General features: G+C 45.8%; 1 protein-coding gene and 2 long non-coding RNA genes across 6 annotated transcripts; 1 reads left to right on the top strand and 2 right to left on the bottom strand.

Annotated features, from left to right (window-relative positions):
• Positions 1-24860: 24860 nt before the first annotated feature.
• LOC142578058 (uncharacterized) lies at positions 24861-25530 on the bottom strand. Of its 2 annotated transcripts, none has more exons than XR_012827149.1 (2): positions 25310-25530; positions 24861-25241 (listed from the first exon to the last, which is right to left on the bottom strand). It is a non-coding gene; the product is annotated as an uncharacterized LOC142578058 (long non-coding RNA). The 2 variants fall into 2 exon arrangements; XR_012827148.1 differs by having other exon boundaries at positions 24861-25237.
• Positions 25531-44134: 18604 nt separating this feature from the next.
• LOC142578057 (uncharacterized) lies at positions 44135-121345 on the bottom strand. Of its 3 annotated transcripts, XM_075687474.1 has the most exons (7): positions 121246-121345; positions 119813-119871; positions 111482-111497; positions 97207-97339; positions 58534-58804; positions 51174-51289; positions 44135-44588 (listed from the first exon to the last, which is right to left on the bottom strand). In XM_075687474.1, exons 2-6 carry the CDS (start codon positions 119849-119851, stop codon positions 51221-51223), a joined length of 528 nt encoding a protein of 175 aa, XP_075543589.1. In that variant the 5' UTR covers positions 119852-119871; positions 121246-121345; the 3' UTR covers positions 44135-44588; positions 51174-51220. The 3 variants fall into 3 exon arrangements, 1 of the variants encoding a protein (XP_075543589.1); XR_012827146.1 differs by lacking the exon at positions 51174-51289 and having other exon boundaries at positions 44140-44588; positions 121246-121343; XR_012827147.1 differs by lacking the exon at positions 51174-51289 and having other exon boundaries at positions 44140-44588; positions 121309-121329.
• LOC142579927 (uncharacterized) lies at positions 82474-87820 on the top strand. Its single transcript, XR_012827506.1, has 3 exons — positions 82474-82860; positions 83619-83732; positions 86108-87820. It is a non-coding gene; the product is annotated as an uncharacterized LOC142579927 (long non-coding RNA).
• Positions 121346-144179: the final 22834 nt, after the last annotated feature.

Below are 144179 nucleotides of genomic sequence, written 5' to 3'. Positions count from 1 at the left end.
AAATGACTTTTTTTAGATTTATTGAAGGTTTATACCTATATTTAAATATCTCATTGTGAGGTTTTGTGCATACGTGCAGTGAACTTTGCTTATAGTGGTTCTTTTTTACCCATTATCAAGCATATTCCATTGTATCTTCTCATTTCTAATGTTGCGAGGGCGAGTCAAATGAAAGTGAACCAACCAACCCAGTGCAATAATGGTTCTGTTCATTGTCTGCGAGGCATGTGTGTAACACGCAGGCATCTCTCATTTACAAACGTGACACGCAGGTGTGAGGACAAATCTTCTTTAATGCTCTCATACATTGGGGTGAACATAGTTGCATGACATAATGCATGTTCCAAGAGTTGAACAGCACGGTGTCGTGAGGATTTTGAGAGCTGAAGGGGTTTCCCAAAACAAATTATTCACCGTGTGGATGCCATGTACGTTGAACATTGCATTTCATTGGCGACTGTGAAGCGTTGGTGGAAACGGTTCAATGAAGGACGTGAAGGTTGCAAAGAGGATCCAAGACCAGCCGAAAGCCACGTTGCAATCACCCCCAACGCAATTGCAATGGTTGATGAGCTAATTAAACAAGAACGGAGGAAAAGCATCGATGAACTGGCAGAGCGTGTGAACATCGGTCACGGTTCGCTTCACACCAGAATTCATCAACATCTCTGTTATCGGCTCTTGTGTGCACAATGGATGCCCAAGATTTTGAACTACCACGAGAAGACGGAGAAGTTCGCCGCTGCCTTGACTCATCTGATCCGGTATCACAATGAGGGTGACGACTTGTCTGCACTTGTGACCGGGAACGAATCATGGCGCCACTACTACGAGCCTGAAACACGACGGCGAACATTACAGTCAAAACATTCAAATTCACCAGCCCCAACGAAAGCAAAGGATGTCATTTCAACCGCAAAGATGTTGGTGACTTTTTTTTTCGATCGTCAGGGGCCATTACTGATCGAATTTGCTAAGCCTAGAGAGGCTATCAATCATTTCCTTTATTGTGAAACTCCGGATTCGCTACGTGTCGAATACAGAACAAACGACGTGGAAAGTTGACGACTGGGGTCATCTTGTTCCACGACAATGCCCGGGCCCACGTCGCATATGTGGTTAATACAAAAGTGGCAGAGTTTGAGAGCGAAACGCTGCAACATCCGCCATACTGCCCTGACCTGTCGCCTTGCGCCTTCCTCGTTTTGGGGTAACTGTAGAAACAGCTCAAAGGAACCAGATTCCTGTCGGACGATGGCGTGAAAGAGTCAGTTACAGACTTTTTGAAGCAGCAACCCGATCAGTTTTACGAGACGGGAATCACATGACTCGTAAGTCCATGGGACACATGTCTAAATGCTCATAGAGACTACTTTTAAATGAAGTACCCGTTTGTCATATCTCCGCATTGGCTCACTTTCATTTGACTCGCCCTCTTATATATTGCAGAACTCCTGCTTTTTATATCTGCTCTCTGATGCGACTATAATTTCGGTGCAATTACTCGTAATACATGACGAGTGACAGCTGCTCCTGCGCAAAATATTGGAACAAGTGACAGCGTCATTGAGGTTTTTTCATGGCCATTGCATATGTACAAAAGTGTAAACAAGGTCTTTGACTGACAAAGTTTCATTAAAATATTTGTCCTAAACTTGTTTTTTTATGGCCTTTACATTTTTCATATCGGCGGCATGCACTGCAGTGCTTGGCTGGTTTCGAACTGATACCGTTCTAAAGTTCGTGTGATGTTTTCTTTGCTTATTAAATAGACAAAAAACATGGAAACATCATTATCAATTATTTCGGGCACAATTTTTGGGACATGCGAATGTATTCTTTTATGAAAATACATATTTTGCTTGTCTTGTCACTTCGTAGCGTCCAAGAATTCGTTTGCAACATCTTTCGCAATGACAATGTGTTATTTTTCATGCATTTGACCCCTGGACAAATTCTATAAGGAGGAGGCCGAGCTGCAACGTGAACCCCCCCCCCCCCCTCCCCAACCCCGAATGAAATTTCTGGCTGCGCCACTGCCGACGTGGTAACCCGACCCAAGGCATTGCGATTTAAGGATACTAATATAGAGCTTAGCGAAACTGCTATGGGAATGCTGCACACGAAGACTCGAAAATTGGTGGCGCAAAAGCAGGGAACATAAACAATATATATTTAAGGCAACATAAACTTATTTCAGAATGAATAATTTCTTAACACGAACCATGAGTCCTAAAGGACAATAATAAGCGCAGAAGAAAGGTTAAAGCGACAGGCTTGTTGGCACCCGCCATGCATCAGACCGTTTCAATTTAAGGGAATGCCGATAGTTGCACTGCAGGCGTGACACTTGGGAAAATTGTTACGATGATGGAAATATGGCTTGAAAACGATTGAAAAGGGGAACGGTTCTCTCAATACTTCGACTATTAATCACAAGGTGGCAACGATTGGGAAGCAACCAGTTTCATCAACGAGCCATTCGGAAGGCGCAGGGATCAGTCGTATGTTTGCAGCTAAATTTTAACGGTGCATCTGCCACGTGGCATGCAAAAGAGCTCTTAATTAGTTTGACAATGCCTTAATTACTCAGAATTCTTCTAGCATAATTTTTTTGAATAACATAGAGACACGTTTCATAAAAAATGCTCTATAAAGACAAAGCTTATTTGATTTGTATTAGTAAATTACACTGGCCATCATATCCAAATATGTACAGAAGGGCTGAACTCTACTTACGTGCATTGAGTGCGACAGCATTCTGACTTTCCCGTGGAATACTTTTCACTCGGTCATGTGCTCGAATTGGGCAAAAGCAATTTCAGAAGTGGGCCAGGTCGGTTTTGAACGTGAGCCAACTCAATCTTCAAATTGGGCAAATTCTTTTTGATGGTTAGCCAGGTCGGTTTTGAACGTAGGTCAATTAATTACATTTTCGAATTTGGCAAAGTATATTTTGAGGTTGGGCCAAGAAATATTGGGGAGTGGGCCAGGTATGTTTGGGGTGTTACGGAAATAATTTCCCCGAAAAAAAATGTCCCTATTTGCGATGTAAGAGTAAAGGTCCCCATACGGGTGCCCTCAAATGTTCCTGTGACGTTCCGCCTTCCGTCCCCCATTCTTTATTTCGCATTACAAAAAAAAAAATCCCTGCAATGATGGTAGTTTTCAGAAATCAAATGCGCAAAAAATATATCTATATATTATTTCCATGGCGCAAAACACTGGGACAAATACAGACGAGGCGCAACGATGACAAACCAACTCGCCCAACCTTTGACCATATCTTTTATGTTTCATGTAACATACAATGTCAGATACAATGTGTATGTCAGATACAATACGATCCAGCTATCACATGAGCCTGAAACAACATACAGGGGCGGCAGTTTAGCGCCTATGCATTGCATCTGGAGGCAGGAGTTTGGTGGTCGCACCCGCGCTCGCATAACAGATGTGCAGTAACAGTACCCAGTGCGCTCAAAACTGGATACTTGTCCTGGTGCTGACTTAAACCATACGGTACTTATTTGCAGAATGGAGACGATCAAGTAGAAACAAAGGAGGCAAGGGAGACTTGGCAGCAGCGGAAGCACTGGGAGGCATCCTCCTAATCTTCTGTCATCCTGTTTTGCAGGCCTCCGTACATTGCATGACACCACGGCTGCTGCGCGTACGCATTCTCTGCGGTCCGGGATCTTGAACTACAGTCATTGCGAGGGAGCGGACACTGCGCACCTGTGCTGAAGCAGCGCCACCAACGTGACGTCATAGTGCCGGACTACAAAAAGCCGTCACTGACCAGCGTGGCCTCCGCTTGGCAGCAGCGGCAGCACTGGGAGGCATCCGCCTAATCTTCTCTTATCCTGTTCTGCAGGTCAGTCTAGCAAGATATTTTAGTGCATTGCTATTTTTTTACGTAACGCTGTTGCTGCTGCCTGAGTGTTCTACTTGCTACGTGATTTCATTGCCATTTTTTATTACTCCTTACTTGTATCGATTGCTTACATACTATGTCAAAAACAATGGGAGCATCGCAAAGAGACAACCGCAGTGAAAATCGTGACTCGCGGACAGAAATCCGAGAGTTAAAAGATGCAATGGGGCTCATAAACCAGCAATTTCAACAATTCAAACGTGACCTTGAGTCTGTGCGTGCCGAAAATAGGGAGTTCAAGAAAGAAAACGAATTGCTGCGAAACACGTGCCTAGAGCACGAAAATCGCATGAAGGATCTTGACAACAGAATGACTCAGTGTGACCAATAATCGCGCCGGTTCAACCTCGAAATCAAAGGGGTGGTACAAAACAAAATGAGGACGTTGTTGTACTCATGTCTAAGTTGGGTGATGCTTTGTCAGAGCCTATATCACGCTCGGATATTGAAGCGTGCCATCGTGTGCCTACACACATTGAAAGCCAAAACAACATAATTGTTCAATTCAAGAGTCGCCAAAACGGGACCGCGTCCTTGAAAAGGGGAAGAAAATACGCATAAGCAATAGTTGCCTAGCCATGCTTGGAACGGATGGTGAAGCTGCGGACAGCGGTTCTGAAAGTCAAAGCAAACGCGCAGATAGCAGTGCAATATTCTTTAATGAGCATCTGTGCCCCAGTTTGAAGCGGCTACTTTCTGCTGTCGTGTCTAGAAAACGCCAGTTCAAGTGGCGCTTTGTCTGGACGCGGAATGGTCGAATATTTGCGCGTAAAGCTGACGGCACTAACGCCGTTCAAATATCTTCTGACGATGACCTGACTAAAATTGCTTAAACTTCAATTTTTCGTAGGGTATATTAGATAGTTCTCTTTTTCAAATAACATGCTTTACCAGGAATGTGTCAAGCCTGAATGTATAAAGATCTGCAGCCAATACGCTCAGAACATTGTGACGGTGCTACACTGAAATGCGCGTTCACTAAAGAGGAAACACGACGAATTCACGTCATTGCTTGACATTTTCACTTTAGGTTCAGTGTAATTATGGTGACTGAGACATGGTGCAATGCACTTAACAGCACGCCCACATTAAATGACTGCAGACAACATACACTTTACAGAACAGATGGACGCGGCGGAGGAGTGGCCATATATGTTCGCAACACAGAGAGCTGTAAGACGTTAAATGAATTCACCGAACTCGCATCAGATTATGAGGCTCCTAGCTTGCAAGGCGATGGCGTTATTATTTCTGTAATTTATCGCCCTCCATCGGCAAATATCACAAAGTCTTTAGGTTTTATTGATGCACTTTTGGAATATGCTTCGTTTAACAGGTGCCGCCTCGTTATTGGAGGCAATTTCAATATTAACATTTTCCCGGAAAACAAATCCTCTGAAGATCTTTTAAATAACATAGCTTCGTGCGGTTTCATTAATATCATTACTACGCCCACTCGAGTATCGCCAACAAGTTCAACTATTTTGGACCTTTTAATCACTAACATAGATACGTACTTCATCGCTGCAGGTACAATCAGCAGCGATGTAAGTGATCACTGCCCGATATTCATGGCCTTCGTAAGCTCTGCAACAGGAAAGAAAACTGCTTGCAGCCCAAAGCTTGTTTACCAGGCTATAACGCAGTCATCACTGGATATATTTCGATCCAAAATTGAAGGTACGGACTGGGAGCCTGTTTTAAACGAAACGACCGTAGAAGCCGCGTACGACACGTTCATAAAGCTCTTCAATGGCCACTACAGCAGCTGCTTTCCGATGAAATCATTTAAGACGGGAAAACGCACACGAAAGCCTTGGATTAATCCGGAACTGAAGCGCATGATCACAGAAAAGCATAAACTCCATGATTCCTTTTTGAGAACGCGTGACGTCAATACTTTGGCGACCATTAAAAAGCTCCGCAACCGTTTAAATGCTTTACTAAAGAAAGCTAAAAAGGAATATTATGAGAACCTTTCCCAGACAGGATCGAATTGCTCACCTGATCGTATGTGGAAAATAATTAATTCCGTACTGGGCACAAGTTCAGTAACCAATGAAGTACAAGAAATTGTCATTAATAACAAAATCGCTGTCAGGGACGGCTCTGTCAGAACATTTCAGCGAATATTATGCATCAGCAACAATCAGCCATGCTCCTCCCACAGACATGTCGTACAGACTGGAACGAAATGTTCGGGAAACGGCATTTTTTCCACCCACAGATTCTTCCGAAGTATATAACACCTTCACTGCATTAAAAACGGTAAAGCCACTGATATCGATAATATCCAGATAACACCCGTAAAATATGCGATCTACATTATCTGCCCGTTCTTGGTCCATATCTTCAACCTAGCGATTGGTTCAGGGACGTTTCCTGCTGAAATGAAACGAGCCAAAGTGTCTGTTATATTCAAAGGGGGGGAAAGAAACAACATCGGAAACTACCGACCAATATCTATTTTGCCTATATTTTCCAAGGGCCTTGAAAAGATAATTTTATGCCGACTACATAGTTTTTTTTAAGCACGAAATTATGTCTGAATGCCAGCACGGTTTCACAAAGCGTAAGTTGACTGAGTCTGCACTGCTGGTACAAAAAGAAATAATTCTCAAAAACATTGAAGCGGGAAAGTTAACTCTTGGAATCTTCATTGATTAGAACAAAGCATTTGATTCACTCTATCACGACACACTTTTAAGAAAACTAGAAGAATATGGTATACGAGGTGTCGTTCACTCACTTTTGCAGTCGTATCTCTCCGATCGACAGCAGTGCGTAAATGTAGATGGTTCTACGTCATAATCTCGCCCATTACTGAGTGGCGTACCCCAGGGAAGCATTTTGGGTCCCTTTTTATTTAATGTATATGTGAATGATTTACCTTCTATTGATAAGTGTACAAATTTTGTTTTATATGCAGACGACACTAGCCTCTTCGTTTCTGCTGATAACGAGCCAGACTTGTTTTTACACGTCGATAATGTTCTGTCGAAAGTGTTCGAATGGTCCTTATGTAACAGCCTACAAATCAATATAAAAAAATCAAAGGTCCTTGTTTTTGCTGCAAAGAACAGATCTGTGTCATGCGTCGATTTAAACATAGGTGCCCAGTCGCTTGATGTAGCACAGGAACACAAAATTTTGGGTGTTGTATTTTCTAGCCACATGATGTGGAACTGACACATAAAGCTTGTTGCAAAAAAATTGTCTGCTGCTTTATCTGTGGTATTTATATGCCGTCATATGTTCCCACCTCGTGTAATGTTCCAGCTTTATCATTCCCTTTTTCGGTCGCATGTAAACTATTGCACCGTAACATTAACAGGCTGTTGCTCCTCGAAAAGAAAGCTATTCGTTGTATTCACAATGTTCACTATTTACATCCTACAAAACCGTTATTTCGAGAAAGCAGAATAATTAACGTCAAAGATCTTTATGCATACCATCTTCTACACCAATTACAATTTGCAGATAAAAAAACCATACAATTCCTAAAAAATGTGTCAGCCCTCGTAGAACGACCCAGCACCCGTGTAACACGAGGATCGGAAAAATGGATGATAAGGCACCATCGAACAAATTACTTTATGCAAACCCTGACATAAACGTCCCGCGCAATTAAATCAACTGCAGAAGTGCGTAAACGGAGATACGGTTCTATCACGCAGGCTATTGCGCGATATCTTTGTCTTTGATAAATTTCACCTAAGTGTTTGAAATTTCTAAATTAGTTGGTTTCCATACCTATTCAGAATGTACTCATCACATGTATATTGACACGTGTACTTATCTTTATCGGGCGACCACGTTTGACTGCCTAACAAATGTTATCGCGCAGCGCAGGACGCGCCTGCATGTAAAAGAAGTTTCTGGAATGTTATCGATGGTTCCGTCCACTGTGTTTCACCGCGACTTGTGTAATCTGATTACATGTATGCGCGACGCGAATAGTGTAGAACTTTGTGGAAGACACGCGGGTCCCATCGGTTAATCTGGAACATTCGACGACTGATCTATAAAAGCCAACGCGCTTGACCCGCTGATCAGATTTTCGACGATCGCCGACTGTGTTCGCCGCTCTCGTTGTGCTTTAAGTGTAGCCTGTTTTGTGGGCACAGGTTCGCCCAATAAAAGCTAGTTTTGCCTTTCACAGTATTGCTACTGTGTTCTTTGACGTCACGACCACGTGACAATATTCATTTCATTTCTTGTAAGTTGCACGTGCAGATTCTTGTTTGAAATTGCTTGACTGTTTGAAATTTGTAAACTAGTTGGTTTCCATACCTATTCAGAATGTACTCATCACATGTATATTCATTTCATTTCTTGTAAGTTGCACGTGCACATTCTTGTTTGAAATTGCTTGACTGTTTGAAATTTGTAAATTAGTTGGTTTCCATACCTATTCAGAATGTACTCATCACATGTATATTCATTTCATTTCTTATAAGTTGCACGTGCACATTCTTGTTTGAAATTGCTTGACTGTTTGAAATTTGTAAACTAGTTGGTTTCCATACCTATTCAGAATGTACTCATCACATATATATTCATTTCATTTCTTGTAAGTTGCACGAGCACATTCTTGTTTGAAATTGCTTGACTGTTTGAAATTTGTAAATTAGTTGGTTTCCATACCTATTCAGAATGTACTCATCGCATGTATATTCATTTGATTTCTTGTAAGTTGCACGTGCACATTCTTGTTTGAAATTGCTTGACTGTTTGAAATCTGTAAATTAGTTGGTTTCCATACCTATTCAGAATGTACTCATCACATGTATATTCATTTCATTTCTTGTAAGTTGCACGTGCACATTCTTGTTTGAAATTGCTTGACTGTTTGAAATTTGTAAATTAGTTGGTTTCCATACCTATTCAGAATGTACTCATCACATGTATATTCATTTCATTTCTTATAAGTTGCACGTGCACATTCTTGTTTGAAATTGCTTGACTGTTTGAAATTCGTAAACTAGTTGGTTTCCATACCTATTCAGAATGTACTCATCACATATATATTCATTTCATTTCTTGTAAGTTGCACGAGCACATTCTTGTTTGAAATTGCTTGACTATTTGAAATTTGTAAATTAGTTGGTTTCCATACCTATTCAGAATGTACTCATCACATGTATATTCATTTCATTCCTTGTAAGTTGCACGTGCACATTCTTTACTGTTGCTTAACTTTCTTGTTATTATTGCTTTTAATAATGTTCATTTTTTAAAGTGTAACAGTACATATTCCCCTGGTGCTAATGTTATTCACCCGAATTTCAATGCGCTCGTAATGATTATGCATGTATGTATATCTATTCATGCCCAGGCATGTGGATATATACCACGTGTTGTATTAATGAAGCTACTTACGAAAGCTTATTGTTTGTGCTGCGGATGTGTGCGATGCCGATGCTGCCTTGTGGTGGCCCCCTGGCCTCGTCAAGCTGTATGTTTACAGCTTTCTTGCCAGGGTGGCCTTCAACACTGTACTCTGTTCATGTTGTAAATAAACTTGACTTGACTTGACTTGAAAAGCTGTGCCTTTGTGGTTATATGTACACAACACAAAAACTGCCTCAGGCACCCGCTGGCATTGTGCTAAACGTAATGGATGCAAAGGTACTTTAATTGTGGACAAATCCGTAAGAGACTATCGCCTAAGTGTTCCCCACAACCATCCTGCAGATAATGCTGCGAATAATACTGCAAAAACAAAGAAGAAAATGAAAGGGACTGCTGCACCTGTCTCGAGAGGAGACCATGCCACCATTGCCGCAGGTGCCGTCAGAAAGCTTAGTGAAAATTAAAAAAGCCGCAAGAGCAGCGAGCAGAGCCTTCAACGCTGCATTCGCCAACAGCAGAGGAAAATCTTCTAACCAAATCCTGTTAGACTCAGGGAACTTGTTATTCCGGCACCTTGGACTAAGACTGCGGGCAACCAACCAAAGCGTTTCCTTTGCTACGATAACATCCCAGAGACTGAAACCCGTATTCTTGTATTCGCTATCACAACGCGTTTGAAGGTACTAGCCGAGAGCAGCGCCTGGTTTATGGACGGACACTTCGATCTCGCTGCCAAGGGACTTCTGCAGCTATACTTTATTCTTGTACCGCTGGCTGATGGCGTTGTAATCATAATAATCATAGTCATCAGCCTGGTTACGCCCAATGCAGGGCAAAGGCCTCTCCCATATTTCTACAACTACCCCGGTCATGTACTAATTGTGGCCATGTTGTCCCTGCAAACTTCTTGATCTCATCCGCCCACCTAAATTTCAGCCGCCCTCTGCTACGCTTCCCTTCCCTTGGAATCCAGTCCGTAACCCTTAACGACCATCGGTTATCTTCCCTCCTCATTACATGTCCTGCCCATGCCCCCCATTTCTATTTCTTGATTTCAACTAAGATGTAATTAACTCCCATTTGTTCTCTCACCCAATCTGCTCCTTTCTTGTCCCTTAACGTTGAACCCATCATTCTTACTTCCATAGCTCGTTGCGTCGTCCTCAATTTAAGTAGAACCCTTTTCGTAAGCCTCCAGGTTTCTGCTCCGCATGTGAGTGGTGGTAAGACACAGCTGTTATTCACTTTTCTCTTGAGGGATAATGGCAACCTGCTGTTCATGATCTGAAAATGCCTGCCAAACGCACCCCAGCCCATTCTTATTCTTCTGATTATTTCCGTCTCATGATCCGGATCCGCCGGCACCACGTTCCCGAAGTAAATGTATTCGTTTACCACTTCCAGTGCCTCGCTACCTATCGTAAACTGCTGTTTGCTTCCGAGACTGTTAAACATTACCTTAGTTCACTGCAGATGAATTTTTAGACCCACCCTTATGCTTTGCCTCTCCAGGTCAGTGAGCATGCATTGCAATTGGTCCCCTGAGTTACTACACAAGGTAATATCATCAGCGAATCACAAGTTATTACCGTGTTATCCATTAACTCTTATCGCCGATTATTCCCAATCCAGGTCTCTGAATACCTCCTGTAAACACGCTGTGACTAAGATAGGAGAGATCGTATCTCCCTGTCTGACGCCTTTCTTTATTGGGATTGTGTTGCTTTCTTTATGGAGGACTACCGTGGCCGTGGAGCCGCTATAGATATCTTTCAGTATATTTAGATACGGCTCGTCTACACCCTGATTACGTAATGCCTCCATGACTGCTGAGGTTTCGACTAATTCAAACGCTTTCTCGTAATCAATGAAAGCTATATATGAGGGTTGGTTATTTTCCGCACATTTCTCTATCACCTGATTGATAGTGTGAATATGGTCTATTGTTGAGTAGCCTTTACGGAATCCTGCCTGGTCGTTTGGTTGGCAGAAGTCTAAGGTGTTCCTGAATCCATTTGCGATTACCTTAGTAAATACTTTCTAGGCAACGGACAGTAAGCTGATCGGTCTACAATTTTTCAAGTCTTTGGCGTCCCCTTTCTTATGGATTAGGATCATGTTAGCCCTGTCATTAGGGCAAGGAAAAGCAAGAAGCCCACGACGATCTGTTATGATCTCTACGCGACCAGTGCGAACTCCTTCAACTGACTTTGTATCCGGATATCGTGAAGTGCGACTTTCAAAGGGGGACCATGAATGCTGTCAAGGCAATCCTTGGAGAAGACGTTACGACAAAGGCGTGCTTGTTCCATCTGTGCAAAAGCACCAGGTAAAAACTTCAGGAGCTCGGGTTGATCAACCTTTAGAGGCAAGATCGGGAGTTTCGAACTTTTATGGGAATGCATGACGTCCTTGCTTTCCTACCGCTTGACGGCGTACAAGGTGGAATGACCGCATTGAGAGGTTTAAGCTGGCCTAGAAATACTAGAATAGCTTGACGCAACATATGCTTCGGGTACCTACAGGCGGGTAAACAGAGCATACAACAGGGTTAGTCTGCAGCGAACACCTCCCACTTATCCCCCTGCGATGTGGAACGTCTACTCGGCCACCCTTGATGGAGGAGGCAGGACAAGCAATTATGCGGAGGCCTGGAACAGAAAAGGCTGGGAAGCATGGTGGGCCACAGCCGCCCCGCAGTGTGTAAGGCCGTTGACGCCTTGCGCTCGGAAAAAGCCACTGTGTCTATGAAGATGGTCAAGTCTTGAGCCGGTGCACACCCAAAGCGGAACAAGTCAGCGCTGACGGCCACGGAGCAGCGTGTTCACAACCTATGTGAATACTACGCTGCCGAGGCGACGCAAACTGAAGATTTACTAAGGGCTGTTGGACATGCGATTCTGTTTTGAATTAGTTCCTTTCTTAAGTTATGTTCACCTTATTCTTGCAGCTCAGCTCTGTACGCTTCATCCTTTAGCCGTGTTCTTGTTGGCTTGCGTTGTCATTCCTTTCGTTTATCCTCATTTTCTCTTCATTATTTTCCCTCATTTCATCCAGAAATTCATTCGCTTTTACTATTGTCAACTTCTATTCATTTTCGTTTCCATCTTTTTTATGATTTTAGCTTTCATCTATGTTCTTGAAGTTTGCGTTCTTGAAATTTGCGCACCAGAATGCCATGACGTCATGAATTTTCACGGCATCTGCTCCGGCCTAGTCAATTTTCTGCCCGTAAAATTGGATAATATCATTTTTAAAAGAGTGAAAAAATCAACTTGACAAATTTCAATAAATTTTTGCTGAGCTATGACAGCCCAAATTCGGAAGAAAAATTGAAATTCGTGACGTCACCGATGCTGAGCCCTCGACAAATTTTAAAAACAGCTAAAACTGCGACCTCCATTTTCATGAGTTCGACAGCGCGTCGTACATTGTGGATGCTAATCAGAAGCTGTAGCACTCAAAAGCAGAGCATTAGTTTCCGTTTGTGCCTGCAGAAAGAGCCGCACGCAGCGAGCACGGAAAAAATTGTAAGCGACCTTAATCGTTGACTTCGGTGTGGAAAGCAAGAGCATTGAAAGATGCTTGACTGCTTCTCATGCTATCCGGCAACTGCAGCTTATGTAACCATAATGTTTACACGGAAAGGCTGGTGGCGAATGCTATGCACGAAGGCGAGCTTTCTGGTAAAACGGTGTGCGATCGATCGATCTTTGGAAAGATGGATGGATGGATGGACGGATGGATGGATGGACGGATGGATGGGCGGATGGATGGACGGATGGATGGACGGATGGATGGACGGATGGATGGACGGATGGATGTGGGTGGATGGACGGACGGACGGACGGATGGATGGATGGATGGATGGACGGACGGACGGACGGACGGACGGACGGACGGACGGATGGACGGATGGATGGATGGATGGATGGATGGATGGATAAATGGATGCATGCATGCATGCTATGATCGTCCCCTTCGGAATGGGGCGGTGAGTTGCCCCAATAAGCTCTTGTGGCTAAATTAACGCGATACGGTTAACGAACTCGTGTCGCAGAAAATGCGTCGTCCGACAAAAAGATTTTCGAACCATCCGTACCCAGGCCCTCCACGTGACGCAAAGAATTTACTGAATTGATCTTCTCAAACGTGTCAAAATCATAAACTACGACTCACACACAACCTACAGACATAATGGCGCTTGGATTATTGTAATTTTACTATACGAGAAAGCATAATTCTTTTACGCGCAAACTGAAAGAAACCCCTTCATACATACAAACCGGCCGCGGCGTCCGCCATATTGCGCGCGCCGGAGCGGCGTGCCCGGTTCCCTGCAATACCTCCAGCTGGCGCTCGCAGCTGCCGCATCGCAGCCCACGCAAGAGCCTGCGTTTTTACCACAAGCTCGCCTTCGTGCATAGCTTAGAACGACAGAAAACTGAGCTAGTTGGTAAGGATTCATAATGCAAAAAAAGGGGCTAAGGCGTACAGACACGGACACAAGAGAAGACAAGCGGACAACAAGAACCGCGTTCGTGTTGTCCACTCCTCTTGTGTCCGTGCCTGCACGCCTTACCCCCTGTTTTGCATTCGTGCATAGCGTTCGCGGAAGCCGTTTCCCGGTAAACGTTAGGATACATGCGCTGCAGTTGCCGGAAAGCGCGAGAAACAGTCAGGGATCTTTGAATGCTATCGCGTTCCACACTTAAAGGCGATGTTAAGCGTCCTCCAGAGTTTACGTAATGTCCTACCTATGTTAAAATGAAAAAAAAAACAAGAAAAGCAGAAAAAAAAACACGATCAATTCCCATAAACAAACTTTCTAGACCCATATTGGAGGACATGGAACGGGCGCGCCACTCCATGTCCTCCAAAATTGGCGAGCGTCCGCGCGCAAAACGCCATGGCCGCCCTATGAATGGTAGAAATACTGGAAAAGGGGTTTGCGTTTGAGTTTCCGCGTAACAGAATTGTTTTCCTGTATACTCAAATTACAATCGGACACTATCCTGTCTGTAGATTGTGTTTAGATTGTTCTTTACTATTTTCTAACCCATGTTGCTTTAAGGAATTCAAATAGTTCAGCAACGCCTCTGCGCGCTACTCGGATTGCTCGCGTGGTTGTGGTTTGGAATATTGTTTCTCTAAGCGACGTCCGACGCCGACACCGGATATCTTGCGACACGTACCCTGTCGCGTTATTATACAGTAATCATAGGGTTTTCATAATGGAAAAAAGGCGATACAGGCTTTGTGAAAACGTTTTTGTGAACTGTTCATTTAAACGTTTTTAAATAAGCAGGATTCGAGCTTTGATTGGAATATCTTAGGAGCTCGTGATACTGTCAAAGCGATGGTTTGCGCCCACATAAAAAATTAAACTGTTTTCTTTTCAATGCGTCGTTCTTTTTTTATGCGGCGAGCAATTCATACAGAAGCAGAGGATATGTATCGGCTCGAGCATCGCCCCCATTCTGAGCGATTTCGTTTTAGCTGAACCGGAAACAGGCCTCAGCGGCCGCGTTCATGGCTTTAGCATCAGAAGGACCTTTAGGTACGTGGATGATTTTTTTACGTTTCTTGACTGCAGGTCCGGGCGTTTCAAGACGCTAGCTACCAGTGCACTATCCTTCCTACGTCGTGGCTTATCACGTTTATTTTCAACTCATGAGTTGGCGCCTAACGGAAGCTTACGCGTTCTCGACATGAAGTTTTTATTCCGAGGCCAACGTATATACTGCAGATACGAGCTTCGTCCCAATAAGGCGCTGCACCCGTGTTCGTCAGCGCACTAAAAGCAGGTAAAAAGGGGCATCGCGAAGTTATACCTTTCAATTCTTTATGCAAGTCGGGCCTAGAGCTCATGGCTGACAGCTTCTCTGAACAGTCACTTCGCCTCAGGAATATCTTCGTTAGCCTTATTGAATACCTTTTCAAGCGCATGTCGCAAGGAATAAATGCCACTCAGTCTGCCACACTTTACAAAGGAACGGCGCGGTTATTTCTTATACACACGGCATATCGCATCGACTGTAAAGGACTGGCCGGCGGACCAACGTAAATGCGTTTGTTTCCGTTCCCGATAAACTGCAGTCTTCGTGCAGATCGACCAGTGCCTGTGCCCCCAAAGAGCTTGCATGCAAAAAGAGACATCAGTTGAGGCTTGTTGACTGTGCGGAATGAATATTTACAATCTGCCTTTGAACTATGGGTCCAACTATGTTGGTAAGAGCGGACAATGTCTTAATGGCAGGCTTCGGGAGCATCACTACAATGCGACGGAAATGAGAGGGGTTTTTTGCATGCACACTGTAGAAGTTGCATGCGTGATCAGGCAAACGCCACAGAAACGGTCACGTGTGAACCGGTATGTAGTGCTTGCACAATTGTCATCAAAAGTCGTAATCAGTTAACCCGCGGGATCATTCAAGCGGAAATTGTTTACAGGTCTGGTGACACGTGTGTGCCAAAACCGTCTATCGCCGTTTCCAGAAAGGAGATATCCTCGTTGCGTAGAGATAGGAATTTTCTGCGGACGGCGCACATGTGATGTGCCACAGAAGTTGCCATATATGTGGTCACTTTTTTTTTTTTTTTGAAATACAACACTGGTGGAAGTCTGCGCTCGCGTGTCTTAGCATCTTCTCTGTTCTCGTCTTGTGCGCAAAAGACTGCATTCTCAGGAACGTACAAAAAAAAAATAACAGGATTTAGAGCTATACAGGAAAGCTAGGACTCCGAAAATTTTTTATTCTTTCATTTATTTATTTTTTTAGTACTTGAAATGATTGACAATGGAACCGTGGGACATCAACGTAGGTAAACCATACCGTAGTCATCATGCACCTTTCACAGTGAGATAGGCAGGAGCGGTATCCTTTGTTTTCAAAACATGTCCACCTAAAGTGCTTCTAAGGACACGTGTTCAATACTGTAGAGACTTTTCAGTTCAATTTCAACCAAATTCATGACTTTAATTTTGACCTCCTCTGAACGAGCCGACATGAGCCTTTCTTTTTCTCTAACTCTACAGCTAAGTTTCTCAGACAAAGTTTTCACAATGAATATTCGTTGTTGTCCAGTATCCCGCAGAACACAATAACGTAATTGTCTTTGACTTTCTGTTTTAATAAACTGTCGCCTGAAGAAAAACACAGGATCACATCTCCATAAACTGGCAAGTAGACACGTCCTCATTGATTTTCACTTTCACCAGGCGTAGCTCCTGAACCCCATCGCGTGCCGCTTTCTACGTATTTACAATCTAACGTTCGCATTATATATTTTAGCCATATGGCGATGCCTGTTATAGCGGGAACAGATATTCGCATCCTTGGGCTTCATTGTCTTGTAGTTGTAAGATGTTGCTTTCCTGTAAGCATCAATGTAATTAGAGGTATTTTTGTAAAATATGCAGTTGTTTGTAGCCGCACATTGAAAAATATCTGTCCTTTTTACGGCTTATTGTCTGTTCTGTCGCCGTAGTTTTTTCCCTTCTGTCGACACTTTCTATCTGCATTCTACTTGATCTTCTATGCTAAGACTGCCTATTTGACCTGAAGTCGTATTCTGATCGTTCCTTCCAAATCTACTGTCCGCTTCTCTTTGTGTTAACTGTAATACAACGTACATGTCCACTGGCAAAGCTCTTTTTAGTATCTGAAGCAACATCGATGCATAGGACTCGCTCTTCAACGCTAGGAATTTTAATCCATTGCTGTGCACTTGCATGTTTTGCAGCAGCTTTATAAAACCATCAGGGTTGTTTAAGCTTGATGCTATGTTCAAGTTACTAAGTTCTTTCATAAGCATTTCTACTACAACGTCATCTTTTCCCTGCCGCTGCCTCAAAATATCAATGACTTCCACATTGTTGCTGTCGAAAGACTAGTCGCTTCACCTCATCGCCGCCTTTTCCGGCAAGGGACGACAGAAAGCAGGCAAATTGAAGATCTTTCGTCAAATCGGTTCCATCGTGTACAGCTGTTTGAAATTGTTGGAAATTGCTCTTCCACTTCATTTTATCAGGACGAAATTCCATTAATTTTACCTTAGGTAGCTTCATTTCTGCTCATTTCAGCGGTTGCCTAGCATCGTTATTAAGGTTGGGTTGTTTTTCTAAACACTTGCTCCTTCTTCGCACTTCTTGCGCGAAATGTATACGTTGGTGTTGTGCATAACACGTTGTATATTTAACTCCTATTCAGTAGTTTTCCCAATCTCTGAGTCAGCTGGTTCAGGTGTAATGAACTGCTCCATCTGCTCGTGCACTTTCTGCTGAAATTAGTCGCGCTGGCTATCAGCGATATCCCGGTACGATCTTGATTCTCGTCCCATTTCTTTTCAGCATCGCTCACTAGATTTCTTATTTGCGTCTTCAACTCCTTTCGATTCTTTAATATAACTTGTCCGTTCATCTTCAAAAACTGAAGAAACTTCAGGTCGCTTACAGCTTCTAGCCATGAAACATCGTCCGTGGCTTTAGTCGTTCTGTCTCCGCGCCACTCCTTGCCGTCGATTTCTCTTTTCTCTCATTGGTTCGCTCCCTCGACCCCTCTTAGTGAGTCTGCTGTAGCCAATCTGTCATCCTGGTAGTTCAAGGCCAGCCGGAAGACGAGTAGCCACAATTCCGGTCACGGTATCATCATAGAGAAAGAAATTCAACAGGAGGTGTCACTACGCGAGAACTGGCATCAGGAAAGACGTCACAACTAGTGTTAATCCCATCCGTTAGCTGACGCGAGCATCGGAAAAAAAGAATCTGAAATGAACTTAGAGACAACGTTTTATATTTTCTTATTCTTTCCTGCTAAAACTAAAAAGTTCTGCATATAAATGAACTTATGCATTGCGACTTTTTTTTGTGTGTTACCTACACTCTAAAAACAGTTGCACCCTTTGGGGTGTATATTTGCCACACAACAATAATCGTCATCTGTCTTGCCCGCATTTCCTTTCTTTAACGCTGCGAGCCCAGTACTTCCCAGTAACGAACGGCATGCGCGTTATCAGCATGGCATAGCATTCCCGACCGGAAAGTAGCGGGCGCGGCGTTTTCAAGAAAGAAATGCGGGCAAGACAGATTACGATTATTGTTGTGTGGCAAATATACACCCCAAAGGGTGTAAACTTTTCTTAGAGTATACATTCTAGGAAAAGTTTACACCATTTGGAGTGCCCCTTCTGCCACACAACGATAATCGTCATCTGCCTTGATGCGTTTGCTTTCTTGAAAACGCCGCGCCCGCTACTTTCCTGTCGGCAATGCTATCATGCTGATACTGCGCATGCCGTTCGTTACTGGGAAGTACCGGGCTCGCAGCGTTACAGCGAAGATTATCGTTGTGTGGCAGAAGGGGCACTCCAAAGGGTGCAAACTTTTCTTAGAGTATAGCAACAAGCTAACGGCATAGAGAAAGAAATTCAACAAGAGGAGACGCTCTTCAAAAACTGGCAACAGGAAACACGTCACGCCTAGTTTCAACTCCATTCGTTAGTTGACGCGAGCATGAGAAAAAAAGAATGTGAAATAAACTTACAGACAACGTTTTATTTTTAGAGCGCAGCTCTTTGGCGTCCGTTCCTGGGTTTCGCGTCGTCGTCGGCGTTGTCGTCGGCCTCGTAACCAGCTCCGCCCCCCTTTCATCCCCCCAGCGCTAGCAGCGACCGACTGATACCGCTGGATGCCGCTGACGCCGCTAGAGAGTCAAGATAACGTGACTGCATAGAACACCGTCGCCGCCATGCAGAAAGAGGAGGAAAGGGTCCCCCCCCTGTTCTTGTGTGGCGGATAGGGTGCTCTTCAGTTGCCGACGCGCCGGTTATTTCACGTAGGCCCCGGCACGTCGACGAATACGTGACCACCTTCCCACGGCTAGACCTGGTTCTTAGCGCTGCGGAAGCGAGGGTATCATATTGTTTGTGTCGGCATCGGCGGCGTTGTCCCTGAAACCAACTCCGCAGCTGGGGTTGACTCACTATCGGCGTCAGCGGCATCAGTCAGTCGCTGCTATCTCTTCCCTCCTCCCTTTATCGTGTTGTCCGCTTGCTGCGCGCGCTTCTGCCCCCATCGTTTGCCGCTGGGTGTACACGCCGCCCCCCTCCCCCCTCTTCCTGCGAGTCTCCGGTTGTCAAAGCGCCGGCTCGAACTTAATTCCTTTCTTCGCTCCTCCTCCAATGCAACCCCTGTGCGGTGGCAATCAGAGAGCCAGATCGGTGGCGGCGGATCTGTATATGTGCACCGCCCGAGCCGAAATTGCCGCTGCCGTTCGCCCTGTGCGGTGGCAATCAGAGAGCCAGATCGGTGGCGGCGGATCTGTATATGTGCACCGCCCGAGCCGAAATTGCCGCTGCCGTTCGCCACTGCGAAATTATCTGCCAGTTCTTTCTGAGCCATGAGCGAGACGACCGATGGAAGTCCTCCGTCTGCTGCTGCTGCTGCTAAACGAGCTGCCAGAGCAGAGGCCCAGCGCCGTCGCCGTCAGAATCCAGAGGTGCGTGCCGCCGAAGCAGAAGCTTACCGTCGCCGCCGTCGAGATGATCCAGGAGTACGGGAAATATAAAAAAAAATTCTGTGATAGCGCATACATGTGTTGCTCGATTTCTTTGCCTCAATCTATCGAAAAGGTGAAACAGCTTATTTGCTGCGCTCAAATTTCGCATTAGGAAGTAACGTAATCGTCGGTAATTTTTTATTCTTTCCAACTAAAACTAAAAAAGTTTTGCGTGTAAATGAACTTGTGCTATGTGACTTATTTTTCTTTCGTTGCCTAGCAACAAGCTAGCGACACGCCTGACGCGCGTGCATGTAAGTACATACGTACGTCGAGCCGCCGGAGTGAGCGAGGCCGGCCGCGCATGTGAAGCTCGCGTGCTCGGCAACCCGTCTGTTTTGGATGTAGCCCATTTTTGGGGCTCCCGGCGTTCTTTTGTGTTCCGGTTGCATTTCGACACGGTACCGCTGCAATACTGGAAGGTGAGGAATTTTGTTTGACAGTCTGCGACGCACTTTTGTGCGATGCACAAAACTGAACCTATATAGTGACGCACTTATCGAAAAACAGCTTCACCGTCCAAGCCTAGTTAATTTGAGTTAATTACTCGTACTGGGAGATGTTTGCGACGCTTTCTATGAGCCCAAGCATAATTATAACCTATTTCGGTTGTTTTTGGGCACGCTCGCAGCACCTGGCTTTGTGACGAAACGTACTTTGGGCGTGTGACGCAGTTTCGCGTGTACTGAATCTTAACGGGACCAGTTTTGGCGCTTTCTGTGACCCCAGACATTATTGTAACTAATTTCGCTACTTTTTGGGGTACTTCGCAAGCACAGTGGCCGGCGTAGTGGCGCAGTTAGCGAAAAGCCGCTCGGCTGTGTGCCGCAGTTAGTTTTGCGTGTACTGAATCTTACTGCATCGGACAAGTTCGTGGTGCATTCTCTGACCACAAAAAGTATTGTAATTCATGCGGTAACTTCTTGGGATTCTTTTGAGGCATGCTCGCCGCGCCTGGGGTTGTGAAGCTGTTAGCAAAAAAGCAAGCCGGCCATAGTGAGTTAGTTTTGCGTGTACTGAATTTTAGTGGGACAAGTTTGCGATGCTTTTTATGGCCCTGCAATTTCGGTACTCACGCTTGTCGAAAACACGACGAGCGATTGCCGAGAGTGATAACCCGGGAGTATTGCTTGCGCTGGCAGGACGCGTAAAAGATAACACGGAGGAGCTCAAGAACTTGATATTTGTGTATTCTGAGCGACTGAAAACAGGCTTTGCACGCACGAATCGGTCTTGAGTGCGGCTAGAAGGCATTCTGCGAGCGTGTAACATGATTTGGCTGAGAGCCTGTGTTGTGGCCACCTCTGTGTACTTCGCGTGCCATCGCGTCGACTGAGGCAAAGTTGTTTTGGAAATGCGCAGTCACCCCTGTATTTGCGCTCTTAAAGTGCAGGAAAAAATGCCCGGAATGGGAGGGAAGCTTGAAAATCGGAGGTTTTCTTAAGATTTTATGGCACTGTTTGGGACGAGTCTTTGCTGCGAAGTGTACGTAAGAGTGAATTTATCTGTAATGCCGCTCATTCACTACTTACGCACGTTTCGCCTCTACACCCAATACTCCTGTTAGGTCAATATACCAAAATGATACATGCTTGTAATCTACTTTCTTTCAGCTGATGGCATCCAGTGGAGCTTCGTACGGAAACTACTGCTGCTTACCTGGTGCCACAACTTTGAGTGAATGCAGAAGAATCCCGGAACGAGCATTTATATAGAGCAAAATAAACATTTCATGATTTCAGAAGACGTCTTTCGTTTTGTTTATGAAATTGCGGCTGACAGATTCGGCGGAGTCTTGTAAAGGTCGTTCGCAATCATTTTTACTAAATAATGCAACGATTCCACGCCAAGGCCACGCGTGGTTCAGCAGAAGCGAAAAAAAAAAAACTGCCGCGCCGATCAGTGGAGCCGGCGCGGCATGTACCAACTGGGGTGCCATCGGAGATCGTTGTTCGGCGCGTTCGTTCGGTTAAGGCCGATCCCCACGACGGACCAAATTGCACTTTTGGACCGCGGTTTGCGCATCACGTGATAGGACGTCACCAGTTAGTGCGTACCGCCGTTGGCCCGCGCAAGACCGCGGCCCTCGCGGTCCAACAAATCGCCGAGGCTTTTCCCGCTTCAGTTTTGGCGGCGGACCGCATGCGAACCGCAGCGATTTTGGCGTAGCCAACGAATGTTGTCCGGCAACAGAGTGTCTTCAGCCAAATCCAATCTAGTTTTCGGCTCAGCAAAAGCCAGTCGTTTCATGTCCGCCGTTCCGCCTACACGTGCGTGCAGCATATATATTATTTAAACACCGTGTCCTCTTGGTGTGACGAGGAGGTTTTTTATTTTGTATCCCTCGTTGAGCAGTTCCCGGCTTTGTGGAACTCGAGCCGGAATGATAACAACGATAAGACTCTTGCCAAGAGTGTAGCTGGTTGGTCTGCTCTGCCGTCTGCTATGGCGGTCCGCCGTGTGGATGTGCTCTGCGCCCGACCGGACCGCGGCGGGCCGTGACGTCGCATCACGTGACCGAGCGGCCCGCGGACTTGGTCCGTCGTGTGGATCGGCCCGGCGCGCGCGATCGGCCTACTCCGCGCCGACGTCGCCAGCCGCGGGGCGAGGCCACGTTTTTGGTGACGTCAAAATGACGACACGCTCCTGTCAATCATCCTCCCACCGAGCATTTCGTCTGCTAGGCGCCGAACCCGACGGGAGCTGGGAAGTTTGGAGCGATCATACGGCTTCGCATGGCGCGTCTGGTTGATTGGATTGGATCCAACAGGCGGCCTTTTCGGCTGCGGAATGGCATGTTTGAATCCCATCCATAGTTTAATTCGAGAAAATGGCGCTTCCGTTGGGAACTTAGGTTGTTGCGCTGGCGTTTCTAGAGGAAGGAGGAGAGCGGGTGGCGGTGCGAAACACGTTTGAAGAAATTGCAGAAAGTGAATTCCGGCGTCGTTTTTGTTTCTCGAAAGAAATAATTCGTTGGTTGTACAGAGAAATCGACAACATCATCGGTGCCAGCGAGCCACTGGAATGTTGTCGCTGCCTCTTGAAAAGTGTGCCACTCTTCCCGTTTTTTTTTTCTTCTCGCTGTGCGCGACACCACCTAGGGACGACGCAAAGAACCTAATAGTTATAAATTGCAGTAGTCACACGTACTATTATTTGAAAACGTGTTTGGGCTTGAGAAGAAAAAATACATTTTTTTAGATAAAGATTTAATTCATTTGGAAGACGAGAAACATTTGGTTTTGTAGTATACTGTTTGCAAGCAGACGACAAAAGACGGAAGTAAACTTCCGGGGAGGTCACCGCTTCCTGATTGGCTGCTCTCTCCGCCCCGCTGTCACAAATTTTGCATACTGCAACTTTGTGACGTTGCAGCAACTGAACAGAACGCGTATCGAACAAAATATCTCCGCTCGCGCCCCTGATGCTCAAAACGCGAGCGCCCAAAACCGAAACCGGAAGGTGTTAATACCATCCGCTTGGTGTGCTACAGTCAATTCGGCCGCTCGGGTCTATGGGAGCATAGAGTTACTATACTGACCCTAGAGGACAAGCTACCCATAGGGCCCATGCATTGAAATTGGGAACCGCAAGAGCGCCGCCATGTTGCTACGCGCCGAGGTTGCCAGCTCCTGAGACGATTGCTAGACTTGGTGACAGTAGTCAGTTTTAATCCGGCAACCGTAGCAGCGTAGCAGCATGGCGTCTCGCTTGTAGTGTCGTGATGTGTGCGTGCAGCCGTGTGTTTGGGCTTTATAAGTTGGTTCTTTATTCTATGTTGCGGAATGGTGTGGGTGTGGTCCATGTTTGCCGTACAGGTGGTAGTTATGCAACCGAGGGATGATTCTGTTGAAGTTTCCGGCAGTATCCGGTTTTCAGCGAACACGCCTGTTAGGAGTGTCACTCGAGGAGGTTACGAGCTCGAAGCTGTGGTCAGATTCCTCGTTGGCGTTCCGTAATTCTCTTCGTACGGGCGCGGTATGTTGCAAGAGCCGCTTTCGCGATCTATCGTCGCGACGGTAAATCGAGTTTTTTTTATTATTGTAAGTACTGGTCAAGCTGTAGGGCACATGTAACCGACAAACGAAAGGCTCAGGAGAGCACCTGATATTATAATAAAGCCGGCGGCGCAGGAACTCCAGGGCACCCAAGGGACAGTGGGGGGATCAAAGCACGAAGCAGAAAGGTACGTAGGTTGGGGCCGCTGAGGCAGGTGTGTGCCAGGGAGTGTTCGCACGGACAGCTCCCCTGGCAAGCGCAGCAGTGCCTCGCAAGGTCGAGATACTTTAAAGGCACCTGCGCCCATGATCTTTCTTTTGCCTCGGTGCAGTGAGCACGATTAACGAGAATAATATGGAGGGCATCTGGTGCAGTCGCAAATGTGTCATGGCAAATGTAGCTCGCGTCGCCTGGCGTGTGTAGTAATATCAGAGTTGGTTGTATGAACTTAATGCATAATACGCTTTGTTACGGTACCTTAACGGAATGGGTCTAGAGGACGGTGTTGGTACATTTTTTCGTACCGCCCTAATCCATACCCTCCACTACAAGCACACACACATTCCCCCCCCCTTTTTTTTTATGTATACATACAATTCCTTGCCATGACGGATCATAGCCTCCTTTATTTTTGAAAAATAGAGGAGGCTATGGACGGATTGACCAGTTCAAGTTGTCAACTTGTCAGTAACTGTCATAGGAATCACTGTAATAAACACAATTCCACGATCGGACTGTTTACTTTCATTTTTTGTTGTAACACTGAGGACTACATAGAACTTTATTTTGTACATGTGAGAGAAGTGTGTGGATATCACGAGCTTAAGCTAATGTGCGATACACAGACAAACCAGCTGCTACAACATGAACTGCATTGAGGGCCACACAACACATACGTAATTAAAGGTGCGAAATATAGGGGGAAGCTTCAAAATACGCTCTGTAGCACTGCAAAGTATAACATATATTGTATGTGTACAATAAATGTCCAAAAAAACAATGCATCAATGTCCCATTTGCCTTCAAGTTTATTATCAAGTTCAAGTTTACTGAAGTTTATTATGAGCATATGTACAACAGGAATCTACTGACACACCCGCAGTCAAGGTGGCTGTTCGAGGTGTGCTGGCTGCCTCAGTGTAAGAAAAGAAATTGGGTGAATGTTGACACCAGTGCCACTGCTTCTTGCCTCTGACCTGCACGTGCCTCCGCGGCATCTTTGTGCACAAGTGTGCTGGCGTGGCGAGGCATAGGAGTCATCCGAGAGAAAGAGTATCGTTTACATGGAGAAGTGGCTTTTTACATTGCCTGTCGCTTTCCCTCAAATGTTTCCTTGGCGACTAGGCTGACACACCTGCAGTCAAGGTGGCTGTTCGAGGTGTGCTGGCTGCCTAAACGAAAGAAAAAGAAAGAAATTAGATGAATGTCGATACCAGTGCTATTGCTTCTTGCCTCTTACCTGCATTTGCCTCCACGGCCTCTTGGCTTGCGGAGTCTGTGTGAGGGAGCTGATATGGCTAGGCGTAGGCATTGTCTAAGCTGTTTGGATCCCACCGCTGCCACCAGATGTTTGGATCCCACCGATGGCATCGGTTGTTGGGAACTCGGCGCTGACGCCCGTGGTTGTACCTGGGTCGCAAGCCCCAAGGGTAGCGTTGGCCTGGCGGCCTGGGGTACAACTGGAAGCATTCGAAGGCCCCGGCAAAGCATGAGTCGTCTGGTAACAACAAAACAACTTGTTTATTTTAACATCGCAAAGAGTTGGCGGTCAGGTTTGACCGAAGTAGAGAGACGGGAGAGCACTTTACTCAACAGAAGAAATCGGAGCCCTCCCTTTTGGCGTCCGGGGGCAGCTGTTTTTATACTCTCGCAGTTGAGGGCAAGAAGGAACCCCTCAATAGACGAGCACGTGAATGTACAATTGGCTAATGGTGACGCACACTGTCGTAGCGCTGCCGGTCGGGCACAATGACTGGAATGAGAGGGTGATCCCTGCTGTCGCACCGCCTGGTTCGGGCACAATGACTGGAATGAGAGGGTGATCCCTGCTTTCGCATCGCCCGGTTTGGGCACAATGGCACATACACTCACACACGCACATGAAGACACGTGGCATCGGAACATGCCTGGAAACGCCTGGAAACACCTGGCGGGGAGCGTTGCGGCGACGACGAACGGGCCAAAATGTCTGCCGCCCCGCCGCAGTCGCGCCGGCAAAACCGCGTGTCGCAGGCGAAACGCAACAGACCGCCCCGCCGGGGGAAGGAGATCCCGATGGACAGGGGACTGCATCCGCTGTCCGGAGGGATGTCGCTCGATGATGCTCATAACCGAAGTCGGGCGTCCCTCGACGTTTCTTGAGCGCAGCGCACAGAGAAGGCCTCGTTCTCTCGTTCAGGTTCGCACGGGACTCTGCAAAGTGACTTCGGGAGAGTTCACATTTTTGTTCTCGTTCCCGGCAAGCGTTAGAACTACGCTGAAACTCAACCGCTCAGTCAGCAAGCACGGCACAACCCTCACTAAGCCCTGCCAGGCTCTTTCCCCTTTTTATACCACTGCATAGTTCCTTACAGTAGTCTAGCATCACTCAGAACGCGTCCACAAATTGGAAAATTGCACTAGAAAGCATATCATCACTTTGAAACACTAAACAAAAGCAATATGTTAAAAAAAATCCTGCCTCAGGAAGAAAAACATCAGTAACCAACAATTTTGAGGCTGATTCCTACGTTAGGGGCTTCGACTTAAACCATCGGCGTTACCGTTGAGACTCCCCTTTTTGTAACGCACCTCAAAGGAGGGCGATTCCACGAGAGATCAACACGGGTCAAAAAATTCATATTTTAGATTTCATTGAATATTTTATATTTTATGCGCATATCACTCGGTAGCACTAAAGTGAACGTGGTTCCTTTTTTAAATGAATATTTTAGGAGGAAAAAAATGACCAGACTCTTCAGTGTGGAGGTGCCTATTTTATGCCCAAGGCATTTTCACAAATTCACAACGATGTGAAATACAATATGTTACAGCTACAAGGAATACATTCTTGTGTGTAAAACCTAGACGTAAAGAAGGGTCAGCTAGCACTGTTTGAGCCTTCCGTGGAAAACGGAAGTGTTTTAGAAAAATTCCCTAATTTGGTACAATCTTCAAAAGTTGCTATATTTACGATTTTTTATCAACTAAACCAATCCATGTAGCCTCTTGAAATTCGCTGCACAGTGAGACCTTAACTTAGTCAATAATTGTGCTGAATATTCTTGCTGTATCACAAATTACCATTTCTAGAATTCGCCTCAAATTTGAAGTTTTGAGTAAAATGAAGGCTATTTAAAAATCAAAATAAAAAAAACCCCTTCGTAAATTTTTCTCAAAATCTCGTAAACAACTGTTCACAGGCACGTGGAAAAGAATATTAAAAAACATGTTGCATTATTTTGTTTCTAATCACAATACAGCTGGTAGAAATGAGAGCTTTGCCAGAATGCAGCAAGGTGCTAAGAAAAAGGGACATCGGGGTAAAAAGAGCGTGCCTAAGGCTCTGACTTGCCTAAACTTGACCGTGATTGCGACGTAAAGGCAGTTTTGACATCATAATTAACACTTCTGCATAAAAGTGCGTTTAGTACACTGCATATTCGCTTGTATGGGAATAAAAAAGCGTCAATTTAACAATTAAGTGGCTTATCTTATTTAACAGCAAGTGCCTGCACCTTGCAGCGTAGATAATTTGTGCCTTCTGTTAATGTAGGTTTGTATTTATTTGTGGGCTACAGAATTAACGGTTAACTCTGTATGAATGTACACAGGTAACAGAACGTACAGCAGGTAAATGCCTCTGTAAATGTCGTACTGGTCATTACATGAATGTCATTATACAACCTAAGAGGTGGTGGTGGGAGTAGCGATGGTGTTGGTTATGACAGGGTTAGCTGGTATATAGTGCCAGCGATTGCTTATTTTACCGCCTCTGAAGAAAAAGAAAAAAAAAGGAACTGTTAGCTTACTATATAATGAAAAGTTCACAGTTCCTAAGGATCACCACTTGTCGGAAAGTTCAGTTTCGTAAAAAAGCTGGAAAGAAGCCCGACACTTTCTCTTTCAGATACTTGGGTCTTTTGGGAAACATTACCTGTTTCGCGCACTCATAAGGAAATTGCCTTCTGTGCAAACCTCAAGTAGAGCATTTATTTCTTCATTGAAGTATTGGCAGGACCAGATGAACTCTCGGCCAAACTTGCTGGTATACAATGCATGGGATAGTTGTTGAAGCACCACTGACGAATGCTAAACGATGATAGCGTGCTGAGAACACGTCCTCAGTTTACGACACGCTGCAGTTCTAGCAGCTATTTCCACATTTTTCTATGGGACCAACTGATCCAGGGGGCCAAATCACGCAGTTCTAATGAAGCGAATCCAATACGCAGTGGCACAGTTGCTTGCCTGTTGACTTACTGACCCGTCGGTGTACACTTGTTGATGATCCGCATATGCCTCATTGAAGTGCTCTAACATGGAGGCAGGTAGAGGGCACAAGGAACTTCGAGCATAGCCGATGTATACGCTCAGAAAGGCGTGATCCTTTTCCAATTACCTGCAGCAGTGCGAGACACTAATACAATGCGATCGCAATTGCTGGCGTCAGGCTCGCTTAACCAAATTTGCCAAGACCGTATGCCTGGAACACGTGGCAAAGATTTCCACTGGTTCTTTGAGGCGCCGAAACTTCCCTACTTCCTCCGCATCTGCATAGAGCAGTTTTACGTTTTTCAGCGTTGCGGTCATCTGCGCCACCATTTCAGAGGCTGACCTAATGACGGTAGTGCTGTCTGCTCTGAGATTATAGAGCGAGGCTTGGTGCTTTACTAAGCCACCAACGCCATCGCAAGCGTTTTTGCCATGTCCTGTGGCCGAAAAAAGCCACTTCGTTGACGCGTGCTCCTTCTGTGACAGCTCGTAAAGCTGATACTTGTTTTTGAAATGGCTACTGGCGCCGTCAGACACGTATGTAACATGTTCGTTAAGCTGGAGTTCTTCTTTCATGCACTCACAGATTTTTTCCAGTGCAAAGCAGGCGTGCGCAGCATCATGACATACGTCATCACTGATGACAGCAAAACACTGAGTGGATCCTCTACTCGTGACGACACACGTAAATAGCGAGACCTGTTTTTTGTGTCAATGGTATGATTGTACCTCGTTCGGTACAACAGCTGTCCAATTCTCTGCAAAGTCAAAGTGAAAGACACGGGATCCGTGCTGTTGATTCCGTTTGGCATCGTGTATTGCTGATGCTTGAATTCCCCTTATGTAATCATGGGTGATCCACTTGACAAGCCATACTCCAAGCTCCCGCAGAAAGGTAGTAGCCTGTGCTGTCTTTTTGACGAGGTCGCCATTTTGCCATACCGCATAGTTTACCTCTGTCCCTTCAGGGATTCCCAAAGTTGTAGTAGTTAAAGCATCCTCATTTGCACAATAATCACAATCGCCCAGGAAACAATCAGTCGTGAGCGAGGTGCAAAGACATAGTTCTTTGAGGTGGGTAATTGTGTAGGCACCTTCAGTGAGCTCTTCAAGCGCGGAGACACACTGTGTGGCATTGGCACAATATATGCAAAGGCACACTTGTTGTAGTGGAGCAAGAAGAACCCATTTCGGCCGGAGAGAATAAAACTTTCAGAGCCCAATAGGTGTATCTGGATTGGCTTCCTTAAAGAGACGATATGTCTCCCGTACCGAGCGGGTCATGAACCTCTTGGCAGCATACTGTTTGTTCCCATCAATCGAAACAGATACTACATCCTTTTTGTTGGGACTCTGCCGAGAACATGCATATTCGTCTTTGGTATAATAGTCCACAGCGGTCTGGACGTCTGATGGGTTCAACCGTGATCTCTCAGGTGCGTCTGGTGCTGACCATATTCCACGTTTCTCACGCCAACGTCGGGATTTGTATATCATGTAGGCTGACAAATTTGGAATGAGAGCTTGAACTTTTCGGCGCTCCAGTTGGCTTGGCAGCAGAGTCAACAAGCGCATGCGCTCTTGATACGAAGAGCACATGTCATAGGCTTTCTTAAAGTTGGTAAACCATTCGGTGCACACGCCGCATTTCGTACCTGAGGGGTCCAAATGGCGCTTGCTCTCTACGAAGTGAGATTTCGACCTTGCAGTGCCACCGAGTTGAATTTGCTTTAGCACCGGGCGAAAGTTCCTTAGTCGCGAATCCGACTTCTGCTGATGGATGTGAGGCAAAGTTTCAAGTGGATGTAGGCACTCCTTTCTACCTCCCAGTTCGTCTTCCGGTAAGAATTCATCAGCTGTTTCAGCAGGGGAAGCATCGGAAAAATACAGCATTTCTTTTAGTCGCCGGAAGCAATTTTGGCATAACTGGTCGTCATCCTGTGCATGGCGGGCAGCTCGCGGCAAGAGTTTCTGCAGTGCAGATACACCAATGTCTCCAACTTTGCGGAAATTTCTTTGAAGTGGTATTTTCTTTTTGTGCACCTTCAAGTAATCTGCACAAAAGACCCTGTCACCGATGTAACAGTGAGCCATCGCACGTCTACTCACACCTCAAAACTACTGCGAACACTGTTAGCACTTGTCTATGATGAATGACGACTGTGGGATGTGCGCAGAACCCTCAGCACAAAACTGGCCTGTCGTCTGTTTCGAGGTCGTTCACGCCTGATACAAGCAGACGTAAAAATACGAGCTCCTACCTGAACGAAGTGGAGGCGAAAATTAAGGTGTACTAGATTGATTCCGTAGCTAATCCAAATTCCTTTTTTGATAATATGTAACATAACTGTGCCATCACCTATAGGTGGTGTTTAAGGGATGGTACCTACGACATATTACTGGCTCCCCGATTGCTTCCGGCAGTTGCAATCAGCAAGAGCATGACGTTCGAGATTAGCTTGTGTTACCCAAAGAGCGCCATCGCTGGGGCAATAATTTGGACGCCAACTATACCTGAAAAAACCATAAACGAAACCATTGCTTCCGAAACAGGGAACACGGTGTCTAATATCGGAGTTGTCGAGCAGAAGGCAGCTCTTGAGTAGACGGCAGACGGCAGCGCATCCGAAACAACGGGAGTGTTCATAGCTTATTCTGGTTAAGGCGGCGGCCGCACTGCCAAAAAATTTCAATGTATTTACTTCACTTGATCCTTCTGCCACCGCCTCCCGTGGATTCACTACCTATTCTGCTACACTCTACCAACACGATCAAAAGAAACGATTTTTCCAGCCGCCGCATCTGAAAGCATGAACTAAGTGTAGGCGCCAACGATGGCCGAGGAGAAGCACAACTCCACGAATTTATGTCGAAAATTCAGACATCTTAGAACGGCGTGGTTGAAAAAATAATTCTAGTTTACCAAAACTGCCTTTACGTCGCAATCACGGTCAAGTTTAGGCAAGTCAGAGCCTTAGGCACGTTCTTTTTACCCCGATGTCCCTTTTTATTAGCACCTTGCTGCATTCTGGCAAAGCTCTCATTTCTACCAGCTGTATTGTGATTAGAAACAAAATAATGCAACATGTTTTTTAATATTCTTTTCCACGTGCCTGTGAACAGTTGTTTACGAGATTTTGAGAAAAATTTACGATGGGGTTTTTTTTATTTTGATTTTTAAATAGCCTTCATTTTACTCAAAACTTCAAATTTGAGGCGAATTCTAGAAATGGTAATTTGTGATACAGCAAGAATATTCAGCACAATTATTGACTAAGTTAAGGTCTCACTGTGCAGCGAATTTCAAGAGGCTACATGGATTGGTTTAGTTGATAAAAAATCGTAAATATAGCAACTTTTGAAGATTGTACCAAATTAGGGAATTTTTCTAAAACACTTCCGTTTTCCACGGAAGGCTCAAACAGTGCTAGCTGACCCTTCTTTACGTCTAGGTTTTACACACAAGAATGTATTCCTTGTAGCTGTAACATATTGTATTTCACATCGTTGTGAATTTGTGAAAATGCCTTCGGCATAAAATAGGCACCTCCACACTGAAGAATCTGGTCATATTTTTCCTCCTAAAATATTCATTTAAAAAAGGAACCACGTTCACTTTAGTGCTACCGAGTGATATGCGCATAAAATATAAAATATTCAATGAAATCTAAAATATGAATTTTTTTACCCGTGTTGATCTCTCGTGGAATCACCCAGGAATATTGTTGCAAAGCGAGGCTCCAGCGCAGGAGGCGGCCATTTTTGGGAGAGATGGTCTGCAGCCATTGGAGAGGGCAGTGATCCGTCTCAATGATGAACCTCGAGCCGGCTAGATAGCATGACAATTTCTGAACGGCCCACACGAGACACGCACACTCTTTCTCGGTGGCGCTATACGCCTGCTCACGACTGGTCAGCTTACGACTAGCATACAGGACGGGGTGTTCTACTTCTCCCTTTTCCCGTTGGCACAGTACAACGCCCATGCCTCGCTCACTAGCATCGCACTGAACAATGAACCCTTTTGTATAGTCTGGCGATCGTAGCACAGGCTGGTTTGTTAGGGCACTGTTTAGGGCGCTAAAAGCTCTTTCCTTTGTCTCGTCCCAGACGACTGTTTGAGGCTCTGTCTTTCTTAGAGCATCCGTCAGGGGAGCCGCGATATCAGAGTACCTAGGGATGTACCTCTGATAGTAGCCGGCGACACCCAAGAACGACCGAATATCGGTCTTGGTGCGCGGTTGCGGAAAGTCTCGCACAGCGGCCACTTTTATTTCAGAGGGGCGGCGACGACCCTGACCAATCACGTGACCGAGGTAGACAACCTCGGCCTGTGCTAACTGGCACTTAGGAGCCTTGACTGTCAAGCCCGCTTCGCGCAGGCGGGTTAGCACTGCCCGCAAGTGTGCCATATGCTCAGACCAGGATGCGGAGAATATCGCTACGTCGTCTAGATACGGTAAAGCGAATTCTTGCTGTCCCCGCAACACTTTATCCATCAGGCTTGAAAAACAGTATGGCGCGTTCTTCAAACCAAAACTCAACACTTTAGGACGGAATGTTCCCATTGGTGAAATGAACGCCGCATACCTACTAGCCTCTTCTGTAAGTGGAACCTGCCAATAACCCCTGACAAGATCTAGGGTGGAAATAAACTGAGCGCTACTAACTTTCTCAAGGCGCTCCTCGATGTTAGGGATCGGATAAATTTGATCCTTAGTGATGGAATTAAGCCTGCGGTAGTCGACGCAAGGACGAGGTTCCTTGCCCGGTACCTCAACTAAAATCAAAGGGGAGGTATAATCACTCTCACCTGCCTCAATAACACCGAGCTGTAGCATTTTCTTTACCTCAGCCTCCATAATATCGCTCTGGCGGGGTGACACCCGATACGCCTTGGATCGTACTGGCTCTGGGGAGGTAAGTTCTATATCATGAGTAAGGACAGAAGTCCTACCAGGCCTCTCAGAGAACAGACCTTGAAACTCTTGTAATAGCTGGTGTAGTTCGGTTTTCTGCTCGGGCGACAGCGGTGCTTTACTGATAAGGTCACTAATGACTTGACCGGTGTCTTCCCTGTTCGTCACTGAGCCTAGTCCCGGAAGCTCGACCGGAAGCTCTTCAGGAACGTTTACCATCATGCACACCACTGCTTCCCTTTGTCTATAAGGTTTGAGCAGATTACAGTGGTAAACTTGCTGTGCTTTCCGCTTTCCTGGCAGACTTACCACGTAGTTAACGTCCGACAGTTTCTGAACAATTCGTGCTGGGCCCTCCCACTGCACGTCTAGTTTGTTGTTTAGCGATGTGCGCAATATCATGACCTCATCGCCCACCTCAAAACGACGGGCCCTGGCTGTCCAATCATAATAAACCTTGGCCCTCTGCTGGGCCTTTGTCATTGCTTCACCTGACAACTCCTGTGCCCTTCTTAAGCGTTCGAGGAGCTTAAGTACGTACTCCACCATGACTGGGTCGTCGCCCCTACCTTCCCACGATTCTCGAAGCATGCGAAGCGGAGATCGAAGCGAGCGACCGTACACCAGTTCAGCTGGCGAAAACCCCGTAGCCGCATGCGGCGCGGTCCTTAAAGCAAACATCACCCCAGGCAGACACAGCTCCCAGTCAGTTCGATGTTCAAAACACAACGCTCTCAACACGCGCTTCATGACGGAGTGGAGCTTCTCAACGGAATTCGACTGTGGGTGGTACACTGAGCTGTGTAACAGCTTTACCCCACACCTTTCGAGAAAAGTTGTCGTCAAAGCGCTAGTAAACACTGTGCCCTGATCTGATTGGATTTCCGCAGGGAAACCAACTCGCGCAAATATGGACAGTAGTGCATTAACTATCTCAACTGAGCTGAGTTCTTTAAGCGGCACTGCTTCAGGGAACTTTGTCGCTGGGCAGATCACAGTCAAAATGTGTCTGTACCCCGTGGCTGTTACCGGCAGAGGTCCCACTGTATCAATAACGAGCCGTCTAAAAGGCTCCGTTATGATAGGTACCAATTTCAACGGCGCCCTTGATTTGTCCCCTGGTTTGCCCACCCGCTGACAAGTGTCACATGTCCTCACGAAATGGTCTGCGTCCCGAAAACACCCTGGCCAATAGTACTCTTGCAAGAGACGGTCCTTAGTTTTCTTAACTCCTAGGTGTCCGGACCACGAACCCCCGTGTGACAAGCGCAACAGATCCTGACGATAGCATTGAGGCACGATCAGCTGATCGAACTCCACTCCTCTTCGGTCTAGATACTTCCGGTACAGGACTCCACCTCTTTCCACAAAACGCGCAGTTTTCCTGGCGATACCTTCTTTGACATTGCAGCGCACGTTTTCCAGGCTGCCATCCTTTTTTTGCTCGGCTATCAAAGCCGACCGGCTGACTTTTAGCAACCTATCAAGTCCGTCTGACGTAGGCGCGATGAGCAAATCAGTAGATAGCTCTTCTAACTTTCCCGTGTCGGGCGTTTCCTCTCCAGTATCTGGCGCCTTTAACGTTACAGACTCAAGTTTATTCAGTTCGGGCGTGCTCTGAATATCAGCTTGCTGCGCCTCTGACCCTTTTTCGTTGTTTGATAACGTCGGCCCCGCAACTACCGCCTTTGCAGCGAGCTCCCGAACCTTCGATCTGGTTAAGGCCTGAACACTAGCTTCACCAAACAAAAGCCCCTTCTCGCGCAGGAGGTGATCGGACCTGTTTGAAAATAGGTACGGGTACTGGGGTGGCAGCATAGATGACACTGCCGCCTCCGTCTCAAGCGCTCCGAAAGGTCCTTCAATAAGCACTTTTGCTACCGGCAGACACACGCTATGAGCTTCCACGGCTTGCTTGATCCATGCGCACTCGCCCGTGAACATATGGGGTTCTACGTAAGACGGGTGAACTACATCCATCGTAGCTGCGGAATCGCGAAGCACTCGGCACTCTTTCCCGTTCACGAGGAGGTCTCGCATGTAAGGCTCGAGAAGCTTCATGTTCTCGTCAGTGCTGCCTATTGAAAAAAACACAACTTTTGGTGTTGTTTCCGGACACTGCGCCGAAAAGTGACCCGGCTTCTGGCACGTATAACAAACGCGCGCTTGCCTCATCTCGAACCGCTTTCTGCGTTCGGCTTCGGCTGCCGCCGTCTCCTTAGGTTCGGTCGCACTGCTTCCACTCGCATCCGCACTACGCGTGTTCCCCTTTGCTCTCATGGGTGTGAACTTCGGCCTCTCAAACTTCGAGACAAATTCACCCTTTTGACCGTCCTTAGCTCCGCGAGCCCGACGCGTCACAAACTCCTCGGCTAGCTCAGCGGCTTTAGCCACCGTACAAACGTCTGGCCTATCCAAGACCCAGTATCGCACGTTCTCCGGTAACCGACTATAAAACTGTCCTAGCCCGAAACACTGCAGAACTTTATCGTGGTCACCGAACGCTTTCTCTTCTTTGAGCCACTCCTGCATGTTTGACATAAGCCTATACGCAAACTCTGTATATGACTCACTTCTGCCTTTCTCATTTTCCCGAAACTTCCGACGGAACGCCTCCGCAGACAGCCGGTACTTTTTTAGAAGACTCGATTTCACTGTGTCGAAATCCTCTGCCTCCTCTCTATCCAAGCGAGCGACTACGTCGGCCGCCTCGCCGGGTAACAAAGTGAGCAAGCGCTGTGGCCACGTTTCCCGAGAGAACCCCTGCTTCTCGCACGTTCGCTCAAAGTTAACCAGGAACAAACCAATGTCCTCTCCAAGCTTAAACGGCCGCATCAGGTCAGTCATTTTGAACAATACGCGTTCTCCTGCACCGTGTGCCTGACTTCCATTACGAGCGCGTTCCATCTCTACCTCAAGACGCTTCATTTCCAAAGCGTGTTGACGGTCACGCTCTTCTTTTTCTTTCTGCTCTTTAAGTTCGCGCTCCTGTTTCTCTTTTTGCTCTTTAAGTTCGCGCTCCTGTTTCTCTTTTTGCTCTTTAAGTTCGCGCTCCTGTCTTTTTGACCTCTCCTCAATAGTCTCAAGGCATTCCGACAGCTCGTCATCCTCAGCCTCTAACTCAAGAATAGCCTTTAGCAGTTCTGGTTTTCTGAGTTTGTCCGAGACATCCAGACCCAACTCTCTTGCAAGCTCCAACAATTTCGGTTTGCGCAACGACTTCAAATCCATGGCTGCTCTGAATGCTGCTTTCTCTACTGCTTACTATTGTCTTGCCGCAAACTAACCCGGCAGCAACGACAACCACAATTACCAGCTCTGTTTCTGACACTAACAAAAGCCTGGCAAAGCTCAGAAGAAGAAAGTCCCGCACTCACCAAACCTCGCAGGCAGGAATTCCGCGCAGTCGTTTCGCTGCAGGCAACCAGTCATCACACAGGGCTCGTTGCACTGCTCCCGGATCGTCGTTGAGCTGCTCAGCATACAGTCAACTGCATATCTTCGCTGCTGGCCTCCGTTGTCGCGATCTCACCGCTGGCAGACAGTTGTTTGAAGTCGGAGGCGATCTCACCGCTGCCAACCAGATGTTTGGATCCCACCGCTGCCACCAGATGTTTGGATCCCACCGATGGCATCGGTTGTTGGGAACTCGGCGCTGACGCCCGTGGTTGTACCTGGGTCGCAAGCCCCAAGGGTAGCGTTGGCCTGGCGGCCTGGGGTACAACTGGAAGCATTCGAAGGTCCCGGCAAAGCATGAGTCGTCTGGTAACAACAAAACAACTTGTTTATTTTAACATCGCAAAGAGTTGGCGGTCAGGTTTGACCGAAGTAGAGAGACGGGAGAGCACTTTACTCAACAGAAGAAATCGGAGCCCTCCCTTTTGGCGTCCGGGGGCAGCTGTTTTTATACTCTCGCAGTTGAGGGCAAGAAGGAACCCCTCAATAGACGAGCACGTGAATGTACAATGGGCTAATGGTGACGCACACTGTCGTAGCGCTGCCGGTCGGGCACAATGACTGGAATGAGAGGGTGATCCCTGCTGTCGCACCGCCTGGTTCGGGCACAATGACTGGAATGAGAGGGTGATCCCTGCTTTCGCATCGCCCGGTTTGGGCACAATGGCACATACACTCACACACGCACATGAAGACACGTGGCATCGGAACATGCCTGGAAACGCCTGGAAACACCTGGCGGGGAGCGTTGCGGCGACGACGAACGGGCCAAAATGTCTGCCGCCCCGCCGCAGTCGCGCCGGCAAAACCGCGTGTCGCAGGCGAAACGCAACAAAGCAAAAAGAAAAGGCCATTCAAATGGGGAATTGTGGAAATAAATGCAGTTGTTATGTCTGCTTCTTGCACTCTTCTTGTCTAAAAGTTTTCAAACATAGTGTCCAATATACACCAGCACTTTGACTGCTTCTGCTTTTTACATGCAGGTGTTGCTGCGACATCCTTAGTATGGCTGCGTGCAGCATTGTAACACTTGGTGGAGGCATTTGAAGTGGTAGCCAAAAATATATAGAATCATCCTTGTCCGCATGAATGCTTTCAATTTCTAAATGCAGTGGTAACTATCACTATTAGTGCAAGGCCCCCCACATCTATGCGGCAAGTGCCATAGCTGGAAACTGAAATTTTCCTTTAGTGTTTCACAAGGCGTCTGATATGTCCACATCAGATGCGATGGGTTTTTTTTTTATCCCAGTGTGGAGAAAGCATCATTAAATTGTTTTTTTTCATTTTGGCGTGTCTTGTTTTTTGGTTTATTTCTGAATTTATCAAGCAGCAGTCCCATGATACTAAAGTGACTTATGTAATGACAATCAGCTTTTGTTTTGCAGAAAAACAACGCATTTCCTGACCCATTGTTTGACATCCCCTCACGCGCACAATTTTGCAGAGTATTCTACCTATATTGACTTGCTTGACCTCCACTAAAGAGTCTTGCATCTTCAAATATGACTCTTTTCTTAAAATCATTCAACACTTCTCATAATTTCTGTACCTTGGCTTCTGATACTCTGCATTCACCATATTTGCTTGTTGTTACTGACTAGAAATGTCTTCCTTAATTTAGAGCTTAAATTTAACTTTGGAACACACGGAAGGGCTTGCCATTGCATATCTGCATAAAAGGGAAACATGTTTCATTAAACATTTGCAAAATACAATTGAAGATTGATGAATGCAGCTTGCAGTGTGATATGACTGAATGAGCCATAAAAGTAACTCATCTCACTTGGTAAATTAAAGCACATATTAGTGTGATGCACAAGATACGTTACACGAACGTGGTGGGTTCTCTTGCTTATACAGCAAAATAATCGGTGCGCGAGAAAAACATTATCTTTGCATACCCCTTGCACACACTGATTTAAGGAAAATGAGCTGGAGCTGTCCACATGATCTGCTTATTTTACCTGCGAGTATGGCCAACAAAAATGTGTCCCAGCTGCTTAGTGGTATTTGAGATTATGACAGTATTGCATATGTGCCTGTTGTCTAAAATAATTGAATTTCCAAAATGCTCGCAGGGATCTGATGTGCATATCTGCAGTTTATGGATACATGTAGAAGACTCAGCATCAAGTGCAAGTGAACGGTCCCGCAGGTCCGGAGTCGATCATGCAAATAGATTCGCTGCACAAATTTGTGACCAGAAAAGATAATCCACATGAAATGGCATGCAAGGAAGTGTTGAAAATATTGTACAGTTAATAAAACGCCTACGCTATTAACATGTGGGTTGATGCCCTCGTTATGCAAAAGGCAGGTGAGGCATGCAGACAGGAAAATATTATATAGAGTAGAGAGTACTATAGAGTATTTACAAGCAAACAACACGAGCGCCGCCCACTTCTCTACTCTTGTGTCCTGTCTGCACGCCTCACCTCTGTTTTGCATAGCGAATCCTTACCAACTAGCTCAGCTTTCTGTCGTTCTAAGTCTCGATGCACTTGATTTCGTCCGCATTAGGCACTCGCCTCTTGATTACTTCGTGGCACAGAAATACTTGGCATCAGGCTGTTTTTCTGCTGTGGCCTGTGTAGAAGCATGATTGTTCAAAGTGCAACAATTAAACAGATTCTTTGAGTTGCTTGTGGCTTCGCCAGTACAATTCCGGTGCGCTGGTCCGCCTGTCCAGCAATTTCTTACTGAAGGGAAACCTGCAAAGAAAAACACCGCTCCGCATGCAGAAAAATGCTCTACTGTGACGCTTCTCAAACGATTGTGATGCACCACAAGAGCGGCCTACTCACGTGATATTCTCAACAAGGAGATACATTCGTTTACTTACATGTGAAGGTATATGCCAGAGCACTTCGGGCCTTCGGTCGCACGTAAGGCACGAGTGTGCCATAGCGTCCGATGTCGACGCGCGATCGCATGTCAAACCTAAACTGTACGAAACTACTACGCATCCAGAAAACAGATTCGAAACCGAAATTCGCGTCATCCTTTATTGCATGAATGCGCACATCGTGATTTACATAAGTCACATACTTAGCGATCCCTTCCTATAAACTTAATATTAACGCACCACCTTCATAAAGCCATCGGGTATGCGTTTTAGATGACAAAACATAAGGTGACTTGTACTTGTTTTCAGCCCTTTTAATAGTAATTGCGCTGGCCACATTGACCAGTAGCAACAGGGCGGCGCCCTAGAGGTTCCCACTTTTCCGGCCCAGCTTTTCCTCTAGAGTTGTTCTACTAACTCTATGTATGGGAGTGTTCGCTCTTGTTCAAAGTTCTTTCACTGTGCTAACGGCACGTTAGGCGCGACAGATGCGTACGTCATGCGCCAGATATATAGGCCAGCGAAGCCGGCTGCGCATGTGAAGTTCGCCTCTTCGGCGACCCGTTTCTTTTGGATGTAGCGGGTTTGTTGGGCTCCCGGCATTTGCTTGCGTTTCTTCTCCACTTCGGCACGACACTATTGGACTAGGGCAAGGTGAGAAATCTTGTTTTCGTGTCTGCGACGCATTTCAAGCAATTTTGGCTTTAACGGCACGCTACCGAGACTCGTGACGCAGTTAGCGAAAAACAGCTCGGCCGGACTGGCGTAGTTAATTTGCCTTAATGACTCGTACTGGGAGATGTTTACGACGCTTTCTATGAGCACCAACATTATTTTAACTTATTTCGCTCGTGTTCGGGTGCGCTTGACGCACGCGGCTTTGTGACGCAGTTAGGGAAAAGCACCTGGGCCGTGTGACGCCGTTGCGAGTGTACTCATTCTTACCGGGACGATTTCTGGCGCTTTTTCTAACCCACAACATTGTTATAACTAATTTTGTCACTTCTTTGGCTAATTTTCAAGCCCAGTGGCCCCGCCCGACGTTGTGATGGATTCAGCGAAAAGCAGCTCGGCTGTGTGCCGCAGTTCGTTTCGCGTGTACTAAATCTTAGTGGGACAAGTTCGTGACGCATTCTCTGACTCCTAAAATTATTGTAATTAATTTCGTAACTTCTTGGGATACCTTCGAGGCATGCTAGCCGCCCCTGAAGTTGTGAAGCAGTTAGCAAATAAGCAAGCCGGCCGTGGTGCGTGTACTGAGCATTAGTGAGACAAGTTTGTGACGCTTTCTATGGCCCCGCAACTCGTACTTTATTTCGCTGCTCACGCTAGTCTAAGACGCGACGAGCGATTGCCAAGAGCGATAATACTGGAGTGTGTTGCTTGCACCGGCAGAACGCGCAAAAGATAACGCCCGGGAGCTCAAAAACAAAGAACTCGAAATTTCTGTCTTCTGAACAACTGAAAACAGGCTTTGCACCCACACATTTCTCTTGAGTGCGAGCAGAAGGCATTCTGCGAGTGTCTAGCCTAATCTGGCTGAGAGCCCTGTGTATATAACGTATCGCGTCGGCTGTGGCCAAGTTGTTTTGGAAACGCGCAGTCGCCCATGCATATGCGCCCTTAAATTGCAGCAAATAATACCCGTGAATAGGGTAATGCTTGCAATGGAAGTCAGATGTTTTCTTCATGATTTACTGTACGGCTTGGAAGGAGTCGGCTATTTCTGACGCCATATATGTAACAGCGAATTGCTTTTGTTTGTAATGACGCAAATCCAGCACTTTCGCACGTTTCCACTCTGCACGCAGTATTCCTGTAATGGCTAAATACCAAAATGACACATATTTGTAATTTACTTTCTTCAGCCAATGCCGTCCGGTGGAGCTTCGTGCGGAAACTACTGCTGCCTACCTGGTACCACAACGTTGGATGAACGCGCAAAAAGCACGGAACGAGCAGTTATATAGAGAGAAATAAACATTTACAAGGCGTTTTGCGTCTACATTATGAAACTGCACGTGGTACAGATTCGATGCAGGCTTGTAACGATCGTTCGCAATCATTTTAATTAAATAAACGATTCCACCCTAAGACAGCGGGAGATTGAACAGCAGAAGAAAAATAAAGGCGCCGAGTATCGCAGCCAGCGTAGCGCGTGCCAGCTAGCGTTCAAAACACGCGGCCAAAACTGAAACCGGAAGTTAACCCCATCCGTTTGGTGCGCTACAGTAAATTCGGCGTCTGGGCTCTATGGGAGTGTCCGCTCTTGTTGAACATCTTTCTCTATGGTATCATGCCGCACAAACTAGACGAGACAGCTGCCTTCGATGTCAAAGGAGGAGGAGGAAATAACTTTAATGTGTCCTGAGGAACCCCTCCCCACCCACTCTTGCTTTAGTGGGCGGCACGGGTCGCGGGCCGCACCCACGTTGGTACGGGAAGCCCGTGAGCCTCCGCCCTTTCGTGAGCCCTCTGGACGGCCCGGAGCTGGGTCTGGTGGTCGTCGCTTTGCAGGGCGTCCACCCAGTCTTCTTCTTTAGTGAACACGGTGCCGCTTAACGCGGAGCATTGCCAGAGCATGTACGCTAGCGACCAGTAAGATTCGCCACAATCCGGACATTGCGGCTCTACTTCTGGTGAATAGCGGCTCAGTCTGCCTCTCGAGGGGAACGACCCTGTCTGAAGCATTCTCAATATCGATGACTGTGGTCTAGTGAGTTTAGCGTGGGGGAGTGGGAAGGTCCTCCTCGACAGCTGATAGTGTGATGTTATTTCGTTAAAGGTGAGCAGCGGGTCTCGGTGCTCCCCTCCCTCCCCGCCACCCCGCTCGCCACGATCGCCGCGGTGCGTGAGTCCTCGCGCGCGTCCGTGTGCCAGCTCGTTGGCGTTGGGAAATTCGGGGTGCACGTCGGCCCCCATGTGGGCCGGAAACCATTTGACGATGTGCTGACCCGCGGCTCCCTCGCTGCCGAGGACGGCCGCCGCTTCCCGGGATATCGAGCCCGAGGCGAATGCTCTTGCCGCCGATCGCGAATCTGTGTAGACGTAAGGACTTTCGGGGTCTCTCATTGCCATGGCTATTGCTACCTGTTCGGCCACTTCGGACGTTACCCCCTTGACCGATGCTGCGTTAATTATCGCGCCATCCCAGCGTACTGAGACGGCCGCGTACCGGTCGCTGCGCCCATACTGGGCCGCGTCTACAAATGCCGCCAGGCCCGGGCAGTTGGCGGTCGATTTCAGCAGTGCTCGGGCCCTCGCCTTTCGGCGCCCCTCGTTGAATTGCGGGTGGACGTTTCTCGGAAGCGGTTCTACCTTGAAAGTGCCCCTTACCGCCGCGCTGAGCGCAATCTTGTGTGCGTTGCACTCTGCTGTGGGCTCGAAACCTGACGGGAGTTGCCGGAACCTGGAGGAGGTGTACTGAGCACATTCTCAAGGTTCTCCCCAGAGTTCGAGTCCACCAGCCGGTGGGGTGACGGCGCACTATATACTATGGCTGGGCTATGTCAAAGAAATGAAGATTTGTCTTTTTATAGCATTGCTTTTACTGCGCGTGCTCTTAGTAACCGCAGCCTTCTTTCTCTTGCTGTCCGCTCCCATTTCATTTCATTATATTGTCAGCCTCATGTGGGCTATAACAGGGGTATACAGGAGGATACATACTCAAAAATAAGCACTCCTTATACAAACAACTATAAACATATAACAATAATTGACAAGGGATAGCCAAAGCTCTTTACACTGAAGCACAGCAAACAATGCATAAAATACACTATACATCGTTAAACACTAAGTCATTTAGTTTTTTAACGGAAGAAGGTACACATTCAGATGAAACAATGGAATTCGGCAGCCTGTTCCACTCATTGATTGCCCGCGGAAAAAAACTACTTAAAGCAATCGCTGTTGTGTCTCGGAGCAGGAATGTACGTGTTATTCCGGTGTCTTGATGTTTCCCCAGTTCATATTTCTATGTACTTTGATCTGTCAATTTTTACTTGATCTTTAATTATTAGAAATAGTAATTTAAGCTTTTCATACTCTGTTCTTTGTTCTAGTGGTTGAAGGTGAGCTAGTTTGCAAAGTTGAGTTTGCGAGTGCAATCGCTGGTATTTGTTAAATATAAAACGTGAAGCCAGTCTTTGTATTTTATCTAGCTTACAGCAATTACTTTTTGTATGTGACTTTCATTAGGCTCTGCATCGAAGTAAGCCAGCTTCCTTATTCTGGCATGTTAGAGAGGAACAACACGAAAAAAGAACTTGAGAACCGAGACTCAAACGAATGCGAACATTAAAGACGGTTGACAGAACACCCGTGGGAAATCAAGGCGCACTAATTAGGCGAGGCGCACGAAGCAGAGAAGTGTTGCACCGAGACAGACCCTAAAGCACTGCGGCTGATGTAGGGTCTGAACTGAACGCTGATACATAGTGATCTAATACTTAAAGTACGCTTCTCGCACATAAGTTATTACTCTCATTCACTGCCTTTGGTATGGGACGCGAGTATTAAGGCTATACGTTTTGCTGACTAATGCGATGCCAGTAGTTTTCTAATGGTCCAAGTTGTTAAAGTGAGCACGACGAGTGATTTATACAGAGTGAAATGGAGTTTATTATGTCCTTTCTGTTCTCTTTCATACACGAAACCTCTTAGAAGGATATATGTTATTTATTTAGGCTGAAATGATTTCTAGTACATCACTGAAGGCAGGATTCCAAGGATGCTGCAGTAATTTGTGTACATTATTTGTACTCGCGTCACTGTACTGTTCTGGCGTTATTTCTCTTGTTCTTTAATTATTTAGGCTTTCGTCGAAGTTTTTTTTTCTGTTGATTAGTACACACTAATATGCGTTTAAAGTTGCCTGACATGTTGTATTTTAAATATTGCTGTCCATCGCCGACTAATCCCAGCGTAAGATTGTTTAACTTGCCGATGCCAACACTGTAGTAATCAGGCACGTCTCCTCTTCTGTGCCTAATTTTATATGCAAACCACCCATGAAAGGAAACTTGAGCATGGAAGGGGCATGTCTGAAAAGGCAGAACGCCAAACAAATGTAAACTGCCAACAGATCCTAAGTACAAGCGCATTCATATACTCAATAAATCGAGAAATTCAATTTAGGACTACTTTAACGGGTTTAACCTACGAAAATACCATGGAAGTTACTGCACGTGCAGTGTTAGAGTCGTTTGACCTAAAGCTCCTAAAGCTAGATTCATGGGCATTATTTTTTATTTCTCCACAGATGTTCAGGGGGCACTCTCCGCTAGGGGGCCGTGTAGTACTGACGTGCCTCACATGGGCTCCTGCGTCTTGCGCTCATTTCTACAGAAAGGCCACTCAGCCCTTTCATCTTGCACCGACAGAATCGGCAAGCTGCAAGGAACAAGCGGATACCACCTACTTTGAAAGTGAGTGCGTTTTGGTCAAGATTTCGAGCTTCATCTTCACCGACCATCCCGCGCCTTGCTAAGCCTAGCGCCGCGCGAGACACCACCGGCCCGCCGGGGAGAACCACCGTCACACGTGCAACAGGCACACGGTGCGCGTCAAAGAAGGCCAACAGCGCTCGCTGCCGCACGTGCGTCGCACGTGCACTGTGAGTCGAAGAGGAGGCTGGGTGCTCACAGGCGCTGCGGCTGGCAAGCAGACTTTGAGATGAGCCAAGAAACACCCGCGACGGACGCGACGTCAAGCGAACGACAAGAAGAAACCAGCGCAATGCATACAGACTCAGCGGAAGAAGCCGACGTCGCGCAATCTTGGACCTACGAAAAAAACAGTGGCAGAACTATAGACCCCAACGACCAATGGCTGACATGGGAAATGAAAGGCAAGAAGGAAATCACGCGTGTCAAAGCCCCTGCAGTGACCCCATCCACACAACAGCCAGCCATGCCGCCGCCGCCGCGCAAATCCAGAATGCCACCGCTACCTTTGGATGACATCAAGATTGTCTACTGCCCCCAAGCTGGCATTGAACTCGCCAAATGGTCACTCGTCGCAGTCACTCACGCAGTCGGAAGATCCAGCGGAATATTGCAAAAAGAATTCCAGGACAACGTGCGAGTACAAATGCAAAAACAAGAAAACCTCATCATTGCAAGGACAGCAAACAAGAACTACGCTCAAAACTTAGCCAAGGTCACTAACATACAGCTTGGAGGCAACATTTACAATGTAAAAGCCAATTCTTGTCTACCCGAAGATGTCAGCAAAGGTGTTATCTACGGTATCACGCCGGGGACTTGCAGTGCTGAACTAATGGATGGAATTCGAGTGCCAGCACGCTATACAGTCCTCAACGCCCGCATGCCCGGACAGTCTACGGCGGCGGTCATCTATTTTGAGGGCCCACACGTCCCCTACAACATCATTTATCAGAGCGGCGACTACCGATGCAAGCCCTACCGCAAATCAGTTCAGTATTGCCGAACCTGTGGCAACCTCGGACATCGTCAAGACGTTTGCCCAAAACTAACCCCAAATTTCTGCTACAAATGTGGCAAAACAAACCAACCCCCGAACCATGACTGCCATCCCACGTGCAAGATTTGCGGAGAAGGACACGAAACGGCTGGAAAAGAATGCAAGAAAAAGTTCAAGCCCAACCCACCGCCTTACCAAGTAAGACAGCAATGGCAAAACAGGATCCAAGAGCGAGACAGTCGATGGAGCTCCAACCGCGATGAGTTCCCTGAACTAGGTGCTGCCAATGGATGCGCCGCCAACTCAAGTGATGCCTCCAGTAGCCCCGCAAGAACTAGCAGACCCACGTCAAGATCACGATCAAGATCGCGGTCGCGTTCCCGAAAACGTCTGAATTACGCTGAATTGGCCAGCAGCTCAGGCAGTGCCGGCGTCGGATCGGCAGAAGCGGTAACCGTAAGAGCCCTCGAGAGGAAGCTACAAGATCAACAAAGTCTCATAGACAGACTATTCCAATGATGCAAAGAATATGAACAGGGAAGCAAACAATCATTTACAGCGCTAACCACGGAGGCAGTTGATTCCCCTATCGAAGCTAGAGTTCAAAAGCACCTCCAGACTTTCGAGGACGTCTTCACAAAGAACATCCTTGGCCTGATTGAAAACATCACCAAGCCTATTGTCGAGAAGGTTGCGACCCTTAAGACCCAAGTGACCAGCCTCGCAAATCAAGTCGCCACTCTCACAAGCCAGGTTACCAGCCTAACAGCCCAGGTGAACAATTTTATAGCACACGCAAAGAACAATTATTTCACCAAGTCCTACCTCGACAGCCTTCTCAACACGACCGAGCAGGGTAGAAAGAAGGCTCGCACGAACAGTCGTAATGCCACCCGCTTGATCTCACCCAACCATGAAGCTGCCTGTGAAGCTGAAGATCCTCATGATGGCGACACCTAAAACCACAACAAAGAGCCCGCAAAATACTCTGCGCATCTGACAATGGAACTGTCAATCATTCCGTCCCCGGTATGCAAACCTACAAGAACTCGTCAAACTGGACCACCCTGATGTTATTGGCCTACAGGAAACCAATACCCACAACGTCCGACTTCAAGGATACATCGCTCATGCACAAACTCAACGCACAGCCATCCTTAGCAAGAAAACTCTCACAACGCACGAACACGAAATAGAAGACATCCCTATCGAGCACACTCTAGTGGAGATCATACCAGACAGAAAAACGCAGCAAAGTCTCTTTATCGCCAGCATATACAGCCCTCCTCGTGATCAACTTCCGGAATTCGACCACTTTGTCCGTGAACTGAGGAAACGCACGAAAGGCCATCAAATTGTTATAATGGGAGATTTCAGCGTCCCACATACAGCATGGGCTTATCCAAACACCACCAAGAAGGGAGGGCGAGTGCACGACGCTGCTCAACACCACAGGCTGACCCTCTGGAACGACCTATTGCAGGCCACGAGAGTCGGGAACAGTGTCTCCAGGGACACAAACCCGGACCTTACGTTCACAGCGAACGTCCACTGGGCCGAGTGGAGTCATTCTCGGAGACGCTCGGAAGCGACCGCCACATTATCCAACTTGACATTGCGCATAACCGGAAACCAACCAAGACTGGAGTTGCTCGACTAACAGAATGGAAGTCCTTCAGAGACAACCTCAGCGGCAACACAACAATCGATGACATCGACCATTGGCTCAAGGGCCTTCTCATCACCGCAGAAAGCTACACCAAGAGCATCTAGCTAAGCACCAACACTCCCGTAGTCGACCCGCATCTCCGTCATCTTTGGGAGGCCAAAAGAAGCCTCCTGAAGAGGTGGAAGAGACAAAAGCTCAATAGAAAACTTAAGCAACGAATCGCCCTTCTCACCATACAGGCCCAAGATTACGCGGAGCAACTTAGCAGGCAAAATTGGCACACCTTTTGTGACAGCATACAAGGGACACTCAGCACCAAGAAAACCTGGCATCTCCTACGCGCTCTCTTAGCTACCGATCGTACCAAAACGCAACAAAGGCAAGATCTGCGCAGACTGATACACAATCATGCTGGATCGGAGGATGATCTCCTTCGTGAGCTTCCGCAAAAACTTAGCAGCGACAAGTCCACTTCATCAGCAAGCAGAAAGACGTACGGCGGTGCACAAAACCCAGATCTCGATCGACCAATTTTTGACCAAAATCGAAATTTATCAACCAAAGCGATAAATTTCGGCTACCCAACAAAGGAACCCCACAAGGATCAGTTATTTCACCCCTCCTTTTCAATATCGCAATGATCAACCTACCGAAACAACTGAACACCATCCCAAACCTATGCCATGCCCTTTACGCCGATGACGTCACGCTCTGGACCAAAGCACCTACTACTTGACAACAAGAACGCAATCTACAAGAAGCCGTCCACATTATCGAAAGATACCTCCGAGACTGCGGTCTCCGATGCGCACGCGAAAAGTCGGAGCTTCTCATCATGAGAGCACGGACACGAGGGAGACCACCTAACTATATCGAACCCAATCCTAGCGTCTCGCTCAACAGAACCAAGATCCCTACAGTCGACTCTCTTCGCGTACTCGGACTTCCCATCCACAAGGACGGATCAGGGGCGGCCACTCTCCCGCGTCTCCAACGCACACTGTCACAAGTTACGCACCTCGTCAAGAGGATCACAAACCAAAGAGGCGGACTCAAGGAGCACGACACACTAAGCATAATTCAAGCTCTCCTGACTAGCCGTATCACCTACGGAACTCCCTACTTGACGCTCAAGCCGGCAGAAACAAAAAAAAACTCAATGTTGTCATTCGAAAGGCAATCAAAGTAGCCTTAACGCTCCCACCCATGGCATCAACGGAGAAACTCTTCAAGCTCGGCGTCCACAATACGTCGGAAGAGCTTGTCGAGGCTCATAAGATCAGCCAACTAGAGCGGCTCAAGCTCACACCCACCGGACGTGCAGCTTTGCGCTACCTCAAATACAGTGAAAGCTTCATTGCAGACACAGACCAGAAAGCAAGAATACCACCTGCAGTCCGGGACTGAATCAGCGTGGCAAGTATACCGCGCAATATGCATCCAACTTATCATAAGGAGCGTCGGCAAAGCAGAATCCGCGCACTCAGCAAGAAATACGGGAGAGACCCTGATACGAGGTACAACGATGCTGCCCGGTATATTAAACGAAACGCCTTTGCTCTAAGCGTCACGGATCACCAAGGCAAAGAACTTGCAGCTGTCAGCATCCGAGCAAGAGCCCCTGAGACTGCCGAGGAAACGGCGATTGCTCTGGCAATAACAACTTGCACTGAAGTAGCAGTAATACTAACAGACTCCCAAGCAGGAGCTTGCAACTATCAAAAAGGCCGCGTATCAGAAACAGCGCTCAAAATACGAAAGAAATCGCATCGCACGTGCCCCGCTCCCCGACACCTACATCAACTGGGTTCCAGGCCATCAGGGCATGACAGGAAATGAGGCGGCACACGCCGCTGCCCGCGAGCATACCAGGCGGGCTTTCCTGCCATCCCACACTAGGCCGGCCACCAAAGTTGATGACATCGCCCTAAAATACTCTGAGCTTCTGCAACACCACCGACTCAGCAGAAGAATGCACGCTTTACCACACAAGAATCTGAGCAAAGAGGAAGAAGTCATCCTGCGCCGCCTACAGACCAACACCTACGTGCACGGAATAATGATGCACAGACTGTATCCTACGCAGTACTCGTACATATGCCCTCATTGCGACGTTCCAGGCACCCTGCAACACATGGTTCAGGATTGCCCACTGCGTGACACATTTACAGACCCTACCTTACAAGCTCCACAAGACGACTCCAAAGAAAGCCGCCCCATAGAAGCACAAAAAGGGCGCCCCAACTCACCGCAGATCCATACGATAACTGAAATGTGGGAGGCCGAGCTTTCCTCCGACGACCTGGATGACCAACGCAGTCTCGTCGCCCGGGCCAAAGAGGCAGCCCAAGCCAGAGGGTTCTTGGAATAAGGAATATTCCCACCTAGGGTGAACCGGGTTCTGACTCGGTTTACCGTTTCGGAAAATAAAAGTTTAGTTCTCTCTCTCTCTTCTCCACAGAGTGCGGCTGTTGTCATTGGTCGGCAAACTCGCTCATGAGTCAATTCACTCATAATCACTCAGACTCAAACCGACTGGTGAGACCGGTTTTTCGGTAAGTCAGAATGACCCCAGCTGATAAGAATGTTCGTGAGCTCGAGAGGGAGTGAGTCCGATGATAAACAAAAAAAAAAGAGAGTCTGAGTGACTTGTTTATTTTAGCGACCGCATGCGGCAAAGGGACGTGTTTTGCGCGTGTCTCTTTTGAACCTTCGACTAACTCTACACGAAACTTTGCTTGGCGCCCCTCTACGAGACATAAGGAAAGACGAGAAAAGGTGAGGCTCCAGTTTTACCGCGGCCCGGTGGCACAGGGTCGACGATGAGAGAGCAATGCGTGAATGTTTGAGTGTGTCTACAGAAAGAAAAAAAAAAGCGATGAAACAGCTCAACTCTTCAACTTCTTTCTTTAATAATGTGCGCTGATTTATTAGGCTTTATTCAATCATCTTTTTCTTGTTAACCATGTAGACGACGACGTAAATATCCATCTTTTTTTCTCGTTCCCCTGCGTGACTTCAACGATAATAATTCATGCAGCCTAATGACCAGCACCATAGGAAAAAACTATGAGCTGATTATCATAACTAGAAAGCGCGTAAAAGACGCGCCACATGATATACGGTGAGCAGGAAGAACATTGCTCCCGATGAGGGAAATATAAAATACCAACGAGTCCAACAACATGTTTTCATGTAACCTTAGCATTGCGACTGCGAATGAATGCTGTCAACATCTCGGTGCGTGTGCCTTAACCACTGCCATAAACGTCACGTGAGATGTGCGCTTGCTAGCTGTCAAGCTTTATCGTAGGTTTGGCGCATCAAAACGGCGAACAACTCTCGTACAAATGTACAAATAATCTACGTGCTTAGAGCTCTGAATGTGCGAACTGAGACGTTCCTTTTTTTTAATATCTTCTATTGTTTTCATATCTTTTTTGCCCTTACCTCATCCGTCTGTGCATGAGTAGCTGACTGGACACTTATTCTGGTTAATGTCTCAGCTTCTCACCTCTTGTTTTCCCTCCTCCTCCCTGCACCACATGCAGCTGGGCATGACTAAACATCAGCGCGGAGTTTCGCATACACTACTTTTATTCTTCGTTCAGGAAGATCAGTGTCCTTTACCTGCATTTATTAAAGTAAAAAAAAACAGATAGTGCTCACAAAATTACCATACGCTGCCCTTTCCCTTTGCTACTGGCCCGATTCATTGTGTCTAAATTTATATAATACAATATCAATTTGCACTGCCCCCACCCCCACAGATCGCACATGCCGCAGTTCGTTCGCGATGAGTAAAGTAATAAATGCCTGCAACAAAGGAAAAATTAGCTACCCTGCTATCAAGGTAATCAGACGTGCAGGCTACGCAAATTCCGCGCGGGCCTAACGAATGCTTCTTTATAAGGCGGTTGTCTTACATATTTACTACATGAAAATTTCTCCGTATCGGTACAATACTTTCGTAAGATACACATTATAGTGAAAAACCAAGGTACCCTGGTTTGTTAGGAATGTGTTACGTTAGAAAAGAAGAAAACATCGCGAAATTCGCAGCGACAGCTGCAATGCGAAATGGAACGCAGTGCACATAGCACGAGTGCAAATCGGGCCACAGGGCCGCGATTCTGTAGCGATACCTTGTCCCATTGCCAATGCCTTTCGGCGCTTCTCGCCTTCGTGAGTAGTCAAAGCGGTAGTCAAAGCGACACACCGCCGATGCTCCACCTCGGGTGGAGCGCAACTTTTACCATTCGAGAACACCAAAAGCAACGAAAAGCATTTGCATCGAGAAAAAATATCGCTACAAAATCGCAGCCCAGGACTGCGCGGCCGTAGTTGCCGTCGTCATTACACTACATTTTTAAGGCGCCAACAACTACACACAGCACACAAGAGAGAACAACGAGACAGAGCGTTAGCGCATCACCACGAACCGAATGTTTGCAGGTTTTTGTTTTACTTCGCATCGCAACAAGAGAGATGGAATTCCGTTTCGTCTGCTTGTTCCCACCTCGTGCAGTCGCGCGTGCAGACACCGAAACTACGTCATTTTCTGTCGTGTTCCAGCGCGGGATCACGATATGTGATCCGTTTGTGCCTGCCTCAGTATTCGTGTAGCACAGACTTATAGCGCTAGTCAGATGTGCTTGTGCACAGCGCGCAAAATCGTGTTCTGCGCAAAACGAGACAATCGCAACAGCTCGCACGCAACGCCGTCAAGGGAAATGCGCTGCGCCGTAAGAAAGCGTGGAGAAAAATAATGAAGGCGGCGCCTGTGACGTATGTGTCACACGATCCTCGAGGTCCGGTATGGGGAACCAGCGCTGGATAGGCGGCGCGTCGAAAAGAGCGCGTTGCACGCCGCCCTGGCGACGAGACGCGGCATATTCCAGCCTCCCGACCAGACGAGACCCACGTGCGCGGCCGTATTATAGTTCGTATGTTTCCGTTTTCGCGCTGCTTCAAGTGGACAGTTTTCGTAAAGAAGCTAGCGCCATCAAGGGAAGAAATGACGAAAGAAGCTTTTTAAGCTTTATATATTGTTCAGTGTATCGCGGCGAGCATGTGTGTTTCTTTAACGGTTGCGCCTAGCTGCCTCGCAAATCTAGCAGCTACGGCTCCGGTCGTGCTGCGCTATGGTTCCGGAAGTATTAGTTGGCCTGAAGACATTCCATATTTCTCTGGCTAGACATAAAAAATTCTAATGTTACCTCGCCACAGCAGTCAATGGAGAAGAAAGCTTTATCGCATCAGCTGACTCGCGCAAGCAAAGGTTTGAGTGCTCCGCTGCTGGATCCGTAACAACGCTGGCTACGTTTAGCATTAATTACATAAATTTAGCGGATGCATCTCAGCGCCGAGTCCTCATCCGCATGCGCATATTTAAAAACACATAGGCAGCTTAGTCGCGCGTTCGCCGGCAGTACGCGCACACAACTCGTATTACAAGGCAGCTTCCCTCCCACATAATTCTTGGAAATGAACGGATAATATTTACCTTTCGTATCTTTCGCTTGGTGCGGCGGCGTTGGAAGGGGCATGGCGGTGGTATTACGAAGGAAAAATGGTTGGTACATATGCCAGATGGTGCATGCTATTGCTCATTTTGTTTCCGACGAAATGCCGACTGCAGATTCTGCTGTTTGGTACTGTCTGCCACGGCTTACCGTCTTAACTATCGAATAAATCAAGCACACACGCGAAATTCGATTTAGAAACCAGCCCGACACCGCTTGACTGGGCGACAAGACGGGATACATCCTCCGTCATCCCGACATAGTTGGGGCACTTGTATACGCAACAGTATCGTCGGCGTCCGTTCGTTTTCCTTCGACTTTCAGGGCGCGCAACGCCACTACCAGTAGCAATTTTCGTCCGCGGGAGAGGCCGCATTGTGCACGTTCTGACCGCCAGGGCGGCGCTGCAGGCGTCGCGAAAACTCCAGCGCTGGTTCCCCATGGGAGAACGCAGAGAAGAGACGCAGAAAAGTGGAGAGAGTGTCTCGCTGAGCAGTGGCGCTCGCCTCTAGATATCATGGGTTCTCGGCACTGAAATATTTCTATCTCTGCTATTAATGAGCCGATCTGAATTTTTTTTTTCCGGCAGAACACTCCCTCGAGGACACGTAACAACTTTCAGCATATAACCAAAATTTGCTATGGGGCCTAGTGAGGGGCCCTTTAAAAAACGCATGAGGAACGGAATGAAATTTAGTGGTGGGTAAACTTAAAATTTGAGGTGAGGTCAACTTGAAATTTGGGGGTGAGCTAAATTGAAATTTGGGGGCGGGCCAAGCGAAATGCAGGCGTGGGCCAAATTCAAATTTGGGTTGGGGCAACATGAAATTTGTATGTCCGCCAACCTAAATTGAGGGGTGAGTCAAATTGAAATTTCTGTAGGGGGGCCTAACTAAAGTTTCGGGATTTGCCAATTTCAATTTTGTGGTAAGCCTATTGTGAATTTGGGGTTGGCACATCTGAAATGTACGGTTGAGTCAACATCCAATTTGGGGTTGGACTTACCAAAATTTGGGGATGGGCCAACTTGAACTTTAGCTGCGGGTCAGCTTTAGATTCTCGGCTGGCCCAATGTCTAACTGACGCTGCTGAGCGTCCTTCGAGTTTTGAACACGTGTTGTGGGCAAGCGAGCGCGTTGAGTCGCTTGGCGCGTTTTAATTGGGCCTTACCGAGGCGCAGTCAAAACGCAGGCGGGAGCTTGCGTAGACAAGGAAGACGCGCATAACGCAGCCTTGCAAGGGCGACAGTGTGGGTGACATAGCATCGCGGCGATGAACTCTCCCCTCACGGAACCTCTCACGCACTACTCGGCAGCTAGTGTTCCGTTCCGACACAAGGAACTTTAAAAAATTGCATTTCTTAAACTTTTTTTTTTTTCGACTGCGATGCCCGTCGAGGCGCGCCTGTGCTTAGCGTTCCGGCTCAATTCGTACAATTGCATTGAGGCGAGGAAATCTTACAAATTTGTACTAAAGCCTAAGCAGTCTTTGCTTGGAGTTCCGTTCATGAGGGGACGTGATAAGCTAGGAAAAGCAAGTAAGCAAAACTAAGCAAAAAAAAATTGCGAACCCTTTCCCTACCTGAAATAGTTCGACGTTATTGGCGCACGGGCGCGCGTCATTATCCGCCGGGCCCATCGGAGTGCGGTGGCCGCGTCCGGTTACGTTGGCAGCGCCAGTGCGTCGAACCATCGGTCGAACTATAGACGCTGTTCTTGTCGCCAACGTGACGTAACGTGTGCGCGCGTTCACGCTACGTCAGGCTATATTTAGGCCTTAACGGCTGGATCGGTGCGCCGAGGGCGAGCCCTTTCACGGGTGAGTTCTGGCCGCCCTTCGTCGAACGCTGCCAGTTCCTCGGGGGAATGCACAACGCGTGGCCGTCCCATTCGTTTTCTGATAATGAATTGAACGGAAACGAAGCCGGCGTAGCGCGCGCGATATCCTTTCCTGCTCTTTTCCTCCCCGACGGAAGCGAAACTGCTTTGATTGATTGCGGAATCCTTTCTAATGACTCACGCTGGGGTGCCGGCGCAGCTGTCAACTCGTAAAACTGCCCTTCCCCGCAGGTGCTCTGCTCTGGGAGCAACGGGTTCTTTTGCGTGACCTACACTGTCACTTGTGAGGGAACACACGATTCGGTTGAAAACAATATCACAGCCGAGCTAATAATACTTACACATTAGTAGACAATTCTCAGAATTTCTGTAGATTTTCTTTGCACAGATCTCTGACTTGGTCAGGTCGTTCTTATGCGTCTTGTGGCAGACGTGCGCAGTTCTTTTCAGATAAAATACCAAATTCGGCAGCAAAAGGTTATTGTCGCCTCTGTTCTGTTTAATGTCACGCTCATAACATAAGATCCATTCCACTACGTCCAAGTCATCTGTGCCAAAGAAGGTGCTTAGATATTCTGCAAGCGACAACATGACATAGGACGAATGCTGTGCGGTAGGTTCCGAGTAGATGCTTGTCGGCCTGTGCCGAGGGAACAACGCGGCGACCGTTTCGGAGTTCTCTGCTTCGGTAATTGTGATAAACGGGCTGCGTACCCCACACTTCCACCAAAGACGTTGCATGACAGGAGTATAATAATACGTAAGCGTTCTTTGGCGAGCTCCCTAGCCCTGTCACGCGGAAAGTGTAATGCCTTGCATCTGCACAAAAAAGCATAATTTCCGAAGTTATGACATTTAATTGTTATGGTAGTGGAACTGTAGATGTCTGCTACTTTTAAGCGATAAGTAACAAGTTAAAGCAAAAGTTTATTTATAGAAATTCTGAGAATTCTCTATTAATTGCGTAAGCATTGTTTGGCTCGGCTGTGACTTCGTTATTGCTTAGTTTTGCTTGCTTGCTTTCTCTAGCTTATGCGCGTCTACACCTCGCCGTTCCAGTGGTAAAGAGTGCTTGGGATTCAGCCAACAATTGTCCAATTTGCTCACCGAATCCGGTCCCTTCAATACCATCGCGCCAGGCCCGAGCGCGCCTCGACAGAGCTGAGTGGCCGAAAAGGCTTGAGTCATTGCGTGAGGGGATAGTGCACCGACGTGAGACCATGTCACCCTCGCTGTCACTCTCGCAAGCAAGTGTTACGCACGCGTTCCGTGTCCCCGAAAGCTCTCGCTTGTGTTCAGACTGCGCCTTGGCAAGGCCCCATGTAAACGCGCCAAGCGTCTAAATTCGCTCTCTGCCCCGCGAGGTGTTCATAACTCGAGGGACGCTGAGCAGGGTTAATTGGACATTGGGCCAACCCAAAAGCTAAAGTAGGCCTACCCTCGAATTTCAGTTGGCCCAACTCCAAATTTAAGATCGCCCAACCGCAGATTTCAATTTCGCCCACCTCCAAACTTAAGCTGGTCCACCCCCAATTTAACTTGGCCCAGCCCATATTTCAAGTTGACCCACCGCAAAATTTCAAGTTGCCCGCCCTCAAATTTAATTTAGTCTAGTTCCAAATTAAAAGTTGTCCCACTCCCAAATTTAAGTTGGGCTACCCTCAAATTTAAAATTGGTCAATCCCCAGATTTAAACTTGACCCACCCCCAAATTTCACTTGGTACACATTCGAATTTCAAGTTCGCCCAACCCCAGAAAATAAGATGGCACTCCCCCTGAATTAGTTTGGCACACCTCACATTTCAAGTTGGCCCACTGTTGGCCCACCTCCAAATTTCAAGCTGACGCAACCCCAAATTACATTTGGCCTCCCCTTAATATAATCTTCCCCAGGCATTTTCTAAAGAGCCCTATGTATCTCTATCGGTATTCTTTTTTGCTGTATTTTCTTGCTTAACTTGTTCTTTACCACTTAAAAGCAACTAATCATTGACATTTACACTATTCTAGCGATGAAGTGTCTGAACTTTCCAAATTACACATTTTTGTGCAGATAGAAGGCATTATACCTTTCGCGTGACAAGGTTCGGAAGCTTGCCCAAGAATGCTTATGCATCAAAAATACCCGTAGACATACACAGGGCTCCTTAGAAAATTCATGGGGAAGCTTATAGTAGGGGTCGGCAAAATAAAATTTGGGGGTGGGTCAACTTTAAATTTAGGGCTGGCCAGCTTCAGATTTGGCGGTGGGTCAACTGAAATTTCGGTGTGAGCCAAGTTGAAATTTTGTGGTTTGCCAATTTAAATTTGGGGGCGGGCCAACTTGAAATTTGCAATTGGGACAACATGAAGTTTGTCGGTGGAACAACGTGAATTGGGGGTGGGCCAACATAAATTAGGGGTTGGCTAACTTGAAAATTCAGGGTGGCCCAACTTAAATTTGAGAATTTGACAACTTGAATGTTGGAGTGGACCAAGCCAGAGTGGACCAACTTAAGATCTGGAGGTGAGCTAACTTGAAATTTGCGGGTGGGCCAACTTGAAATTTGGGGATGCGACAAGGACAAATCTAAAGTTGGCCCAACTTAAGATTTCGGGGTGGCCCATCACTCAGTTGAATGCTGCTGAGCGCCCCTCAATTTGTGAACACCTTGCGGGCAAGCGAGCGCTTCGATACGCCTGGTGTGTTTTCACCTTACCGAGGCGCAGTCAGAGCGCAGGCGAGAGCTTGTGCGGACAAGGAACGCGCGTATAACAGAGGCTTGCGATGGGGTCAGGTTGGGTGACATGGGATCGGAGCGGCGCACTCTGCTCTCACACAAGCCTCATGCGCTATACGGACGCTACTGTTCCCTTTCGACTAGTCTGCTGCCTCGAGGCGCGCTCGTGCCAGCGTTCCGGCTCAACTGGTGCGATTGCATTGAAGGCGCCGCATGCGGCGAGAAAATCTGAAAATTTTCTACTAACGCCTAAGCATTCTTTGCCACCTGAAAGACCATGGGCAGATAGGCATAAGCTAGAAAAATTAAGTAAGCAAAAATAAGGAAAAATGAAGTCACATCCGAGCCAAGCAATACTTACGCATTAGTAGACAATTCTCAGAAATTATGTAGCTTTTTACAGATATTTACTGATAAGGTGAGTAGCACAGGCGTAACAGCAGCCAAGATGGCGAGGTCCAACCTCTACCTCTTCGTCATCGGTATTGCTGCAGTCTTCTTCTGTCTCACGGCAATATCATTACCGAGGTATGTTCACGTGAAGGAAGTTACACTGGCGCAAGAACTTTTCACATCATTGGTGGGCTATATAAAACGCGTAAGTTCAAGAAGCTAGCGTGCATGCATCCGTATCAGTGTTGGCACATGCTGCGACTTGCTATATTTCACTTAGTTGAGAACACATTCTTTTGCACTACTGCGGATAGTACAATTCAATGTGTGCATTGAATAACTGACAATGAATAATTAAGATGTATAGGATAACATCTCATAGTGCTATAAATCATACCTTGTGTTGAGTTGTCGCTACTTTCATAGCATTCAAATCCAGTCGTTGTGGTTTCAGAATCCAGTTCGCATTGTTCAGGTCAAGCTCGAAAGTGACCGGCGTTCCTTCCAACTGTTCAATTGTGACGTTGACTAAGAGTTCAAATGGACTCCATATGCCATTTTTAAAGGTCCACATAAATCTTTCCTTACAGACCCTGTTTCCGGCACTGAGGGACTGATTGCATGCTTCGTCTTGCTGAAATCCGTCTACTTTTCCTTTTATTGGCCACCTTGAACAGGAACACGATGGAAGAAAGTTATTCAGGCAAGGCACCCTCAGCACATTGTTTAATAGGCAAGTTGAAATAGTGGCACGTTCGTTGATTTTACCAGAGTCATATGTTTTTTTCTTATCACGAAACTTCCTTCTCAGTTTCATATAATGCCATTGCCCGCCGCTTGAGGCGTAACTGTGCATCAGAGGGCATGCGAACGCGCTAGCGCCGTGGTTGTGCGGGGGGCGGTCTCGGTATTCTATCTTTCTGAAATTCCGCAACCGCCGATCTACTTTCACATAACTAATCTTAACATTCCACATGCATCAATAACCGCCATAGCGCGTCTTTTGCCTTGCCATAGAATGAGTGCCAGGGAAAAAAATTGCCGCTCAAAACATGCAGCTTGCCGCGCTCTTTGAGGAAAAAACAAATCCGTGCCAAAATCAAAATATGATTATGAGGCACGCCGTAGTGGGAGACTCTGGATTAATTTTGGCCACCTAGGGTCCTTTAACGTGCACCTAATTCTAAATAAACGGGTGCTTTTGCACTTTGCTGCCATCGATATGCGGCCGCCGTGACCGGGTGGTCTCAGTCTAGATTTCTTTCTCAACGTCGTTTGTGTGAAGGCTTCCATGGGTTCCATTTTTTAATGTTTGCCTGAAATTAAGCACCGCACATTCGCTACAAAGCACCAATGGTGGCACTTGTAAACAGAGGCAAATATCTGGGCTGCTGCGCTCCCACTCACTCGTAAGTAGGCGCGAACTCTCGGTTGCGCATAGCGCCAGGTTGTTCGCCGAGCACAGCTGTTTCCTTTTTGCTTAACCTTCAACAGTATCTTATCGGGGGATCAAAACAATCAAATCATTATTGCAGGGGCTGCTTCCGTAATAACGACTTTGTTTAATGTCTAAGAAAAGGAAACTGAGCTGCTCCGTGCGCTTCAGATTTCTTGACAAAGCGGTGCCATTTCTGAGCGAGATTTAGTTAGGCTATAAAGGTAAGAAAAACCTCTCGACTAAATCTCTTCGGTGCAGCTTTCAGAGTAGGATTAAGGCAAACGTGAAGTGAGGACCTGTACAGTTGAAGTTGCATTGTAATTAGGCAATTGTCTTAGCAAGCCGTGGTTTAGAAGCGCCAGTAAGCCCAGCTCATATTCACGTTGCTCGTGGTTTCCAGGCAGAAACGACTAGACTAGGTATTTTGTTTCTCAATGCGCAACTATTTGTAAGAAGTGAAAATACGCTAATCACCGGTCCTGATGTTTTTGTAATGGTCGAAAAATGGAAATAAGAATAGTTTTATAATTCAATAAGAAAAGAAATAGAACGTGTTGGTGCAAGAACATTGTACAAGCACAATCATTTATTTATTACGTAAAATATATCACATATAAAGAACACGAAGGGACGTCCAGATACGAATGCTCCCCCATTCGCAATGCAAGAAGTTTGTTAAAAGCATGGCACTGATGTAAGAAGCATAAAGAATGATCAAAACATGGGAGATATGCAATGGGGCGCAGGAAACATCAGCAAACGAATGGCAATAAATACAGAATGCATAATCGAATGTTTGTGTACACAAAAAAGCGTAAAGCATAGGCATTTCATAACAAAAGCCAATCAACTCTGAAACAAACACAAGTATAGCCACAGCACCAATACCGCAGTACTTGCTTACTGCGGGGCTCTTCAATCGCACCCGACGACTCACGTAGTCTTTAACATGGGGGTAGAACTGTCGGTGAGCGGGACGAAGGTTTGGGTTTGAAGAGGTACGCTGGAAGGCCTTCAAACATTCTTGTGACAGCGTTAGGCTTCAGCCTCGGCTTTTCACGCTCCATGGACATGGCGTCGTAGTTTATGTCAAAATTGTAGACAGTGATGATGTCCGAGGCGTCGAAGTGTTTCGCATACAAACGCGTAACTTTGCATTCAAGGCTAAAACTACCACTTGCCTGCCGCGGTATGGCCCGCTTCCCTCTTTCCCGCTGCTCCTTGTCACTCGGTAAACAAAACCACCACGCCTTTTCTGGTCGTTCCCTTGTAGCCGGAACGCCACTCCGGCACGCAACACGTGTTTGTCATATCGTCGTCCCACCCAGCCACTTCAGCTAAACAGCCCAGAACACGAAAACCATAGTGCAGCACATGCACAGAACGCACGATGTCACTGAACTCGTCTCGCACCGCGCAAGCATTTTGGTACGCGAACGATGCCCTCTGAGGTGCAGTGGCGCCGCGTCACGGCAGCTTCGAGGAGCACATGAACTTCTCCCTTAGTGTGACCAGAAATTTTACTTGGCGTCAGTACACCTTGCTTAACATGACACCGGTAAGGCGCTGCCACCGGTGTGCGTTGCGGTGGGCAATGCTGTACGAAACATTCTCCATTTATAAACGAAACGCACTCGAAACAAAAATAAAATACAGTTAAACCTCGGTATGACTAGCTTTTGTATATTGAAATGCTTGATATAACGAAGTATTTAACTTTTCTTGACCTCCTGTCCATAGAGCGCCATGTATTTAGAACCGCAATATAACGAAGTGTGTCACTACGCGATTTAAATATAACGAAATTTCACTACCACCGCAAAGTAATGCCGACACAATAAATGGGAATTCCCGTGGACGCAGATGGTCAAATTATTGAACTACAAGGGGCTTCTTGCAAACGCACCTCTCAAATCGAGTGCCACGCGACAAGAGTGACCGCCTAATTGGAGCCCCGTCATTTAGTAAGTCCATGTGCTACAAGATACTAGAGAGTTTTAGTTTAGGGGACGCAAGCAGCTTGCGTACGCAAGAACTAGGGGCGACGGTACTGCGCATGCGCGGACCGCTACGTGTACCTGCGTCCTTGGTTGTTTGGCCGGCCGAAAACATCGATGCCCCTAAGTGGTCACGTTACCCACGTGACTGTCGCGGTGTAGGAGAACTTACGAGTAGCTAGCGGGTAGATAATCTAATAAATCTTTCGCTAAGTGTCGACACGTCGTTTTTATATATGTTAGAGAGGTTTAGTGTGTCCGGTATTCGGATAAACGCACTTGGGGTGGAGCCATAAACGGGAGCGGCCTGCATGGTGCATCCACCTGGCGGCGCAAAGCTCGAACGGACAAAAGCAGCTAATATTGCTGTAACCAAGTGTATTCTACTTCACTGCTGGTATAAATTTTCGGCACTGGCGTTATTGTGTTGCTGACAAAAATTTATACCTGCAGCAAAGTAAAATACACTTGGTTACTGCAGTATTAGCTGTTTCTGTCTGTTTGAGCTTTACGCCACCAGGTGGCTGCACCATGAATGACGCTCCCGTTCATGGCTCCGCCCCAACGCCCCAGCCTGCGTTTACCCGAATACTGTACACTCTAAACCTCTCTATTAACTGCTTTTAATAAGAATAGTTTTATGTGTTTACTTCATATGCTTGATTTCATGTTTTGAAAGAATGATGACGCAGCAAAGATCAGACATTGATGGCGCTGCGAGCGCATGCGACCTCACTGCGGCTTGCGTTTGGGGCCGCTAACCTATAACGTGTTTCTGCTTGCGTACGCAAACGCAAACGCACCCAAGCGCTAGGGGCCCTAACGCATTGCGTCGCCTAAACTAAAACTCTCTACTATCGTGCCCCATGCACCATGTGCTTTCGATGCGAGCGAAAGTGTGCGAGGGAGACACAAGAAGGGTGGCGGCTTCGTGAGAGACGCCTCCCCGTGCGGACAACGGGAAGGTCAGGAAGAAGAGCGAGCTCACGGTAACGCGATCAAGCACGCTTGAGGGGACCGAGAGGCAAGTAAGTTGGCGTGCATCTGGATTCCTGTCGCGCGTCTCGGCCGTGGATGCGCATGGCTGTGAGCGCGGCTGAGCAAATTCGCAGCCGCGCACTCTGCTTTAGAGGTAATCTGCTGCGTCTGTAAAGAGTGGGCGTGCCGAGATGGCGTGGCACCATCTAAGATGTCTTCTCGTGCGTTTAGTACTGGATGTTCCGTAATATCGAGTTTCGGTGACCTGTTGCAGCGAGAGGCGGACGAAGCATTCGCTCCCCGCTGCCAGCAGTTTCCCCGACAGCGTCGTTCGAGACCGGGCGACGCTATCAACCTCGGGGGAGGAGTGCATGCGAAAGCGTGGCCACCTTCGCTCAATTCGTACCGCCGATGTGAAGATATCGTCCATGTACGTGTCATGAAACCGTATCATTCGTCACCGACTACCAACTTTATCAAAATGAATTATTTTCTCATTCAAATTCTGCAGCCCACTTACGTATAAGAAATCGATCGGCGACTGCACTTATTTGAATAAAAGGTCAAATTTCCTTACAACACAATTTCGATATAACGAAGCAAATTTCCGATTTTACCGATTTCCTCATATCGACGTTTAAATATGGTTCCCAAAAATTAAGATAAACTGGTGGGATACAAAATTGACACAGTATAAACTTGCACGTTTCAAATGCCAGATCATGCATTGTTTCTCATGCAGTCTGCACAGTGTTTCGATTGTAGAAGAGAATAAAACGCTCGTCCACTCGTTCCGTTCCTATGCACGCATGTTTTTGCCATCAGTGTATCACTGTACCTAAGAAGCACACGAGGCTGAGACAGCCCGGAAGGAGCACTGTGCGAAGCATAGCGGAAAGTTTTCATTTTTCCGGGGTAGGGGGAGACAAGATATTGCAAACCCCATATGTATGTATGTATGTATGTATGTATGTATGTATGTATTCATACATGTATGTATGTATGATTCCAATGGTGGCCTCCGGACAGGCCGCCATTGGAATCTGAACCTGGCAACGTTTAACGTTAGAACGCTATCTAGTGAGGCGACTCTAGCAGTGTTATTGGAGGAATTAGAGGGTAGTAAATGGGATATAATAGGGCTCAGTGAGGTTAGGAGGACAAAAGAAGCATATACAGTGCTAAAAAAGCGGGCATGTACTGTGTTACCGGGGCTTAGCGGAGAGACGAGAACTAGGAGTCGGATTCCTGATTAATAAGGAAATAGCTGGTAACATACAGGAATTCTATAGCATTAACGAGAGGGTGGCAGGTCTTGTTGTGAAACTTAATAAGAGGTACAAATTGAAGGTGGTACAAGTCTATGCCCCTACATGCAGTCATGATGACCAGGAAGTCGAAAGCTTTTATGAAGACATGGAATCGGCGATGGGTAAAGTCAAAACAAAATACACTATACTGATGGGCGACTTCAATGCCAGGGTAGGCAAGAAGCAGGCTGGAGACAAGTCAGTGGGGGAATATGGCATAGGCTCTAGGAATGGCAGAGGAGAATTATTAGTAGAGTTTGCAGAACAGAATAATATGCGGATAATGAACACCTTTTTCCGCAAGCGGGTTAGTCGAAAGTGGACGTGGAGGAGCCCGAATGGTGAGACTAGAAATGAAATAGACTTCATACTCTGCGCGAACCCTGGCATCATACAAGATGTAGACGTGCTCGGCAAGGTACGCTGCAGTGACCATAGGATGGTAAGAACTCGAATTAGCCTAGACTTGAGGAGGGAACGGAAGAAACTGGTACACAAGAAGCCAATCAATGAGTTAGCGGTAAGAGGGAAACTAGAGGAATTCCGGATCAAGCTACAGAACAGGTATTCGGCTTTAACTCAGGAAGAGGACGTTATTGTTGAAGCAATGAACGACAATCTGATGGGCATCATTAAGGAGTGCGCAATAGAAGTCGGTGGTAACGCCGTTAGACAGGAAACCAGTAAGCCATCGCGGGAGACGAAAGATCTGATCAAGAAACGCCAATGTATGAAAGCCTCTAACCCTACAGCTAGAATAGAACGGGCAGAACTTTCGAAGTTAATCAACAAGCGTAAGACAGCGGACATCAGGAACTATAATATGGATAGAATTGAACAGGCTCTCAGGAACGGAGGAAGCCTAAAAACAGTGAAGAAGAAACTAGGAATAGGCAAGAATCAGATGTGTGCGTTAAGAGACAAAGCCGGCAATATCGTTACTAATATGGATGAGATAGTTCAAGTGGCTGAGGAGTTCTAGAGAGATTTATACAGTACCAGTGGCAGCCACGACGATAGTGGAAGAGAGAATAGCCTAGAGGAATTCGAAATCCCACAGGTAACGCCGGAAGAAGTAAAGAAAGCCTTGGGAGTTATGCAAAGGGGGAAGGCAGCTGGGGAGGATCAGGTAACAGCAGATCTGTTGAAGGATGGTGGTCAGATTGTTCTAGAGAAACTGGCCACCCTGTATACGCAATGCCTCATAACCTCGAGCGTACTGGAGTCTTGGAAGAACGCTAACATAATCCTAATCCATAAGAAAGGGGACGCCAAAGACTTGAAAAACTATAGACCGATCAGCTTACTGTCCGTTGCCTACAAAGTATTTACTAAGGTAATCGCAAATAGGATCAGGGACGCCTTAGACTTCTGTCAACCAAAGGACCAGGCAGGATTCCGTAAAGGCTACTCAACAATAGACCATATTCACACTATCAATCAAGTGATAGAGAAATGTGCAGAATATAACCAACCCTTATATATAGCTTTCATTGATTACGAGAAAGCGTTTGATTCAGTAGAAACCTCAGCAGTCATGGAGGCATTACGGAATCAGGGTGTAGATGAGCCATATGTAAAGATACTGGAAGATATCTATAGCGGCTCCACAGCCACCGTAGTCCTCCACAAAGAAAGCAACAAAATCCCTATAAAGAAAGGCGTCAGACAGGGAGATACGATATCTCCAATGCTATTCACAGCATGTTTACAGGAGGTATTCAGAGGCCTGGATTGGGAAGAATTGGGGATAAAAGTTGATGGAGAATACCTTAGCAACTTGCTATTCGCTGATGATATTGCCTTGCTTAGTAACTCAGGAGACCAATTGCAATGCATGCTCACTGACCTGGAGAGGCAAAGCAGAGGGGTGGGTCTGAAGATTAATCTGCAGAAAACTAAAGTATTGTTTAACAGTCTCGGAAGAGAACAGCAGTTTACAATAGATAGCGAAGCACTGGAAGTGGTAAGGGAATACATCTACTTAGGGCAGGTAGTGACCACGGATCCGGATCATGAGACTGAAATAACCAGAAGAATAAGAATGGGCTGGGGTGCGTTTGGCAGGCATTCTCATATCATGAACAGCAGGTTGCCACTATCCCTCAAATGGAAAGTGTATAACAGCTGTGTGTTACCAGTACTCACATATGGGGCAGAAACCTGGAGGCTTACGAAAAGGGTTCTGCTGAAATTGAGGACGACGCAACGAGCTATGGAAAGAAGAATGATGGGTGTAACGTTAAGGGATAAGAAAAGAGCAGATTGGGTGAGGCAACAAACGCGGGTAAACGACATCTTAGTTGAAATCAAGAAAAAGAAATGGGCATGGGCCGGACATGTAATGAGGAGGGAAGATAACCGATGGTCACTAAGGGTTACGGACTGGATTCCAAGGAAAGGGATGCGTAGCAGGGGGCGGCAGAAAGTTAGGTGGGCGGATGACATTAAGACGTTTGCAGGGAAAACATGGCCACAATTAGTTTATTACATGACCGGGGTAGTTGGAGAAGTATGGGAGAGGCCTTTGGCCTGCAGTGGGCGTAACTAGGCTGATGATGATGATGTATGTATGTATGTATGTATGTATGTATGTATGTATGTATGTATGTATGTATGTATGTTTAATAATAATATTTGGGGTTTTACGTGCCAAAACCACTTTCTGATTATGAGGCACGCTGTAGTGGAGGACTCCGGAAATTTCGACCACCTGGGGTTCTTTAACGTGCACCTAAATCTAAGCACACGGATGTTTTCGCATTTCGCCCCCATCGAAATGCGGCCGCCGTGGCCGGGATTCGATCCCGCGACCTCGAGCTCAGCAGCCCAACACCATAGCCACTGAGCAACCACGACGGGTTATTTATGTTTGTATGTATGTATGTATGTATGTATGTATGTATGTATGTATGTATGTATGTATGTATGTATGTATGTATGTATGTATGTATGTATGTATGTATGTATGTATGTATGTATGTATGTAATTTTTATCACCAGCATCACATGAAGAAACTTCATGTGGACTCGACGAATGGTTCACTGAAGTGACGGCCTTATATGACTCGTTACAGGACCTCAAAGTAGGAGACAGTTCAATTTCACAGCCTGAGTCTCCTCGCATCACCAAGAGGCTGACGTCTCAAGGATGTCATACGAGAAGTGGATTCAGTTAAAGGCGTTAGGAAGATATATGTTTTCTTCGTATTAGGTAGTACCAATACGCATCAATGAAAAATGTCATTTAACGCCTCCTGAAAACTTAAATACACATAGAATCAATAAATGTTTAACTGAAGATTGGTCATTGGAGAAGATAAGACATTATATATATATATATATATATATATATATATATATATATATATATATATATATATATATATATATGCTACACAATATATAACAATTTCGGAACACAACTTATCAATCGAATTATTAGCATAAAGGATGTGACCCCATAACACAAAAGTTTAATTACTTGTCAGAGCATGGTTTATGTCATTGATTTCCTTTATTTCCCGGCGGCAGAATAAAGGATTATGGGGTAATAAATTATCACGCTGACGAATAAATAACCATATTAATAAATCACTCAATAAAGTATAAGACAGGAATATCTCAAAATCGCGAAAGTACACTAGAGGAAGTAGGAATAGCGTGTATTAGGTTATTGAGCAGCTCATAAAGCATGTGACAAATAAAAATTAAGCAAAATGCACAGCATAAACTATGGAGTTTCACAAGTAGCGCAAGCAAGCGTGTGTGCGCAACCAAAAGGCCTCACCCTGTTTGTGCTGTTGTGTAGCCATTTTTAATTCCTTTGTATAAATTTGGCGTTGTTTTCTAAGCCAGGTGGTTTGCTCGAAGCTTGCCTCACTTCCCTGATGCTTCCATCACTGCCTCTTCGCCTCCTATAAGTGCCTGATAACTTTTACCAACTGAATACTTCATATATGCCTTACTGTAGGAGCACTCTCTTAAACTGGCGCCCTTGTACAAAAGGGGTCAGAGCTATGCGATAGCTCCCAACTTCTTTGTTGTATCAAGACTTATCGCCATGCAACTTTCTTGAAGACGCACCCCTCCATTAGAACGAGAGCGAAGAATTTTCTGAAACAGTCAGTTATGCCGAATCAGTCAATTTAGCGCGCGTTTTGTCCTATTGTGTATACAGTGACTGCGCTAGGCTGTCCGTGCGTCCGAGGATTACTACGAACGCAGGTGGTGCGCTTTATTTGAGAGGTTAGCTGCGCCGGGTTCAAGCTTGTAATCCTAGATTGTTATTCTCTTCGTGCGTGCTGTATCCCAGCGTGCGTTGTGTACATCTTTCCGCCGGTGCTTATACGGTGGAAAATGCGCTTCCTTCCCGGCGTCAGACGGGTTCTGGTGAAGTGCCGACAGGCGACGTGTCCACCGTTGACTTTGTCGTAGGTGCTCAGGCAGTGTTTGGTGCCGGTGCACATTGCGAAGTCCGCAGCCACGGTAGAAGTGAGCTCGAAACATGTTTTCTATTTCTCGTTTTATTTGTCGTTCGTCGCCGTGGTGTTCCGTATAAATTAAAAAAAGCCATATGAATGAGCGACCCATATATCGTGGATGCGAGAAAAAGCACGTAACCGTGAACCGAAAAGGATGGCGGCTTGATGGGCGTTATCTTCCCGCGTGCTTAAAGTAGGGTTAGTTTGAGGTCACGTGATCAAACACGTACTTGGGAAGGACAGCGCGTGTCTTCTGCATCCCTGCCATAGCTGCCACTGACTGTGTGCGGCCGATGTTTACGCTGCCCGTGGGTCGTATCTATTTGTTGGTAATCATAGGTGGGTGCAACGATCAAGGGCGAGCAGGGATGGCTGCTAACTTCATGCGCGCTGTCTTCCTTCTAGGCTCTCTTGCGAAGCCCTAGTGTTGAAGATAGCATATTCTAAGAGCGAGGGGTAATTGGAGATATCGGTGGTGGAGACCATCTTGCTATGGACATAAATATAGGCATATGATGATGAAGAAGAATCTAATTTTCTGAGTCGCGGTAAATCGCGCGGCTGCATGAACCGCACGGCTGCTGGCGTTCTTGATAATACCAGAGTTGCGACAGCGAGGGCTCGTGGTCATGCACTGAGATATTTAAATATCTACATGGTCCGTGCATTACACTGCTTGTTCTTTTAATGAGTAAGTGTATCGTTACTACAATTTATATGACCGATTTAACTAGTGGATAAACTCCCCTAAGGGCCCTCAGTTTTTTGTCGCAATTTTGACGAGCCTTACATAGGACCGGGCCATCTGACCCAATTTTTCCAATTACGCGTATCAAATCCGCCGTAAAGCACCGTGATTAGGGAGCCTACATGCAAGCCCTGTTTTGGGGTGCTGACAACACATAAAATTTTGACCTCTATTTACCGCCGAATATGGTGAGTAGCCATTTTGGTCCCCAATCTCGCTAGAAGTCGCAGCGAATTCTTGCTTTTCTTTTTTGCCAAGCTCTGGTATACCCATGACGGCACGCAATCTATTAAATTTCTTTAATTTAGTTCTATACCAATGCGCACATGAAATCTGCATGCATTTTTAATATACTGGTTGCCTTTTCCTTTTATTTAAACACATCAAACTAAACTTTTTTTCTATTGCATGTCGTGCGACACGTATGCAGCAACAAGTTAAAAGGCACAGTCGCGTGCTCGTGGTAGCATTATCTCACGCCAAGAATGGGAACCGCATTAAACATTGTCGTTGCCTTCCACTTATACGTAATAAATTAAGTGTGTTTTCCGAAGTGTGCTGTAATGAAGACTGTGCTTACTAGCCTGTTTAACTAAAACATAGACGTGTCGGGTACTGCGCCCAGACATGCTATATGTCTCTGGCTGCTGAGGCCAAAGATTATTTAAAAAGATTCAGTTAGTTTCAGTCCCCCCAAGGGTTGCGGGAAACGTGGTCTGCGTCCCACATTTTATAATTTTTCGGAAAGTTTAAGATGTCAATATAGCTGGCGGGAGCACGTGCCTTTACAAAGTCTGTCACTACCCTAAAACAGGGCTTGCATGTAGGTTCCTCAATCGCGATCGCCTCCTCTCGCCGTCTAGTAGCGACTCGCGAAAGTACTTTGCACGCAAATGCGCTGCTGGGAGTGGTCGGAATCAGTGCACCGAATAAATAAAATAAACGATAAGTTAATGGAAATGAAAGTGGATGAAAAAACAACTTGCCGTAGGTGGGGAACGATCCCATGTCTTCACATTACGCTTGTGATGCTCTACCAATTAAGCTACCAGTGGCGCCGTTTTCCCATCCACTTTTTCGGGTATATATGTGTTACTACAAGAACAAATCCTGGGACTAGGGTGCCTCGATGCCAGCGCCGCCGTTCAGGGTGGTGTCATTCTTTGACCACCCCCACGCCGCCTCTTTCTCGCTGCGACGCCATATTGAATCACGGCGGGCGGTCAGAGTGGTCGCAGTTGATCGGTGCTAACAGCTGAGCTTGCGTTGTTCGAAGCACTCGCTGGTGGTTCAACTTGTTTAACATTGTTCGACTGTATGACTGACAAGCTTGTCAAGTCCACTGAGCCATCATGACGGGCTGTTGTGTGCCAATGTGCTCCGGGTCAACACGTAAAGGCGTGCGTTGTTTTCGCTTCCCCCGGGACTCGGAGCGAAGAAAGAAATGGGAAGCTCAAGTAAAGCGGGATCGATGGAACGCAACTCACAGCTCATATATCTGCGGTGAGTTGCAAAACAGTTAAGTCTTATTGATCCGTATTTTGCAATTAAAGCAAACTCGTGTGCGCCGCTGTTGCGTAGGCAGCGTATAGGTACGCGCATACGTACGGGCGCGAGCGTGTTTTTCGTTTTGAACTTAGCTTTTCTACGCGAGTAGTGCCCTGATTATAGAGTAGGACGAGGGTGATTTTGATTCGCGGAATATTTAACACTAGCAAAAAATCGTAACGTCGCACACCTGTTTTATATTTTCACAGAAAGCACTGGCGTCTCCTTTGCAAAGTTCGCGTCGCTATTGTTTAGACAGCAGAGTTACTTTTACGTTAAGCGAAAATAGACGAACCAAAAGTTAAGTGTTCGTTATTTGCTACTGAAGGCACACACTGCTTCATCTGGAGAGTGCGGCTGTTGTGCTGGTGCCACTCGAAGCCCTGCGGTTTTCTTTGAGATCTCAATAGATAATTGCGGCTCTCATGTCAAAGTGCATACAAGATTTTTTTTATAGGTATATAATTGCATCGGTGCTATTCGAAAGCGACGTAGCCGATGTTATGATCGCGGGCATATTTGCACTACGCTGTTCGTAAGCAGACCTTATCGCTGCATGTTCGTTCCCGATCGTGGTTGCTATTCCGTGACGGAGCTAAATACTTAAGCAGGATGTACTCATGTAAACGTGCAGCTAACGCACATTATGGGTCAAATTTTTCCAGAGCTTTCTGGCTCGGCGTCCGTCGTAGCCTGCGCGTTGTTTGGAAACGTGCGAGGTTCGGTAATACAGCAACATTTTTTATGAACATTTTCTGTTAAGCACCTTAAATAACTGGTTATTTTTTACAAGTATTTTTGTATCAGCCCAAACAAACGTGAATAATCACATTTGGTGTTTTAATTATTTTTTTAGCTCCACTTTGAAGAGGACCAGTTTGAGAAAAATCGGTAGGATGGACGCCGCCTGTTAAAGTCTACAGCTCTGCCCACGCTGTTCGACTTTAGACGTGAGTAATAATTGTAGTGGAGCGTATTATTACCGCGATTTGCAGTTATTTCAATAAGCATTGAGACATGCCTTTTTTATTTTTATTATTCAGCTCAACCTAAACGAAGGAAACTCCCTATGAGACGAACTGCCGAATGTGGACCTGCTGGCGAGGAAGGCACCAAGTCCTCCTCAACATTTGCTACAGACGCTGACCAAGAAAACTCCGCAGAACTGAGTCGAGATAGTACCTCTTCTTTCGAAGAAAATGCAGTCGAGCATGAGAGCAATGAAGATATTTCCTCGCTCTCTGTATGTGAGCTACGAAAGGCTCTGCAAGATGCGAAAAAGAAAAACACTGATTTGCAAGAAAACTTGTCGACATCAAAAAAGAAGTCAAAGACTGCTGCCGGGAAAACAAAGCAGTTAGAAAAAGACCTCTCAACGCTGACCAAAAATCTGGATTTCTTGAACGCGGACCAGAAGGCTGCCTTGAAGAGAAAGAGCCGGAAAGGCAGTGCATAGAGTGCAGAAACCATAAAGAAAGCGCTGCAACTCAAATTTGCTTGTGGCTCTGCAGGCTGTGACTTACTTTTAGAACAGGGCAATCCTCTTCCCTCACGAAGAACACTTTGCAGACGACTGCAGCACCTGTCATTTAAGCCCGGCGTTTTGATTGATATAGTAAATATGATGAAAGTGAAAGTGGCCGCAATGTCAAACATTGAAAAAGACTGCGTCATATTTCTCGATGAACTGGAGATCCGCAAGGGTGTCGAGCTAGACCGCAGTGGTGACGGCTTCCTTGGCAAGGTGACGCTCCCTGAAACCGACCGAGCAGCACACCATGTACTTGTCTTTATGGTTGGGGGCCTAAACACCCGCTGGAAGCAGGTGATTGCTTATCACTACACAGGTGCTTTTGTCAATGGAGAGAAGCTGAGAGACTTTGTCGTCCATTTAATCAACCTTTGTGCAGACATTTCTTTGCGTGTGCTGTACGTGACATGCGACATGGGGAGCTCCAACCGTGTTATGTGGCGGAGCTTGAACCTGTCAAGCTCCCGCTACTCTGTCACTAGATGCACTGTTCCCCACCCATGTGACAATTATATATGTCATTGTTTTTTATGCCGGATCCTTCACATGTACTAAAAAAATATTAGAGGGCACCTCGTGCGAAAAGATCCCATGAAGCTTAGTGAAGAAATAGTGGCAAAGTACAATTTACGCAGCAGTGACGTGTCGATTGAGTACATAGAAGCAGTCCTAAAGCTGGACTCAGAACAACTGAAGGTGGCACCTAACCTGAGTACCGTGCACATTTCCAATGGCCACTTCACAAAGATGAAGGTAGGGGTAGCTGTTCAGTTATTCCGGGAAGCACCTGCAGCTATAAGGTACTTTGTAGAGCGTATGAAGCTGCCGCCCGAGGCTGAAACAACAGCCTGGTTTTGTGAAGTAATTTTCAAGTGGTACACAATCATTACTGCACGGCACCCTGTTGTTGCTCTGAGCTTATCAAATGAAAGCAAATATGAAGAGGCTATTGCAACGCTGAAACTCGCTGTTGAACTCATTGAGATCTTAGGCATTGGCATCAAAAAGGTCTGGAAGCCATGCCAGGCAGGGGTGCTAATGTCCACTGCTGTAGTGCTTCAACTGCATGAATTTCTGCTAAAGAAATGTGGCTATGCATTCTTCTTGACAGGACGATTGGCCCAAGATTGCCTGGAGAACTTGTTTTCGGTCATCAGGATGATTTCTCCTGTGCCCAGTGCATATGATGTCAAAAATGCGCTCAGAGTTGTCAGTTAGCCAGTTCCTCAAGGTACCTAAGAACTCTGGTTATGAAGCTGACGACAGCAACTACTTAGTGGATTTCTTCTCTGCAGAGATTCAAGAAGTCCAGAAAGAATTTCAAGAACCCTCGTACGATGATGAATGCACAGAGGGCGAGCCATTGTCTCTTGTAGAAAATGACATCATTGCTCACTTGGCAGGGTATTTGGTGAAGTCTTTTATATCTACTGACAAACTATGCTCCACCTTTACTGAGACCCTGATTGCTGATGAGGCGTCCGATGAGCATGCTCTTGTGCAGCTCAAGGAGTACAATCAAGGTTCTAGAAATTTGGTGTATGTAAGCCATACGGTACTGCGCTTTGTTTCTTCCTGTGAATGTGTCTTTAAGAAATTTTCACAGAAAAATGACGTTTGTCATTTGGATCACCCAATCAATACATTGACGAGCCTTATTGAGCGATCAGTTTCTCTGCCACCTAGTGAATGCGCTGACCACCCAAGCGTTATGAGAAAACTGATGTGCCGTTTTGTTAGGCGACTGCGTATCTACCTCCGCTGGCTGAACGAGCCTGATGATTCAGACGACGGTTATGGCAGCAAGACTGTGGCTGGCGTGAACTTGTCGTAGAGTACCTTGCTTTAAATCTTACACCACTCCGTAAATAGCTGCTTTTTTACCACTGACTTGCTGGCTTATTTTGTAGTTTGCATCTTTCTTCATGCTTTGCTTTCATGTTTGTTGTAAAGGTAACACCACAGTGCACGTAGCAACTTTTTGCCCCTATGTCTTGCTCGCTTATGTGGAGATTTGCATCTTTTTCCAGCTTTGTTTTTAAGCTTTCCTTTTAAGGTTAAACCCCCCCTGTACATACCCCACTTATCTGTCCCTCTGTCTTGCTTACTTGTATTGTAGTTTGCGTTTTTTCATGGTCGACTGCACTTGACATTAAATAAATAATTTGCACTGTTTTTTTTTTGTTTTGTTGCCTTTGCTGTCTGTAAGGGGTGAGGTTGACAAGCTAGGTTACATATTGTTCTGCAGCACTAGAAGCTCAACCTTTAGGGAGCAGTTATTTTCAACATCCTAGCCCATCCCCACCCAATTTTGCAGGCAAAATAGGAATTGCATGCACAGGCATCGTCAAAACTACAGCTTTTTACTAAACCTTTTCTGGTCGATTGTTTTTCACAAAGCATAAATTTTCAGTCTGTTACTTTTATTTCGATTTAAAATTGTTAGGAAAGAATTACTGCAGTTATCTAAGGACCTCAAATTGACCCTTTTTTGTGTAGGTGTACAAGCATGATTTATATATGAGTACAGATAGGCATGAATAAAATAAACACAATGAAAAATATATGCAGAAATGCGCTTCACAAACGGAGGAACCGTAGCAGAACAACCGGTGTCCATGTCCAGAGCGCAAGCGAAGCCTGCATATGAGCGCACGCAAGAACGCTCGGTGGTTGTGCGCCTGTCAGAAAAATAAAACGAGTGGAAAACTTGCAGTAGTGGTTTATCCTACCGCCAATGAGGGGCAATCAGTTTTCATGGGCCTCGTGAAAGAAAACGCAGGCGCAGTGGCAACGTTGGTATACGCGGCATCGTTTGTATGTACCAGCGCCAGCCTGTAAACAGATGTGATTGCACCCCTGTGGGCAATAAACAGGCGAGGAACTTGCAGTTACACTTTGAAAGATTAAAAAGCAGACAGGTTGTCTTTGCGAGCAAAACAAACGGAAACAGCTTGCGCGACCGAAGCGAAACCAACCGCCGCGCGCGAGCGGCTGATGACGCGCGGCTGTTATCATAGCGCAGGAATTGAAAAACCAAAAACCACGTAGAAAAAAAACAATTTCTTCCACTCGCACGGAGTGGTAGCACCTGCTGGGCAACGGATCTTTAAAATGATAGCCTGTTTAAAATGATATTCAACTGACGGCACACTAATTGTTCAACCTCGACCACTCGGGGCCCTAAAATTAATTCGTACAATTACGTCTTCGACCCTACGGCTATTACGGCTATTATGAGTAATAAGATGCGCGGTGCAATATTAATAAAAAGATTGTTCAAATCAAAGCACTCGAAGCGCGCCGAGAGCATGAACGGCGCCGTTACGAACGCTAGCGCAGCCGATCCTGTGTGCTTCAATATGGCGGCGCCGTTGAGGTTGTCTCCACCCTAAACGGCGGCGCTGGCATCGAGGCACCCTACCTGGGACGGTTAGCTAGCGCCACCACTCGCAAAACTTGGCGGTGGATGTGGAACATCCTTTTCTGCCACTGGCGTCACGAGTACGTGATCTTTTTGGGGGAAGGCAACCGGTCAATAAACACATACAAGCTACCTTAAGGCACGAATGTTGCTGGATTCTAGACCATCGTTATGCAATAAACGAGAAGAAAGGGAAACTACCGAGGGGCCCGGTATTCGACATTACAGCGTGCAAAAGGACGAGGAAGCAGGAAAAAGTGGCCACATGATGAAGTCAATAAGAAAGCTTGGCACAGCGCACGGCAAGGGCTATGCAGTGAATGATAGACAGGGCAATGCCATCTGCAATTCCTATAATAAGCAACAGCGATGCAAAAGAAGCAGAAGGATTCTATAATAACCTGTACAGTACCAAAGGGAGCCACACAACCTTCATTGCAAGTAGTGATGAACAGGATACTGGGACTCTTCTATAACTATCAATGAAGTTACTAGAAACTTGCATGACAAGTACAGGGGAAAATCAGCAGGAAAAGATGGAATAACAGTCGATTTGTGCCCTGATAGAGGATATATTATGCTTGAAATCCTTATGGTCCTTCATATGTAATGCCCGACGACTTCAAGTGTACCAAAGGCTGGAAGAATGCCAACATTGAACTCATCCATAAGAAGAGAGAAGTTAAAGAATTGGAGAATTATAGGCCTGCTAGCTTGCTTTCCGTATTCTATAGCATCTTATCTTATGTATAATATGTTATAAATCGTATTAGTGAACAAGATAATTTCCAATAGAATCAGGGCAACACATGACTTCAATCAACCAAGACAACATGCTTGCTTCAGGAAAGGATATTCTACAATCAATCACGTCCATGTTATCAATCAGTAATTCAGAAATCTGCGGAGTACCATCAGCCACTTTATATGGCTTTAATATATTATGAAAAGGTTTTTATTATGTAGCGATACCAGCCGTCATAGAGGCAATCCATGAACAAGGAGTACAGAATGCATACGTGTACACCTTGGGCAATATCAAAGATTCCACAGCTGCATTAATTGTTTCTCCACAAGAAACATAAAAAATTACTATCAAGAAAAGGGTCAGCCAAGGAGACACAATCTCTCCAATACTATTCACTGCATCCTTAGAAGTGTTCGAACTAATAAACTTGAAGACTTAGGAATGGAGATCAACGGCGAATATCTCCACGTTCAGTTTGCAGTAGACAATGTCCTGTTCTGCAGCACTGGGGAAGATTTGCAAAAATGATTGAGGACCCTTACCGTGAAAGTGTAAGAGTAGTGTTTACTACTACATACAGAATACAAAGGTAGCGTTCAATAACTTGGCAAGGGTACAAGAATGCATGATCACCACTAAGCCTCTAGGGTCTGCGCTGGAGTACGTTTTTTCTAGGTCATTTACTCACAGGAGATTTTATCATGATAAGAAAATTTACAGAAAAAGATAAGTAGGTTGGATCGCACACGGGAGGCATTACCAAACTCATACTGGCAGCATACCACTGTGCTTAAAAATAAAAGTTTACAATCATTGCAATTTACCGGTGTTAACATAAGGGACCGAATCTTGGAGGTGAACAAGGAAGCTCGAGAACAAGGAGCGCGCAAAGAACGGAGGAACTAAATATGTTCGGCATAACAGTAAAAGACAGGAAGAGGACGGTGTCGATCAGAGAGCAACCAGGCATAGCCGACATTCTAGTTCATAATAAGAGAACAAAATTCAGCTGGGCAGCCTATGTAATGCGTACGGGAGATACCGGTAAACCATTACAAATACAAAATAGGTGGCAAGGAAAAGAAAGCGCAGTCGAGGACGGCAGAACATTTGGTGGGGTGATGAAATTCTAAAATCTGCAGGCGCAAATTGGAATGAGCTAGAGCTTGACCGGGTAATTGGAGATCGCTAGGAGAGCTCTTCGTTCTGCAGTGGATATAAACATAGGCTACTGCTGCTACTGCTGATGATGATTATGTTGATGATAACACACCCTCGTTATTGCCTAAACAAACGTGAAACGATATCAAGTAACGACAGGATAGGAAAGAGCGTCAGTTGCAGCTAAATTTATTCAAAGCATGCAAGTTTGCTTTCAGTAATGAACGCGCCGGCATAAGCAGACATACTTGTGCACCGAAATTACACAACGGAAATAAAGTAGCCAAATGAATTATTTTCTACCTGATAAAAGAAGAACTAGTATCCAGTGGTGTGGAGCATTTTTAGCAGTTGTAAAGCGCTCGGACCATTTAGCACATCTAAGCACATTGACTTCTCTACCGACTTCCCTAGCTAACATTAAGTACATAATCACTGTTGTAGCACGCTATTCTCGGCCCATGGCCCAAGCGCTGTTGAAGTTTCCGCATGACACAAAACTAGACGAGTGGATGTAGTAGGGCCACTTTCTAATATACACGAGCTCTCACCACTTCTCTTATCATCATCAATTCTAGTATTTTCTCTCCCCCATCCCTCTTCCCCAGTTAAGAGTAGCAGACTAGACCACTCTAGCAGAGGTCCACCTCTCTGTCTTTCCTATCAATAAAATCTATCTGTCCAAGCACATACGTATTTGCAATTTTCTATTCGAAGATTTAGAGACTTCTTGCTAGTTTATAGCGCGAAAGGGCAGACGAAGACTAGAAGCAGGCTGGAGGAGCGCCCATCTTTTTGCATCATATTTCTTGTACACCGGATAGCGCTCATCCTGCCTGCTTGTAGTCTTCATATGTGTCCCTTCGCGCTGAAAACCAAGATTATATTACCGTTTCAACTGGCCCAACTGTCCATCATTTTGGAAAATATCGAAAGACTGCTGGCGCATACGGCCAATAGAGATGAATGGCGATGTTAAGGCTATTAGCATTTTTTTAATGGTTGTGTAATTGGTTAGGTGGTATGTTTTATTGCTGACTATATATATATATGTTATTGAATCACTATACCAAGAATCCCGGCCACGGCGGGGCGGCCGCAATTCAATGGAGGCGGAACGCGAAAACAACAGTGCACTTTGGGTGCACGTTAACGAGCCCCAGGTAGTCCATATTTCCGGAGTATCCAGCTACGGCGTGCCTCATAATCAGATCATGGTTGTCGCGCGTAAACCCCGACAATTCAATTCAATTCACTATACCATACACCCACACCATCCGTGAATTGCAGAACCTTCCCTTATGAAAATGGATTTAGAGTTCCTTTAGAACTCCTAATGAGTTCCTATGGAGTCAAAAGGGACTCTATAGGAACTCGCGATCTATAGAGTCGTCTGCATAGAATCTCTATAAGAAGTCTATAGAAACCTTTCTATAGAAACAAGTCATTTCACACACAATAGATGTGCAATAGAGGGTGTATTGACGTCCTATGTACTGAATTCTATAAAGTAATTTTTATAGAATGTCTTTAAAACTTCTAACGCGACCTGTCTATAGAATGGCTCTCCATTCGTTCTCTATAAATGTTCTATAGAGAGTGTATTGATATCATATGTACTAAATTCTATAAAATAATGTCTATAGAAAGTTTTTTACACTTCTAATGCGGCTTTTCTATAGACTGACTCTCCATTCACGCTCTATAAGCAGTCTATAGAGGGTTTATTGTCATCATATGTACAATATTCTATAAAATAATGTCTATAGAAAGTTTTTAACACTTCTAATGCGGCTTGTCTATAGACCGACTCTCCATTCACCCTCCATAAATGTTCTATAGAGGTCGTATTGACATTTTATGTACCAAATTCTATAGAAAAATTTTTATTGAACGTTTTCAGAAACGTTCTATAGAGGTAGTATTAACATCTTATGTGCCAAATTCTACAGAAAAAATGTTTATAGAACCTTTTCAGAACTTCTAATGCGGCCTGTCTATAGAATGGCTCTACATCCACCATAATAATTCTATAGAGGTCGTGTTGACATCTTATGCACCAAATTCTATAGAAAAATTTATAGAACGTTTTCGGAACTTCTAATGCGGCCTGTCTCTAGACTGGCTCTCCATTCCCGTTCTAAAAATGTGCCATCCTATGGCATATGTACTGAGTTCTATAAAGGAACGTTTATAGGACATTAAAGAAGCTAAAGTGCGGCCTGTCTAAGAACGGCTCTATATTTTCACTCTATAAACAGTACCCAGTATCCAGTGCATCGCCGGATTATGGGTCCAGTGCCGCGCGCTGGATGCATGGGGCGCTGGGCAAGCGCGGCGTACTGGGAGGCGCTGGTTACTGGTGCGAAAAACAGCTCTAGCGCGTTAAATACGCGGTGCCTAGACACCGTATGTATTTTTTGAATAGAGAAAGCAACAGAGAGCGTTTTAGTGCAATGAAAAACGAAAAAAAGAACATGTAAAAACTGAAGTGCTCTGACCAGGATTCGATCGTCGCACCTGCAGATCCCCAGCCCGGATCACTACCGCTACGCCACGCCAGCATACGAACACAGGCGGATAATTTAGCATACCAAAATCGAGAAGCGCTTTTAGTTTCACAGAGAGAAGTCTTGCACAGACGTGGTAGATGCGTTATCGCCCAGCAACTAAAACTCACGCCTGTACCACAAAGAAAATTTTGCTTTCCGTAGTCAATAGTGTGCTCGGAAGTGCCATAACATCGACTTTCACTTGCGATTGGTATTTTAACTTCGAAAAAAGTCCTAAATGAACCACCGACCCGGGACGCTGCATGAATGGGCTGTTACTGCCGATTTCGATAGCCGTTTCTTGTTCTTCACGCGAGGGGTATGCTATGTTTTCTTAGTTCAGTGATGTCTTTCAGTCTACACGTCTGTCTAGTCATATATATTCGTCAGAGAAGCGCAGGCTAGTGCTGGGAGCCTTCGGCGACAGCACATATACCTGCGTTTATGACGCGTCACATCGGCGCTCCTCACTTCTTGTGCTGGCACTGTAGACATGAAAAAATTGTTTATTTAAAAGCACCGATGCGAAATCTGAAATATAAAGTAATTTATCCTTGTTAGACTCCTTGATTCTTGAGGTTAGACGCGCCGATAGCGTGCAGACGGACTCGGCGGATACGCTATGCCTAAGCTTCGGTGGGGACTGATCTCGGCGCGGGTAGCTGGCGAAAGCTAAAATGTGTTTATTTGAGCCTCAGAACTCTTTTTAGTACAATAGGGAAAGTGGAAGCGCACGAATCGCCTCAGCCTTGTTATCGGTGCGATAATATCAAGCAGCGGTAGGCTTCGAACTCGGGGTCTGCTCGAGCGCGTCTGAACGACTTCTGGATTTCATGTCCACTCCACAACACTGCGACAATGGCGATAACTCCCAATCATATGTTACGTGCGAACTACTAAAAAAGCGGCGTCCTCTGCGTTTGCATGGTTTCGTTCAAGAATTTAGCTATCCGCCTTGTCAAAAGGCAAAATGCAAAAAACGAAAGTGATTTTCATTGTCACATGTGCAGGAATAAACAAGGCAGCTCACGCACCTTTATTCCATGCTGCGACACGAAATAGTTCTATGACCCTAAGATATAGCGTTATTTAGGACAAGAGACTAGTATGAAGTGATGAAATTGTATAAAGCATTTAATATTCAGCAGCGCTCGTCCTTGCGTACTGGAGCCAGCGCGGCACAAACACAACCAGCGCAGTTTCCAATGCGACCGTCTCTTCCAGTGTGACCCAGCATTGCCCAGCTCTTATCCAGCGTTCTCACTGGTCTCGAGTGAGTCCCAGCGAGCGCCAGCGTACCCAGTGCGATCCAGTGCTTAAAAAAAAGAAGAAAGAAACAATAACAACGCGCTGATTTCGCACTGGAAGGCACTGGAAGACGCTGGTTCTTGCAATCGGCATTTCCGAGGTTTTTTACTATGAAGTAAGAGCATCGTTAAAAAGACACTCATTGACGAAGGCAAACATCACACTAATCGAAATTAGGAAAACCAAAGAAATATAACGGAAGCGCGCATTGTGGTTTATATCGCATATGCAGGTAAATCACAAAGATGTATACCAAGAAACACTAAGCAAAACTGCGCCTTAGCAATCGCGTCATATCTATTTGCTGGCATGCAGTGACTGCAGCACTTGGGGCGGAAACACATCGAACGCCGCCGCACATTTCTGGCACACACCACTCAAATGCGACAAATGCACGCTGCAGAAACGATTTTTTTTTTTTTTAAGGAATCTTGAAAAGTCACGGACCACATGAGTGCGATCCTCGCATGATAAGCACATCGCCACGAAAGCAAGATAGGGAACACATAAGCGTAACCTGTGCCTCGCGGGTAAAATTAAAAATCATCGTATATAAATTATGTTGCTGTGCGACGGACACAAGCGCACGGAAACATCACACACTGCACATGTGTACCTCCGAGGTTGTGTGGACAATTTCTGGGCTACATTTAAACGACAGCAGGAAGTTACTTCAATGAGAAACGAAGTGAGGGCGCATGTAGTGCAGGTAACGGCTGCGCATAAAGTCAGTTAGGGTTTTAAGGCCAGTGACCGAGGTTGAAATCGTTAAAATCACACCCCAGCAATAGCTTACGCAGGGTAAATTGCCCTGATCTTGAAGGCCATGCTTTTTGCTGACTACATGTGGCATAAGCGATTCAAAAGCAAGAATACTGCATGTAATTTATTTCTGGCCTAAACTATAGCACACAATATGAGCATGTCAATGTTTTTTCTTGTCTAGCAACATATGTATGTAGTTCGGCCCAAAACGGCACAAAACCTGCTGTAGTGGGTATTATTGTAGGAATCACGGAGGCCACAACAGCCGCACTATTATACAGACGGCGCTGGCAGCGCCGGTATTTTCGTATTCAACGCGTCAGGTAGAATATGAAGATACGGCGTGTTGTAATTGCTCCGTCTTCAACGGTTGTTGTGCGAGCTGCATCGATGTGTTTGTTTGATCGTGTGTTATTAGGTTTGCTGTAATGAAATGAGACGTAGTTCGCGAGCACGAAAGTGCCAGAAGATGGCTTGAGTCTCGCTGTAAGCACGCCGTATGCGTGGCGCGCCAGCTAAATGTGGACCAACGATTTCATGCCGTGGAGTGCGTTCCCTTTGTCTCCGCTGGTTGTCGTGGAAAGCTTGGTGGACGGCGCAAAGAAGTAATGCGTATTATTAGCGTGCCTCAGCTCGTCCACTACCCAGCGGCTTGTTTGCTGCAAGTAACATCGCAGACGCATCACTGGAAACTTGGAGAGCGCCTTTCGACCTCGCCGTACTGTTGAAACGGTAAGCAATCGTGCTCGCCAACTACACGTGCGTTCATCCGTGTTGTGTGTGCTTCCCGTGTGTGTATAGAGTGCCTTGCGAACGTAGCAAGTGGAACACCCACGTCAACAGTGAACCCTGTGCTGATACTTGCTACGCGCTGGTTGTAAAAATTGTGTACGCAACTCTATTGCTACAGTGCGGAATTGATAATCCTGATAAGCGTTTGCTTCCGCTGAGAAAAGTTTCGGAAATCGTGTTCACCTTGTGCAGCTGTGCGTGAGCTCCCGCCTGTCTGCTATAGTTGCATAGTAACGACCCGTCTACCTCTTCATCGATTCTTTCTTCAATGACGTTTCCTCACTTATAAATGCTTCGACGTTGTGCACAATCTCTGCTTACGAGGTTTTTGGCTAACGAACAGTTCTAGGGAAAAAATGTAAGCCAATCACAGCTTGCTACTAGTACAGCTTTATTTCCAAGACAAGATTTGTTGACATAACTGACTTAACTAAACATGACAGGGGAACGTTGCCTATACTAAGTAATGCAAAAAACATTAAGATTAGATTGTAATCTGCTGCTGCGGCGCGTCCAAAACTTTATTTGATGTAGAGGTCCCTATTGTCATGACATTCGATAATTTCAAGCATTTGCTCTCTTTCCACATTAGTGCAGACATTGTTTTCATGACCCTTTTAGGTGCTGATTGCATGTTTTCACGATATCACAGCTTTATTGTGCCACTGCTATAAGCTAACATAGACCTCATTTTGTAGTGGCGAGGCCGTGACCCACAACATAAACTACAAGATCGAGGAGCCCCCAGAAATGCAGACCCTGTGGATATATGGCTGCAGCAGCATGGCGTGTGATCTGGATGGTCATGTCAGGTGTGTATGAAATGTATGTGTTCCAAAAAGGGGGCTTGGTGTCATTCATGGTGAATTTTGTCAACACATTCCATACTGCAGCTTACTAAAGAGACTAAATATTTATGCAACCTTATTGAACTTGCTACCTATTTGTGTGCATAGCCATTATGCCCACATTATTGTGTTCTGTATAAAACTATACCTAACCTTTCCTGATGTTTAGTATTTCTTTTGCGCAAGTTGCTTACCTGCAAGTTAAATATAATTTTTGCTTTGTACGTAGTGTATTTATGACTTTTTATTGTGGTTTTATTCTTTGAAAACTATTTCCTATGCTGTACCCCTTATTTGCATAATTTTTTTTCTGTTTGTGCTACAATCTCGTGCAGTTTTCTGTGCATGTAGGAATTCGAAGTGTAGTGGACTAAATATGTCACAGGTCTAAGCACGTAGTGTGCACACCTTTGTTTATTATTGATATCTTTACAGTTACTTCTCTGTTCCCTTAGTAACAGCCACTGCGAAATACACATTTGGTGAGCTTTAATTTCTTGAAAATTAATATGATGGTCAGTATTTCCTATGCTGCATTTACTTCAGTAGTACATAGGCACAGACTGATATGGATACCTTGTGACCTACACAGGATGCCTTTTTTGTTTGTTGCATTAAAAATGGCGGCTCACCCACATGTCTTACTATATATGTGGTATGCCTCATCGATTTCACTTGTCAATTTTTACAGTGGATGAAAACAGATGAACGATTGTAATCCAAAATGAAGCTCCGTTGTGGAAATGTACGGCCAAGTTGGATGACCATACTGGTCTTTTGAATGAAATATGGTGGTCTCTTATACACATACGATACTGGCCAGTTTGCCCTATGTACACTTGACCACATGTGAAAGGGATACAGTACGCTGCCTGTGACACACACGCCAATTTTGGTGGTATCTTTCACCGAGCAAGCCTCCCTTGCCTGCTTGCCTTTCTCAATTCTCTTGCACACTGCTGTGCATATAGGCACCCCGACAAGAAAGGCTTGCTTAGATACCACTAAATTTGTCTTGTGTCTGTCAGAGGTAGTGTAGTCTATTCTTGTGATCATGTGTATATTTGGTCAAATGTACACGCAGCAGATTGGCCGGTGCCTCAACACGTGCCTAAGACAGCACCATAATTCACTCCCCGGATCAGTATGTTCGTCCCACTTGACCATGCACCGATGGGACTGGGGCTGCACGCCAGATTAGACTGTTCATCTGTTTTGTTCAGCTGCAACAACCAATTGACCAACAAATTCGCTGAGGAATGCCACATAAAAAGACTGGGTCACAATCTGTTTACTGAATTGTCTGCAACCTTCGTAGGAACAAATTTGTTTGTTGCAACTAGTTTTAGGCACGTTATTTCTTGTTAAATTTTCTGCTTGACCTACAGAGCAGTTATGCAATCAATTTTCAAAGAGACATGATTAGTATAATTTTTGTTTTCTGTTTTTCACATGCCATGTTGCAAGAAGGACCCTTTTTAATTAAAACTGAATTAACTTTTCAGTTGCAATTGGGAAGTCTTATCATTGCGTTTAGGATACATATCAGTGTACATACCTGTACTAGATTAGAAACTAATTGTTTCAATAACTCAAAAAGCACGAATATACTGTGTCCATTGTATCTGACAGTGACACTGCGACTGTGTTCCAAATACCACTAATTGGCAGTTATCCATCATAATTTGCGAAAACAACTTAAAACATTATTGTTCCCCATACAATGGATACTTACATACATCATCATGATTGCTCAAGCTCCATGTGAGAAATTTATTATTGGCATATTAAGCATAGTACATACCAACTATGGCTAGCAGTGGATGGAATATTAATTTTGTCTACCGCTCAGCAATAGAAGCCAGCAGGTCATTCCCTTCTTTTCAAAAAATTTGTTTCCTATGCACAGTGTGACGTCTGTATAGGACTCTTAGCTCATGGGTGTTCCTGCTTGCTTATCTTATAAATGGGGAATGTGTTGTCATTGCAAGATGAGATTAAGGTGTGACTAGGCTGTTGTCGTTTGGAGATGCTTTTTGTCATCAACAATGATATTCTACTGCCAGGCACATTGGCCCAGTGCCGATGTCACAGTATCTTGGGAAAGTAAAGATATTGTCAAAAATGATTCTCAAAAGAACTGCCGCTGTTTGGCAGAGTGGTGAGGAGGTGGGGTGTTCTGCCACTTTTCTGTTAAAATTTTTTTCTGAAATACTGAAATGAAACTTAGCATAATGCTACAACTATATAGATATTTGTGGCATATTTGTGCCTGCTAATACATTATGGCTGAATGTTCATTACACCTTTTGAAAATTGATTTCAATTGTATTTTCCAGGCTCCAGCGTCGCCGTTACTAGACGGACCAAATGAGGCCAAAAACTAGCCTTTCCTCGCTCCTTTCCTGGGAAGTGAAATAGCAGGTGATCATGTAAGAATGAACTTGCAACATGTGAGCAGTAGCCAAAGCTCCATACAGGTCATGCTGGTGGTGGAATGATAAGACAAACCGCAATATTTATTTGTTTACTTATTCACTTAATATTTATTTATTCATATCGTGAATACTGTGCAGTTCTTCAGCAAGGGATCAGATAAAATAAAGAAATATCATTGCATCAAAGTAAACATGTTATTTCAAAAAGCATAATTCACGTAGCACAGTACCATGATAAAACATTCTCAGACAACTAGTCTGCTTTTGATACGAATTCATGAAAACTGCAAATTTTGAAGAAACAGAGCAGTAAGGTTAACAAATCTTACTCATAACTAAAAAATTAGATCACATTTCTGTTGGACATAATACCATAATTTAATCTGGCAAATTAGAGATACCATATGCTGCTCTAATATACAATCACTAATTTATGAGTAGATGTGCGAAACTCTCACATTGCAACAATTTCATGTAAGCTGTAAATTCATATATAAAGTTTGTTGACTTTAGACATAGCAGATGGAGTCTGCAGAACTGTGATATCTCTTTCTGGCACAGAGACGGGGATTAGTAAGCTTCTTGGTGTTATTTTTCTTAAACCTGCCAAATAGTTGTTCCTGCAACAAGTTGAATTCTCAAATGCCACAAACTTCAAATTAGTGCTGTGGTTGTCTCGGAAGTATTTCTGTATTTTGGATGTATTTGAGTAGGAAAATTTACAGAATTAACGAACTTGTGCTAGTTCTTCTTTATTTTTTTACACTTGCAAACTAAGTCCTTTTCCTTCAAGTTTTGCTATTTTCGGCAAATTTTAATAAATATTGATGGTTTTAATGTAAAACTATGATTTAAACATTTTTAAATGTATCAAACCTCATCAAATTTGATTCCATAGTTGCCGAGAAAAACTATTTTACTGTTTATGTGCATTGCATAGGAGCTCCTGAGCTAAATCTTTTTAGTCATTGCGTGTGTCGGTCTGGTTTGTATTTCTCACCCTAATTAGAATGTTGGCTCTGATCTCAAAATTGTTTCCCTTACAACGAAATACAAGCTTTTAAACTGTACGATATATGCTGTACTGCTCTATGAAAACCACTGTTTGCCACATTTTTGCAGGGCCTGCCAGTGCTAATTTTACACATAAACATAGACTAATATGCTGTGTGGTTTCGGTATATGGTGTACTTATCTGTGAAAGCCATTATTTGCCACATTTTCGCAGCGACTGCCAGTGTTATTTTTGCACTTAAACAAACTAAAATGCTGTGTCGTTTCGTCAGGCTGACACAACATTGCAGTGCACATTCATATCAGTCTATTTTCAGGCTTTAGTATCCAACCGTTCAATGTGCACTGCTGGAACAGGCACTCCGTTTGCAGTTTTAATGGTATGGTTTCTTGTCCTAGTCAAGCCTGTTATTGCCAGGTGTCAACTGTAATCAAGTCTGCCACTGATTCTTTTACCTCATGTTTCGCGTGTTTGCACCACCAGCTTGACCTGAGAAGCATGTTGGCAGCTACAGTTTGTGTGTTGCAAGTTCTAGTCTGAAGCGTGTATGTCACATATATGAAGTATGTATCTAGTCTGAAGTGCAATAAACATTTCAAACTGAGTACTTTGTGGTTGTAGCACCAATTATTTTGCCACTGCATTTACTGTAGTCCTTATTGCCTACAGTAAAACTTTGGTAAATTGCAAGTTCTTTACACATATCGGCCTAGCTTTTATAGGCATTTGCTTGTAGGTACTCGAAAGCAACTGCATAGAAATATTCTATAGAATTTTGTCTTTAGTGTCTCTAAAGCAACTCGATAGAAATATTCTATAGAAATTTGCCTATAGCATCTCTAAAGCAACTCGATAGAAATATTCTATAGAAATTTGTCTTTAGCATCTCTAAAGAAACTCGATAGAAATATTCTATAGAAATTTGTCTTTAGCAGCTCTAAAGAAACTCGATAGAAATATTCTATAGAAATTTGTCTTTAGCATCTTTAAAGCAACTCGATAGAAATGTTCTATAGAAATGCGTCTTTAGAGTTCCTATAAGAATGCGGTGGCCAAATAACTTTTGAAACTCTATAGGAAAATTCTATAGGCAATCAAAATAAACACAATAGAGTTCTATAGAGAACATTCAAAAGACTTTCTAAAAAAACACATTAAAAATTTTTGTAAGGGTTAGGAGCACATCAGCAGACACAGGAACTGGCGAACACGCTGCCAACCTTCAACGGCAAGTAATACAATATCTTTTTTTAATCACTGCCCACTCAATTGAAACGCCCCAGCTCCGCCCACTGTAATGGTGGTAATTCTGTTGCAATGGCTATCCATCATGCAGAGGTGTTTCTTTCGGAAAAGGCCCTATCGCCTTAATATATTTAGTGCTACATGCTCCTTATATCACATTTGCACACGTATTAAAGGGTACTGGCCAAGAATGGGCACATACCGACATCGCCTACGCAAAGCGGAAGTTGTCTGTTCAGGCCCGTACTCAGTGACACATGTCTGCATGCTTGGCAAGGCATCGCCATCATCGTCATCCTCATCACCAGCCTATTTTATGTCCACTGCAGAACGAAGGCCTCTCCCTGCGATCTCCAATTACCGCTGTCCTGCGCTAACCGATTCCAAGTAGCGACCGCCAATTACCTAATTTCATCGCCACACCCAGCCTTCTGCCGTCCTCGACTGCGCTTCCCTTCTCTTGGCACCCATTGTGCAACCTTAATAGTTCCCCAGTAATCTAACCTGCGCATTACATGACCTGCCGAGCTCCATTCTTTTCTCTTGATGTCAATTAGAATATCAGCTATACCTGCTTGCTCTCTGATCCCCACACGGCTCTCTTTCTCTCTCTTGACCTTATGCCTGGCATTCTTCGTTCCGCCGCTCTTTGCGCGGTACTTAACTCGTTCTTAAGCTTCTTTGTCAGTCTCCAAGTATCTTAACCATATGTCAGCACTGGCAAAATGCACTGATTGTACACCTTCCTTTTCACTGATAATGATAAGCTTCCAGTTAGGAACTGACAATGTCTGCCATATGAGCCTCAACCCATTTTTATTCTTCTGTGAATTTCCTTCTCATGATCAGGGTCCCATATGAGTAATTTACCTAGGTAAACGTATCCCTTCACAGACTCTAGAGGCTGACTGGCGATCCTGAACTGTTGCTTCCTTTCCCTGCTATTGATCATTATCTTTCTCGTCTGCATATTAATCTTTAACCCCACTCTTACACGCTCTCTGTTTAAATCTTGAATCATTTGTTGTAACTTGTCCCCAGTGTTGCTGAACAGGAGAATGGCCTTTGCAAACCGAAGGTCCTGAGTTATTCACCATTGACACTGACTCCTAAGCTTTCCCAGTTCAACAGCTTGAATATTTCTTCCTAGCACACAACGAATAGTATTGGAGAGATTGTGCCTCCTTGTCTGACCCCTTTGTTTATAGATAGCTTCGTACTTTTCTTGCGGAGAATTAAGGTAGGTGTAAAATAGCTGCAGGTATTTTCCAAAATATTTGCGTAAGCGTCCTATACTCCGTGATTACCTAATGCCTCTATGACTACTGGTAACTCCACTGAATCAAATGCCTTTTCGTAATCTACGAAAGCCATATAAATAGGCTGATTGTACTCTGCGGATTTCTCGATTATTTGACTGATGACATGAATGTGATCAATTTCAGAGCACCCCTTCCTGAAGCCAGCCTGTTCCCTTGGTTACCTGTAGTACAGTGTTGCCCTTATCCTGTTGGAAATTATCTTGGCGAATATGTTATATAATACTGGAAGTAAGCTTATGGGTCATTTTTCTCAATTCTTTTACATCTCCCTTTTTTTCTGGATTAGTATAAGTTGGCATTCTTCCAGTGCTCCGGAACCCATGAAGTCGTCGATAGACAGTTCTTATAAAAAGCCGCCAGTTTTTCAACCATTATGTCTCCTCCATCTTTCTTTAAATCGACTGTTATTCCATCTTCGCCTGCCGCTTTTCCCGTTTCATGTCGTGCAAGGCCTTTCTAACTTGATCACTAGTTACAGAAGAAGCCTCTGCAGCCTGTTCATTACTACTTCGAATGGAGGTATCGTGGCTGCTCTGGGTACTGTACAGGACAGCATAGAATTCTTCCGTTGCTTTTACTATGTCTTAGCGATCGTTGATGATATTACGCTGGCTTTCAGTGCATACATCTTGGTTTATCCTATTCCAAGTTTCTTTCTCACTGATTTCACGCTGTCTCCATTTTTTACGGCTCCTTCAGTCTTTCCTACGTTGTAATTTCGAATATACCTCATTTTCTCCTTGTTGATCAGTTTTGACAGTTCCTCCAATTCATCTTATCTCTTGAGTTGGACACTTTCATTCTTCGTCGTTTCTTTATTAGGTTCTTCGTTACTTGAAAGAGCTTGCGAACTGACTGCCTTGATGCCTTACTTCCCACTTCAACTGCTGCTTTTGAAGCCAGCCTAGTTACGGTTTCATTTATTACCTCTATGTCATCTTCATCTCTCTGTTTTAAGGCTGCATATATGTGTGCAAGTACCCGCCTGAACTGGTCTGCTTTTATTGGCCTATTTCTTCTTGAACAATTCTACTCTTTCTTTGTTCATATTTACATTTATCCTAGACCTCATCAACCTATCATCCCTGCAATTTTCCCTATCTAACACTTCTACATCCTCCACTATCCTGGGATTGGCAGAAAGTGGGAAATCAATTTCATTTCTTGTTTCACCATTAGGGCTTTTCCAGTTCCACTTTCTGTTGCTACACTTCTTGAAGGTGTTCATTATTCCCAGCTTATTCCTTTCCGCGAATTATACGAGCATCTCTCCTCTAGCGTTCCTAGAATCGATGCCGTAGTTGCCAATTGCTTGTTCACCAGCCTGCTTTTCCCCCACTTTTGCATTGAAGTCGCTCATTACCACAGTATACTGAGTTTGCACTTTTCTCATCGCTAATTCAACATCTTCCTAAAACTGATCTGCTTCATCATCATCATGGCTGGATGTTGGAGCGTAGGCTTGTACTACTCTAATCTATACATCTTATTGAGTTTGATTCCGACTACTGCTACCCTCTCAATAACGGTGTAGAATTCGTAAATGTTGCCCGCTATGTCCTTATGGATTAGCAATGTATAACCGGTATTGTTTCTTATGTCTATAGCAGAGAACGTGGCCTAAGTCTGCACTGTATAAACCTCACCAGTTTCTTTCTGGTTAACTTCCTTACCTTCTCTCTTTATTTCCTCCTCCTCCAATGTCACTAAGGCCAATGATATCCCGAACAATTTCTGATAGTTCCTTAAGAAGTCCTGCTGAGCTAGCCTCACTCGACAGAGTTCGGGTGTTAAAGGGTCCCAGGGTCAGTTTCCATTGGTTGCCTATCCGCGTCCAGATATTTTAGCACCCTGTGCTGATTACAGGTCTGGCCGCCGCCTTGGTCAGATTCTCTGCAGCTGCTGGGGACTGAGGGCCATTGTTTGATCGAATGAGTCATTCGGGAGATAGCGACCGAATACTGCGTCAGGGAGGCCAATTCCTATTCTGGTGAAGGGTGTCTTTTGTTTAAGCTGAGTGCGCCTTCCTAATTTTGTCGTACCTTGATTGGTATAGCCCCACTCGCTCTCGTGATTTTTTGCCTGTGTCAGGCGCCACTCCAAGACTCGAGATGTAGTGCACTAGATGAGGTGAAATTCGAGCTTACCATCCTCAGATATAAAAAACAGGAAAATATTTTTTTCATACAAGGATTAGAGCTACTGAATAAGGCAATCTTGCATCCGACATAGCTCAGTCAGATAATCCTGTAGGCGGCGAGGCTACCTAATTGCGGAGAAGTCAAAGCCAGAGGGCCTGCACTAAATGATACCTCGATTTATCCGCCATATGCAGATCTGTATAAGCAAACTCTTATGTATGTATGCTAACAAAGGGAAATCTCGTCCATTTTATTTACAACGTCATCCCAGCATTACAGATGTTACGAACTTGTTCACGTTATATTTTCTAGCTTTAATTGTCACTAGAAAGTATGCGCAAGGTCTATCAATAGTGTATGCCTAAGCACTTTTCGTAAATCCTTCATGCCTAAAGGACCCCTTCATTTATCCGCCATTTGCGGGTTTTGCTGATCGCCATAGGTCGCATAATATAATTTCAATTCTCAGTGGTGCTAACATCGTGGTTCCGGAATCTCACGTACGCATGCTGCCATGAACGCGCGTAGGTACATGATATATTTTCGGTAAACTTGAACAACACTTAAAACGCATGTGAAAAAAAAAACAGGAACAAAAAGGAAAAACGTTGTTTCAGCACTTACCGAGAAGCCGCGAGTCGCGTATACGCGGAGATACACCCGTCAGCTTATCGTAGGGTCAGCCTGCCTCTGGTCGTCTTTTTGCGGCGGTTTTCTGGCCGTCGTTTGCATATATAGCGAAACTTTCACTCCGGGTCAAATACTAAAGAGTTTCGATACGGGGCGCGAGAAAGATATGGATGCTGGCACTGTACACTCCATAACTATGCAAATGTTCAAGATTTTATCCGCAGCAACTTACGAGGGGCGCTGCTCAAACATGCTTTCTTTCATTACGCGAAATTTCCGCACAATAGGAGCAGAGAAAAGTGACGAGAAGACTTCATAGTATTCGCGAAAGGAATAAGGTAAGAAGCACGTAGCGACAACACTGGTAAAGTTAAGACACAGACTTTCATCACGTCGGAACTGTCGTATTTGCGTCCATTCCTTTCGTCTACATTTGCACTTATTCGTTCTTGCGTGTTTCCGTTTATGCTCCCGTGAATTGTATTGCGAGTGCGGTGGTAACCGGGTGGTCAATTGCTTCCACGCGCGAAGAGTACATACCATGTCCGACTCATCGCAGACGGCCTTGCGGCAGGTTAAGTGAGGCATAACTTTTCTGACTTGATAGCGTATCATTCTGGAGCGTTCGCGGTGAGATAAAGGGCCGGTTCCGCCATTTTCTTCTCATTAGCTCTAGTTCAAGCGCCGTCCAAACCTGTAGAAAGGTCGAAGACGCCTAGGCGCTCTCAAGGTCACTTGTTTTACGTGCGTCTCAGAACCATATTGCACACAAAAAATTATGTGGTTTTACGTGCCAAAACCCATTTCTGATATTGAGGCACGTCGTAGTGGGAGACTGTAGAAATTTGGACCTCCTGGGATTCTTTAACGTGCACTTAAATCTAAGCACAAAGGTGTTTTCGCATTTCGCCCCCATCCTAATGCGGCCGCCGTGGTCCAGAAAACCCAAGGTGGTCCAAATTTCTACAGTCTCCCACTACGGCGTGCCTCAAAATCAAAAAGGGGTTTTGGCACGTAAAACCACATAATTTTTTTGTGTAATATGGTTCTGAGACACGCGTGAAACAAGTGACCTTGACAGCGCCTATAGGCGTCTTCGACCTTTCTACAGGTTTGGACGGCGCTTGAACTAGAGCTAATGAGAAGAAAATGGCGGAACGGGCCCTTTATCTCACCGCGAACACTCCAGAATGATACGCTATCAAGTCAAAAAAGTTATGCCTCACTTAATCTTCCGCAAGGCCGTCTGCGATTAGTCGGACATGGTATGTACTCTTCGCGCGTGGAAGCAATTGACCACCCGGTTACCACCGCACTCGCAATACAATTCACGGGAGCATAAACGGAAACACGCAAGAACGAATAAGTGCAAATGTAGACGAAAGGAATGGACGCAAATACGACAGTTCTGACGTGATGAAAGTCTGTGTGTTAACTTTATCAGCGTTGTCGCTACGTGCTTCTTACCTTATTCCTTTCGCGAATACTATGAAGTCTTCTCGTCACTTTTCTCTGCTCCTATTGTGCGAAAATTTCGCGTAATAAAAGAAAGCATGTTTGAGCAGCGGCCCTCGTAAGTTGCTGCGGATAAATTCTTGAACATTTGCAGTGTTATGGAGTGTACAGTGCCAACATCTATTCACGCCTAACATCTGTGCTGGCAGCTATCGAAGGGAGCCGCCAGCACATATACCTAGTGGGCTAAAGTAGTAGATAACTTGCGTCAGGGGTTATGTGCATGAGGTTAGATATCAGCGTAAATTGGGTAAAGTCTTAAAAGAATTCTAATCGCCGTAAAAATCATGAGGGGTGAGTAATAAAAATCTTCAACGATAATCAAGGAGGAAAATTGCTTTGTTCGGGGAAGCTTCGTGGAGAAACGTATAACATTCCCAATTTCTTGTTTTGAGAGGCTCATCAAGGATATGGAAGGCAAGTTTTTCTTTCGGCGCCTAGTTACAGTTTTCCCAAGGCACCCTTTCACCAGGAGCGGATGATCCACCAAGTGCGCCATGAGGCGAGAAGCAATAAGTTGAGATGCGTCCTTAGAGTAGGGCTCCTTAGTATCATGCATCTACTGAAACTTGATAGGAAGCGTCAATTCGGGACCAATTTCTATTGCTTTATTCAGACGCACATACGTATCCTCGTGAGGCAACTGCTTGACCGATACAAATAAAGTTTGTTGCGTTTGGGAGAAATGTAAATACTATACTGAGTGAAGCATATTTTAATATGAAAACGAATTTTGTACAATATTTGCAAAAAGATCTTAAGAAATAGAGTCAAGCAGCAATTTAAGAAATATAGAACTGTGCACAAAGCCAGATACTGCAGCTCTGTAAACGTCAGCTGTTAGAGAATTTTAACGGGCAGATTTCATATACCAATTTCCTGCTGATACAGTGCTAAACGGTTACGAGAGTTCTGCATAACTGTGGCTGGAAACATAATGGTGCGTTTGAAAGTGGCATATAACACGTCAGTTTCGTTCGCTTCAGATGTCAAACTAGGTGAAATTTACAAAATTTTAATATCGTCATTTGTTAATCAGTTAGGTTAGAGAACTTGATAATTGGGTTGTTTTCGATTTCGCATTCTTAAACAATTCTAAGTAACATAATCCCCCTTCTTAAGAATAAAAATTAGTTGCCTTCAGGCACTGTATCTAATTTTTTTTTCTTTTATGTGAAACAAACCTCGTCATATTCTCTGTAGTGGGGGTGGAGCAAATCAATTCCTCCGATGTGGTGTACTGAGATAGAGGTTGCCGAGGTAATTCTTCCTCTTTAACTGTTGCTATTGCAACGTGTTTCGTTTTTATGCATTAACATTGGACATTACTTTGGGCGACATCCACCCATAAAAATTTCTGCGAGGGAATAATGTCGTTCCAATAAACAGTTCCTGAAATCGCCTTCCTCTCAGTTCAGAACAAAGCTAACTGACACGCCTCTGTAGGGAGAACATTGGGGTTAAAAGTCATGCTAATGCAGTCATTTCTGTTAAGTAGACATGAATTTACTACTTTCTTCGACTTAAATATCGCGATTGCAACATGTGCACAAAATTCAATGCGACAATGTGAACTAGTAAAACCTGGTATTTATCTATTCGAACAAAGCAATTCAAACAAAGCAAAAGTGGAACAACACTGTTACAGGTGATTTAAAAAGAAAACGAAAACCATTTCAAAAGAACATTAAGAGCTCATGATAGAAAGATCGCATAATGTCATGGCAGGAGAGACAAGTGGTTCGATAAAAGTTTATATCTTCAGAAATATTTCACATTGACCATTGGCATTTATTTATTATCCAGCGCACATTAAACACCAGCCAATCTTGAAGCACTGGTCGCAAATTTGGTGCTGCCGTTCCTGGTATATTTCTGCATTAAACTTGCTGGGCTACTATCCGCTATGTACCTGATACCAGATGAATAATGTTGCAAAACGCCTTCTACTGAAATCCGAACCATCATATTGCTCAAATAATTTAAATATTGCTTTTAACTGTACTTTTATGTCCACAAGTGTGCGTGGCTTCACGACCAGTGTGAAAACAGTACCGCTCTCGTATTACACTTTGAATATCCACATCACGACATCCATTGATTTTTTTTCCCTCAAACACCAGGCCAACTTGACATTTCTGAAACAGCGCGCTAAATTCTACCGAATGCTCGGTGTGAAACGGGGCCGTTCAAAATCAACTAAAAAAGCTGTATCATTGGGTTCTATTGCAGATTTCCGAGGTCCGCAATAAGAATGTTTCTTTATTTGTCGCCCGCAGTGCTCTCTTGAACGGCCAACTAACTAAATTGGAAGACGCTTAAGTTTAGCCTTTAAGACTGGAAAGCGATAGCATTCAAAGATCCCTGACTCCTCGTCAGGTTTCCGGTAACGACAGCTTATGTCACCGCAATGATTTCCGGGAAACGCTGGCGGCGAACGCTATAACGAAGGCGAGCGGGCGATCTTTCTGTTAGAAAAGCGGTCACTTGCGTGGGCCGCGGATGCAGAGGCGAGCGCCATCTGGATGGTGTAGTTGCAGGAAACGAGCACAAACCGCCGCTCTATGAATGGTAGCAGCGCTGGAAAGCCGGTTTGTGTTTGAGTTTCCGCGTAAGAGAATTATGTTTCCAGGTATATTGAAATTACAGTTGGAGGCTGTCATGTCTGTAGGTTGTGCTTGGGTTTTACTTTACGATTTTTCTGACGCATGTTATTTCGAGGAATTCAATTAGTTCATATTCTCGGATAGTAGCTCGGTGTGACACACGTAGACTAGAAGACAGCACGAGCGGTAGTCTAGCCTTCTAGTTTGTGTGTGTGCAACTTCGTGCTACTATCCAGGAATATGTTACCGTGCTAACTCGCCCAACTTTCTATCCTTTCAATTAGTTCAGTAACGTCTCTGCACCACGCGGAGGGTCTGCGTGGTTGGGGTTCGGAACAAATTTTCGCTAAACAATGTCTGACGCAAAACGCCGACACTGCATTTTATGCGACACGGGGCCCCTAACGCTATCGCGTTCGAAAGCACATGTTGTAAATTTCCTTCCTGCTATAATCGCTGATGGGATCGTCACCTGATAGTCACATTATCTGAAATGCGCACAATTATAAAGGAATAAAAAGCTTACTCAGGAATGGTTAGGTGAGCACCAGTCCAATACACGTAAGATTTATCTAGACCCCAGCTTTTCCAGCCACCATCCACGGTACTGTTGAGGTATGCCTCAGCTGCTGCAGTGAGATTCATCATACTGCAGGTACCTAGGGAGAATGATATGGCGGTGTTATTTACATATTGCCACTACAAAATTGCAGTACGTTACCATCTAGCACACTCTGTATTCCATGCACAAATATATACTTCTATACTCCATCCATCTATCCTTTCGTACATACATGCGCATGTTGTTGACTGACGTATCAACAAAAGACAGTCAAAGAAGTTGGTTTGTTTCGGTCACAAATTCGCTCTGCGCACCCACCGCCATATTGTGGTTATACTCAAACCCACGCAGCTTGCTAGGCTTCCTTAATTTGGCAATCAGGAATCGCTCACAGACGCTGTAGAAGTGTCTAATATGTGTATGATCCTCATGCACGTGGTTGAGTAGCGCCGCAATGCACCCGGAATAAATGCATTTAAATACTTTGCCTTATGCGCTAAAGACTACTCAAGACCCTAGTGCCTTGCGGGCATCAGTTGTTTTGTCGGAATTACCACAGTGATTGATTTGTAATGTCTAGTCAATGAACTATTTCTGTCTCTCCAGCCATTGTTAACAATTGATACGTATTCAAAACCCCATTTAGTTTGCACTAGAGTCCTAGATTAGACTTTAGCTGACCAGTCTGTATTCTACTGAACTGTCGACTACATAGTAGTTTTTTTCTTTCGCAGGCATCATCTGTCAGGTGGAAAGGAACCTATAGGTAGCGCAAGAAGTGACTAAGCAAGCAGTTTTTGTCACCTCTGAGCATCGGCCAATGGGCTTCAAGCATGCCACATGTACTGCAAAAGGTCATAAGTATCAGCCACTCATGAAGCAAGCATCGTGTATGATTCTCTCCGCTTTCTCCTGGTTAGGTGGCTTCACCCGCACGGTGTGATGTTAAGCAGGCAAAGGGTAATGTTCAACTCGGAGCCGAATTCTTTAAACACTGCGGCGTCACGTATTATACTTGGACCCTAACGGATTTTCTGTGTTGTGTTGGCAACATTGCTAAAACACACACCCCTTGAATCGAGCTATGGCTAGTCACACGAGCGGAAGTGGTGGTGGTGGTGACGGAACGTCCATCTTTGAATTGAATTGCCCTTATTTCCATAAGCACACAATTTATGGGGGATTTCAGGAAAAGTTGCACACAGCAACTTCACGGGCCTTAAAAGCCAGTCTGAAGGCTTCAGCGGCAGCCACAGGAACTGATACAGGACCGACAACACAAACAATACATTGCAATTCGATACAATTTTATTCATCGTTTTTCGTTTTCGAGCGCAGATCTTAGTCGCCCGTTCCTGCGGCGAGCGTCGTAGGCGACGGCAGTGTAACCGAGCGAACGAGCAAAACAGCGAAAGATGAAAGAGCGAACGCAGAGCGGCAGGTGAATAACACAAGCCGCGAACGGCGGAGACCAATGAGAGTGGCCCCTTCAGTGACGTGCGCGCGGAAAACTGGTTTCATGAGGACCCGCCCGACCACTCGATGCGTACTCGTATCTGGTCTCAACCGGACCGCTCGTTTCGTACTATCGCCTTTTCTCGTCAGCTCTCGCTCGCGCTTGTTTGGTTACCTTGGTTTGGTCTCGTTCGCGCTTGTTTCGGTTGTCATGGTTCGCGATTGCTTTGTAGTCTGATTGTATGCGCGACACAAATTGTATACTTACTGGAAGCCAAGCAGCACCAGCGATTACACTGGAACCTTCGATGAGTCATGTATAAAAGCCGACGCGCTTGACCCGCATATCAGATTTTCAACGATCGTTTGTCCCAATATATCGCGAAATGAAAACACGTATAGAGCTGCGCTCAAATTTCGCATTAGAGAGTATCGTAATGGTCGGTGAATTTTTTTCTAAGTACTCTACGCTCCTGCAAGTTCCACGCTCTTGCAACCGCTGCAGTAGTGTTAGAATGTTGTACCGATGCAAAGTGTGTGGCGAAACTCTTCCAGAGGATGCGCGTGCCATGACATGTATGAATGCGAACATGCTTACCACCTCGGCGACTGCTCTGGCTGCTCTGAGACTACGTTCAAGGGAAACGGCACGAAACGTCGCGGGACATGCCGATGTATACAGTGCGGGACGATGAAAACAGAAACTAGGGACAACGTAAGCACATCTTATGCGTTCACCTTCTTCGCAGAAATAACTCGTAAACAAAGTGAACTTGTCAGCTTGTCGTCGCAAGCAGAGGAAGTTGAAGCTTCTATCTACCTAATACCTATTACCGCAGACTCCAGATACATCAACTGTTTTTGTCAAACTTATTTCACAAAGGGAAATTGTGGCTTACTTTTTAGACTTAAGCAATAGTAAGACGACTTATGCATCAAGATTCCAAATAAAGCCTGTGAAACACGCCGTTGATTTTCTAGCACCTTCTCTCACGCACATATTCAATTCAAGTTTCATACAGGAGTTTTTTCATGCAACATGCAGAATGTGAAAGTGACGGAAAAATATTAAAAAAGGTATTAAAAATGGCATATGTAGCTAAATTGAAGCCAATGTTGATTTTACCTATTTTCTCTAAAGGTTTAGAAAGGCTATCTTAAGACGTCTGACATATTTCTTTGGCTGGCAAATTCTCATGAAGCTGGCCTATTATGCCTTATATATATAAAAAAAATCGACCGAGCTTGCTCTTCTAGAGCAAAAGGAGTATATATTGGAACATTTTGAATCCCAAAGCATGGTACTCGTATTGTTTTTGAACTTTACGAAGGTATTTCACATTATTCATCACGATGATTTATTAAAATAAGCTCGAATATTACATTATTGATGGAGTCGCAAATTCTTTATTTATTATTAATTGCAAAATAGGTCACAATTTGTTAAGAATGCAGGTGAATGTTCAGAAAATAAGCCACTAACGTCGGGCGTTCCTTAGGGTAGCATCTTCGGTTTTGTTCTTTTTGCACTTTAAATGAATGCAATAACTAATGTAACTAACTAACGCGGGCGACACTAGTTTTCTTATTGTCTGCCAATCAGCTGCTGACATAACATTAGGAGCTAACAATGCACGAACTAAATTAAGTGACAAGGAAGCTCATAATTACCAAAATATTAACGTTATTAAAAGCGAAGCAGTCCTGTTCCGTCCACACGACAAAGCAGTTAATCTCCCTCCTATTAACGTAAGTGATAGTGAGATAGATCTAGTACCATCTGCCAATACGCTGGAAAATTCCTTTGGTGAACACACGAATCGGGATGACCATGTTTAGTACATTGTCGTTAAATTTTCTCGAATCGTGGGTATACTGGGCCGCCACTCTTTTCAAATTGCTATCTCTGTCAACATAAATTTACAGAATGTCCTCTTCCTACCACAGAATAGCTGTGGACTTCTGATTTCGGTAACAACAACGAGCGGAAGCCTGAATAGAACTACGCGTTCACACAAAAAAGTATAATCCGCCTAATATCCAAAGCTGTTATCCTTGCGCCCACAGTGGACGTCTTTCAGAAGCACAGTAATATTCCGACTTACTCAATACACAGTTATCAACTCTGACGACGGTACAAACTCGCAATAACAAATAATGATGGCCTGGTAATATGGTTAGCCAAGCAAGTAGAAAATGTAACCACTTATAAATACACGGAAATTGGAACAGTGAATCGTTATAAATTGTTTCAAAATTTATGGTAAACAAAAGCTGCAGTTCTGATTTTCCACAATGTAGAACCCCATGTAAAATGAAAAAAAGAAACATCGACTTGGCTAATGCTTCAATAATCGAACTGAGAAGGTTATAAATAGAAACCCACTGGTGGTGAATTTCTGTTAGCAGGTGGCAAAATTCTGTTTTGTGTGCATTGAACTTTTTTAAAATCTATGATATGGTACTGTTTTATAGCTCTGTTCTCTCTTTTCTTTCGATTTATTTTAAGCACATATCTAATTTCTAGAACCTTCAGCATGAAAGAGCATTGCATTGAATTGTGTGCTGTCGTAGTGTATTGCATTCTTAAGCAATCCTCCGGGTGCTGCTGAGTGTCGAGGTGACGAGGTCTCCTCAGCTGTCATAAGCAGCTTTTTCTTTTTGTTGCTGGTCATCCACAGCATTACCTTTCTTGGTGATGGCTGCAGATAAACTAAAATTCAAATATGAAGCAACGCATGCGTCCTTAGTTTCGCGCGCCATGAGGACTCCGAGAACGACCAAGTCATTGAATAAATTTCGGAGGCCACAGCCTTCTTAACTATCGCAGACGAAGATGTCGTTATATGTGTGGCGAAGTACTTTGATGACAAGACCGCCTTAGCCGAATTCAGGTGGCATTGTACAAACCTGTCATATTGTGAACGCCAAGATTGCTAATAAACACAATGCCTTGAAAGAGCTCAATCTCTATCTCTACAATTCTCAAGGATTGCTAAGAAAATTCCTCCTATTTAATTGCAGCACACTGATTATATTTAGTCTATGTGCTGGCTAAAAAATGAAGCTGCCTATTCCCATGTCAATACATTTAACAGCGTTACAAGCAATAAGAGTGAAAGGGGAAGCTTGCTGCAAACTGATCTAAAAATTAAGTTTAAGCACATATGCATTCAAGATGAATGAAAGCAGAAACGGCACTATCTGAACGAACGCATTTGCATAAACTGCGAATGACCAACTTCTGGTGAGGGAGGTGCGCTCCTAGAGCAGTAATTTAGGTAAAGTTCGTTGGCATGGCGAAATTACACGGTGAGGAGCACGACTTCAGTATAAAGGGAGAGCCGGACAGTTCGTTGCGGTATTATTAGAACTACAGTGCACGGCCTGTGGATCATTATATGTTCAAATCCGTATGGTGTCGACTATCTATGGGCACTGACAATGCCTGATTTTTAAATTTAAGAACGTAGGCAGGGCACAAAGGAAGGACTTATCTGAGGAAATGTAGAAGGCGCGGTATGAGGTAATGGTGTTCTAGCATGCCACTCTGCTCAGAGGAAAGGGGCAGAGCACAGGGGTAATAGTCATGGTAAGGATAGGGAGCGGGAGGGGGCGAGGGGCGACTATATACCATTTATATGTTACTAAAAGGCATTCGACTCCGTAGAAATGACCAGCAGTCATGGCGTAACAATACACTACGGGAATTAGACGGCAATTTATTTATAAACATATATCACGATTCCATACCCACGCTTCATTCTCCACCAGATAATTGGGAAAACTCTTTATGAAGTGCGTCAGGAAAAGAGACACGGTCTCTTCAATGCTTATTCACACTGGGAAGGAATAGGGTTGAGGATAAACGGGAAATATGTCAACAACTTGAGATTCGCAGATGACACTGTACTGTTCAGTAATGCTAGAGATCACGTTCACCAAATGACAGAATGCAAGACCTTAGCTGAGGAAGTGTAGAAGTCTGAAGAGTAATATCTGTGAAGCCAAAGACCAAGTTCAATAATGTAATCGTTCAGTGGGCTCGCAAGAGAACAAAAATTATCGATTGGTAGACAGCCTTTAGAATCTGTGCAAACTTACTTTTGTCTAGACAAATAAATCATAGTGCGCCTGGATCACGAGAAGGCAAGCCTACAGAAGATAAAATTAATTCGCCGTCCCGGCGCTGCGAAAGTAGATGTCCAGCGAAGCTGTTGAAAACAACCGTTACAACTACTGAGGGGGTACGCAATGCATTATCGTTTTAGAGTAATGGTAGGGATGGTAATTTAGATTAACTATAGTAATGGAAGTAATGGTAATTCTGATGGCACGCCACCGCCCTTAGTAGTGCTGCAACAACCCTGAAATCAGTTGCTAGGCTGCTTCTTTTATGTACGAAGCTGCCGTCGGAGTGGCAGCTTGCCCAACCGTATACTCCTTACCGGAAAACATACGCGAGGAGCGCCACGTGATTCGCATTGTTATGAGGAGTGCCCTATGATGAATTATGTGGTTCGGATAATTGTTTAGTGCTTGTTCTTTATTAAAACGTGTGCTGTTGTGTATGTTGTACATGCTGTTCTAAATAATGTATGCACTTTTCGCTTCACTTCGCTGACTGCTTGAAGCTTCTTCCTTACGGGGTTACGAGCACTGCTTCTGGCCCTGCACTGCCACCTGGATCGGCCCACGTTTTTGCTTATGGACGCAGACACGAAGAACGCCGACCAACTGGAGGCTAACAGCTTCGCTGTATTAGAATATGAGTTGGGGGGCAAGCGGCAAGCATTATACCTAGCCATCACGAGCATCTTACCATTGTCCTTGAAACGAAAAGTGTACTATCGTTGCCTCGCACCCGTGTTTACATATTAACAAACATACTGATTTATTCTTTTCTATCGGACTGCATTTCATCCGCTGGGGACTTAAAGTTATCTCTCAGCGCAACGCGTGCTTGCATGATTCGGAACTTACTCGAATGTTATCGTTGGTTCTATCTGTGGCGTATGTTCTCGCCGAACATTGTGTAATCAGATGTATGCATGACAGAAATTGCATAGTACTCTCTGGAAGGCACGCGGGCACAAACGATGAGCCTGGAACATTCGACGAGTCGGGCATAAAAGCCCATGCGCTTGACCCGCAGATCAAATTTCCGACTGTCGCAGACTGTGCTCACTGCTATCGTTGTTCTCGACTGTTAGGGGCTTTGCTGGGCACAGGTGCGCCCAATAAAGAGTAAGTTGGGTTATTCACAGTTTTCGCTACTGTGTTCTTCACCTTAACTGCAATGTGACAATAATAAACTGAAACGTCTAGGCTAAGAAGCTTGAGAAGAAACCAAAGACCGAGCAACGAGTGATGGAAGGAATAACTTCAGCCAGAACCTTGAGAGACAGGAGCTAGCGTTGCGGATTAGAAACCAAACAGGGGGTTGTCGTTATTCTAGTTGAGATTAGCATAAAATATATAGGTATGCAGGCCATGTAACGTGTAGGGCAGATATCCATTGGCCTGTTTGAGTTACAGAACGGGCGCTAAGTAAAGGGAAGTGCAGTGGATGGCGACAGGGAATAAGGCGGTGTAATAGACTAAGGAAGCTTGCCGGCGTTGGACGCTGTCACCCGCCGTGATTGATCAGTGGCTGTGGTGTTGGGCTGCTGAGCACGAGGTCGCGGGATTGAATCCCGGCCACGGCGGCCGCATTTCGATGGGGGCGAAATGCGAAAACACCCGTGTGCCTAGATTTAGGTGCACGTTAAAGAACCCCAGGTGGTCTAAATTTCCGAAGTCCTCCACTACGGCGTGCCTCATAATCAGAAAGTGGTTTTGGCACGTAAAACACCATAATGTAATGTAATTGTACGGTGTTAGCTGGCGTTAGACAGAAGTCATTCGAAATCTTTGGAAGAGCCCTTCATCCATCAGTGGGCGCAAAACAGGATGGAGGTGAAGATGATGATGATGACGACGATGTGCGAAGAGCCCATTAAAAGCCGCGACTGTAAAGCCTGTTTCACGCAGCCGCAATCCGCGCCACCTTGTCACCCTAATAGCATAGGAATCGTCAAGGAGACAGAGGCTACTCACCAGTTTGTTCTCAGACATGGTATGCCAGCGACGTTGGCCAATGCCCTAACGTCATGGGCATCCAGGTCTGTGTTAATAAAGGGCTCCAAGAGAGCTTTGACGGCTCCTTCCCGAATGTGATGCCTTGCAACTATTTAATGACGCTAAATCCCATAGCGGAATTGAAGTTGCAATCACAAACCAACATAACGTAAGCAACTGTGTCCTAATCGCCCCCGACGATATAAATACAAATATTATGAAGATGACTATTATGAAGGAATGAATCAGTGTTAAGCAAATATTCGTCGGTAACTGGCTATCCAGCATCGTTTGGACTCCTGAAAACATTACAAGGCAGATGGACAAACATGCTTTTCTATTGCAAGCAATTGTGGATGCCATGACCGTATGATTGTACGGCGAGGTTTGTATTGTATGATGGCGAGGCCGACTGTATAGTGAGTGATTCATTTTACTGCCGCGAAGAAATAGTAAAACTTCTTGCGCTATTACGCAACCGGTGCCGAAGGCGGTCCAGTGTAGCATACTGTATGAGCGCTGGCTGCCGCAAAGACAGATGAATGAAACTGCAACACTCATACTTTCATCAGCCAGTTGTAGGCTATCCCACCTGACGCATGCAAGGGTCAATGCTAAGGCTAATATTTCTTTGCTACTTCCGGCGCTGCGTTTGTGTCTAGTGAAACCTGACGCCTGTGTACGCGCTGTCGTTTTAATTCAAGACATTTTTACGTGGAATGAGGCACGTGTAAATCACTGCAAAGTGTAGTTTGCGATGGCCCGAAACGACATACGGCAGGAACCAAAGAGACCTAGCGTAAGGTGGCTGGTATGAGGGAAATAATAGGGTGAAAAAAAAGGTCGTTTTATGAAGAAATTAGCCGCTTAACAATCGTTGGAAACTATCTAAGGAAGACCGTTCATATCAAACACGAATACAAATTCCCCCCGGCGTATTATGCACAGGATACGTACTAACCGTACAATAATACACTGAAATACGTAATATATCGGAACAATTAGGATGCGGACCATCGTTATTACGACAGCAGTGCTGCTTCGCCGATGCTATTACGTCGATCGCAGTCATTCGCACAAATATTCGCCTTGGCCTACATGGCCTAATGGACGATGACATTACCGTGGTCATGTCAGTTTTTAGCGAATCTCTTGAATCAGTGATGTCGTGAGGACTTGAAGTACCAAAAGTACAATGGTATTGCAATGCTGATCGCCGCATACTTGATTCATATTATGGACCACACATGACATTGCTCGGGAATCGGGGCAAATTGCATCTAAATAGCTGGCTGACCCTTTACAAGCGCTTTCAAAAACAGTTAGAGCGCGGCGCGGGAAATGCGTTCCTTATCTGATGCAATGTTCGGCATGTGATATTAGAGCAAAATTTAACGCTACTGATCTGTAAATTCAAAGTACAGTGAAGGATAATAAGTGTCGCAATTTTGATAAGTAACGTTCGAGATGCACTTTCACTAGCTACACAAACTTCCCCGATTGCACAAATGTACAATTCCTATTGGCAGGTTGTTGCTGCTGTGTGTGTGTGTGTGTGTGTGTGTGTGTGTGTGTGTGTGTGTGTGTGTGTGTGTGTGTGTGTGTGTGTGTGTGTGTGTGTGTGTGTGTGTGTGTGTGTGTGCGTGTGCGTGTGCGTGTGCGTGTGCGTGTGCGTGTGCGTGTGCGTGTGTGTGTGTGTGTGTGTGTGTGTGTGTGTGTGTGTGTGTGTGTGTGTGTGTGTGTGTGTGTGTGTGTGTGTGTGTGTGTGTGTGTGTGTGTGTGTGTGTGTGTGTGTGTGTGTGTGTGTGCGTGTGTGTGTGTGTGTGTGTGTGTGTGTGTGTGTACTCCTGTTTTGACACTTTATGCACGCACACAAGACTTCGCTGTATACATACTGCAACTCGTTGGATGGGCTGCATTCTTTATGCTGTTTTACGCAACCTACCGAGAGGCTTGTTCAGTCACTTTTGGGAAAGATCTAAAATTGTATGTGCTTGCCTAATTCTGTAAGCATTGTGCGTGGCACGTGTCCAAAAATCACCGTGATGAATTGGTTGACAGCAGTAATTGATAAGTATATATGAGCACATTCAAAGATTAAATTAATAAAGAGCAAAACTTTGAGAAGAATGTGATGCTTTCGTTGAAATCAATTGATTAGCTATGGACCCTACCTATACGCGAAATCCTGAGAAGCGTGATACTGAAATGTTTTCTGAACGGCTTAATAATATGGTCAAATTTTCCCCCATGTGAAATTTCCTCAATGCACTTTTTGGATACAGAGAGCCACAAAGTGAAATTTTTGTCATATCAAGCATATCCGCATTTTAAGTAAGCATCTGGATTCATTCAGATCCTGCAAATATATTTGCAACTGACTCGAATGCTTTCACAACAGAATAAAATCATGGTTCGGCAAAGGATCTTTATGACGCTTTTGTGAAAGTGCTGCTTGTTGCATTCGGAAGGTGAATGGTATTATTTACCTGAAATAATGACAACAGCTGCACAGACTTGGATGTTTTGGTTTGCTTTTTTATGCCCTAAACTGCCATCAATGCCACTTAAGTTTACAGATGCACATCCCGATTTCTTCAGCGTCAGACATTGTTCTGCACAAAAGGTAAAGTTTACCTTAGACCTGTTCTTGCCTGAGGCTTTCGCCAGTAAATATTACTTCGATTGGCAAGTCTCGCCAAAATATTCAATATATCCAAAGTCTGAAGAATTTCACTATATTAAATTTATGAGCTCCGATTACATGTAAATTTTAAATAAATGCGGCGTGAGAGGTTCGTGATGTTAGAGTATAAACTATTTATATTTTTAAGTACATGTAAATATGTGTATTGCTTTGCCTAAGATTTCGGGCATTATGTTCCAAATAAGTGTAGGTCCTTTATTGCACTGGTTCATTGTGTGCAATCGCTCTACGGCAATAAATTATTCCATTGCAGAGGAAAAGCCACATCAGCAGCAGTACGGCGACGCACCAAGTGATTCACTGCCCTTTGAGGAGCTTTGAAATGCCATAAACAAATGACAACTGGCTCTCCAGGATTTGCGTGACCAGTTTAAATCGCTCGCCTCGCGCGCTGAAAATGTCGCTACTGACAGGCGGCCTAGTGCAGTCCTGAAGAGGTCAGGTCGCGATAGCAGGGTTTGTTCACCACTCGAACATTTTACTTAACGGCGTGACCTCTGCCTGCTTCCACGTCACTATTTCATATCTTCTGCTGCAATCTTTAAGGGCACCGCAAGTGTTATGTGTTGCTAGCAAGCCTGTGGATTTACTGGCGAAGTAGATGAAGACGCCCTTCGTGTTCGGCTACCATTTATAACCATTTCCAGCATTATTAGCATGGTTTCTGGGCATGCCGGCTTAGAAGAATGGGGAAGCTGTACTCACTTCCGTTACACAAGCATAAACCTCATCCCGAACGAAATTGCAAATTAAGCGGCCTTCTTCGTGCATTCACACTTCCAACAGAGATATTTATATCTCTCCCCTCCAACCAAAAGATGTCTCTGATAATGCTCAGACTGCCTATAAAGGAGAGAAAAAGCGCCAGCCTGACCGCCTTTCGAAGTCCTCTTCGTAGCTCATACAAAAGCTCGCTGTGCAGCCGTGAGCCCGCTAATCCACATCGATTGTTGGTTTGCTTCGAAGTGTCAATCATGTGTTCAAGCCTGACTCTAGAGGTCATTTACAGCTACGCCTATTACACACTGACGTGATGGAATTCATTAGTAGCAGCCGTTCTATTGTTAAAAATAGACATGCTGCTTTTTCTACGGCTTCCGATTTTCAGTCCCGAACGGACGGCTTTGCACTGCTTTGCGTGCCTGTTGGTATGCGAGCTTTATTGGTATTTGAGTGGTGGGAATAGTGAATTTACTTGTGGCTAGTGGTTAGGTCGCCTGACTGACTGTTGGAAGAAGCGCCAAGTTCAGCCCCAAAGGCCATTGAGCGGAGCCTCTCTATTACCGTCTCGGCCGAGGTGTTCCCTTGGCACACACAAGTTCTCCCATGCAGGCATTGTGGCCCAGGCATACGTCTACGTGACATCACAGATTTTGATGATCACAGTATATTTGATGAGGCCAGCTTCGCAGGAAGAACGGTTCTTGAAACTTTCTGCGCCAAACTGTTGGTTAGATTATAACGCAATGTGACCCTCTTGTACCAATAAAAATTAGAGACCACAGTTCACAGTGTGAAAACGTGACGTGGCCACGTTCCAGTGGGGAAACTTCACCGTGGCGTCTCCGCCCTCGGTTCGGTTACGTGCCGTTTCTGGAAGAGGAAGCTTCCTCTAAGGGTTAGAGTGGCGATTTGGGTATTGCAATAGCATGAAGCAATAACGCCACTAATAATCCTCTTCAGTTTTCCATTGCCAAAGCCCCCAAAGTGTAAATTTGTTTGAACAAAGAATATGTTTCACACTGCACAGGAAATGGCGAGCGATGATTGTTCGTTCAGCGCTGTGAATACAGTCTTGAAAGTTTGTCGAGATCTATGCACCTTAACGCCAAATCAGTTGAATGAGTCTCATATAATAAGATAAAAATCTGGGAACTGAGTTGCGCTCCAAAAATGAAACCCTTTGAAGTTGTCTCAAAATAAGATCTTAAAATGTGCAGTATCAGCATATACAAAATTACGGTAACAAGAATAATTCTGAAGTTTTTAATTATGTTTCTGCCGACTCCAATTCTTCTCCGAAATTATGCCTATCAAAGCGCATAAAACACCTGTGCAACCATATTTTGCGTAGCTAGCAGTACATTATTAATAAAGTCACTGTTAGCTTAACTTTGCAGACCTTGTTAAATAATTCCGTCCCGAACTTGTGTTAAGTTATAAGCTCACAACTAATCACACACACCGCCACTTACTCACACTCAAGTGCCTTCTCCCCCATCGGCGCTCAGTTTCACTAAAACTCACCCACATGCCGATTATGCTCACCCACCCACTCTCACTCACTTTCATACCCACATATCAGTTTACATTCACGGGCAGCCACTTTCACAAATCCTATTGCGTTCTCCAGAAACTACTCGTGTTCATGCTCGAGTCGACGCACATTCACCGGTACTCGTGTTCATCCCTACATCTGCTCACACTGAGGGGAATTCCCTCGGGTTTCTACAGACGCTTACCCAAATTTCCCGGCCCTCACTGATGTTAGTATTTGCATCGACTCACTCTCATCGACATTTTCTTACTCTTACGCTCACGCAGAGTACGTTCACCGTTACTTACGTTCATACACACATCAATTCACCCTCGCTGACATTATTCCCGTTCATACTAGCATCACAGTAACAGGCAGTCACTTGTGCTCACACCACATCCACTAACACTCGCAGAGAGTAACTCATGTGCACATGTTCTTTCGCACTCACCGACATTGATTCCTGCTCACACTAATGTGCCCTAACATTCACCGGTACTGCCGTTCACACTTACGTCCATTCGAGCCGTTCTTTATATATTCGTCGTCACGTTAGCGCAGTGAAGTGGGAGTGAGTATCAGTGATTGTACTCATTAGTGAATGGGCCGAGCTATGGCTGAGTTTAGCTCCTTATTTTCCTTCCTTGAAAAAAAAAACACACGAATCTCTCGGTAAACCTCAGGTGCAACTTGGAAAAAGACTGAGCTGAGCAAAGTATAAATACGGCTGCACGAGCACGACTGTGTGGACACAGACCAGAATAAAAAATATCGTCAGCTTAGTGAACTACATTTCATTTTCGGCTGACGGTTTCTTGTCAGGCTTGGTTCATTACGATTATGACCACTAACAATAGCAGGAACGTTATTTTACTTTGAAGGAAACACAAGGACAAGACTATTTACCGGCTATACTTAAAAAAGATATACAACCTGGATAAAAATGATGTTTCACTTTGAAGTGGTTTGTTGCATTTTAAGGAAAACGGTAAAACATCTAGAAGATGTTTGATTTGAGCCATCAATAGTTTTGTAAGAATTCTTGAAAATGAACGATTTAAAAAACAGAACAAATAAATAGATGTGCAGCGAACAAGGTTGATGCATTGCACACCGCTGTGAACTATGCCATTACTATGTAGGTAGAGCTTTGTGAAACTATTGTAAACATTGTAACAAATTCATGCAAACTATATATGCCTATATAAACTTTTACCGCTTTAGATGCTCTTCCGGAGACATTTCACACAACAGCGATATTCGTTTTGGTGCATATTGATGGATTTGTAAACTTCACACTTTGACTTTTCTAAGCTTTCTGAGTTTCGTAAATTTTTGTAAAAGATTTTACTCTTTCCGCTAATACTTTGGGTATTTATTGCACTAGAATTTATCTTTCTTTCTTCAAAGCAGCAAACAGCATTTTTATTTGCTTTCCATGTAGTGTTCTGTAGAAACGGAGGAGGCGGCGTTTAATGGCGCCTAGTCCCGGCTTGCACCGAGAAATAATCACTGCAACTGTAGCCGACTCGTGGGCTCTTGGGGCTGCAGCGTTCCCGCAAAGGTAATATGCGGTAGTGAACTCTAATGCCAAGAAACTGTGCGATTAGCTGAAGTGCACTCCCAAACTGAAATGGCGTTGTCTTCAGTTGTATTTCTTCACTAGTGAACACGCATAAGCAACAATAATTGTAACTCACCTTCCTTTGCAGTAACCTAGAAAGATAAATAAAAGCATCCTTTGTTACTCTAGATCCCTGCGCAGACGCCTACGTCAGTTCTCTAGAACGGCGTAAGATACAAACATATATGCTCTAAAATGGTATCTCTGACTATGCATGAATGTTGCCTCTCACTGCTGACGCTGCATGAACGTGAACATTAATTTACTAGTGTTATGGCCTTCAATACAGCTAATCTTGTGAAATCGTTTTGAACGTTACCTTCTATGGAAAGTGTGACGTGTAAGTGTAAGTAAATGAAACACGGCTAACAGAATATCCCATAGCAGAGCTGCAGGCACACATAATAATAAACTAAAACCCGTGGTCTAAGTTCTCATAGATGTCTTTACTTGGCACGGACTAGCTCCTTCCCCTACTTGGAGGGCAAGAAAGTGGTTGAAATCATCTCGTAGCTTCCAATATGTACAACTTCTGTGTTTGGTGGTTGACCACGTGGCCGGTTCCAAGGCAGATGGATCAGGCTGTGGCTACTCCATCTCATCCAGAGTGCAGCGCAGTCACACAACATCGCCGACCTGAATCTGCGGAAAACTTCGGCCGAGCGGTAGTGTGCTGATCAGAGCAATAATAGCTATGCGTGTTTCCATCTTCACTAAAGTTCCATGGTGAGACGCTTCCTGTACTGAGTACATCGTTGTTGCGTAGTGTAAGTCGTTGTCTCCACTGTTGTTTCACTTGTTTTCCAAGCAGAAAGTGGACTGGCTGCAAAGTCTGCAGCTTCTTGGGGTCGTCCTCAAGGTACCTCTGGTGTCTGCTGTTAATTACATCCTCAAATTCGCGCTAACTCGTCATGCGTCTCTCGTGGTCGAGGCTACTGCTGCCTAACAGCCCCTTCAAAGCGTATTTGGTGGATTGAATGAGGCCCTCCCGCCGTCCACCTCACCAGGGAGCTCATTCTGCGATGAACTTCCACTGAATGCGAGCTTGGGGACATAGTCTTGTAGTGTAGGGATGAGTGTCTTGAAGCTCGGCGCATAGTGACGGAACGTCTGGCTGTTGTCCAAGTGCCCCATTGTCCCAACACCTCGCCGCTTCACCATCCAATGAAGGGCAAGAACTGTGACCGCCACACCCGAATCTGGCATTAGCTCGAATTAGATAGCAAGTGTAGGCTTTGTGTGAGTCGCCTGTACAGACATGAAGTGATCCGCAGTAGTCAGTTGTGACAAATGAAAACGCGTGCGCCTCTGTTATCCGCTCTGGCGATAAAGATGCCACTGGGGCAGACTCTGCAATCAGCCGTTGCCTCACGCAGGGCAAACATTTTAATAACACATTCGTTACTGTCTTCCATTCGAATCTTCAATATGCCTAAACTTTCCCAAAGATCAGTGAGCATAAGTCTGACGCCGCATGAAGAATGCGAAGTTGAGTTGCTTGCACGACGACTGCGGTGAACTTGTGGGTGGAAGGCAAAAGAATGGAATACTGAATATCAGTACAGGAGTTGAGAAGGTCCAGCCGCCCACCAACACGAAGTAGACCGACAGAAAGCTGAGCTAGTCGGTAAGGATTCATTATGCAAAAAAGGTGAGGCGTACAGACAGGACACAAGAGAAGAGAAGTGGACGACACGAACGCCGGGATTGTACAGATAAGTAGGGGAACATGGAAAAAGGCTCAGCGTACTAGAAATGAAGCTTAGAACGACAGAAAGCTGAGCTAGTTGGTAAGGATTCATTATGCAAAAAAGTGAGGTGTGCAAATAGGACGCAAGAGAAGTGGACAACACGAACGTGGCGTTCGTGTTGTCCACTTCTCTTGTGTCCTATTTGCACACCTCACTTTTTTGCATAACGAAGTAGACCGCTTGCGACCATGAATAGGGCCAAGCGAACGACCGGTGACGCTCATGGTGGTCACTGTCCTTTCGGAAGAGCTCGGACCTCTGTTGTGAAAGGCATGTTTTGCGTGACCCGTACCCAGTACCATTCGGTCTCTGCATCTCCGAAGTCGTAAGCGGTCCACTTCTGAAAGGGCCCTTTCGTGACGTGTTGTGGATAAACCGCTGTGCGCATGTGGTTACTCGTAATAACCGAATAAGTGAGCTGTAATCTTCCGCACACGCAATTCCAGAAATGTGGACGCTGACGAGTCATAGCTCGTGTGATGCTAGGCAGCGGCACACAGCGCTCGTTAATTCTCACCAATTGTCACCGACGAGAGCTCTGCGATACCCACTTGTTGACTCTGCAAGGCACTGGCGACGTGGGTGCAAGTGAACGAGCCCTGACTGCCGCTGCCTAGCATCACACGAGCCATTCATGAGTAATTGGTGTCCGCATTCCGCCCAAAATCGACCACTATGGAGCAGCACAGACTTGACTCATGTCTCACGCGTCGAGGTTGTGTTAACAGTTGGCGGAGTTAACCCAGGCGCAGCAAGCTCTGCAGGTTCAGTGGGTGTAACGGTTCTTGCAACGGCACTTGACAATTGCCAAAGTACTGTAGGTGTCGGTGTTGGCACTTAATGCACATGCGGCTGCGGGGAACTGCAAAATTGAGCGACATGATTCTGCGTTCCGCAGCCATAGAAGCAACCCGCATTGTGTAGCTTGGTTCGTTTCTCGTCGGCGGGAATTTTGGCTATGCATGATGTGCTTCTGTGAACGCTACGTTGCACTTGGGGCCAGAAAGAGTGCATGGCTGCGTGGATCCTGTGGCTGCTAAAATGATCGTGTGGCGTGTTTGCGACGATGACTGTACTTGCTTGCCTTTGCGAAATGCGAAAACACCCGTGTGCTCAGATTTAGGTGCACGTCAAAGAACCCCAGGTGGTCAAAATTTCCGGAGTCCTCCACTACGGCGTGCCTCATAATCAGAAAATGGTTTTGGCACGTAAAACCCCAAATATTATTATTATTGCTTGCCTTTGTCTCTCAGCTCGACCTGGGGCGGTATTCTGTAAGAGTCCACCTAGTGGACTGCCCATTGGCGCTGCTGATTGGCTAGGGCCACTCGTCTTCTCCTCTCTCGTACAGCTGCATCCAATCAGCAGCGACCGAAATGGACAGTCCACTAGGTGGACTCTTACAGAATAACCCCCCCTGGATTCGCCAGAACAATAAAATGTCTTTTGTTTGGCACGTTCTCCTTCAGGAGCCATGAGCTCATCTTCAGCACCCTCAGTACCCTGCCCTTCTTTAGAGCGACAGCTCTACTGCTCGAGGTACAAAGCCAGAAAAAGCCTGGTTCCGTAAATCTGACTTTCAAGCTCAGCCAACGTGAAACTGCGACTTAGCCAGCCACTACCGGTGGCTGCTGCGTGCGCAGCATAGGCGTCCATATGTCGAAGGTGATCTGCGATATGTGCAAAGTGCGCCGAGTGCTGGTAGTTTCGTATTGCCTCTGCTTTCGACGCTTTCTTCACGCTGAAACGAGACGCAGCATGGAGGCCAATTTGCTCGCTGCTGCTGCCGCGACGAGCAACGTCTGTGTGTTTTCTTGTGGTGCAATTGTATATGCTGTAGTTGCTGACGGTACCAAGCAGCGTCTGTGTCCCTTCCAAAAGCAAGTAAAACCCTGCTATCGCTTGGCAAACTTGGTATAACCACATTCAATTACGGCAATTTTGTTCGCCTCGTCTTTCGCAGACGGCACTAAGGCGCCGACTGAGAGCGCCGACCTTAGCGTCCCCGCGTTGCGGCGTCGATGGGCGCTACAAGGCCTCCTGCGCAGCCGGAACAGCGTACTCTACGCGATTCACTGCGGTTCTCTGGCTTGGATGGCAGCAGTGGAAGAGTGGAAGGGTGCGGTACTTTTAGAAACGTGCCCCCAATTGTTGCTTTACCGCGGAGGGCGCAGGGGTGATGCCATTCGTGCTCTAAGCTACAGGTGCTGCATGGCCAGTGTGTATGGATGGTCGACTTCAGAGTGGTCCGTTGAACGCGGCGGCCACGTAACATCGCCGTAGTTAATTAGGGCTCGTCAGCGAATGAGGGCATCTCGCCACTTCCGAGGCGCCTGATAGCAGCATCGAATCTGGCACCTGCTGACGTTTCGACCGAGGTGGCAAGCTTGCCACTCCACTTACTCGTTCGAGGTTAGCCTTTTAAAGTCGTCTAAATGTTGGTCGGACTTAAAAAGGTTTGGTGTTAATGCCGGGCGCTTTCAAAGCGCGTGACAGCAGTGTTTGTCCAGGCGCCTGTGGAAAATTGGGTGGATGTAGTGACAAAAGGTAGGACAGCATCTGGGCTGTTGGCCGCTGTGCAATAATTTTCCGATGCTGAGTACCACAAGTTGAAGAGGCATCTTTGTAGGCAAACGTCAAGGTAGTGTCTTTGGGGCGTGCAAGCCGAGTCACTGGACGTGCACTGTGCAGTCCTATCAACGCCCTTAGCCTTTCCGAAGAAAGTGAGCTTACTGAGCAGCTGGCAGCTCAGCAAGCAGATCAAGAACTGAGTCAGTTTCTGAAAACAGTAAACGCACTGGAATTGCAATGGCTACCAGTGTGCTGCTGAAAAGGCCGAGTGTGCTGCGGCGTGTCAATGGACAACCCTCGTCCTTTTGTTCCCTCTGGCCTTCGTCGTAGTGCCTTCCAGTCGCTGCACAAGCTACCAGAACCGGGTATTCGGGCAAGATAAAAGCTAGTGACGGCACGATACGCCTAGCCTGGTATAAATTGAGACGACTGACAGTGGACGTCAGAGTCCATCGCCTGTGAACGCTGAAAACTCCAGCACCACACCGTGACGTCATTGACAGGGTTCCCAGCGCTAGACACTCCATTTGAGCATGTGCATTTGTACATTGTCGGACCGCTACCGCTTTGTAATGATCAGTCGTATTTACTCACTTGCGTGGGCAGATTTAGACGCTGGGATGAATCTATGTCTATGACAGAGATCAACGCTGACACAATCACCCGTGATTTGCTGTGCCATTTAGTGGCTCGCTTCGGCACGTCGTCCACGCCGACTGGCCGCGGCAGGCAGCTTGAATCTACTCTTTTTAACATCATAATACGACTAATCGATGCCTTTCACATCAGAACTACTGCCTACTATCCTCAGAGCAACGGCAAGGTAGAACGTTTCCACCACCAGCTGAAAGCAGCTTTTATCGCGTCGAAAGGGCACAGCTGGACAGAAGCATTACCGCTCGCCTTTCCTGGCATCCGCGCAATGCTGAAAGCCGAAATTGCAGCAGCGCCGCCGAGCTGGTGTATGGAACAACACTGCGATTACCTGACGAATTTTTCGCACGCTGTGGAGATGAAATACCTGCTGCTACAGGCGACTACTCCAGCCGCTTGCGGTGCATCATGGACAAGCTTCGTGCCACACCACCTCGTCAGCCTGCGCCGTGACCTTTCTATATGCACTCCGAACTGTGGTCGCGCTCCCATATGTCTGTTTGGCATAACGCAGTGCAACGACCTCTGCAACCACCGTACGGCCAGGCCGTTCAATGTGCTCCACCGCACAAACAAGCAATTTACCAAGGAGACTCGTGGTCGACGCGAGGTGGCCTCTACTGACCAAGTGAAACTGGCACATATGGAGAACTCTGACCAGACATGCCCGCAGCTGCGGCGACTCCGGTCAGAGCAACGAACGAAGTAACCGTGACTTCCTCTTTAACAAGGGTGCGGCGCACCCGCAGTGGGAGGCAAAATACTGTGCCCGTTCGACTGGACCGGCAACGTTCGGCAGCTCACTGGGGTGCTGTAGCGAACGCCATCCGCACGCCGCAACATCTGGCGCGCGTTTGTATGGCTGGTTCATAGCGCCACTCTGTGGCCCCAGGTTATGCGTCTGACAGGCTAGACTTCTGGCGCACTGACCCCCCCCCCCCGAACTCTCTCTACAAAAAGTTAGTCTTCGTTTGGAACTCAATGTTCGTGGTCTAGTTGCTCTTCGCCCGCGCTAGCCACCAATACTGTTAATGCGTAGCATTCTCGCTATATGGCAGAATATATGGGCAGAAAATAACCCAGGGTTACTTTTTTTTCCGCCCCATTCATTTCGTTCATGCGCTTTGTGTCCCACAGGCCACGCTGCGCCATCTAGGCGTGAATAGGTTAACTTCTGTGAATACACAAACTTCTGTACCCTTACCGCCACCTGCTTGTGGGCGCAAAAACTTCCGACGCGATATGCTGCCAGGAAGCCACCATGTACCGGAAAACATACGCCCAAAGCCCTAACCATAGAGCTTTATAGAATAATTACTACAGGGAACTCTGGCGGCAGTGTCTATGGGAGCTGCAACAGGAGTGGTTCAGCCATCTTGGGAAAAATGGTTAGTACATGGATTTACCAAAACTTCCCCCTTCTGGCTTCAAATGGCTTCATGTGTAAACTTTCTAGACTTTGTTTTTTGAATAATTACATAAAGACCATTATGATTATCCGACGGCAGGATTCGAACACACAACGTCTAATAGAGAAGACCGCTATTCAAACCATTCCGCCATGGGCGCATGAATCGAGTAGCGGCGTAGAGCAGCAGTATAAATTTCTCGTGGGTAAACGAGCGCGTTGAGACGCTTGGCCCGTTTCTATTTGGGTGCAGTTAGAATACAGACAGCAGCTAGTTCGGGTGAGGTAAGCGCGGGAAACACAGCGAAGGGTGTCGACAGGCCATTATGCGGGGAAAAAAATAATTTCTTCAATCTACCCAACACAAGATAGGCGATAAAAATGAGTTCATTTATGGAAATCGTCATAGTTCGCGAGATATTCTTTGTAGCTGCTTATCTCTTAAAATACGGCAGTCTTTGTTTAAAGGGTAGAGCATATGCTTCATCAGTACTGATTACAATGGATGCTGCGCTCCATGCGACAATTGCCCAGTGGGGAGTTTCGGTCCCGATTCCCCCCCCCCCCCTTTTTTTTTTTATAGGTGGCAATGCGTCGTTTTGGCGGATCGGCGCACTGCAGTGATCTCAAAGTTCTTGCCATTAGCACAAGTAACGAGCATACATACGTAAGCAATTGAACTCTCGGGAGCGCGACTGACAAGGAACGCGGCACAGTTACTTGGCCTTGCCACGCTGCAGCCTGCCCGTCACTGCTGTTGATCATTGTCGCTTAGTAATTAAACTGCACACTCATCAATGATTCGCTAATGTTTGCCGACTGTTGGCGCAGCTCCAGGAAAAAAATCGACGCCAGAGATAGCATATAACATCTCGTTGTAGTTGGCAGCACCCTGAAGCTCATTTACTACAGCGTCGTCTTCCGTAATGCCGAGTATAACGTTGTCCAGCTGGCACAGCTAAGCTTCATGGCATTTCAAAAAGTTAACGTGCCTGTTGACTTCACGAGCCTCAGAATCGGGGATGTGCTACGCTTCTGTCGGAAGAGTAGTTTGCACAAAGACGCTAGCCCTCGCAGTAGTTGCATTCAGTTTTCGAAGACGCTCTGTCAAAGTGATGGTTTCTCGAAAGAGCGATTACCACGTTTGACGGCAACAAAAATATAATAAACGAACACCCATGGCCTAAGCTCTCGCACATGTCTTCACTCGGCAAGGGCTTCCCTTACTTCGTCCACTTGTGTCTCGCGCTTCGCTCACACCCGTACCCCGTTTCTTTTCTTTTTTTATCTACATGCAGAATGAGTTATAATCATGAAACAGCGTGTTTAGGGTGGCTCAGTGGCTTTAAGAAAGAAGCCGAAGTGCCCATTAACTATGACGAAATTGTGAATATCCGATCACTGACATAAATAGCAGCTTCTCTGAAAGCGATCGTCCTGAACGATGCTGTAAGGGTTGGCAAGCTGCACATGTGATTTTGTGGGGTCCGCACGGTGACCTTCAGCCATAGGCTTATTTCACGTAAATGGACTTCTCGAAGAAATGAATACACAGCCTGATTTATTATGCAACAGCCTTTTGAAGTTTACTAACGCAGTGGGGTACCCAGCACACTTCATGAATAGAGAGAAAAAATATTTGCGCCTTGAAAGTATCAAGCCCATGCATATAGCTGGGCTAACATCAGTTTCCATTTAACATTCTCGTTCTCTCTCTCTCTCTCTCTCTCTCTCTCTCTCTCTCTCTCTCTCTGGAAAGCAAAATCTTATTTTGGCAGTATGGCCTTTGTAATTTGCAAGACAGGCTTGGCTTCCTGGTGGAAATCTAGGTTAATCTTGAGCCACAGGATGGCAATGTGCTTTACTCTGTTGGTAAATTTAGACTCGCGAAGTCTTTCCTAATATTGCCCTAAGTTAGTGTCAGAGTAGATTTATTACAAAATGCATGCCTGCCTCATGCCACTTAATACTAAGGTTGTTATATGACTCGGACTACTCCACAATTTGCAAAACGTTTCCTTACGAGCAGTAGAAGTAATCCAACGGAGGCTTCTGTCTTCATCCTGTTTTCAGTGGCGCATGCTGAAATAAAAATATCTTTATTCACTGCTTAGCTCAATGTATATATTTACCACTTCTCTAATTGGAAATCACCCTAGAGACAATGTTTCTTCCGTCAACAAAGAAAAACAAATAAGCCTGTGCATGGAGGTTATTGCTGCTTGCCAGACTCAACCAACTTTATTATTGCATAAAACCGCAACTAGCTGTAGCATTTGCGCGGTATAAAACGCAAAATAAAAAACACTGTCAGTTAACTGTTAAATTCCGTGGTTCAATTTCCTTACCCATAAGACCAACAGGGAAGTTGCATTTAAAATGCCAAACTTCCGGCCCAGGTGCGTAAAAACCTACTGTTGTATGTAATCAATGAGTAAAACCAGCGGACTGCTTTGCTTCGAAAGGCTTCCCACACCAAGCATGGATTTTATTTTCCGATTTCTTACTCACTCTCGCTTTCTCTCTCTCTCTCTCTCTCTCTCTCTCTCTCTCTCTCTCTCTCTCTCTCTCTCTCTCTCTATCTCTGTGTGTGCGCGTGCATGTGTGTCACCACGAGCGGGAACTGAGGGGCTCAGTTTATTTGTAGACACATCCACATGAACAGAACGATACATACATACATACATACATACATACATACATACATACATACATACATACATACATACATACATACATACATACATACATACATACATACATACATACATACATACATACATACATACATACATACATACATACATACATACATACATACATACATACATACATACATACATACATACATACATACATACAACGATACGAGTTCCTAGCTAACGTTATTCAAGCTCTTAAACATATATATATGGAACATACGAGGACGCAGCTAATGGTATGCTGTCAGCAGTGACGTACTGCACCAGTCAGATTTATTTTCATACTTGAACTATCGATAATTAGATTATACCGTTTAAGTAATTTTTTAAGTACTCAATCGTGGCCGGAAATTTTGATAGAAAATTAATAATTGGGTTCTAAGACACCTCACTCGGACGCATTCAGCGTGCTTTGTCTTGTGCAATAACTTTTCAGCGTTTTAAGAAAAAAAAAACACGCGAAATATGAACATAGCCGCATGATTATGCGTCTGCGTGCCCCCGGACCAGCGGTCCCAGGCGTTACTCGGACGAATTAACTCCGCTGAATGCCCTCCTCATAATGTCGCTGCGCACTGCATTGCCTTTGCGCTTCACCTGGAAAAGGGAGCTCGCAGTTCGTGGTGACGAACGTCAATACCGATGTCTCACCACTTTCTCTTGGCACCAGAGAATTAAACTATATTTACGCGTCATGCCTTTGGCGAACGAGGTGCGTGACCTTTTTATATTTTCTACAACCATCATTTCATACCGTGTTAGGAGGAACGTGGAACCTAGTAGAATGGGCAAAAGGGCACACCGTTAGCATACGCACCGGAACCACGCCAGCCTTGACTACGCGCTATCCCGCTGCAACAGCTCTTATAAATGGCGCCCCGCTGCCTCTATGGAAGCTTTGCTTAAAAGAACACTGGTATAGTGTCACGCGAGAATATGCAAAAGTCGATTTGGAGTTCATTGTCCCGCAAATGCTACCTATCAGAGGAAAATGTTTTTTTTTTTAATTTTATTGGGACTTAGAGCACTGACACACCGGTGCTCCGACTGTGACTGGAAGCGCTCTACAGCGTTAGGGACGTTTTCCCTCTGTCTCAGGAGAACTAAAGCCTGCCCCGCGTATTTCGTAAAGTGCAGCAGAGGCAATGTGTGGGCCAATGCTATGGCGGGTGCTTTGAAGAAGATTACGGAATAGTGATTCTCCGCCTCTTGAGGGTCGTATACGAAGTGCGTAAAATTCCCATCTGCTTTCTGATCAGCACAAGTCTTTGCATGAAGTTTCAAGTTGCAAGAAGAGGAATTATGGACAATCTCTTAGGTCTCTGTGCATGTTATGGGCTTTGGAGAGAATTACTACCAGATGCACTCAGACATATTACGAAGCAATTCCATCAGGTTTTGCCATAGTCCTAGTGTTGCTACATGCGCGACCGAATATACGTTCGAATATAATACGGGGTGTGGGAGGATCAGGCGATTCTCGGGCAAACTAAACTTTTACACTCTAGTGAGGGGTTTTGCGTGGTTTTACTCATACAAACACTTCCAAGTGTTGCAAGCGTCTTTCATGAAGCCATATGCTGGTCGGTGTCTGGGGAGTTGATGATGACAACTCTATGTTCTTTCATACGAGGACTACACCGGCAAAAGAGTATCATATCTGGTTAACATTTGCCAATAAAGCGATGAATTGCAACGGACAGATATAACCTGAGTGAAGATGAGTCACTGTATAAGCGCGAAATATACGCATTGCCAGTGCTATTAACGTGCATCATTATTCTCATATGTACGTAGCCATCGTCATCCCTGATCATCTGTTTCTTCGAGCATAGGCTGGCGCGTTTCCAGTTTTTGAATAAAAAGCGCACAGATGGGTTCGCGTACGTCATAAAGAATATACAGAGTGTCGCAGCTAGCGTTAGCGAAGTTCTTAAAAACAAAATGTAGAGTATGCGACGACGCAACTAGCTATGTTCTGTCAGCAGTGGCGTACTGCACGAGGATGACATTTTCTTTCGTAATTCAAATATAGATAATTAGATTAGAATAATGAACAATCCTTTATTACTACATTAAGGGAGCGAATTTCGATACAAAAGTGATAAGTGTGTTTTAAATCACCAGATTTAGCTGTTTTCAGTGCGTAATGTGTGGCGTAATGATTTTTTTCGGCGTTACAGTGGAAACGCGCGAAATACCTAAGCAGCCGGATGATTACGCGTCCACGGCCCGAGATACCGGCGGTCCCAGACACTGCTCGGAAAAGTTAACTTGCCACTTGAAGTAACCTGCCACGTCAAAGTGGCGAGGCATGCGTATTGGTGTAAGTCACCGGGACCTGGGAGCGATCGTTACCGCGTGAGGCCCGAAGCCAATGCCGTGCGCAGAGGCATTGAGGAGGAGGAGGACAAAGTCATTGAGCACAGCAAGTTCTTCAGAGCACAAGGCCAGGAACCACTGGTGTCGCAGCGCGTGTACTCGTAGTCGTGCGGCTCTTCTCATAGTTGACGCGTTCACGCTCTCTTAAAAGAGAATAACTACTTTTGAGTCGAAATCGGCGCCCTCAATACAGTATTCAAGAAGTTCCTTAATTAATCTGTTATAGTCATCGATAGTTCGACTGTGAGAAAAATCCTCCTCGTGCGGAGCGCCACCGGCGAAAGAATACCATCGGTTGCGTCCTCGTGTATTCTATGTCTTAGCTTGAAGAACATGGTTAACGCTAGCTGAGGCACCCTGTATAGCAGAACGTTAGTCGGAGCTGTCCGTCTTGTATGCGTCATGCGTGTTGATTGTTTACCTTTAGTTCAATTTACAATCGATCAATTCGCGTGGAACATGCAAGATGGTAACCTCACAAAGAACATCACGCTTTCCAAGCGTGGCATACGGCGCATTGATCTGTTAATTGAACTTCTACATGCACGGTACAATAATCAATAATGACCACACAACTATAGCCAAACAAGGCGTAAAACAGCCATAATGAACAGTTAAATACAATTTAAGGAGAAATGAGTCATGATGAATCACTCCTCCTTCACGACAAATAGAGCAAAATGGCGAATGGCACCGCAGGGCTGCACGAAACAGGCGCACTTTAAGTCATTCTTCACAGCGAGACCTAGTAGTTGTCATAAAAGTCATAAAACCATATTCTTGTGCTAATATAAGAAAAATAAAACATGACTTAATTTATGACTTGGTAGTATGGAAGCGTGGCAAAAAAGTACTTCAGGTGCTCATGAGGCTGTGATTTCGAGAGATTGCCGATTTGCGTATCATCAACCTCGAAAATGTGAAAAGGGGTGCCACTAATAATGATATTTGGGGTTTTACGTGCCAAAACCACTTTCTGATTATGAGACACGCCGTAGTGGAGGACTCCGGAAATTTTGGCAACCTGGGGTTCTTTAACGTGCACCTAAATCTAAGCACACGGGTGTTTTCGCCCCCATCAAAATGCGGCCGCCGTGGCCGGGATTCGACCCCGCGACCTCGTGCTCAGCAGCCCAACACCATAGCCACTGAGCAACCACGGCGGGTAAAGGGGTGCCACGCACGATGCGCAGGTTTCTCGCTCGCACAAGTTTTACCCGAGTTTGCTCGATCGTATAGTCTGAACGGAGCTCGCAAGGAACGCGCAAAAACAGCAAGCAAAAAAAAAATAATAAATGCCGAGAGAAAGCCGTGTGTGACAACATGAGCGCACTGCCTCCGCGTTTCAAGCACAGAAGGCTGCGCAACGGAACGCGCCCGCACCGCGCGTTGTTATCAACGCATTATCGCGCTTTAGCAATACCGTGACTGTCCGGCTGTCAGTCTGCACACTTGCCGTGAGCCGCTTGCCACGCCTTTCTCGGGCGCTTCAAGGACGTGCCTCTTCTTTCGGGAACTAGCTTTCTACATGAATGCGACGGTGCACATGCGAACAGGGCACAGATGCGCATTCTTGCCCCTACACTCTTCCTCAGTCGAATGCGTTACAATACAACAAATAAAATAAGCACGTCTTTTAAAGCATCTGTTTTGCGTTTTAGATGCTATAAATTTCTGGAGACAGTAGAATTTCGAGAAAATTATTACATTTTGCAATTGTTGATGCGAGTGGCGACAGTAGTAGCCCCGTTTACATGAATGCGACAGTTATGGCGCAACGCATTTCCAAGCGCAATTTGGGAAAGGCGATGCGACGCCGTTTACATGTAACGCATTAACTGGATGGATGGATGGATGGATGGATGGATGGATGGATGGATGGATGGATGGATGGATGGATGGATGGACGCACGGCCGGACAGACGGACGGACGGACGGACGTATGTATGTATGTATGTATGTATGTATGTATGTATGTATGTATGTATGTATGTATGTATGTATGTATGTATGTATGTATGTATGTATGTATGTATGTTATGAGCGTCCCCTTTAGAACGGGGCGGCGGATTGCGCCACCAAGCTCTTGCTATTATACTGCCTAATGTCCTACTAAGTTAAACAATGAAAAAAAACACTATGAAATACCAGGCCCAAATTTTCTGATCCCCTTTTGCGAACTGTGCTTTTGTACGTCTCCGTCTTCTGTCGTTTCCCTACTTTTCTTCCACCAATCCTCCAATCACCTCTTACTAATACCTATTACGGACATGTTTGCTTTACCACTGCTCCCGCCGAACCCAAGGGCTTCAAGGAGGCCAGTGGTGCCTAAATCGACCGCTGGGTAGACGTCTTCACATTCTAATAAAACATGCTCCGTCATTTCCCTAGCGTTACCGCAGCAAGCACATGCTTCTTCATCCTTCTTATATCTCGCTTTATAGGTGCGTGTTCTAAGGCATCCCGATCTCACTTCGAAAAGTAATGAGCTTCCCTTTGAGTTATCATAAATGGTTTCTTTCCTGATTTCGTTTTTTCCTCTTAAGTAGTTACTCATGGCAGGTTTCTTTTCCATTGCCGCCACCCATGAGATAATTTCAGCCTCTCTGACTTTCCACTTGACCTTCTTTGTTGCTGTGTTGCCCACCATACAGGCCGCATACTTGCCGGTAAGCTTCCTAGTCCTTTTCCTTTACTGTGTATCAATGTTTTTCCTGTACAGATAACTGAACACCTCCCCCCCCCCCAGCCTATTTACTTTCTTCCATATTCCTCAGCCGTTCTTCATACTCAATTTTACTGCGAGCTTCCCTCACTTCAAAACTAGTCCAACCCATATCACCCTGCACAGCTTCATTTGTAGTCTTCCCGTGAGCGCCCAATGCGAGGCGACCCACTGACCTTTGGCTCCCGTCGAGTCCTGATTGTACCCCTGACTTAGAGCAAACAACTGCATTTCCAAAAGTAAGTCCTGGAACCATTACACCTTTCCACATACCTCGGAGGACCTCGTACCTATTGTATCCCCATAGCGCTCTGTGCTTCATTATGACTGCATTTCTCGTCCCCTTTTCTGTTATGGTTTTTTCCTGTGTTTTCATATATCTATTGCCTTCGTTTATCCATATACCTAGGTATTTATATTCTGTTACCCGAGGTATTTCTTGGCCCTGCATCTGCACTATATGTTCACTGTTCTCATTGAATACCATAACACCTGACTTTCTAACACTAAATTTCAAACCTAAATTGTTGCCTTCCAGTCCACAGATATTAGCCAGACGTTGCAAATCACTTTGCTTATTAGCTAGCAACACAATGTCGTTCGCACAATATATACCTGGGAGTTGCTGTTCTACTACTGTACCCGCCTGTTTGTATGAAAGATTAAACCCGATATTACTTCCTTCTAGCACCCTCTCCATCCTCACCATGTACATCATAACAGCAGCGGGGATAAAGGGCACCCTTGCCTCAGTCCCTTGTTGATGTGAACTTTCTCCTCGCTCCTCATCCCTTCCAATTCCACGCAAACGGGATTTTCTAGGTAAATCTCTCTCAAAAGCTGTAGGCAATCGTAACCTAAGCCTTCCCCTTCCAGAATATCCCACAAAATGTTGCCGTCTACGTTGTCGTAGGCTTCTGTAATGTCTAAAAAGGCCACATACAACGGTATGCTTTCTGCTTTCGATATTTCAATACACTGAGCAAGAGCAAACAAGTTATCATCCAAACGCCTACCTATTCTGAAGCCATTCTGACGCTCTCCCAAAATGTCATTACTCGGTTACGCTCTCTCTCTACCCATGCTTGAAGCTTTAATTTGATTGCCTGCATTGCGAACCTGTATATTACCGATGTGATGGTCAACGGTCTATTCGCAACTCCAGCAATTCATGCGACACCTAGCGGCAGTAGGGAGAAACGCCATACAGAGGTCCAGTCGCCGTGTGTGCCGTAGAGGCTGGTGTCGCGGACGGAAGAATGGGGCTGCTAGTAAAGAAAAAGCGAACGGCTAAGCAGTTATGCTGTGTTCCTCAGTGCGTGTCAGCGAGATGGAAGGACAGCGATATTTCCGTTCACGCATTTCCCTCCGAGTCGAAAGGCTGAAGCCGCCGAACCAGGTGGATCGCTAACCTCCGCATCGGCAAGGCTGTGACGCTGACAATGACTGTTTGCTCACGGCATTTTGCACGGGATAATTTTTCCTTACCAGGTGAGACACTATTGTGAACTAGCGAACTCGAACCTAATGCATGACCATTGTGCATGGCCATTATACATGTCGCTGTGTCACCTTATGTAAACACGTTTCACATTGCGAGGACTGGCGATTGGGCTGTGCATTATTTGCTGCATATGTTAGCCGCAACGCGAAATTCGAGCACAGTTTCCTCTGTCTCCTCTGCACTCGTTGACCACATTGGCTGTAATTAGAGCTCATGTTCGACGCTTCACAGCGGTTTCTGCGTGGAACGTCACCTCTGCACTCGTTGGCTACACCCGGCTGTAACTCGGGAGGCTTTTGATGCCCAGCACGTCTCGCGCAACTTATACGGGCGTCGGAGATTCAAATGTTTACGAATGATGTACTAGCAAGTTCGGGAAGTGTTGAGTGTAAACGTGCCACGTATGTGGCATGCTAAAGCGCAGTAAATATCATGCTTGGCGCGGATGAGCTTGCAGCACAGGGGCACTGCAGCGCGACTGATTACGAATTTGCCATTTGCACTTGAGAATCTCCGACGCGCTCAAAAGTGCCCATTTGACACTGGTATTTCGCACCGACGGCGAGCCTATCACGTTCATTGCAGAAGTTTGCTACTTCCGCGACAGCCACATGTCAATTTCACACGCGTTTTCTAGTCGCGAGGAAAATTTACGGCGTCCGCCGTCTACTGACGTGTCCCATATATATGTGCAGTATTAGTATCTAAACCAGCATTATCTGTATTATTAAATCATCCCCAAGTCAGTGGCAAAAATACTCCGGTCATGTGGTGGTGTTTGCACCTGTGTACTTTTTGTTATGAGCAGCTTTCAACTACATTTTGCAGATGCTACATTCGGTGTACAACGTTGCATAGCCCTGCACACTCAACCCTTGCTGCATTTCCTTGCAAATGCTTTTTATAAAGATTGTGGCCTTGTTTCTGCGGTAAAAAGAAAAAAATTCTGGGTGCAGCCCATAATGAGGCACAATAAAGCATAAACAATTCATTCATTTTTTCAGATGTGGCATGTCAAAGACGGCGGCTGAAAAAAATGCAATACCAACTGAAAACCTGCCAAGGCCGTCATGTTATGATGAGAACAAGGATGCTCATATGAAAGAGCTTTCACCGGCAAGACTTCGCCGGCATGCGTATCGGTCAGCCAGAGTAAGTTAACTTGACTGCATGGTGCAGCACTTATATGCTTATGGTACATACACCATGGCTACAAGCATGCAATAAATGTCAACACCTTTTAATGCATTACAGAATGAATCAAGCAAAGAAACTGCTGCCTCCCCATTAGAAGCAAAGGTGTTACCCCATGCACCTGTCAGCACGACCACCGTGGTAAATTGGCTGCCTGCAACTTGTGCACACATTGCTTCACTTATAATTCCTTGGGATTAAACTGTGACATTGCAGGACGATCTCCAATTCCCTGACAGCAACAGCATGGACCAAATAAGTGACAAAGGAAATATGGTAATTTCTTTTTGTATGTGTATGTGTTGTGGAAGCTGTCTATACCTAGACGGCGGCATTCTTTCTGGATTTACATTGTAAAAGCATTGTAGCACGTGGTGTGTGATGGGTGCACATTAACTGCAACTTGTGCACACATTGCTTAACCACTGGTTCCTTGGACTGAACTCTATCTGACATTGCAGGACGATTTCCCATGCCCTAACAGCATGGACCAAAGCGTTGCAAACACCATATGTGACAAGGACATAGCAAATATGGCAATTTATTTTTTCTATATATTTGAGATGTAGTAGCTGTCTTTACCTAGCCGGCAGCATGTTTTCTGGATTAACTTCGTGAAAGGATTGTGGTGTGTGATGGGTGAAAATTAACTGATGCGAAAACCCTGGCTTTCCTACTTCCAACATTGAATTTAACACATTGACGTGCATTATTGGAATGACAAAAAAGAAGCTGCATCTCGCGTCAGATATGTCAGACATTAACTCTTGCTTTTGTTTTGTGACAGGAATGTGCTTGCCAACCTGGCCCCCGTACATTAATGGCAGAGTACTCAAGAGAAGAAAAAGACGTGGCAAATTTCCCACTAGAAATGGCTTCAGGGACAAGGCTTACAGAAAGCAAGGCTGTCCAAGTGACATCGGGTTCTTTTCCACAAAAGTTTGTGAACACGATAAATAGTAGCAACGTAAATACGTTCACAGGCCTGCCATCATTCGATGTTCTGGATGCTCTTGTGACGTGCTACACAAAAATTCATCAACTTTCAGGACGGCGCCAGTTATGTGTATGAACAATTGCATTGACTGGTGAAATTGAAGCATAATATTTCCACTGCATTCTTGAGTCACCTTTTTAACTCTTCTCTAACTACATGTAGCAACATAATTGCAGAGACTGCTCAGTTGATGTCTGAAATTTTAAAGTAACTGTGGCTGTGCCACCAAAAGATGTTGAACATTTGCCTGTCTGTTTTAAACACTTCAGTAATGTGCTTGTCATTGTAGATTGCACCGTAATTCATATTAGCCAGCCCAACTGTTTACGATGTGCATTACAGACCTACCCTTTCTATAAGAAAGGTTTCACGATTAAATATATGGTGACTGTTACACCAAGTGGTCTTAGTGCCCACATAAGCCAAGGATATGGAGGCCGCACCTCAGACAAGGCCCTGTTTGAGCAAAGCTGCCTCATCAAGCAACTAGACCCGATATCAGATGCCGTAATGGCGGACCCTGGCTTTCTTATTGGTGACATTTGTCATCAAAAGGCAAGCGTTACTACCAGCAGACATTTTGTCTCTGCGTCGACTAGGGTGCGCAAGTGTTCTTTCCCTGCCTTCTCCAATACCAGAGTCCTTCCATGTTTGGAAGGACTCTGGTATTGGAAAACATGGAAGGACTCTGCCAATACCTAAGCGAAGAGACCATGTCACATGAACGTGTCATACCCCGTATTTTTTTTTAATTCTTCACCATTCCAGTGGCACGTTTGCATATTCGGCATTAGGTGATTCGCCTGAAGTCATGTGCCATGGCTGGTGACATGGCAAGTAGCCTGTATTGCATAGAGGCATTTGTGCGTGTGACCTTGGCTCCGTCAAAGCGTGGCGGCCTTGAGAGTAAGGGCATGCGGTCTTCTGTTTGGAAATCCAGCATTTTTTATGCCACTCAGCCATTTCATACTTTTCAGACACGATCGTTGCCATGTGATCTACATGCTGCACTTGTTTGCATTGGCCAAACCTCCAGACTTCAACTTCAACACACTTTTTGTAAATTAGCAATGCACATTCTTTTGCAACTTGTATTCTTCACTGAAGTGCTGATTTACGCTACGCATTCTGATGCAAGTTTTCATCTTATGGTATTCCGAGATATTTGCAATTCACTTATGATCTGTGTGCATAGAGTTGTTGTTATTCTTCAATGGCTGTTTGTTGTCCCTTGCCTTACTTGTATTTTTTCACAAAATAAACCACATGCACTCAATTTTTCGTTCACTGTACTCAGTGTCAAGGTGTTTTCCTCATACGTTTGACTCAAGCCCATTTTTGTTGCACTTTTTAGCATGAGGGTATATCTTGCCAAAGAGAACATGAGAAGTAACATGGAACCGTGTCAAACCCGCATACGATGAGTATTTAAAAAGTTGGGCCACCAGAGTTGAGTATCCTGAAAGAATGGTTTCATTCAAATGACCCCAGCTGGTATATGTACCATAATTTATGCTTCTTCCCAATTTGTTGAATACAGTGCAAATGGCTGTCCTGGGAAGCATAACTAAACCACCGCGGTAATACAAGATGGGCAGACACTTATGCAGACTTAACATCAGTGAATGATAATTATTGACCTCCAGAGAGCATATAGAGCTGTCCTTACTATGCACATATCAGTAAATGGAAAGTAAGTGACATAAAAATTTAACATGCACTTAAAGCACTTATCAAACACTTAAAGGGGCACTGAAACACGTCCGACTGATCATAGTGACCTCACTACAAGAGGACATCGCTTGCTGCAAGAATTTTTCGAATCATTGAAGTGTAAGCGGAATTAGTAGTTATTGCACCGATGCACTGCTTTCTCCTTTCGTCTCAGCTAGTGTGCTGGAAGCTACACGGTGCATTCAAGGGAGCAAGGTCCTGCTCAAGTTTCTTTTTTTTTTACACATTGCTACTTGTGGTTCAGGCACGCGTGGCACACTCTAAACGCGAGATGGACGCCTGGAGCTACATCACTTACACAAAGACCAATCAATACACACGGCTGTCTGATCGTCCTGCGAACAGGGCTTGTGGTGGTCGCGGTATCTATATTATGCAGCATGCGAGTTTCAGGGCCCCTTTAAGGGCACAAAGACAACAAAAGTTGGTTTCATGAGTTCTGCCTGAGTCGCCACTGATATCACGCAGTTGCTCGTGCACAACTTGTGAAACAATAACGTATGAGCCATAGGAACCGAACAGTCACGTCGGCAAAAACAAAAAATCAACAGGATATGTATTGTGATAGGTAACCTCAAGCGCCACAGCACAAGGCGAAGCTAAGTTGCAGTTTGGCACATAATAGGATCTCTTCTGCTTATAACGGTGCACGCACATGAACATTTCACTTTATACAATCTTTGCAATATGACCAGCATTGAAACGCAATGCAGAGACGAAACATTAAAGGGACTGACAACTAAACCAAATGTGCCAGGAGAAGCTGCCAGGAGAAACAGCCGAGATGTGCTTGCACTTTTGCGACAATCCCGCAGTGCATGAGCACTTTGCCTCCACGATCGATGGGCCCCGGAATGCGTCGGTGATTCTCACCACAATCTTGTGCGGGTCCGCTGTCACGCCGGAGGTTTGCACACACGCGCGACCACTTCTACTTCATTACTCACTGTACCACTGATACCGACAAAAATGAGGTGCTCGGCGTCCACTACCCGTTCTCCCCCCACAAAACAGCGCGAATTAACATAGCACTGCAAGAAACTTAATATTTTCACCAAGGACAACATACGCGAGGACCTCCGTAAAGCCGCCATGCTGCACAGTGTAGCCAGACCGGGCCAGGCTTCGCAGCACCCCCTAATGTTGATTTGAGTTGCGAATACGAGTGAATTCTGTCTTTCCCCGCCTTACCTTTATAAATTAAATTCATTCTACTTTGTCGCCAACTGCCTGGTATTCGTCTATCTTTTAAAGTTTTTTTCCACTGCTTTCCCCAGAGTTTCCTTACTTTTTGGTCCTAGTTCGTTTATCAGCCTAACGGGAACCTCGTCTAGCCCTGTGGCTATGCTCTTAGGAATTTTCTCTTCCGCTTTCTTCCAGTTTAAATTTGTCAGCACCGGCTCCTTTTCCACTTGGGTCTCCTTCCCACTCTTTTTTTCTTCAAATACAAGCTCGCGAGAACGTAGCGCCACATGGTGTCTTATAAGGGAAGTGCAACCGACTTCCGGCGTAACTGGTTTCCGGCAGTGGGCAGAGTGCACGTTGGTGGCTGAGTGCCGAGAAATAGACAGTTTTAGTCTAGCGTACGCAACTTATAGCGTACGCTATCGCTATAGTGTAGCGTATGCGAAGCAGCGAATGTTTTTGCACTTTTCGTTGGCCAGCGAGATCTTCGGATCTTAAAGGCCATATGCCGTCGTTGCGGCTATTTCCCGACTCTAGCGATAGGTAGCGCTGACATCTCGAATGTTTCTTTCGTTAGGCTTCGACTTGTTCGAAACGAGAAGCGATCTCTAAAACACCACAAGGTTATCCATAATACTCTGTCGTCGAAGCGGCTTGAGACTAAGAGAAAGCCGTTTACACAATCATTAGCCGCGTTTACATGAATGCGACAGTGGCGCATCGCATTTCCAAGCGCATTTGGGAAAGGCGATGCGACGCAGTCTATATGTAGCGCCTTAACTCTCGCGAGAACGTAGCGCCACATGGTGTCGTATAAGGGAAGTGCAACCGACTTCCGGTGTAACTGGTTTCCGGTAGTAGGCCGAGTGCACATTGGTGGTTGAGTGCCGAGAAATAGACAGTTTTAGTTTAGCGTAAGCAACTTATAGCGTACGCTATACGCTATAGTGTAGCGGAGGCAAAGCCGCGCACGTATTTTGCAGCTTTAGTTGGCCAGCGAGATTTTCGGCTCTCAGAGGCCATATGCCGTCGTTGCGGCTATTTTCCGACTCTAGCGATAGGTAGCGCCGACATCTCGAATGTTTCTTTTGTCAGGCTTCGACTCGTTCGAAACGAGAAGCGATCTCAAAAACACCACAAGGGTATCCATACTACTCTCTCGTCGAAGCGGCCTGAGACTAAGCGAAAGCCGTTTACACAATAATTTGCTGCGAACGAAGTGCATTTTACAAAAGCAACGCCAAATTCAATTCGAAGCGGGCAGCCGGGACCGTCGCCATGTTGATGGCTAATTCCTTCCCATCATTCCTAATGCGACGATCCTGCGTTTACATGCTCCGCGAGAGTCGACTCGCGCCCGTAAATCTACCCTCGCCTGGCGCATTAATGCGATGCGCCTTCCTAGCGCATTACTTCTGTTTACATGCATGTGATGCGCTAGAAATGCGATGCGATGTTGCATTCGTGTAAACGCGGCTACTGCTGTTTACATGAATGTGATGCGCTAGAAATGCGATGCGATGAGACACTGTCGCATTCATGTGAACGCGGGTACTAGCCGCGTTTACATGAATGCGACAGAATGCGCCAGTAGCGCATCACCTTACGTAGCGCATCACGACTAAAGGCCAGAATACATGGAGCGAACTTTCACGACGAAGTTCGGGCGACAGAAAATCTGCCGCGGCGCGACGCCGTATGTTCGTCGGGCTGCGCTACATGGAGCGAAGACACGGCGGCCGCCGCCGGCTAGTTGCTGCGTTGTTATCGGTGTGGCTAGACGAGGCAAATGCGCTGTACTGAAACACATGACACACAAAAAAAAACTTTAACGACAACTATTATCGATTTCGAATTGCGAAACACTCTAAAAACGCGTAAAATTTTGTTTAGAAATGATTTCTAGTGTTCTTATGTGTTTGAGACATTCATGTGCCGATGTAGGTTAAAGAAAGCGGCGATGCTATGCGTCGTGGCAACACTGGTTCTGAACAGCCGAATTTAACTTGTCGTTGAATTCCAGCCGCACCGCTTTGGATGCCACGAATACGAAAAGCGGGAGACCGCCGTGAACGATAGAGCGGGATCGGCATACACGTACAAGCGGAGAAGCCTAGCCGGAAGTCGGGGTGGATAGTGAGACCTGATTGGCTCGCTTTGGGGCGCCGCTCGTTTGCCGCTTCCGGTATCGTGGACGCCCGACGAAATTTTCTGCGCCAGCTAGATCGGCGGCGAACGACGTTTTTCTCCGCCGCCGCGCGTCGCGCGTACGCCGCCGGGCGTCGAACGCCGACTATTCGTCGCATATTCGCTCCATGTATTCTGGCCTTAATGCGATGCGCCAGCGTTTACATGTAGCGCATTACCCTTGGTGCGATGGTGGCGCGCGCGGCGTCGAACATGGAAAGGCAGAGCAGCGCATCACACGCGTTCGGTGCCACGCCACGCTGCAGCTCGGCGAGCGCAGCAGATCAGCAGCACATTCGATTTCCCAGAATCCCTAATGTGATGCGATCGCGAATTGATGAGATGTGACGCGATTTCCTAGCGCATTAGGCCCGTTTACATGGATGCGATGCGCTAGAAAGTTGATGTGATGAGATGCGATGCGCTAGTTGTCGCATTCATGTAAACGCGGCGTGAGGGGAAAGCTTACAAGCGGACATATTTTAGAGGGTCGCTCGCACGAGGCAGTTCATACGCTGAGGGGCGCTGCAGTGCTACTCTCGATAAAGTCAGTCATGACGATGATCTGACCATTCTCCGTTTATTAGGGGAATTGCAACGCAGCGCCGGCTTAGCTGCTCACCGCAGGAGCTTTAATGTGGCTATTAAGCCCGCCGCTTGATCGACTGAAAGCAACACAAGAAAAGTTTACGCCCTTTGAGTCGTATCCTGCCACAAAATACTAAACGTCATCTGTCTTGTCCGCATTACCTTTCTTTAACGCTGCGAACCCGGGACTTCCCAGCAACGAACTGCATGCGCGTTATCAGAATGACATAGCATTGCCGGCAAGAGAGAAGCGGGCGCGGCGTTTTCAAGAAAGGAAACGCAAGCAAGGCAGATGACGATTATCGTTGTGTGGCAGATAGACACACCAAAGGGTGTAAACTTTTTTTAGAGCGTACCCATCTGGGGGGGGGGGGGGGGTCTACTGCGGCCGCATTTCGATAGGGGCGAAATGCGAAGACACCCGTGTACTTAGATTGAGGTGCACGTTAAAGAACTCCAGGTGGGCCAAATTTCTAGATTCCCTCTACAGCGTGCCTCATAATGATATCGTGGTTTGGCACGAAAAACCACAAAATATAATTTTTTTAAAACTCTAGTCATAGAGACGGGAGCAAGGCTGTCACTGCAAAATGGCAGTACGGTACGTGTTCTGTGGGGTCCGCAGCGACGCAGCACAGTGAAAATGTACCAGTTTAGCAGTGTGCGCGAAGCCTCAGCGATACACTACGAATAAGAGCGTGCATCCCAGCGACACAATTCATCGCTTGCCCTCGCTTGCCCAGTACGCAGTATTTGAGTGTGTTGCCCACTCCAAGGTGCTTGCGGATCACTTCTGCTGGAGTTAACAGCAATCGCAGATGAATATCGTAACGACACTGCAGCAGTCGCATTTTGGCAGGCGAGGGCTCTTAAGTGCAGTTATGAAGTGAGCCTTCGAACGGAGGAAAGTGTTGCAGCTGTTTAGTGCACAATGCTGGTGGCGAAGGATTGCGATCGCACTGAGTCTACGAAACCGAGCGATTCTCTACGCTGACCGTGTTTGCAATACTGCGGTTGCGATACGTCACCGGTGACAGGGCAGCCTTCTCAAACGACCGCTGCGATACGTTGTCGTTCGAGAGCACTACGTATTTCTCAGTACCGTCGCCCATCACGGTGCACTGACGCCTTTCGAGGAGCTACAGTGACGTGCCGATAATCATTTGCTGGGCGCTACATCGCCATAATGCAGGGAAATGAAACCGTATGTTGGGGCCATCACAGCCAGAGAAGATATATGCATAAGCCAGAGACAGTCGACGCTTTGTTTTTCGTAGTAGTGCCCAGTACATCACCGATGAGAGTGCGTTGTGTGCGTTTTATTTCGGCGGTCAAGATGTGCCTCTCACTTAAGCACCGCGCCCCTGTTGCCGAAAAATATGTTGGGCGGGCGGGATCTACGGTTTTGACTGACAGGCGAACCCGTGCCAAACTACTGCAATCGCGAACACACCCTGCCCCCCAAGCTGAACTCGGGAACATGGTGGCGGCGGCGGCAGCAGCCTTTGTAATCGCATCCAGCGGCAGGAAGCGTCACTGTCACTGTCTGGTCTCGTTTACCTACGTTACTGAAGCTTTCAGCCTAACTTCCGACTTTCCAAAACGTCAGTGTTACGTCTGTGTTACGAGTTACGCGGAGACCCTCGTCTGCGCAAACCGCGCCCCAGCGCAAGACCAGGTCCGATGGCGTCATCGTAGTACTGGGGCACCTGCAAGGACCTGGGGCTTAACCCGGACCAAACAGCCTGCGAAGGCGAAGTGGTCACATTATATATTAGTACTCAGAATGGACGCCGGGCTGCCTTCCGGTGCAACGGGTGCCGAAAGCAGTTGTCGCAGTTACACGGTACCGCTGCACTGCACCGGCAGAGAGACGAGGAAAGTTGCTTCGCCAACACGGACCACATCGGCAGTCCGAACGTCCGCCTCTCCAGGCGGCAATCGATTTGGCTCACGCAGTGCGTGGGCGAAAATGTAGACGTGTGGCTGTTAAAGATGAGTGTGAACTTGCTTCCTCTGTCGGATCCCGTCATCGCCAACAGCTAGAAAAACGAGTTGTTCGCACGACCTCCACTCTGTGGCCACGGGAAGATAGGGCAAATTGACGAGTGCCTTCGCGGTAAGCAAAAGTACAATCGAGGCCGCCTGATGATGGGCGACAACGTTCCGCCTAGCCGCCAAAATTATGGCGGTGTTGCAGATCGTGGACTACGGGTCTTCGACATGGTCTGTGCGACCACAGGGGAGAACCGACGAGGCGCGGCAACGCTAGGCCTCATTATTGCAGCCATTGTTCAACAGGGGACCATTATAGCCAGTGACGAATGGGCCGCATACAGCTGTATCCCAGGTTTAGTGGATGCTAACGGGGCGAGCCTCAATCTGCATTAGGAGACACTCAACCACAGCGTGAACTTTGTGGACCCCATCATATACTCTATATTGTGCGCTCACGCGCAAAATATAGAATTTATGTCGGGAAGTGAAGCGTCCCTTCGTAAGCGGCGGGGAAAGGGTAACTGCGCCCCTAATGGAGTCCCACCTGACATGTACGGTGTGGCAGTCAATTAACGGCCACGTGCGGTGCAATGACCCTTTCTAGCGTTTGTTAGAAGCCATGGATCGCTTGGGGCTACCCAGTACGAACACTCTTCCTTTCAGTTATTAGAAACTATTGCTCCGTGATACCCCTTATGAAGGTCCATCCCAAGGTAACAGAAAATAAAGCGTATTTTCTTACCCTTTCCTTGTAGGAATGTTTGCTGCCACTCCGGCGTGCTTATGTGGTAAGTGCGCGGCAATCAGCTTCTCTACTAGCCGTCGCTCACTTCATCTCAGAGCCTTACTTTCGTGCGAGCAGTGAGCGATCTGTTGAAAGCCTAGTGTGAAAACCAGGCGCATACCAATTTCCGCTTGGAAATGCGAGCGCAAGCACGTAGAGATCCGTGCCATCATAAGGAGGGCGTTTCCTTGTGGTATAACGCGAAACGTAATAAATCACAAATAAGTGTAATACACATTCAATGTACAACTTGTAAACTTTCAAACGCTTATAAAGCACAATAAAGTGTCTGATAATATCGTATTCAATAGATTTATTTTACAACTTGCTTGTGCGTGTAGTGCACTGGGTGGAACGACCATGCACAGATGGTATGATAACGTGATCTCCAGTTTGTCGACCACTCAAAGGTAACGCCCAAGCGATGATAGCCTCCCAGAGTGAATCTAGATAAACCAATAAAACTGGAGGCGAGCCTAGGGACAAGCTTTGTCTTGGTACATTAGTTCTTTCATCTTCGGGCCTTGCCAGAGCTCGTGAAGATCCCGAGTTTCGCCATGATCGGCGCATCTTGCATAGCACCCCTGCTGTCCAAATAGTGCTGGATGTGTGGCCACGTATTGACACAAATCGAAGGATTTTTCCAAGGACGTCTCGTCAGAGAGGTGAAATTTCTAGCGTGATAGAGCGGCTCCAACGATGCTCTTCTTTTCTCCCGAATTTATTCATGGTGTATAAATATCATGTGGTTGCATCTGAAAAAACCCCCAAAAAAAGGAAAGAGGAAGAGAAGCTCTTTGTACCGTCGAAAATAATTTTTATCTATGACGCTACAATTGACGTTCAAAATTCCCATTATGGTAAGCCATCGCTTCGTATTCATACATAGTTTCATGAAACTCGACTAATTGAAAGACCTTAGTTTGGCAAAGCTGTGTGCGTGAAAATAAATTTTATACTGTTGATCACTAACTTGCGTGGAATATCAATATAGTAGCAAAAGCGTCATACAAAACGCAGTTCATTTCAGTTAGCAAAACATCATATTTTATTTTAACAATTACGAACTGTAATAAATTCTGTAGCGCTCTTGAGCAAACTTCAAACACAGTGCTATGGATGGTTGCTGAGTGACCTGAACTGGTACGTCCTTTCTAATTTATTGAAGAAGCTCGTAGTTCCTTTCTTTTATTGCGGAGTTTTGACGGTGCTTCTTGTGGGTTTACATAAGGAACACTTCCGAAGAGCTATACGGCTAGTAGATATAGTTGCGTCGAGTGCCCTACACCTCCATTTTCAGAATCGCATTTTATCGCGACTCAGCATAGGAATGCAAGGGCAACTGCAATTGCTGTTACTCACTTGTCATTCTCACTACAAAAAATTCCACCGTCGATTACCATACTACCTAAGGCGAAGTTTGGCTGCAGCTCTATATGTGTTTACATTTCGCGATTTATTGGCTGGTACAGACAATCTGTCTGTGCAAGACGGAGCGAACTGTGACGCGACTGCCTCGCTCATCTGGAGATCGCGAGAGGCAGCGCGTGGGTGACGCGCGGGCGCAATGCAGAGCAGCCAGATCTCCCTGCTACGCGCGCTACTCTCGCGCTCTCTCCTAGTCATCGACGCCGCACTACGCTTTTCTTCTCCCGCGTTCGCCATAACCCCCTGCTCCGCTTTTCTCCTCACGTCTTTCACCCCCGCTGCGCTGAGCGTTCCCTTTTTCAACCTTCGCCATGCTCGTTCACTCGGTTACGCCGACGCCGGCACTCGCCGTAGGAACGGACGCCTATGAGCTGCGCTCTGAAATCTAAGAAAATGCTGGATTTGGCGGTCAGTTTATCCGGGCATGTTTACCGCACAGCAATTTTCTGTCCACAACTTTTTTTCTGCAACGAAAGAACTGTTTTCGCTAGCATTACTGCTTGCTGTCTGGAACCTATCATATAGACATAAGCTTGAAGGCACCCAGCTTGAAGGCGATGATGTAAATGCAGAAAACACTCGTTCTAACACCCATAAGGGTGTTCTCTTCCACGCCGCAGACGTCGCATGCAGCACTGTGGGTCATTCCAATCAAAGTAGTGTACGCCTTCGTGAAAGTCACTCCCAACCACAGCCGGTATAGGAGCGATACCTCACGTCGGTGAAGACAGGGTAGAAGTCGGAGTTGGAGCGAAGCGTTCAGTTCTTACAAGCTGCTGCACCTTATATTCGGAGCGTTCCACTCTGTTAAAGAGAGCTTGCGTGCCAGGTGACGATGCTGCCTTGCAGCGTTTGTCCTGGAAAGAAGAATGGGCACGCTGTGTTCTTCTTGATGTGACTCTCGGGCATGTTTACCTGCTTGATCATTTCCATTGATACCGCAATGGCCATGTAGCCACTGGAAAATAATTTTCTGGCCTTTCTGTTGGACGTCGTGATGAAGTTTGACGATTTCGTATGTTAGCTGTTCCTGAGCTCCACGTTTGAGAATTCACTGCATGCTGTGTAAAGCTGGTCTCGAGTCGGAAAACACGGACCCACGTACCAGGACTCTCTGTGTCAATAAATTGAAGCGCTCTGGACAGAGCAGTGAGTTCTGAAGCCTTGGACTTCGTGACATTTGACGTCTTGAATCGCAGTGTTGCTCCTCTCGTCGGTGTAAACACAACACCCCCAGAACTGATCGACGTGGTCGATCCATCAGTATAGATGTGTACGCGGCTACTGTATTTCTCGTACAACTGGAGTAAGCTAAATTGTTATAGTCCAAGTGGTGGCAGATCCAACGTTTTCTGAAGTCCTAGAATTCTGAGATGTACTTAAGAGCCACACAAACACCATGGAGAAGACACTGACTTGGCCGCGGGTGTGTACCCCGATGTAAGCGAGGCACGATGTGCTCTGGCAGTTGAGTTAAATGACGTGTGGGGCCTTTCCACGATGTGTGCAGCGAGGTGCCTGACGTGTGCATGCCGTGTGCATGCATTGTCTCGTGCATTGTGCGTCGTGACTAAATGATCTTGAGCAATGGCAATAGTTTCAACCGTTGACTCACTGTGCGGTAATCCAAGGCATATCCTCAGGGCATGTGCTTGAATGCTCTGAACTGTACGCAGATTGGTTTTGCAGGTGTTGGATATAAAAGGTAGGCTTTGACGTAGTAGTTCTGTGGAAACCCGCAAGGTGGAGAGAAGTAATGAATAAAGTAATGCATGCAACACCCAAAAGCTGCAACATACTTTCGGTGCCCCCAGTTTGCGCGATGCCTGTTTTATTTACGGTACAGGGTAGGCAAAATTTCCGCAAAAAAGATCGATCATTTGTTTTTGTGTATTTTAATATCTCTATTCTTTCCTTCACATGGCCCAGTGTTTCATTTGCGCGCACGCGAAATATTTACCTCAAGATCAACATTTTTCGAAACCTAGGCTGCATCCAGCCACGCCCACTTTGACACATGCTCGGGATCTGTGCCTCTCCCAAACTGAAAAAAAAATTTCAACGCCTATTTTTTGTCACGTTTAGCGGAATGGCTGTCACTGATCTAGCAACAGTGAAAGCCTAGCTAGCATATTTCACTTAGCCAAACGAATCCTAAGACGCAGCAGGATTACTCGCAACTATGGTGTTCTAGACGCAACGCGCGGCGTTTTGCTCGTGCTTCGGCCTGTTTTCGCGGACAATCGAATTTGTTTATACTTTGGTGCTGGTTATTTAGCGGTAATGCAATAACGAAGCCAAAGAAGTGCTTTGAAAGATGTCTCTTCCACTGAAACCGGCATAAGTCGATCTCCAATGACGCCAATTCTCCACAACACAATCCAGGAGTGGGCGCCGCGGCCACCACGTGCGCGTCTGCATCGAAGCTTTCGCATTCGGCGGAACGCTTGAAGAACTTAAAGGCAGCTCTCAAAGCCTGAGATTCTCCAGAAATGCCTCCATGGAAAAACTCAGAACGCGAAAGAGGCGTTCAACAACGTTGTATGGGAGCGCGCTCCGAAGAATGTCTTTCTTGGCCTTAAGGCGCGCTGAAAATAGCGACAATGGATGCTGTGCTAACTTTTAATTACGGCAGCATTGCTCGAGCCGACATATTGAGGTCATTCGGAGTTTCTCCAGGACGGTTCACAGTCCAGTGGTTGCGCGAAGCTAACCGGCGGCGACTGTAATTTTGCAGAGAGGGCTACACGACTGGTCACTAACTAGGCCCGGAAAACAAGGCAGCTAGTACAGAAAAGAAGTGTTGAGGATGGAGGGGACTACCAGGCTGGTGGCTGTTGAAAAAATGCGTCAGAAGTCGTTTCTATAGTCCTATATTGCAATAAAGCTCTTTCTTCCACTTCAAAGCCAATTATCTAAAGACACCAAATTTTGCTGCATTTGACCCTTTTTTTCAGAAACTACAAGTGCTGGGAGATATTTTCCATATATTGAGCAAACATTACAGACAGTCTACTGAACTAGGATTATAAATATTATTGTAGGGGATATTTATTTACAGGCTATTTACTGCAGATTTTGGCTCTAAAACTTGGTGCTCCACTAAAAAAAAAAGAAAACAAAAACTAATCTTTAAAAAGTTATCCTAGTTCAGTAACACTACCTAACATTGCTGATCAATGCCACCAAGGTTAATGCTCTAACCCCAGCAGAATATGAGGAAAAGGGTCACGAACACAGCCTAAAATGCATGGCAAGAAAAGGACCTACCCTGTCCGCTTAAGATAACGTGGTGTTCGGGCATAGTCTGTTCGGGCGCACGGAAATTAGCTGTAAAAGGACATTTGTTCACACTACTATTAACAGCAACATACAATTCGCAGCACTTTGCCAATGCCGCGCATCACAAACTATTCTTCAAAACCTGAGCAGCTAGTAAATGACTATCAGTTCTGAATGGATTCCTTTCATAATTTACCGTATTTGTGTTCGTCTCTCCGGTTTATGCCTGCAAGGTGTTGTTGCATGCATATGTAAATTTCGAAACCGCAGTACGTGGGGGACGGCCCATTAATAGAGGGAAGCTGTACGCAGGCGCCATGAGAGGGACGGATTCGCTCACACCGAGCCTTTCTTTCTGGCGTACGTTTTTTCACATGATGCTGCTTTGCTGTAAGCACACATTCCTGAACCTCAGAGCAAGAGGACCACCCATGCACAGCCCTTTCTAGCATGACACATTTCTGAAGGCTGCTATACAAACTATTATCTGGTGCGGACCCCTTAGTTATGCAAGCGTACGGTTGCTAGCGAGCGAGGCATGTTTCCGCTGATGTTCCCTTTGCCATATTCCTGACGGTGCAGCGAGTGCGTGAGCGCTACTATAGTTGTCACAGTTGTAGCCATAAAGCTCAATATGTACAGAGGATGATTATATTGTGCTTCGTGTTACACTGACGAACATAAGGGACAAGACGCGGACGTACGTAGCGCAACGTAAATAGCGTTCCGCTATTTAAGTTGCGGATGTTCTGATGGATGTTCAACATTCACAAGCTATGCCGAAACGCAAATACCAGCTGAGCCAGATACACACTCTGAGACCTGGACGCAGCGACGTCACCAGAAACAAGATGATGCTTGATCCTTGCCGTAGGAATATTGGTGTGCAGAAGTGTGTGTAGACAGGGAGAAGAGCGCCACGCATGTAATATATACCTTGCGTCCTATAGAAATACGTTAAGTACCATCAATAGCGAATATTTGCAGAACGCAGGATCTGCCAATAAGCTGAACTTTCACACAGCCTCGAATTAAACGTTCGAGAACGTAGCAGCCTTCATCACCTAGAAAGTGATTCATTAAATTAGAATTATCATGCCTTAACAATGCCGGAATTCACATTTGTATGGGAAATTACATAAACGTGTGCTCTTGACTGTTCATTTAGGGATTCGATATCCCCTCAATCACTACGGCACATAACCTTACCTCGGTACATATGCAGTGCGCCGTAAATAGGGTTTGATGTGGCTTTTTACATTTAAAGAAATGGTTCATGTCTATAGACACCCGGAAACGTACTCTTTATTTAGGCCTTCGATACATTAATAAATACTGTAGGCTATCTCAAGTTTTCAGAAAGCAAAACTGTCAAGTTTATAACCCTTTAACCCGCTAATGAAAAACAATATCGTAATTCTGTCAGTTCCACTTAAAAGTACACCTATTTAAATATGCATGCCTCTCAGGTACGCCACTAATCGGCGAGTATGACTTTTGCAAAAGCTTCGTGAATATTGTAACAAAACTCACGGAATACATAAATTAGCATGTCCACTCTGTACTCTTTGGATGTTCTGATGGATGCAATTCACAGAAATGCGATACCTGTTCTTGGTGCAGAGCAGTGGCGTAGCAACCGAGTGGGGGGGGGGGGGGGGGTCATATACGTCTGAAGACACCCGAAAATTGTCGATATC

This window comes from Dermacentor variabilis, chromosome 4, assembly GCF_050947875.1.
Source record: "Dermacentor variabilis isolate Ectoservices chromosome 4, ASM5094787v1, whole genome shotgun sequence".
Lineage (NCBI taxonomy): Eukaryota > Metazoa > Arthropoda > Arachnida > Ixodida > Ixodidae > Dermacentor > Dermacentor variabilis.
This window is presented reverse-complemented; position numbering and strand designations above follow the sequence as displayed.

Coding starts and splice junctions, on each gene's coding strand:
- LOC142578057 (XM_075687474.1), bottom strand. CDS start 119,851: ATGAAGACAGAAGCCTCCGTTGGATTACTTCTACTGCTC. Junction 58,805..97,206: donor GCTCACCTAACCATTCCTGA/GTAAGCTTTTTA, acceptor TTCCTGTTCAAG/GTGGCCAATAAAAGGAAAAG. Junction 51,290..58,533: donor TAGCGACAACTCAACACAAG/GTATGATTTATA, acceptor TAATAAATGCAG/GTAAAGGACACTGATCTTCC.